Source organism: Silurus meridionalis, chromosome 16 (assembly GCF_014805685.1).
Source record: "Silurus meridionalis isolate SWU-2019-XX chromosome 16, ASM1480568v1, whole genome shotgun sequence".
Taxonomy (NCBI): domain Eukaryota; kingdom Metazoa; phylum Chordata; class Actinopteri; order Siluriformes; family Siluridae; genus Silurus; species Silurus meridionalis.
The window spans coordinates 4,056,130-4,186,094 of NC_060899.1; the positions used below are offsets into that span (position 1 = coordinate 4,056,130).

At 37.8% G+C, this 129,965-nt stretch overlaps 9 protein-coding genes across 15 annotated transcripts; 5 read left to right on the forward strand and 4 right to left on the reverse strand.

Moving 5' to 3' along the window:
* Window positions 1-32,087: 32,087 nt before the first annotated feature.
* mtfr2 (mitochondrial fission regulator 2) lies at window positions 32,088-40,441 on the reverse strand. Its single transcript, XM_046869382.1, has 8 exons — window positions 40,363-40,441; window positions 38,798-39,022; window positions 38,595-38,699; window positions 36,997-37,115; window positions 36,418-36,626; window positions 35,407-35,707; window positions 34,588-34,771; window positions 32,088-32,817 (listed from the first exon to the last, which is right to left on the reverse strand). The coding sequence occupies exons 2-8, from the start codon at window positions 38,867-38,869 to the stop codon at window positions 32,728-32,730; spliced, it is 1,080 nt and encodes a 359-aa protein (XP_046725338.1). The 5' UTR covers window positions 38,870-39,022; window positions 40,363-40,441; the 3' UTR covers window positions 32,088-32,727.
* A 12-nt stretch (window positions 40,442-40,453) lies between these two features.
* armc1l (armadillo repeat containing 1, like) lies at window positions 40,454-46,823 on the forward strand. Of its 2 annotated transcripts, none has more exons than XM_046869383.1 (7): window positions 40,454-40,585; window positions 42,338-42,505; window positions 42,600-42,691; window positions 43,346-43,535; window positions 45,535-45,651; window positions 45,788-45,862; window positions 46,367-46,823. In XM_046869383.1, the coding sequence occupies exons 2-7, from the start codon at window positions 42,353-42,355 to the stop codon at window positions 46,556-46,558; spliced, it is 819 nt and encodes a 272-aa protein (XP_046725339.1). In that variant the 5' UTR covers window positions 40,454-40,585; window positions 42,338-42,352; the 3' UTR covers window positions 46,559-46,823. The 2 variants fall into 2 exon arrangements, with proteins under 2 accessions (XP_046725339.1, XP_046725340.1); XM_046869384.1 differs by having other exon boundaries at window positions 42,341-42,505.
* A 1,527-nt stretch (window positions 46,824-48,350) lies between these two features.
* nlrp12l (NLR family pyrin domain containing 12-like) lies at window positions 48,351-67,476 on the reverse strand. 5 transcript variants are annotated; one of them, XM_046869380.1, is made up of 15 exons: window positions 67,377-67,391; window positions 62,698-62,769; window positions 62,433-62,512; window positions 62,217-62,315; window positions 61,961-62,029; window positions 57,005-58,801; window positions 56,738-56,911; window positions 55,704-55,877; window positions 55,448-55,624; window positions 55,185-55,358; window positions 52,706-52,879; window positions 52,454-52,618; window positions 52,197-52,370; window positions 51,490-51,663; window positions 48,351-48,410 (listed from the first exon to the last, which is right to left on the reverse strand). In XM_046869380.1, the coding sequence occupies exons 3-15, from the start codon at window positions 62,468-62,470 to the stop codon at window positions 48,401-48,403; spliced, it is 3,399 nt and encodes a 1,132-aa protein (XP_046725336.1). In that variant the 5' UTR covers window positions 62,471-62,512; window positions 62,698-62,769; window positions 67,377-67,391; the 3' UTR covers window positions 48,351-48,400. The 5 variants fall into 5 exon arrangements, 4 of the variants coding, with proteins under 4 accessions (XP_046725336.1, XP_046725335.1, XP_046725334.1 ...); XM_046869379.1 differs by lacking the exon at window positions 67,377-67,391 and adding an exon at window positions 62,889-63,076; XM_046869378.1 differs by lacking the exon at window positions 62,698-62,769 and having other exon boundaries at window positions 67,377-67,476.
* Window positions 67,477-69,867: 2,391 nt separating this feature from the next.
* si:dkey-126g1.9 (uncharacterized protein C1orf115 homolog) lies at window positions 69,868-73,194 on the forward strand. Its single transcript, XM_046869708.1, has 2 exons — window positions 69,868-70,068; window positions 71,651-73,194. Exons 1-2 carry the CDS (start codon window positions 69,898-69,900, stop codon window positions 71,798-71,800), a joined length of 321 nt encoding a protein of 106 aa, XP_046725664.1. The 5' UTR covers window positions 69,868-69,897; the 3' UTR covers window positions 71,801-73,194.
* A 1,926-nt stretch (window positions 73,195-75,120) lies between these two features.
* On the forward strand, window positions 75,121-81,803 carry nemp1 (nuclear envelope integral membrane protein 1). The gene is made up of 9 exons (XM_046869683.1): window positions 75,121-75,266; window positions 75,491-75,612; window positions 77,099-77,318; window positions 77,410-77,482; window positions 78,038-78,131; window positions 78,279-78,393; window positions 79,350-79,575; window positions 79,724-79,900; window positions 80,719-81,803. The coding sequence occupies exons 1-9, from the start codon at window positions 75,158-75,160 to the stop codon at window positions 80,921-80,923; spliced, it is 1,341 nt and encodes a 446-aa protein (XP_046725639.1). The 5' UTR covers window positions 75,121-75,157; the 3' UTR covers window positions 80,924-81,803.
* Window positions 81,804-84,124: 2,321 nt separating this feature from the next.
* ormdl2 (ORMDL sphingolipid biosynthesis regulator 2) lies at window positions 84,125-89,790 on the reverse strand. Its single transcript, XM_046870105.1, has 4 exons — window positions 89,735-89,790; window positions 88,241-88,424; window positions 87,295-87,446; window positions 84,125-86,024 (listed from the first exon to the last, which is right to left on the reverse strand). The coding sequence occupies exons 2-4, from the start codon at window positions 88,412-88,414 to the stop codon at window positions 85,889-85,891; spliced, it is 462 nt and encodes a 153-aa protein (XP_046726061.1). The 5' UTR covers window positions 88,415-88,424; window positions 89,735-89,790; the 3' UTR covers window positions 84,125-85,888.
* Window positions 89,791-90,584: 794 nt separating this feature from the next.
* On the reverse strand, window positions 90,585-92,725 carry LOC124399196. The gene is made up of 4 exons (XM_046869967.1): window positions 92,436-92,725; window positions 91,835-91,933; window positions 91,289-91,444; window positions 90,585-91,066 (listed from the first exon to the last, which is right to left on the reverse strand). Exons 1-4 carry the CDS (start codon window positions 92,667-92,669, stop codon window positions 90,917-90,919), a joined length of 639 nt encoding a protein of 212 aa, XP_046725923.1. The 5' UTR covers window positions 92,670-92,725; the 3' UTR covers window positions 90,585-90,916.
* Window positions 92,726-102,581: 9,856 nt separating this feature from the next.
* On the forward strand, window positions 102,582-118,142 carry pan2 (poly(A) specific ribonuclease subunit PAN2). Its single transcript, XM_046869749.1, is given in 27 exon segments — window positions 102,582-102,778; window positions 102,953-103,220; window positions 105,307-105,476; window positions 105,563-105,683; window positions 105,984-106,061; window positions 106,454-106,724; window positions 106,892-107,237; window positions 107,339-107,435; window positions 108,107-108,226; window positions 108,776-108,895; window positions 109,198-109,326; window positions 109,438-109,634; window positions 110,375-110,523; window positions 110,659-110,762; window positions 111,681-111,779; window positions 112,513-112,595; window positions 113,252-113,393; window positions 113,490-113,627; window positions 114,077-114,136; window positions 114,220-114,310; window positions 114,399-114,556; window positions 115,656-115,752; window positions 115,755-115,798; window positions 116,009-116,188; window positions 116,292-116,385; window positions 116,554-116,754; window positions 117,680-118,142. Coding segments are annotated over 26 exon segments (3,582 nt in total). The 5' UTR covers window positions 102,582-102,778; window positions 102,953-102,962; the 3' UTR covers window positions 117,715-118,142.
* A 2,052-nt stretch (window positions 118,143-120,194) lies between these two features.
* On the forward strand, window positions 120,195-128,038 carry plagx (pleiomorphic adenoma gene X). Of its 2 annotated transcripts, none has more exons than XM_046870179.1 (3): window positions 120,195-120,648; window positions 123,691-123,757; window positions 123,849-128,038. In XM_046870179.1, exon 3 carries the CDS (start codon window positions 123,895-123,897, stop codon window positions 125,053-125,055), a length of 1,161 nt encoding a protein of 386 aa, XP_046726135.1. In that variant the 5' UTR covers window positions 120,195-120,648; window positions 123,691-123,757; window positions 123,849-123,894; the 3' UTR covers window positions 125,056-128,038. The 2 variants fall into 2 exon arrangements, with proteins under 2 accessions (XP_046726135.1, XP_046726133.1); XM_046870177.1 differs by having other exon boundaries at window positions 120,195-120,585.
* The last annotated feature ends 1,927 nt before the right edge of the window (window positions 128,039-129,965 follow it).

Below are 129,965 nucleotides of genomic sequence, written 5' to 3' on the forward strand. Positions count from 1 at the left end.
TCAGAAAAATTGCAAGCGCACTCCAGAAAAATTGCTAACGCACCCATGCCACTGTTTGCTTGGTTACTACTGCTGCATTGAAAGAAAAGGAAAAGAAAGAAACTTAAGGAAAGCAAGAGAAATTCTTTTATATAGTGTACAATAGTGAAATCGTAATAGTGATTCAATTATTTGCTGTAAAATGAACACACAAAAACTGACTGAATTGTTATTTTTATTGCACAATTAGTGTAAGTGTGGATGATATAGAGCGAGCGTCCTCGAGATGTTTGTAGCTGAAGACTTCATTAACCACCTATGGACTGACTACATCAAAGTTATTAAGTCTCTGCTTCACAATAAGATCCTTCCTGTCTTAGTGTCTCATAGCTATCGTAGCTCTATCAGAGGACATCTGGGAAATTGATCCATGCAGCAAGTTTTATTATTAACTGTGCTCAACTTACCCTGTCTATAATGACAGGGGTTTTTCTTTCCTCTCCTCCCAATGATTCAGCAATTCTGAGAAAAGCAGATAAGCATCATCTCATGGGCTTTGTCGAAATGCAGAATATTGTCGTCTGAAGTGAGGTAAACAATTGTAGCCATCTTTATCTTCGAGTTACACTCTGATTGTCCAGTTTGGCATGCAAACGCAAAAATAAAGAGGACTGAGCGGGAATATAATAAGAATTTAAATAAACCAAAACCCATGTGACCAGGCAAAATGGCTACCATAACTCAATAGCAAACAGAATAATAATAATAATACAAATAATAATACAAATAATAAACGCATATTGCCCACGTAAAGAGCAACTGATACAGAATATATCTGCCTTTTCACTTTGTGTGTGTGTTTGTACTAATGAATTTTCGTGTGTATTCTCATGTGCAAGTCAGCTTATATATGGCGTGTAATTTGTGTCAACATTTTCTCCAACGCTCATTTTCGAACGTGGTTTTAATTACTGTTTTTGAAATTCGAATAAAATTTTTTATTTAAATTGTTTGAAGTAGTTACTCAGTAATATGTTTTAAAAAAAGGAATAATAATAATACAACAAATATTCGTTTTGGTTTAAATTGAATAATAATATTCAATTAAAAGCAAAAACAATATTTGTAAAATTATTATAAAAAAAATTTTCCCACCACATTTTTGAGTAACTACTTTAAACAAACCCGCACGGACACTAACAGGACTTTAGCTATGTTCATTAAACAATGATACACCATATGGACAACAATTTGTGGAGATATGTAAGTGAACATCCCACATTTGCCACTGTAATAGGCTCCACTCTTCTGGGAACATATTCCACTACATTTTGGAGTGTTCTTGTGGACATTTATGATAAATCCAGGTCTTAATGTAGGTGAAGTGAGGAGACCTGGGGTGCAGTCAGCGTTCCTGTTCATCCCAAAGGTGTTTAATAAGGTTGAGATCAGAGCTCTATAGCAGGAGATCTTTCACTCCAACCCATGCAAAGCACATCTTCATGGCGTTTGCTTTGTGCACAGGGGCATCGACATGCTGAAACAGGTTTGAGTGTCCTAGTTCAAGGGAAGGGAACATTTCATGCTACTGCATCCAGAGACATTGTGTACAATTGTTTACTTTCAGCTTTGGGAAAGAACCACAAATGGCTGGGAAAGTCATGTGTCCCAATACTTTTGTCCATATAGTTGAAGTTTGGCTATAAAATGTAAATATAATGATACCAAATAGAAGAAATCTAATGAAACAAAGTATTTGTAGCAGCGAGGGCAGGGAGACACAATAAAATACACAGACGAATAAAACCACAGAAAAATGGTTTCATTTCCTAATGGGAATTAGCCTAGTGGTTTCCATTAAACACTTTCCCACCAGGGTCTACTCTAACAGCTTCCACATTCCTATTTCAGTTACAAATTTAGTACATGTTTCACATAGTGAAACAAATGTTCATTTCTACACGAGGAATAAGTCATATTGGAGATATTACTATATTACTGTCACGGAGCTGCTGAAAGGTTTAGTGGTTAATATTTAGTGAAATATTGGCTGTCATTCAAATGACTGGTTTCTATCAGAACCCTGGGATATAGATATTTGGCAGATGTGCCACAGAAACAAAGCCGAATAATAAATTAACTGTCGTTTTTTCAAATAGAAAAGGTTTTCTTTTTGATGTGGAATTTATTTATTTATCTGTGAGGTTTTTCTCCATTGAAGGTCTTCAAGTGTTTAAAGAAAAAGTAATCGTTGATAAATTGAAAAATTGGTGCGCTATAAGAGACGAAACAGTGGGTTAATGAGTACGCTTATTAAAACATACACACACAAAATTGCTTTACAGCCCAAAAGTGACCAATAGCAACGCGTAAATTGTTTCCATGACTTTTTTTCAACAGGAAAGCAGAAGTGAGCGTTTGAACAATTGGAAGACTTCTTGGTAAAAAAAAAAAAGAAAAGATAGAAGGAGGAAGTTAATATATAATAAAAAAACTTGGATTTTCGTGTATATGTATGTGTGAACTTAAACATAATACTATATCCATTGGACAGCAACACACACACACACACACACACACACACACACACACACACACACACACACACACACACAGTTTTTCTATAGTAATGCAGTTGTAGTACACACACGTATCCTCACATGCATGCACACATGTCTACCCCTGGGCACAATCCCACTGTGTGCCACAACCCACCCAAGACCACAGACACACCCTTTACCACATCTTCTCTCTCTCTCTCTCACACACACACACACACACACACACACACACACACACACACACACACACACACACACAGACACATCACTGATACCACACCCAAACCCAGGGCATCAACACACATCATGCTTTTATTTAAAAAAAAGGACAGAAAAAAGAACAAACCGCAAACACACTTGCATCACACACCTTTTTGTCCAATTCACACAGATGCTGTATAACATTGCCTCAAGCAGCACAGAGTGATAATTATAAATATATATTAAATGATTTAAATTGTTATTTTATATATTCATATATATATATATTGGACATTGCTCGTCATGAACTGAAACTGATGTTTAAGTGAAACAATGCAATTATACACATTATTTATTATTGTTTATAAGATTGATTGGCATCAAAGCGTCATTTGTTTCAGAGAAGCGAAAATAAAAAGTAGAAGAATGCAGGTATTTCCAGCGAACATTTGTTGTGCGTCCAAAATGCATTAGTCACTAATACACATGAAATCTTACATACAGCAAGAATGACAGTTTTATATTTAGACACAAGATGAAAACAAATCAAATATTCAACTACTAATAGTTTATTTATATGTATTTAATATGCATTAATTATTCATATTCAGTCAATATTACCATTAACAAAAAATATTAATAGAAACAACAATACATTTAATCGAGAATGTATTTGAAAATAAAATGAAATGAACAAATGAAAATGTGTTACATAACAAATAGTGAAAAACAAACAAACAAATTATTACACAATCAAATAAATAAAAAATAATTAGCTTTTTAATATGCCACATTGACACTGTGGTTGAAATCTGCCAAATTACATTTATACATAGCAAACAGCTCATTCATAAGGACCTGTAGATAACGATGTAAAGGTGTTATATAAATGCCATAATCTATAAATGAAAGCTAATATACTATACAACTGATACAATATAGGAAAATCCGACAATAATAGTGAGGTTTCCAGTTATCTTTAGACAGAATCTCCAGTGTAAGTGCTACAAATAGTAGGTTTTTCTGCCACAGGAAAGTCATCAATACAGGATTTTTTGAGAAAAAAAGACTAGGATACAATAACATAAGTGATAATAAGGACAAATCTATTGTTTCACAACCTTAAATATAATTATAAATGGATATATTCTTCTTTACAAGCTCACCATGTTGGATTTTATTCCTTATTTAACTATAGAAAAGATCACAAATCTTACAATTATCGTTTTTTTTGTTGCTTCTACTATTTTTTATTTATTATTTGTATTTTCCTGTTAACATTTATTATTGAGTCAATTTACTGTAAAAATCTACTGCAGGTTCTTTCTTTTAATATATATATATATATATATATATATATATATATATATATATATATATATATATATATATATATATATATATATATATATATAAATTGATAAGAAAAGGGAAGATGAATAATTCCAATACACAACAATTCATTTATTTTTTTCTTTAAGATGTTCATTTGACATTTATTGAAGGAATCTCCAGTACCAGAATTTTGTAACAGCACGTTTTCTACCACTTCGGTGCGGAGTAACATAACAAGCTGTGTTTTTCGCGAGTATTATATAGTATGTATTTTTCTTTCAAATATGGATCTCTTTGATTAACACATTTACTGTAAGGTACATTTACCTTCTATGAAAATTTCTATGGAGAGGGGGAAGGGGGGACGAATAAATACGGTGCAGAAACTACATATGATGAAACTGAATATTAGCTACGATACATGATCCTTAAATTGTGCACCTGATTTAATGGCTGACAAAGTGTTCACGCCATGTTTTAATGTTTTAATTTTGTGCTTGCGGCGTTTTCTAGTACAGTACGTGCTGGTAAAATAAAACTCACATGCTAAGCTGCTCAAATTTGGTGGAGGTATAATGAGTGTAAACATTAGCTTTGCCGGTCCACCAAGATAGCTGTGTTAGATAGATAAGTTGAGCTTGCATGTTCCTGGTTAGATAATGAGCTTCATGATAGAATTCTCACAAAAAAAGCTGACAAACCCCCTCACTAGCCATGACACAGACAAATTCAGACAAAACAAGTTAATGTAAAAAGTAAATATTATATAATATTGTATAAGGTAAATAAATTGCATGACACCAGTTGTTTTATTATACAACACGCACACGTGGTGGCCTGGAAAAACTCATCGGATCGATACTCACCCAACAGTGAAAAAATAAATAAAAAAGTATATGCATTTATTATACATTTGCTTATACATATGCTAAATGACCCAGACTATGTTTCCCACAAGCCAATCATTCTCATTCGCTTATATCTAACCTCACTGTCCACTGAACTCATAAATCTCTCGCTCATCGTTAACGGGAGTCATCGCTCACGTTAAGCTTCTCGTTCACGTTTAATATTTATTAGCATTTTTTTTCTGTGGTTTGAGTTTTACGTGTATTTAATGTGAATAAATTATTTTAACTGTGTTTGAATTTCTCACACAGTGAGATTATTTGAGTTACATTATTGGAATGCTGTGTACCATGCTGAAATGAACAGTTTGTAATCAAATACCAGCTATTGAAGTGTCTTTACATGTCATTGAGTTACACACAAATGAATTTCAGGTCAAAAAAGGGAAAGGAAATGGAAAACTAGATGCACCAGAAAACACTTTCAATGTAAAGGGTTTTTCCCAAACCACTACACACGTACATGCGAGGCAAGCAGGAACTCAGGTTCATCACATAGGTAAGTATTATAGGAGTTATGTTTCAGGTAGCCCAAGCGTTTTGAAAGGACGTTAGCCATTAGGTAGATGGAGCATGTGAAGCTAAGACACCAAGAAGAACCCTCTCCTGATTATGCTTTTCCCTCTGGAACTGAGATACGAGTGATTAGCAGCATTTTCAGCTGGTGAGTGTTTATTTTGTATGATTGATTACAATAAAAGGTTGCAGGTATCAGAGAAGGTCATTTTGACGAAGTTGGTTTCTTTACCAGAAGGGGACAGACATCTGACACTGACTGTAAAAGTACGAAAAAATGAATTAAATGTATGTTTTTGGGAGGGAAAATGTGTAAAGCTCCTTTCATGCGTGCACTTTAACATGGGAATGTAGCAGTAATTATAGGGAAAGGGTTCGGTGTGAACAAAACCCATGACGGCTGATGTTACACTCAGACCAGCTGTTATTCAGACACAGATTCAGAACACACATACATTCACTCGTCATTCATCTTCACTAAACGATTGGTCTTGGTTAAGGTTGTAGCCGTCAGATGATTCACAATCGTAAATGGAATATTAACAAATAAAATTTATTATAAATCAATTGCTTTTGGAAAAACAAAGAATAGAAAACGATTCATTTGGAACTCTGATATAACCATTATTCCTTTTTTTACATCACCATAAAAGGAAAAATGTCCTACTCCTAAATACAGGACCAGTACAAAATATACACTACATGGACCAAGGTATGTGGACACCTGAGCATGAATTTACTTTTGGTTCAGATCTTTATTGCAGGCCACTCAAGATCTTCCACTTCAACTTATTTAAAGCATATCTTCATGGATTTGCTTTGTGCTCAGGAGCATTGTTATGCTGAAACAAATTTGGGTCTCCTAGTTCAAGTGAAGAGAGAATTGAATACTATTGGAATTATACACATCCAATACAATTGTGTGCCTCCAAGTTTGTGGTAACTATTTGGGAAAGAACTGTATATGGATGGATTCTTCATATATTGTATAATCATTTCATTAGAAATCAAATCATACTGTGTCATATGGTCACTAATTGGTGGCTTAGAATTTGGATAGTGAATACATCAGGAAATAAGTGTGATTTTTATTTGTGCAACATGTCTGACAGGGTGTCATCTGAGAAACACCATCAGATAATGAGGATGAGGATGATGATGATGCTGTGGCTGAATTAAAAAAAAACAACATTTATTTTGACAATGATAATAATATTTAATATTAAAGCATAAAATTTATTACTAAATAACTTTTCAAATCTCCCTAGGATCAAGGTTGTTGTAACATGGTGCCTTTATCTAATTTCCCTTCTTTTCACTTTAAAATGTATTTATATTTATTTAGAATTGATTGTGCACATTACATTCTTGATTTTTCTTTTTCAAAAATAGTATTTTCTTTATTGATATTCTACAGAATATAAGTACAAAGCAAATTTTCTTGCTCCAACCGAGCTCCCCACCCTCAATGCACCATTTTTAGAGATCCACTCGGTAAAATGTTACTCCAGTAAAAGTAAATGTGCGCCCTTTACAGTTTTTCTCAGCTGTTTTGGATCGTTTCTCAGACCAGAAATTCAATTCTCAAAACTTCTTGTTCAACCTCCATATCATTTAGTCACTTGTGCACATCATAAAAACATTTCTTGTTGCTTTGATTAAATTGCCATGTGCTTTTGTGCATTCATTTAATTGATTGTTTTCTGGTGTCTGCTGTTTCCTACATCATCAGTTGTTTATGTTCATGTTGATCAAAATATACTATATTGGTTTCACCTGAAACGTTTTAACCCCAAAAACATCTCAGCATCAGTTCATTGTATACGTCATTGAATGCAAAATGGTTAAACCAGTTATCATCATCTGTCATCTAACATTTCTATGAAACTTTTTTTTTGTAAATGTGTTGAAGTGATGAATTGTGCAGATGAATCTTGAACGTCACTAATGAAGGCGTGTAAACGGCATCAGATCAACCGATAATCAACAAGTTCTCTAAAACAGGTCAAAGGTGAATCTTGTGAATCTTCAGTTGGCGAGTGAATACAGACAGAGCAAAACACAGAATTATACATTCTGAAAATTGATGAACAACTAAGAAACAAACGAACACTTATATTACAAGAAAAGTGTGAATCCTGTCTGGTCTCTTACATTCAATATAAATCAAATATACAATCAAATAAATGAATTTGTGTTTCGGAAATTCATAAATGCCAAACAAAAGGAAGTCACATTTTGTGCATTTTCAGTCACTGTGATCTAAAACGTAGTTTATATCCTGAAACTGCGCAGCGTCATACTGACAACACGAATAAACATTTTGATGATCTTGTTTGTGAACAATGACAAAGGGACTTTTCATTCTGATGGTAATGAGATGTTCATTGGCACAAAAACTTACTATTGAGAGATGAACTAAGGATTTTAAAAAAAAGTACAAGCTTTTGCAAGAAATCCAATGTGTTGCGCTGTTTGAACACATTGTTTTGAGAGATGCACTTACTGGTTTGCAAATATTAAGGATGATTCGAGAAACGCTCCAAAACAACTGAGAAAAACTGTAATAGAATAATATGAATGAGTCAAACACTGATTGATATCTATTACAATAATCATGAGCCAGAAACCCGTATAATATACACACATACATTAAACAATAATACAATACAAATAAATACATAAAAAGAAAAGAGAAGAAAATATTACATTTGGATCTATTTGCTTTATGTATGTTGTCTGGCATGTCATTTTATTCTGTAGAACTACCATTTCCTTTTGATGGAACCAGGAGACCCAAACCTGTTTGAGCATGAGAGTGTGGACAAAGTGAGCTTCATGAACACATGGTGTGTTGAGTGTGTGAACTTAAACGCCCTGCACAGAGCTCTGACCTCAACTCTACTGAAGACCGTTTGGATGAATTGGAACACTGAATGCACCCCAGGCCTCCTCACCTCACCTCACCTACATCAGTACCTGACCTCATTAATGGGAATCCGTGCTCCAAAATCTAGTGGAAAACCTTCACAGAAGAGTGGAGGTAATATATCCCCTGGTCACAACCGGATATTGGAACATGGCCAGAGTTATTACTTTACTTATTTTTTTGACATTTGGCAGACTAACAATGATCTCAACTGAGCAGTTACGGGTATAGGGCCTTGCTTAAGGGCCCAGCAGTGGCAGCTTAGTAGTGGTGAGATTTAAACTTGCAACATTCTTATGAAAAGTCCAACACCTTAACCACTGATCTACACCTCCCCCGTTATTATTAGCTGCACAAAGTGATGCACAAAGTATAGAAATGGAACTGCAAATACTGTATGCTCTGCAAATCAGGTTCAGAAATAACAGCGTATTTGCACCAGGGATTTATTAATCGTCACATCCTGGTTAACGGGACTTTCGCAGCAGTGGCTTTTATGACGCAAAAACGAAACATTCCCGGTACTCTGATAGTGTCTGTGGGTTTGGGTGTGAAAAATGTTGAAGAGAAAAACAAATAAAATCAATAAGTGCGAGCGCTGAACGCGTTCTCTGAGGAAAAGGGGGTACTGATGTCAGAGATGTTGTGGCTGACTGAAAGCTTGTTTCCTGTTCATGTGTTCAGGGCTACTGGTGTGTGTGTGTGTGTTTGCTTCTTTTTTTAACCTGTGTTGTGTCATTTTATTCTTTTCCTTACACCCAAAAGTCCCTCAGAGACATCGGTACAGTTTGTAGCGTATGAGTACTGTACGTCTGGAGCTCGATGGAGGTGGTGCGTGAGCTGGCAGGATTACAATCCGGATCCTGTTTGGTCCATAGCCAGGCTTTTTGTGCCTGCGGCTTCTGGAGAAGAAGAAGAATGATGATGCATAGCAAAAGGTTAAGGCTTTTCTTTATATGTAATGTAACCATAGTGTACAGAGGTGTGCTGGGAAAAGATGAGGTAACTGAACCTGATAACACACACCCACACCCACACACATACAAACACTGTAAATATGCGTGTGTGTGTGTGTGTGTGTGTGTGTGTGTGTGTGTGTGTGTGTGTGTGTGTGAAAGAGAAAGTAAGAGACAGCCATAGTGTGGACGTGATGCAGTGAGGGGACGAATACCCAAGGACCATCATAATTCCAGTGAAGGAAGTGTGTGTGTGTGTGTGTGTGTGTGTGTGTGTGTGTGTGTGTGTATGATAGGTCATGGCATTTTCAAAAGAGAAAGGAAAAATAAGGAAGATAAAGAAAGAAGAAGAGAGGTGATGTCCTTTGTGTTTTTTTGCTAAGAGGAGGACAATGTGATCGGACCGGTGGAACCGGGTCAGGATCAGGCCTGAATCACAGAGGGTTTGGTCTCCTCTGCACCCCGGACTGTCCCACACCACTCCTGGATCCGGGAGCAGTCCAAACATGTTCAGACGCTTACATGCTTGCATACACACACACACACACACAAACACAAACACACACACACACACACACCAGTCACACACGACTAACCTGTACATCCAGCCTGCCCCAATAACAAACACCTTGAGAGAGAGAGAGAGAGAGAGAGAGAGAGAGAGAGAGAGAGAGAGAGAGAGAGAGAGAGAGCTCGGCTAACAGAACGCTCAGTAAATAACTATATTGAGGAATGTTCCAGAAATATTGTTTCCACAACGTTTCAGAATGATTTGCTGCACAATCACAATGTCAGAAAACCATTGTACACATGCATGTGTGTGTGTGTGTGTGTGTGTGTGTGTGTGAGAGAGAGAGAGAGAGCGAGAGAGAGAGAGAGAGAGAGAGAGAGAATAGTACAGACATCCAGACAGAGAGTGTGTGTGAGAGAGAGAGAGAGACAGAGAGAGAGAGACAGAGAGAGAGAGAGAGAGAGAGAGAGAGAGAGAGAGAGAGAGAGAAAGGGAGATGGAGGAAGTATAGACTGAAACAGACAGACAGACAGACAGACAGACAGACAGACAGACAGACAGACAGACAGACAGACAGACAGACAGATAGATAGATAGATAGATAGATAGATAGATAGATAGATAGATGGGACAAACCGACAGAGAGAAAGGCATATAGATATATGAAGAGAGGAAAAAAGGCCTACAAAAGAACAAGAAAGAGAGACGGGGACAGAAAGAGCTATACAGAGAGTGAGAAATGGATAGACAGAGCGACAGATAGATGGCTAGGCAGGCCATAAGATAGAGACAGAGAGAGACAAAAAGTGACTGACAGTGTGTATGTGTATGTAAGTGTATGTATGTGTGCGTGTGCATGTGTGTGTGAGACATGTTTACAACATTACATGTAAATTTTGTGACACTCAAATAAGCCATGTAAACACACTTCTAGGTCCACTTCTAAACAAAGCAATGTCTGTGGACCTTTCTTTTATTACAACACCCGTAAAAACACCCCCCCCTGTCTCTCTCCTGCATGCACACACAACACACACACACACACACACACACACACACATATGTATGTTTACACAAAAACATGCAAATTAACGCAAAGAATTTGGATCCTAGTTGAAGATAAGCACTGCTGGCTGCTGAGATCACAGCTCTTTGTCAGCGAGTTGTAGGACGAGTATAAACAAACAGCACATAAAGACTGAGGACGAAGACAAATGAGACAGGCAAAAGTGAATGCTGTCTATTTTACACACACACACACACACACACACAACACACACACACACACACACCCATATACTCTTTCAGCGCATGCCGCTTACATTCTGCTGATCCACACGCAGTTTTATGAGGAGTGATTATTCCCAAAACAACTTTCCTTCTTCTCTAGATGTGGCCATGTTAATACCCTAAGGGTTGCACATTCTGATTGATGCTAGGGCTCTATTTTCTTTCTTTTTCTTCCTCCGCTTTCTATAACAGCTGTATTTCTGAGCAGCCGTAATTACACGGCAACTTCAGCTCGGCAAACGGTGCCACGCCGCCGTTCTGTGCGTTTTTTGTTTTCTCCTGTACAGGAAGTACAAAAAGGCAAACAATGAGTTCAGTGATGTGAACATTGTACAGACGCAAGCCACTTCCCTCAGCGGTGTACGCCTAAAGATCACAAGGGGCTCTGATCTCGGTTGTTACTGTAACCTCAGGGATTTCCAGACACTAGATAAGCCATGTCTTAATCAGAGAAGGTTCCCCTTTTTTTTGTATTCTCTGCGCAGGTGCAAATTAGTGCCTAAAAAAAATGACCTGCTATTAGAAACAAAATAGGATGAGTTTAGAACGTAAAAAAAACGCACTAGGGTTAGCTTCCAGGGGTTTTTCTACACTTTCAGGATCTCGAATATCCAAGCGCCACAGCTTGCTCAATTCGGAGATGGAGAAATGAGCCGTGGAACCCATCTCAATGAGTGATTTGTCTGTATTTTTTTTCTTTTAGCCTGTTTTTTACTGATTTGACTTGGTAAGGTGGGAACTCAGTGGGTTACTGATCGAAAGGTTTCTCGTTTGGGGCCTTGAACAACGTCTTTAACCCCTTTGTGCTCCAGGGACACTGTATCATAGCTGACCTCCAACTTTCTAACATCACTGGGATATGCAATGAAATAATTTCTCTGTGCTGTAAAAAAAAGTATAGAGCCTATTCAACCCTACTGAATGCAGACTGGCCCCGAAACCTTCTCACCTCGATAATGTTATTGTGGGTCCACGAGTTCACATTACCACTCTTCCAAATCTAGTGGCTTCCCAAAAAAAGACTAATTCCATATTAATGCTAATCGTGTGGTCAGGTATCCACATCATTTTGACATTAGAGGTGGTAGGTCAGTGGTTAAGGCACTCTGGATTGGAAGAACACAAGTTTAAATCCCACCACCACCAAGCTGCCACTGCTGGGCCCTTGAGCCAGGCGCTCAACTCTCAACTGCACAGTTGTAATTCACGCTGGATAAGGGCGTCTGCCAAATACTAAATGTGTTTCTGCAGGATATGGACTTCTAGTCTATATCAGTGGCAGGCCATCAGGCCAAGCAAGATCTCCTCTGCTTGGCTAAACTTTATTAGAATTAGTGACTTAAGTTTAATATATTTTTGTCAATGAATATGATTTAAATTATACCCAATAGTCTATTCTCTTCATTTCAAAGCGCTTCCAGTAACCTCTGTTTACGTTGGAGTTTCTATCCAATCAGATTTCATCTATCGCATGTTTCCAATGTCAAAGTTCCTGTTCAAGCTGTTCCTTCAACCAATCTGATTGCGAGGTGGCGACATCTGGGCCATCTAGCAGGCACCCAATAATATCGCCATTTTTACATACTTGTATCTAGTCAGATCTCACAAACCGCATCTGTAGCAAACTGCACAAGCTCCAATATATTCATTTGGATTTAATAGCTGGATTTAATAGATTGTGTACAAGTGTCTGCTGTTTTCTACATTATCAGTTGTTTATGTTCATGTTGATCAAAATATATGATACTGGTTTCACTTGAAACGTTTTAACCCTCAAAACATCTCAGCATCAGTTTATTGTATAAGTCATTGAATGTAAAATGGTAAAACCAGTTGTCATCTAAAATATCTATTAAACTTTTTTTTGGTAAAAGTTTCTTAAAGTGATTAATTGTGCAGATGAATTTCGAATGTCACTAATGGAGATTGTATGGCATCAGATCAACCAGTGATCAACTAGTTCTCTAAAACTGATTAAAGGTGAATCCTGTGAACTCTCATTTGGCAACAGAGCAAAACACGGAATTACAATTTCTAAAAATTTATGAACAACCAAGAAATGAATGTACACTATTACATTACAGTAAAAGTGTGAATCCTGTCTGGTCTCTTGCAATCAATATAAATGAAATTTATATATACCAAACAGAAGAAATTAAAATTTTGTGTATTTTGAATCATTATAATCCAAGCTGTAGTTTATATCAAGAAATACTGAAACTGTGCAGCGTCATACCGACAACAAGACTAACCATTTTGTTGATCGTGTTTGTTACCTATGACAAAGGGACTTTTCATTCTGATGGGAATGAGATGTTCATTGACACAAATACTTACTTTTGAGACATGAACTAAGGATTGTGAGAGATGTACAGGTTTTTGCAAGAAATCCAATGTTTTGTGCTGTTTGTACAAATTGTTTTGGGAAATGCACGTACTGGATTGCAAATATTAAAGATGATTCGAAATAATGCTCCAAAGCAACTGAGAAAAACTTTAAAAGGTGGATTGACTTAGGTAGTACACTGAAGGCCTGGGTGTGAAATGCACAGCCCATCACTGGAGTACATGTACTTAATAATGCAATCATTTTCAAAAACCGAAATCAGAACCCAGATCAAAGACACACAGTAATTTCCTCAAGCTCCATAATCGAGAGACAGATCAGACAGGATGAGATTAAAACTAGAAGATGCTGCACTCATAGTTTATAGCGACTGCAGGAACTTGGAGTACAAAATCTAGACCGCTAGACAAAGCTAGCAAAACTTTTAGCGTTGAGATTTTCCTCGTCTTACTTCCAGGAAGACACAAACTTTATTGAACAAACCAGCAGTGACACATCATACCGGCTGTGAGGATGTTTATGTTAAAAACCTGAGGAAGAACTAGGAAGTGCAATATGAGGTAATGTGGTAGAAAACAAGAGGCCATTTTGAGAACTCATGTTTACATAGTCCTTCTTAACTTCCTTGTAGCATCACCTAATTGGATCTGATGTTTACTTACAGATCAAATAACCTTGTGTCACCTTATTATATTGTCATTTTTAAAATGCTTGTGTTTAAGCAACATAGGTAGCATTAATCTCTTTATTTGAGTTAAAAATCTTTTGAATTCTATTCGGATACATTCGAGTGCATAGGTGTAAAAAAGTACCTGAAGATAAGTACAAATATAGATACCAAAACTTACTCCATTCCAAGTAAAAAGTCACCAATTCCAATATGACGAGTATCTGACTCATATTGAACGTAGGCTCGAAGATGCACTAGTCATTAACACCAAGACACAACACACACCAAAAACAGCTGATTTGTGAGGTTTTGTTTCCTAAAATACAAATCAAATTGTACACCTCAATGCTGAATTAACCAAAAATCAACACAACAGCCTCTTCAACATGCCACGATCAAATAAGTTGGTCAAAAAAAGCAATATTGGAGTAAAAAGTACATACATTGAATTATTGATATAATTCAGTAGAGAATAAAAGTACCGTATTTTCGGACTATAAGACGCTACTTTTTTCCCACGTTTTTGAACCCTGCGGCTTAAACAACAAAGCGGCTAATTTTTGGATTTTTTCTGGGTTTTTCCCAGTTTCACAAACTTCTAGCCAAAAAACTGAACCCCATAACATTAGACCAATGAAATTTCCGAACGGTGTTCTGAGCTGCATGGCATCAGGAGAAAAAACTTCCACCAGTGGTGATTTTTAAACACACGACGATGCCAAAAGAAAAACTCCCGAGAGAAATAGTTGTAAAAGGAAGGAGGAAGACAGTGAGCAATGACTTTCTTGGTAGGCTACTGTTTAGATACAAGCCGTTGTAACGCGTTGAGTCTGGGTGAAGGGAGAGCTCGCTAACTCCAGTTGCAACAGAAATCATATAAGCACAGACAGGTTTCCAAAACTCGTGCTTTTTTATTTTTCTTGGCAACAGCGTTAGGGGTTAGTCAAAGAAACTTAGAAATGAGCATCAGAAAATAATAAGGACATATTCCTCTGTCTTGCACACATGCAGTAATAGCGGAAAAATGCTATTCCCAAAATGCCGCTCTGCTCTTAAAGGAGCCACAACATATTTCAACCGTTACACCGTGTTACAGACACTGTCTTTCGTTAAAGCCTGTGTAAAGTTCATTAGTTTCAGTGTAGACATAAAATGTTCAAAATAAAAATCTTTGTCAAATTCAGTGTGTGCGGCTTATATATGGGTGCGCTTAATAGTCCAGAAATTACGGTAGTTTTATCTTTGCTACTCAGTCAAACTAGTAGGTAGCCATTACTTAAGTGCAGTAACGAAGTACATTTACTCAAATACTTTACACCACTGCGCAGGTGAGTTTGCATTGTTGTTAATGCTGAACTCTGTCACAGACAATTTTCAGACAATTACACACCAAGACAAAGAGGTTTTCCGGCTCATTTATTTTTTTTCAATATTCACTGAATATAGGTTTTAGAGCAGATAATACAATAAAAGTAACTTTTCAATGGAACTGAACAAAGGACGATTCTGGCCCGGTCTCTTCTTTAAACTTTACTGTCACGTGTTTTTCGTTTACAGCATCTATCACATGTGAGCCTTCAATTCTATCGAGTGTACTTTCCCATACACCCAGAGAGAGAATATCGTGGCACTCTCAGCTCCATATACCCTCATCCTCAACTGCTGTTCAAGCCTCATTTTTGTAAGTCACTCCGAATAAGAACATCTGTCAATGTGTACACGTGAATGCAGAGACCCCCAGAACATCAGCAGAAAGGTCAGGAGTGCATTCGCGTGGGAAAGGGGCAGGTCGAAACTCCCGCAGCCGGGACACTGAGGTGGAATCCCGTTATTCCTGTTCCTGTTCTCTCCTAGTGCTCCGAGGTTCTGATCCTGACGTGTCTGGACTCGCCTGTGGGAAGGCTCGCACGAGGACTGGAGCATGAGCGTGTTGTAAAAGCTCGCTTCATGCCAGCGGGTTAGCAATACAAGTCATCGATATCAAAGCTCCAGGTCATCCTATTATGCCATCTTTTGTTGTTTTGTTCAGGAATTGCTTTTTTTTTCTTTTTTTTTTTTTGAGGCTTTCACAATAGACACAGGCTCATAGGCCGGTCTATACAGATATCTAAACAAACTTTAGGTTTCGGAATCAGTTTGTGTCTAATTATTATAATTTAACAAAATTATTAGTACATTATTAGTACTAATATTAGATATTAGATATAATATTATTACTACATTATTAGATACACGAACACCTGCCACTGTTTTTTTTTTTTTTATATTTTTTTTTTGGCTCCCTCTCTTCCTCTTTTCTTATATCTCTCTTCCTCTCTCCTGTGCTTCTCCTTTCCTCTAAATTCCAGAATCTGAGAGGAAAGCAGTGGCAAACAGGACAGACTGGATTTTACTCACGTCAAGTTTTGCCAGATGACAGAAACGAGGCACCATCCTGCCAAGCACAGGAGGTTCTTCTGCCAGGAGACTTCTCAAACCAGCTATTATTGCATAAGTTTGTTAGAGTAGCTTTGCTTCCTGCTGGCGTTCCCAACGTGGGTTAACTCCAAACTAAATATTTCAAAATGTTGACTCATTTTTTTGGCACTGGTTAGATGTGGGGTATGTATGTCATTAATTACGTAAATGTGATGTTAGCTGACATGTTAATCCAAAATTACAGAAAGAAAACACAAGCCTGGTTGTCTATCCTTTTCAGAATGGGGGTTCCTTCAAGGGATGTTCGTCTTAGCTTTTTGTGTATGTAGAACCTTGAAAGATTCCCTTGAAAGATTCTTCTCCTTCTTCTGGCTTCTCCCATTAGGGGTCACCACAGTGGATCATCCGTCTCCATACCCCCCTGCATGTCTTCCTTCACCACATCCATAAACCTCCTCCTTGTTCTTCCTCTTTTCCTCCTTCTTGGTGGCTCCATCCTCAGCATTCTCCTACTGATATACCCCATGTCCCTCCTCAGCACATGTCCAAACCATCTCAATCTCGCCTCCCTCATCTTGGCCCCAAAACGTCCTACATGCGCTGTCCCTCTAATAAACTCATTTCTAATCCTGTACATCCTCATCACTCCCAACGACATCTTCAGCTCTGCTACCTCAAGCTCCACCTCCTGTCCTTTGGAGGAATCTTAATATATGTCATTAATATAAACAGTCTACTAGAATTTCTTGAGACTACAGGTTGCATGAAGAGTTTTGCATTTAAGCGTCCATCACTGCACACCTCAACAATGATGGAACTGTAATGAATAGACATTCGGTGATGAGGATGTGTTTCCATTTTGAGTCTGGTTCCTCTCAATGTTTCTTCCTCATACCATTTTAGGGAGTTTTTCCTTGTCACGGTCGCCACTGGGTCGCTCATTAGGGATAAACTTACAATTATTAGGAACAAACTTATAGGCACTTAAAAAACAGACAACTTTATAAATGTTTTTATCGCTTTAAAGCTGCTTTAAGACAATGTCTGTTGTTGAAAACGCTCTACTATAAATTGAATTAAGTTTAAGCGAATTGAAAATGTCTTGTATTTAAAAGGAGCACCAAGTCAAACCCAGTCATACTCCTTTGAGTTATGGTAATGGGATCAGTCATGGTCCAGGTCCATTTGTGTAGGCAAACATATCACTTTTTAAGCCAGTTTGCACGAATGCAGGAATGGTACAAATAAACATGAAGATGACTGAACACCAATCAGGCAACTACATCCTTATTCACGTTAATTGATAGCTCCGGATGAAACATTATACCTTCTTTTATCTCCCAGGTTATATTATTTATATCCTGTTTAATCAGAGTGCATGGACCAGTTCCAGTACACTTTACCGGTACTTCTTGAAACGGCAACTGGCTTTCCCAAACCTTAAGCCCAAATCCTGGTTTTCACAGTAACAGCCCAGACCTGAGGGGTGATAATATTGGCTGTTCTCCCAGACAGGGCATGTATGCATGAATTGTTTTGCACTCCGTAGCCATGATCTCCCGAGGCCCTTCTAAGCAGTGCCCCACTTCTACTCAACTGTAAAACAGCTGTGCTGAGTAAGTGAATATAAATGAGACGAGATGAGCTAATGATTAAACGAACCGTAAAGCATCACCGAACTATGGCAGGGATTTGATAGGAATTAAGAACATCGCTCTAAAGGTTGTGTATTCACACCATGTAGAGTACTTTAGGTTTTCCACACTTGGAAAAAAAAGTGATGGAAAAATGGTGTTCTAAAGTATGGTGGTGTGATACGACCTGATACCACCCCAAAGTTGATTATTTTCCTACGCCTGGATACTCCAAAGTCTTTAGTGGATCTTTGGATAGTCTAAAGTTATTTGCTTTTCAAATAGGGTCCTGCATGAAGCCGTGTCTGTGAGTGAATCCTTTAACTGCAGGCTTTTCCATTGAACTTCATTTAATTCTCTACAGGAAAAAGCTGAAGAACTATACAATTATCACAACCTACATTTCTAAAATAATCAAAGTATTTAAATACTTGAGAAATTTCTTTGGCTACTTTCTAGTTTTAGTGAGTATCAGAGATATAAGCAACTTTTACTTGCACTGACTCAACTACATTATTGATTCAATATATGCACTTTTTTACTCCACTATATTTTAACTAATAATAATTATTACCAATTGCATTTTTAATCTGCTGTGTTTCATTTAATCTGCAAAGGACTTGATATTAACTTTTATTTTATTTGTTCATTGAATATAGTTCTTCTACTTTGTGACATGATGGTATCATTTTATTTGTTATAACCTTTTGAAAGATTGCTTTACTATTGTGTCTTTTGACTTTTTTGATTTTGGTATGTTGGAGAGGATGCTTAATGCATTGTTGAGGTGTAAAATTTGATGTGTATTTTAGGATTTTCACTAACATGTCAAGGACTAGTGCATCTTTGACCCTACATTCAATATGAGTCAAATACTCAGGTGCTGTTCAAATCAGATAAGTTCAAGTTTATTTCTATAGCGTTTTTCACAATGGACATTGTCTCAAAGCAGCTTTACAGAACTTAAAAAATAAACTAAAATTATGACTAATATGACTTTTACTCAAGTCATATTGCATCTGGTGCCTTTTAACTTGAAATGGAGTAAGTTTTGCAGTAAGGTGTCTATACTTTTACTCGAGTATGATCCTCAGGTTCTCTTTTTTTAATAACACTCTTTTTATTGTATTAGATCTTTAGATGTTTTTTCCAGAAGGACAAGCTGAAAAATTCTAGTTTTGGAGTTACAAGTGTTCTACATTAAATCCTATCTACCAGGGACACCTTCTGATGCAAGCATCTACATAAAACCTTAACTGTTTCTCCTAAATGTGACAGTATGAAGAACCTGTAAAGGGTTTTCTTGATTTTACATTTTATTGTACAACCTTTAACAATTCTGAAGATGTCTTGCAAATAAAACCTTCAAGGTCCTTCAAAGGTTATTTGAATAGCTAATAGTTCTTTGTGGTGAGGTTCTACAGAGAACGTATAATGGTTTGCCAGAAAAACAAGATCAAAAACCTTTCAGTAGTTCTAGAACAGAGATCTAGATCCCAACATTTTTGCATTTATATTTTGAAAATATGGCAGGATGTGTGTGTGTGTGTGTGTGTGTGTGTGTGTGTGTGTGTGTGTGTGTGTGTGTGTGTGTGTGTCAGGATTATTTATATATACATAAATATATAATAAAGAATGCAGTGTCAGATTGTTTTCTTGGACCGGTAGCAACTGTTCCATAGGCTGATACCGGATCGCAGCTCTGTGGTTGGGGACCTCTGTCCTAGGTTAGACCTTCTGTCCTGAATGCTTGGAAAAAAATTCAAGGAATAATTCAAATCTTCTCTGATTGGAAGATCCTCTGTTACTAAGAAGGTTTTAACAGAAGGACACAGAAAATCTGGGTTCTAGATTTAAACTCTTTTTTCTTTGGACTTTTATGCCCTTTTACTCAAAACTTGTGTAAAAAAGAACCCAATGAAGAACCTTTTGAAAAGTCTGGATTTTACACTTTTTTATTGTACAGGATGTGTTTTAATTTGGCTGAAAAACAGCAGCAAGTGAGACAATAGACAGGTAATGGTGTTGTGTTGGTCAAGCTTTTGTTTAATGATAAAGAGAAACACACACACACACACACACACACACACACACACACACACACACACACACACACACACACGTGAGCTCTTACTGAATAATCCAAGGCTGTGTTAAATGTTTAACAAGCAATACTAGGGAACTTTTTAACTTCAGCAAAAAGATTTTTTTCATAACAAGGGTCAATTATAAGTAATACCCCTTTGTTTTACACACAAACACACACACACACCTGGTAGCCCTGCCTTTACCTTATTGACACACACTCTCTCAGATCACTTATTTGCATAAGCGTTTGCAAGTCAAACGAGTCCCCGGTGTAGATGTGCAGGGGGGGGGCTCTCTTTACTAATGCCAACAATAATTCTACAACACCGAAAAAATTACCACCCAACAGCTCGTCACAGCAACACACAAGCAAAAAAACAACCACATGCCTGCAAAACAAACTCAAACACACATCACGTAACCACGAAAACCACAAATGCAGCCGCAAAATCCGTGGCCACAAAAACACCCGATCAATACATGACACAAGACCTGAAATAATCAGAATCTCAGGCGACATGGATAAGATACACAAACATTTCAGGGGGGCAATTTATGGACACCGGGTACATGTACAGTAGGGTTTGATCATATCAGGCGTTGTTGCAGTCAGTTCTGGTGTGGTTTTTGGTTTTGTTTCTTTATGATCTTCCTTCTTCCACTCCTTCCACGTGTGGTGTGGAAAAGGAGGCACGAGGAAACACATTCCTCTACATCCCACGAGATCTTCTTGTCCTTAATCTTTTACGTGCAAGGAGTGGGCCGAAACCGGCGGCGACGTGACTGAACGTGTAAAAGAAGAGCATTTCGGTTTCAGCCTTCGCTGCAAAAAAACACACGCACACACTCGCCTTTTTTGGATCGGGTGCACCTGGCTGACACACGACCACCTTCGCCGGCACGCCTTCGCCCAGAATCCCTTCATTTGCAAGCGGATTTGCAAGTCAAATGATTTGCCGTGTTCCCAGTGCCAACTCAAGGGTCGTGGAATGCGAGTTCCCTCCTCGATCTCCAATGATAGGCAACACACACACACACACACACACAAACACAAATAAAAAAGAGAGTGTGTTTCCTAGTAAATGCACACTCTTGTGTCTTGTCTTCGAACCAAATGAGTGTACAATATAATAGTATTCTGCACATCATTGAAAAACTAAATAGATAGGAATATTTGACAATTTTGACCTTGTAGAAGGTCGTCATGAGGTAAAACATTTCCATTTGAGAAAAAAGTTTAAAAGTTTAGGTCTGGGTTTGATTTATGCACTTACAGTTAATTAGCTGCATTAATATTTAAAAGGAGGGTCTTTACAAAGATACTAATACTGATAACAAGATACACATAAACATGTCTGTGTAAGTGTGTTTATGTGTGTGAGAGAGAAAGAGAGAGAGTGATCATTTGCAATGAGGATAATATTATGAGTCGGTGCGGCGCTCCTTTAATCATTGTTCTCTCTTGAGGCCTCGGGGCTCCGTGACACATTGTCAAGGCAACTTTTACAACAGCTGAGAAGCAGCCAGACGAGCTGAACTTATCCTACAAGATCATTCGCCCCAAAAGCTAACACTCCTAATGAGCAATATACAAATGAGTTAGAAATATGCAAATGTTCTCTTGCTGCTTTTTTTTTTTTTTCTACCTCAGATCCTTTATTTATTTTAATACTGCTTGCAGCTGCTCCTGTGACTCCAAGACAGGTCAATTCCTATTTACACAACAGCATAGTTTTTGGCCTACAGAATGGATTTGAAATGAGCAATGACGTGTAGACTTTTAACTTGAAGAACAAGATTTAAAAAAAAATTCATTTGTCTATTACTTTTCTTTGCACACCATTTCAGGTGCATTTGGAGGTTCCAGACTTCTAGAATTATTTTGTTTACAATTATTTTAGTCTATTTACTAAAAATTGAGCTGCTGTGCAAAAAGAAAATGGCTGTATTTTTAAAGAGTTAATAAAATATACATATATATATATATATATATATATATATATATATATAATTTATGTAATTTTATTATAATTTATATAGGTAATATGGGATGGTAAGACTCACAGATTTACATCGGTGCATTGGGATAAAAGTTAACTATGTGATACATCAGTTTTAAAAAAGTGTGCCTCGTGGACAAGTTGGCATTTGGCACTTTTAACACATTTCCATTGGTAAAAAAAATTATTTATTTAGAAATAATTATTAGTTGATTTGTATCACATATGACCTATCACAACATTATGCAGACCGAGGCGTGTCCTGAGAGTCACATAGAATACAGATTAACATGGCAGAGGTAGAGCTGTGACTTCCTGGAGACAACAGGGGAAAAAAGTCTAGTTTTATTTAATCTTTTTTCTTTCTTTTTTTGCATTACAACAGCCTGTTTGTAAAAGGACAGAAGGCACTTAAGTAAATTGATGATTTGCTGTCTGTCTGAACCAAATAAATAAAAGTGATCTAGCTGTACCATATGGAATTGAACAGCATTTTTCCCATTGTATTGAATTGTATTGTGTGTTTTTTTATACAGTTGAAAATCTACCTTAATAACACCTTGATAGCAACATTTCAGTGGCAAAATCACTAAAATTGTGTCACTGTCTAAAAACTAATGGACTTAGCTGTATGTATGTATGTATGTATGTATGTATTAGAAATATAAAAGACTGAAACAGAGACCCTTTGGATTAATATATTTTGCATTGCATATAAAAAAGATGTACAGTACAGAGCACAAGTCCTGGTTTATTAAATATCTAGATATATATTTAATATAGTGTTGGGTGGTGAGGGCCAGCTAAGCCTTCTCTGCTGGTCTACTATCACTATAACACTATCAGAAGCACTGACCTACATTTACAACCTAAATTCTAGTATTTGTTCCATGAAATTGTATTAATTTATTCCCAACTGTTCAGTCTCTTCATTTCGTAGCGTTTCTTTTGGCTGCACTGCTTCCAGTACGTGTATGTGGATGTTGGATTTTTTGTCCAATCAGATTTCAGCCTCTATTTGCTGCCATGTCAATCTAATCTGCCCAGGGTCTTCAAAGTCAGTACTGCAGGCCGATGTACCTTAGACTCTATAATAAATAAATTTGTTTCATATCAGATTTCAAATTCTCCTCACAGGGCAGCTCGCTGGCCCAGAATAGTGTCAGCATTTTTCCGTCCTCTGATTGGTTGGTCGGCGGGAAACTGTTACAGCCAAGTTCGACTGGTAAACACGTGTGTAGCTCTGCACGCATTAATACATCTGAGTTAGACTTTTGTATGCCTATAGAGGAAGAGAAATTGATTTGGTCTCGGACATACTTAAAAATTAATTTTCAAGAAAAGCTAGATATCGTGAGGAGGTCGGCCAACCCCGAAGCTAACTAGCGTGTCTCAGCCCGGGAAAGGGTTTGTTCTCCATTTACAAACCAGTGAATACGAGCGGTACCACTGAATTACAGCCTCTGAGGAGCGCTGCAAATAATAAGTCTGCATCTCTGGTAAATAGGTTGTATTTTATTTACATGTTTTATGTTTTTGTCATGTTATTAGACAAATATTGATTCTGAACTGCTCCAGATGTTGTAGGGGCACAGTTGTGGTTGTAGTGTAGATGTTCGGAGTCTTAACTGGGTTTCTTGCTTTAGTAAAATGGTTTTCACCCTCCATATGTGAAACGCTTCTCTCTCTGTAATGCCACGTGTTGTTATATTGCGTTTTTGTATGTATTGATGGTTTCTATAATTGAGACGTGATAGTGGTGGTATTTAGAGGTAGATTAAGTCGGGTACGTCCTCACTGAAGGCCCGGGTACCAAATGCACGACCCGCCACTGATCATTAGCTCATGCCTAAAACATTATTTTCCATCAGTTCTCAGCAGGAAGCTGCCTCATCTAATTTTGTGAAGATCATCAGAAGAAGAAAAGTTTTCAGTTTCAGTCTGTCATAAAATATGAACACGTTTTACAGACAAATATGCTTGGGGTCTTGGTTTAAGGACATCTGTTTATTTCATAATTTCATTTAACACTTTTACTTGTTTAAGAGTGAAATGCAAAAAGAGAAGAGAAGAGAAGAGAAGAGAAGAGAAGAGAAGAGAAGAGAAGAGAAGAGAAGAGCTGAGATGAGATGAGATGAGATGAGATGAGATGAGATGAGAAGAGAAGAGAAGAACTGAGATGAGAAATGAACAGATGAAACTTAAAGAAAAGAAAAGAAAAGAAAAGAAAAGAAAAGAAAAGAAAAGAAAAGAAAGACAAGCTCAATGGATGAATGGCTGAATTGATGGATGGATGGATGGATGGATGGATGGATGGATGGATGGATGAGATGAGATGAGATGAGATGAGATGAGAAGCATAAAGAAGAGAAGAGAAGAGAAGAGAAGAGAAGAGAAGAGAAGAAGAGAAGAGAAGAGAAGAGAAGTAAACAGATGAAACTTACAGAAAAAAGAAAAGAAAAGAAAAGAAAAGAAAAGAAAAGAAAAGAAAAGAAAAGAAAAGAAAAGAAAAGAAAAGAAAGCTAAATGGAAGCCAGGATCAATGGATGGATGGATGGAAGAGAAGAGAAGAGAAGAGAAGAGAAGAGAAGAGAAGGTGGTGGGGTGAGAAATTAACCCTTGCCTTCCCAGAATCGCTCACTTACTCATATAAGAACTGAAAAAGAACTGACTCTTACTGGGAAAGTCCCGGCTCTGAGCAATGAGCAAAAAAAGGGTTAAACAAACACACTCACGCACACATATGGTTAAAAGTGAAATGAGACCTGATCTGTTCCCTCACCACTGGGCTGGTATTAATAATCATTAATGAAAACTGATTCTACACTTGAACACACTCTCGAACCAAATGCACAATTACAATTCTGAACCTTACTCAAAACTATACACACCCTTGGAGTCGTGATCCAAATTATGTGTAGAATTATGTGTGTATGTTCTTGTTTGTAGAAATAATCATAATACTAATACTAATAATAGTCAAAATGTAAATAATTATACCTAGTTCCAGTAGCTCACTCCTAAGCCCATTTGCATGCAGATCTAATCTATTCTAATGCCTCAAGATAAATAAGTAGTACAAAAGATGTGCATATCTGAAGGTGCAGTGTGTCAGGATGTGAGTCACAGTGTTATCAGTAGAGTTGGTGTTACGAGGAGCACTTTGTCATCCTGTCATACGCTTCGGAGCCTCTTTGTGTCGAGTGTCAATATTTAGAGTCTAACCTACATACATACACACTCGCAGATTCAATCACTTGTAAGCGTGAAGCTGCGATTAGACAGTGAGCACGATCAGATTGTTGTTTTGCAAAAAAAAAAAAAATTAAATACTATGTGGGCATGTGTTTGTAGTGTAACAGGCTTTGACATTAGGGGGACATTTGTATGGGGGCCATAAGGGCCAAAAATCCAGTAAATTTTCTTGAAGCTAAAATCGCCATATTGCCTATAGTTTCTGACACACTCACATTATTCGATAGCCAGCAACAGGATAGGATGTATGATAGAAAGGCAGGATCGCTAATAATTTTTTTTTCAGGTAGTCCCCGACTTACGATGGAGATGCGTCTCTGATGACTCCTTGAAATTATTGTAAGTCGAGATGTGGCCTTGCCTACTCAGGGGTTTTAAAGAATGGTGATCAGTATGGGGTAGCATACTGTCATCTGTTAATAAACTTTCTTTCCGCTTCTCCCATTAGGGGTCGCCACAGCGGATCATCCGCATGTTTGATTTGGCACATGTTTTTACGCTGGATGCCCTTCCTAATGCAACCCTCCCCATTTATCCGGGCTTGGGACCGGCAACAAGAGTGACTGAGGTTCCCTGACCAGGGATCGAACCCGGGCCGCGGCGGTGAGAGCGCGGCATCCTAACCACTAGACCACCAGGGAACCTAATAATTGAACTAATTAAAGTGCATAATTTAGCCGCTAGTGAGAGTAAGGCATCTTACAAGGTAGGAGATGCGTACATCCTGTAAATGCAGAGCGATCTTTATCTAAATGCGCGTACAATTTCTTTGTATCACTATCAACATTGTAAGATCAAAAAATCATAAGCCGACCCTTCGTAACTTAGGGATTACCTTTATAATACACAATTCCCATCCCATTCCAACAGCTTTAATACAAAAATGTGGTCAGAGGCAATAGCTTAGGCCCTGTGGCCTCACAAAACCTGTAAACAGCAGAGAACAAAACAGCAGGCATCCAGCCAATCAGGACAAGGAGACATCTCAAACTTGTGTCAATCATGTTAGATAACTTTTGAACTGTATTTCGCAGCACTGGGAAAAAATCAGGAGCATCAGGACCTCTCGACTGGCGAAGGGGTGTCCAAGAACCTTTTGCTGAGGAAATATTGGCGGCAAAGCGAATTGTTTGTTATTTGTAAACGCTAGCTTTTCTTACTTGATGAAATCTTATATAAAATCTTTAATGGAAAACCTGTCACATGTTCATCTCCATTATTAGGCAGACACACCTTTCCAGAGTGACTTACATTTGTATATTTCTTACAACCGAGGAGTTATGGTGTTAAGGGCCTTGCTCAGGGGCTCAGAAGTGGCAGCTTGGTGTGGCTGGGATTTAAACTCATGACCTTCAAAGTCCAATGCTTTAACCACTAAGCTACCACCTCAACTACCTTTGGTCATCACCAAGATATAAACAAGTACCGTCTTGCAGTCTGAACATCCATGGGCAGACGTTACATCTCTTACATTATGTCAATATAATGTGTGTGTGTGTGTGTGTGTGTGTGTGTGTGTGTGTGTGTGTGTGTGTGTGAGACCTTTAACCTCTAATGTTTGGGGATTTTTTAAGTGTTGTCTCCACCTACTACTTAAACACCCAGAAGGCCACTGGTCTCTATCTGTCTGTCTCTCTCACACAATCTCACACACACACACACATACACACATACACATATACACACACACTTGACATGTCATGAAGCCTTAGAGCGATTTCAATTCAAAGCAAACAAACGCTCATGAAGTGAACAAAGCCTATCATCATGTGACCCAGACGATTTCCCAATCGCTCTGTGCAAAAGAGTTGAAATCACTCTGTGTGATTTGGATTGCAAATGTCTTCATACAGGTATGCAAATCCTGCTAATACTAACTTAGCAACTTTGACTCCTCCCACCAACCCACTTCACTCTCTCCCCTAGGTCACACTGTCAAAAACACGACTTCTGAGCGTCCTGAAATAAAAAATCAGTCATCCTAAAGGTGTTTGGCGACATCTACTGGTAGACGTGTGAACAGGTTTGAATGCTTTTCGACCTCCTAATGGAAGTTCTAATGGGCCATGCATTATAATCATTTTTTTCTCTCTTGTTTTCTCGTGATCATGACTTAATCTTGTCTTGATCTCTGTGACAAAACACACAAGAACCGGCGCTCGTCCACAAATGATTCTGGTTATTGTCCATTATGTGATGTTATGTGATGTTGGCTCTGGAACATGCTCTGACTGTATGTCAAATACACAGAAAAATTAAGTCATGATCACAAGAAAACAACTCCTGTTATGTCGCGAGAAAATGACTTATGCCGAGACTGTTAGGAAATTAAGTCGTGAAAACTTGAAAGCAAGAAAAAACACGTTATAATGCATGACCTTTTAAGACTCCCATAACCCCCAGTACTTATCCATATATTAAAATATTTGCATTTGAATTGTGACATCACAAAATTGAAGAAATATACAAATGAAGGCTCAGTGACCCACTGCCTAAACATACGCCAAAGTGATGTTAAGATCAGATCATTTCAGTGACTTGTTTCTTTGATTCCTGTTCATAAATTTCTTTTTGTTGTTGTCATTTAGTTCATTTCGTTCCTTTAATCCTTTCATTACTGCGTGATGTCATGTAGAAAGTGAACAGATCGCTATTTGAGACATCTCGTTCTTTTGAGTCACGTTAAAGACTCGTTTAAAATGAACGAAACGTTAATAACCGACTGTCACTACAAAAACACTCATTTCTGGATGTTCTCATGCATGTCTCATTGCAATTCGAAAACTGTGACTCCAAATACTGATATTTCATCAGAGGATATTATTTTATACGAAGACAAAAAAAACACATATGCAATGTGGTGTTTATGAAATGATTTTGGATTATTTCCTTGATGAAAGTTGTATTATTATTATTATTATTTTTTTTTTTTATTGAATAAAGAATAACGTTTTATCTGTTGATCGTTTGGATCTTGGGGCCCAATTTCTCAATTTCTGATCCACCGTGTCTCTTAAAGTTCCTGTGTATTCTGTTGCGGTTGTAATGGTCTGAGACTAGTGTAGTTTTGTGCTTTGCATTTATTTGTTTGGTGGTTGTTTTGTATTCAGAGACACGTCAGAATGCAATTTATGACTCGCCACTGAACAGCGACGCTCTGCTAGTCCCGAGATTGGAACACACGACCTTCTGTTAAACTAGGACACAACATTAACTGCTGCTCTGTCATTCCACCATAAATATATTTGTGTGTGTGTGTGTGTGTGTGTGTGGGTGTGGATCTTCAAACCTGAGCATAGCACACTTCTTATCTTCAAAAGCACAAGCAGGCTGATATGCAAATGGGAGAGGAAGAGAGAAACAGAGAAAGAGAGAGAGAGAGAGAGAGAGAGAGAGACAACACAGACAGAAAGAAAAAGAGAGAGAATGCAGGTGCATTACTAAAGTTAAACACACTTCGCAAAAACAGCCGTCGTGAGCAAAAACAGCCGTCGTGAGCAAAAACCCCGAAACTTTGAATGGGAACATTCCATCACGTAGACACTCCGTTCTGACCGACTGACAAATGCAAGAAACGGAGCAGAGGATTAATCAGATTTTAGTGTGTAACCATTTCCTGCTTTGGTACACCAGTACATCCTCTTCATGCTAACCTTTAGTGATTGGAAGGATGTGGTTTACAGAAACAAACAACAGATGCCACACCAGCACCAGCACCCCCGGCACCACCACACACAAACATATCAAGCATAAACACCGAATCATGTCAAAGTTGATCAGTTCAGGGTCAACTACAGGGTGACAGTGTTCTGAAGGCATTCTCGCCCCCTAAGCCTGCGATCGGATTTAACTCGAATGTTATCGCCTCACGCTCGGCCCAGAGTCCGATTCCATCTTAAGTGCAACAATGAGCTTCTGCATCCACAGTGAGAATGGTAAAAAAGCAACACTTCATTACATTCAATTGTCTGACTGAATCTTATATAAAAAAGCATTTCTTCAACTCAAAACACATCAAACCCGCCCATTAAACACGGGGTCTGTTATTTTTCTGTCAAAATATACAGTATATTTCTTTATACAGCTTCAAAGCAAATATGTACTCATATGCAAAAAAAACCCTGTTTCACCACAGGATCATTCAACCGATCAGGAAAAGCACGAGACTCGCATGTCAATCATGTGGAACCATTTGAAATATATACTGGACCACCGAGAGAAACCCTGTATTATAAAGACAACACAAAAATAATGTGGTGTTTAAGAACGGTTTGGTTTTGCCAGCTTTATTCATCGGTTTACGGTCAACTCAGGAAATATTGGCGCCTGAAAACATTGCTAATAATCGTTCTGGTTTGGGATATTTGAATTAAATTCATAGTTGAATGTTAGAAATACAAAATATTGAATCCTGGTTATTTGTATATCGAGTTTAACAATCAATTTTGTGACCAGAGTCTAGACCAGAGTCTATTCTCCTCTGGGTGACACCTAATGTCCAATATCGACATTGTTAACATTTTCAGATGACTCTTGAACGCAGAACTGTTCATTGCAGCTCTAATCAGAATGAAATACTAGAATTTTCAGATCAAATAAGACTAGAATCCAAAGTTATGGTCTTGAACATCATTAGTATAACTTTCTTTCAGCTTCTCCCATTAGGGGTCGCCACAGCGGATCATCCACATGTTTGATTGGACATGTTTTTACACTGGATGCCCTTCCTAACGCAACCCTCCCCATTTATCCGGGCTTGGGACCGGCACTAAGAGTGGCTGGGGTTGGTTCCCTGACCGGGGATCGAACCCGGGCGACAGCGGTGAGAGCGCCGCATCCTAACCACTAGACCACCAGGGGACCTCCTTGAACATCATTAGTATGTTTGGGAGAAAATGAGGAATACATACATGTATACACAATACTGCCAAAAGTATTGGGTCACCTGGTCATAAATACGGTATGTGATTTTTAAGCGTTGCATTCCACATTTAGTCCCAATTTGCTTTAATTATTCCCACCACTCTTCTGGGAAGATGTTGCACCAGATTTCCAAGTGGATATTTGTGTTTATCAGCCTCAAGGGTGTTATGAAAGGCAGGTACTGATGTAGGTGAGGAGACCTGGAGTGCAGTCAGCGTTCACATTCATCCCAAAGGTGTTCAGTAGGGATGAGATCAGAGCTCTATAGCAGCAAGATCTTCCTATTTAAAGCATGTAAACCAGATCTTCAAGAAACTCACTATGTGCACAGGGGCATCGCCATGCTGGAACAAATTTGGGTTTCCAAGTTCAAGTGAATGCACAATTAAAGACGTCCTGTACAATCGAGTGCCTTTAGATTTGTGGTAACAGTTTGGAGAAGAACCACATATAGCAGGAAAGGGTACTCTCATTACATGGTCAACTTTGGATGTTGGTGTGAAGATTGATGGCATCATTCTGGTACCAGGTAAAAAACCTTACCTCAGAAAGTAGGTTAAGATCTGGCTTTAGATGGACATTTACCCGAAATAATGGCCACTGAAATAATGGAAGCTTCTCATGAATGTTGAATCACTGATGATTTTTTGTTCTGCAGAGGAAACTCAGGATCTAATTTCTACAATTATAAAATAAAATAGCACAATATCAGTAAAGGTTCAGGACCATAATATAACCTACTGTATGCACAATGCAGCAATGACTTTTGTTTGGAAATTGAAATGGACTTTTTAATTGAAAATCTGAAAACTATGGCCAAATATATTTACAAAAAAAAACGACTCAAAATGATCAAAATCGATCCAACCTGTGTGATTACAAGGTCACATGACCTCAGTAAAATTATGCACGTTCAACTAGAATCAAACCTAAATCCCAGAAAGAAAATGGGCAAAATCTGAAATATTCTGTTTAAGACAAATCTAAGATTTACAGAAGTGAATATTTTAATTCTAGACAATTCGGTGCTGTAGAAATATATTGGGTTCAGCACTGATAGGATTCGATTCATGCACTATTCAGTAAAATGCAGTTTGTTGGGATTTCCTGCTTCTGAACTGATGCATGAGTATAAAATCCTGAATTTATTCCATTTACATTCAATTTTACATTGCAATTTGATCCAGATCTTGTTGCAGGAGTATCTGAGACTGGATTCTCAGAAATGTTATTCTATTTTTGTAGTCAAAAGTCAGTCTACAAAGTATTTTCCATGACAAATAAGTATTCACCAGAGATTTTTTTGTTGTTGTTTAATTGCTTCATGAGAAAAAAAAAAATCTTGCTGCTTGAAACAAACGGACGTGACGCAAATCATAAAAACACCTTTGAAGTCTCGATAATTCAAGGTTGTAACACTACAAAATGTGTGCGGGGGTGATATGTATTAATAATCATTTTTATCACAGGACAAATAATAAGTGGAAGAGAAGCCAAAGGAGCGAAATATACCTTTAATTATAAGTCGGCTATAAAAGCTTGAATAATGAGCACAATCAGGACAAATGAGAGAACTTGTTTATTTCTTTTCGTTCATTTTGGAAACAAGGTCATTGCGGAAAAGCTGTATAGCTGTAATGAAACGGGTGAAAGGTACTAACGATTGCAACTATTCTACATGATGGAGAATATAGTTTTGCTTTTCCCGAAGTGTTTGGATGCAAAATACCTGCCGCCGCGTGTTCACCGACATGCACATACGTACATTCACATACATTGAAAAAATGACATACTTGATACTTTCTAAATGTTTGTAAAATCTGAGGAAAAAGTCACATTGCAGAAAAAGGAGTATTTGAATTATTGCTGTTCTGAAAACACAGTTCAAGCAGTGCAAACACACACGACAACAACCAAAACAAAAACAGGCAATTTAAAAAAAATAACAAATCGGACACGTTGCAAAACAGAGGTCCATGAGGTATAGATTTGACGTAAACTCAGAAGTGTCACCATCCACCCTCGTATTCACATTGAACAAGCAAAACTCAGTGCAAGAACTGCAGAAATTTATTTAAAAAAAGGGGTTGGTGGGGGGGGGGGGAAGGGCAGCTCATTTGTCCTTCTAAGGAAGAAAAGTACCATAAACTGCGGGGGCTGAAAGAAAGTGAGAGAGAGAAAAATCTTCAAAGCCTCTTTCGGCAGACTACTTTCCATCACATGGTTTCCTGTCTGACCCACGGGTAAAAGGTGACGAATGGTTTCGCCCCTGGCTGCGTCGCTTGAAGATTGGAACCTGTAAATGGACACAGATCAATTTTCAACACATGATATTACACAGTCATGTCTATATAATACATTCGGTAGTATCTAAATGATACCTGTACATGCAAAAAACTAAAAAAAAAACTGACATTAATAAGAGTGAAACAGCGCCATCTGCTGGTAATACTGTAAGCTGATTCATTTCAACTCGATTCAAAACTGGGACATTCTGCTGGTATGTTTCCACCTTTTGTTTCAACCCACACCAAGTAGCCACATAAAAAAAAAAGGTAGCATGACTCAATCACTTTCAGCTTCCTCAGGAAACTCGAACCCCCAAAATGATATCATGGCCTTTAAGGGGGTCCCCTAGAGTTCAATAAAATAAGGCCTATTAGGTATTGATTCACTGTTGTAAAAGGTCTCGATAGAATTTTTATGACAGTATCTCTAATATTAGTTGGCTATTAGACGAAAGTTTTATAGTTACAACACACTGAGGCTTGTTATGGCAGATGCTCCATATAAATAAATTTTAAAAAAGTGTAGTTGATAATATGGTGACGCCTCTATGATTAGATGATTAACATTTATGGCAGGAGTCTCCAGTGTCCAGTGTAGTATTTCATATGTTTACTGATCAGTAGGCTGTAAAAGCACAGAATTAGTTTTTAAACAAGCACCCACTCAGAATTTGCTCTTGAATAGTGAATGGTGTTCTGCATGGTGTTGCTTTATTGCTCTATTTTCTACATTGGCTGCATTCCAGCACGGTTTGAACGCACCCTTGTCGACTTCCCCTCGCTATTTCCCCTCTGGGGAAAATCCCAGTTGCCATCATAAGGGCCTATCCTATGCTTTCTTCAGCCTGTAAATTTGTTATTTCAGAATCTAGTGGCAATAAAAGGATATATTTGAGTAGTCAACGTGCAGTTTGTATAACAGTACAGATTTACTGTGCTCTGAAAAGAACAACATACAGTTATTATAAAATATATATAAATAGTTTTTTATGTGACATTGACCAGTACCTATTAGATTTTGCTCTGTAGCTTTATCTGGCTTTTTTATTCTGCAGAAAAGGCGATTTACAGGAGTATTGAAGGTGCTAGATGCCAAATTTATTTTTATGATTTATGCCAAATGAAGCGACTCCTCATAAAAGGTGAATTAGCATCTTGCAGAATGTTCATTAAAGACCTCATTTTGAAAGATTGCTTTACTACTTTGTCCTTTTATATATATATATATATATATATATATATATATATATATATATATATTTTTTTTTTTTTTCTTTTTTGACCGACTTGTTTGATCTTTGCTGCATTCGGGCATGTTGAAGAGGTTTTTGTGTTAATGGATAACGATCGATTTGTATTTTAGGAAATAAAACCTCCTCACATACACAACATGTGTCTTGGTGTTGAGGACTAGTGCATCTTTGAGCCTAAGAGCCAAATACTCAAGCAGTGTTTAAATCAGACACTCTAAGACTTTTCCTCAAGTCATATTGGAATTGGTGACTTTTCTACAGTAAAAGTTCTGCAGTATCTTTACTTTCTCAAGTATAGATTTTCAGATCCTCTTTACACTGTATACTGCTTTCTTTAATCCTGCTATTTCTGACATTAATGATTTTAAAGATAGTCAAAATACATTGGAATTGTTACCTTCATGTTAAAATATTAATCTCACTGATTACACATGATAACGTTTCATTGAAAACCACCCGGGATTGTGAACGTTCCCATGTAATACTTTCTCTGTTCCTAGAAAGACCGAGTTCAAAACATCTTACTCGAGGCGTATCGGGGCTGCTGAAGGGCGAGGGCTCGGCTGAGCGGTTCTCCTTATCAAACGAGTCGTCTCGCTGCCTGTGTGCAAACTTCCTCTTCAACGCTTCAGCAATAAGAGCTGCGGGGTCCGACACACACGCTGTCCCTTTACTCCTCCTTTTCCGTACAGGTGTCCCTCCTGGAGACCTGAACACACCGTTAAAATACACACAGATCAGGACATGTAGGCGTGTTGTTGATTATACGGTCAGAACGTTAAAATCCTTTATGCAAATACATTTCTGAGAGGCATTTTGCTAAATTTACATTCAAAAACTTGTACTAACTACTTCATTTTTAGTTCATTCTGTAAATTAATAATTAACATTTAACGTTTTGTTACCATTTCCGTTTAAACGTGTTACACATTAAATCAATTTGGGTAACGCATTTCCATTTGAAATGTATACAACATTTAGGCGTTCACATTAGTATGTGATTTACATATTAAAACTAAATGTTGGAAAATGGCGAATGTAAAATTTTTGCTAAATTTCATTTTGCACAAAACTTTGCACATATGGAAAAGAAAAACGTAAATGCAAATTTGAATACAAAAATACACTGCGGTTTTAAATATTACGTTGCCGTTTTGCAAATTACACTTTAAATTGAATTTTTTTACCTCAACGCTTCCATAGATTCTAAGAGAGTATTTTTGTGCAATTGCAATTCGCCTTGCAGACAGCAGGGGGCGTCTCTTAAACTAAAACCTACAGGATTAAACCAAGAAATTACTCTGAAGTAAAAAAAGAAAATAATAAGAATAAATGAAGGAGTACCTCTCTATATTACGAAGTTTAATCTGGTTCATATCCTTCAGGACGTCCAGCATGGAAGGAACTGCAGCTGGTGAGGCCTTACATACCCCAACCTTCTCCTTCCTGGCTCCCTGCCTCTGTCTAATCATATCAGTTACAGAGAACTGGTCTGAGCCGAGCGCAGGAGAAGGAGGAAGGGGTGGAGGAGGTGGTGGAGGTGGCGGTGGAGGAGGTGGAAGTGCGGTGAAAGGAGTCGAGGTAAGAACAGGAGCATGAAAACTTGAACATGGAGTGGTGGGATTGTCCGTCATTGGACTGTCCACTGGGAGGAGGGGGGAAAAAAAGTGATATTGCGTTAACAATTGCGTCAGTTTTTGCAACGTAATCTTATGATCCAAAAGGCTTTCATAGTTCTGATAATGTATAACTCAGTATCCAGTCATGGATAATATTGGGGACAATTTTTTAAAGGGGACATAACAAACAGTTTTGGGCCAATCTCGTGTTAGTAGCTATAGAGTAGCATTGCATCAGTCATATCTCTGAAGAGTTTTTAGTTTGATCAGATTTATATATATATAAATATATACAAAAAAATTAAGTTGGCAATAAGATTTTTTTGTGTTTGAATTATTCAATTTACTGGAGGAATTGTTTCAGCCCTAATCACGATACTATTTTGTTTCCCGATAAATGCATCAATTCTCAAAAAACACATTATCGATGTTTTTGTTGAAAATTCATGCGAGATTGCGTCGTTTCGTTATTAGTATCCCGACCCCTAAAAAGATAGCAATCTCCTGAAACTTAAAAAGTAACAGGAAGTACTAGCATACGGACACGCCAATTAAGTTAGGGTTAATATCCACCTGTTTACCACATGGGGCGCTGTTGGGAAAAAAAAACTATTATTGGTATAATCCGCCGGAATTAATAGCAACGTTGACTGACTTGCGCCGACGGCAAAAGGCTTTTGTTTATGTGCGGTTTCGTATTTTCTCGCGGATACACAGCCCGATTTGGTTGGTTAACCTGTTGGCGTGGTGACGATCAGCGCAATCTGAGCTCGGAGTTTCAGTAACTCAGCCTCCAGGGCATGGATCTTCTTGAGAGCCTCCGGTTGCGTGTTTGATGCCTGCGTTGTGTGCATTTTCTGCGCTGCAGGAGCGAGTCGTACACATAAACCTGCTGAGGGTTTTAAGTCATGTGGCCAACCTTGTTTCCTCATTGGGACAGAATTCCTACAACAGAAGTGATATGATCCTGTGAGGGAAATCTTCAAATTACAGTACAAAATTTTTTATTTAATTGTTTTTTTTATTTTTGTCGTATCACTAGTCCATTTGAGGTTGAAAAATCGTAATACAGTATATACTGTATATACAATATTACACATAGATTTATATATAAACAAATTATTCTAAGACTAAACGACTAGATGTCTACATGTGTTGTCTGAAACTGTGTTTTTTTTCCTGAGCCACACTAAGCAGCCCAACTGGATCAGATCTATAAAACACCGTGTCCTTCACTGTATATTCCTCATCTCTAGCAGAGTTTTTATAGTGAAACTGTAAAACACACTAAGCTCTTTTTTGCTTCTCTAAATACCTGAACCTGGTGCAAACATCTCCTTCGTCCTCAGCCATCCATAATGCATCCGCAAGAGACGGAATGCCAGGAGTATCCACTTCAACATGACCCTGTGTCTTGATCGTCTGTAAAGGAACCTGAGGGAAAAGGCAAAGTCGTTAAAAGGTCTTGTTTTTTTCCAAAGACACTGAATCGATACGTTACTGCAAGCAGCCAGACGTGTTTCTATTAAACTCTTTTTATAATAGAAAGGGAAGAAGAACTGCATATGTGCAGTATTGGCTTTCCTATCCAAACACTTGCTGAAAGATTGATGGATGGATTGGATGGATGGATAGATGGATGGAAAGTTGGGTAGGTGGATAGAAAGATGAGTGGATGGATAGATGAGTGGATGGATTGGTGGACGGATGGTTGGATGGATGGATGGATGGATGGGTGGACGGATACATGAGTAGAGTGATAAATGGGTGGGTGGATGGATAGATGGGTGGGTGGATAATTTGGTGGATATACGGATGAATGAAAAGTTGGGTATGTGGATAGATGGATGGGTGAGTAAATGGACAAGTGGATGGATAGTTGATCAAAGATAGAAAAATATTAATTCCTTCATTTATCTTTTGTAAGCACTAAGCTTATCAAGGAATACACCCTGGATGGGGGGTCAACATGGATACCAGTGGATATACCAGCAATGTTAGATGTTTACGAGAAATAAAGTCATTATTACGCGAAATAGAAAAACAGTCAGAATTAGGCCTTTTTTTTTTCTTCATCTGAACGAAAAAGTTTCTAAAGTTTTAGATCTGTACAGTGTGTTTTCTTTTTTCGTTTAGAGTCATCTGAAATGTAATTTGATATTTTTTTTATAATTTTTTTTTTTTCTATTTTTGTATTTGCATTTCAATGTAATTTGGCAATTAAATGCACTAAATGGGTTTAGTTTTCACAGATATTGTTGTATACAATTTCAGCATTAAAATGTAAACCTTTTCTGAAAAAGGAAAACAAATTATTTGTTCGTTTTAAGAGACCCGACTTAATTTCTCTTGTATATTTAGTATCACTCTTTAATAATAATAATAATAATAATAATAATAATAATAATAATAATAATAATAATAAAAAGGACTCCTTATCCGATTATTCGATTAATCGTCGGAATATTCGGTAGAATACTCGATTACTATAATAATCGATAGCTATGATCCTACTCAGACTGAGTCAGGGAGCTGAGACTGACTAGCTGATACATTCTATGGACAAAAGTAAGTGGACACACACCATTACACTCATATGTGGGGCTTCCAAACCGGCTGTCAGGATGAGAATACTGATTAGAATATCTGTATATTGCAACACGACCATTTCCTTCTTTGGAATTAATTAGTCAAACGACGTTCCAGCATGACAGAGTCCTGACTAGATGACTATACCCGTAGCCTCATTGCAACCTCCAGAGCATGACCTTTTAAGAACTTTTCAAGAAGGGAATATTATACCAGCAATGGGATGTTCAACATGCAACTAATCAGGTGTTCACATACTTCTGTCCATGAAAATCTCCACACTCCTGCACACACACGTCAAATCCATCAAACATGTCACCGTACCTGGATATGAAGCCGAGGAGATGGTGTGAGGGGGAGATTCGAGCCGATCATACGGACAATGCTGCGATACTGTCCACGCAGAGGGCTTTCCCAAACCGGAACCAGCTGCGATGAAACCAATGTTTTCAGCACAGAGAGAAAAATGAATTCAGAGATGATTTTAAAGAAACTGCGATTTGATTTAAAGGTATTATTCCACTTACCATTTCTTGGGGAACCCCAAAATATTCCAAGACGTATCTCAACAAATAGACGAGGTCATCAAGCAAAGACATGATGCCTGGGAGCTTCTGTTGTTAGTGCAAAGCTGAGTAAAAGCGTCAGCAGGATTTCTGACGTGATCACGACCGAAATGGAAACACTGCAGCGGTATTGGTTCCGCTACACGATGCGATGAGGGAGGATCAGATACACGCCATGGCAGAATCCTGAAATTAGGAAAAGCAAAACCACTACATATATTATATATATTAGCGGTGTAACGGTACACAAAGTTCCCGGTTCGGGACGTACCTCGGTTTTTAAGTCACGGTTCGGTTACATTTGGGTACGGTTTGGAAAACCATAAAACTGCTTGTCGTTTTTTTTTTTATTAACGCAGTTTATTATTATTAACATTTGTGAATATCAGTTTCTTTTTTTTCTTTTTTTTTATGAAATGCCTGCCTGGTAAAATTCTTTATCAAAATAATATTTTGTAAAAAATAAAATAGAATAAATCAAATTAATGCAATACACTTATTATATTGATTGAAACAGTTAAATTGACACAAATTAAATTGATTAAATAAAATTTAATAAATTGGAAATTGTATTAAAATAGTTCACATTTGTTAGACCCCCCATTTCTTACACTTGTTATACAGATGTGTGTTTTTTTATATGTAGTATTTTATTAAAAAATATGTTCTACTTATTTCAGCATATTTTAACAAATGTCTTCATTCCTTCCTTCCATTCTTCATTCATTCATTCATTCACTCCCTCGATATGCAGAATTGTCAGGATGTTTTAGTTTAAAAGGATCCATCACTTTCAGAACATTTTGTTGTGTTCTTTTGGCCTGAATCTTCTCCTCGCCCCCTCACTGTTATCTCTCAATTTCTTTATTTTTTATTCTGCAGCATCTTCTGTGTTTACCTGTCCAGGGGTCTCATTTATAAACAAAAAAACTTGACGGGAGAAAGTGTAAGTAAATTTAGTGTGGAAATCATTTATAATCGTACGTCACGATTATAAATGATACCCCAGAGCGTTCCAGAGTTTAGTGAGTGGTGCGTCAGTTATAATGGTCCGTGGGGAAACACGGTGCTCTGTGTTTAGTTAAATGTACTAAACGAAGCATCGAGTAATTCAAGTTGCATACATATATACACACACACACAACATGAACAACCCACTATATGCTTATTGCATAATTATAAACATTCTGAAATTAAGAACAACAAAAAAAAATGCATATGTAAACAAATACACACATTGTATTGTTGCAAATTTATATATATATATATATATATATATATATATATATATATATATATATATATATACACACACACACACACACACACACACACACACGACACACTAGTGCATTACTGGTAGATATGCGACTCATAAATCGCAAACATATTTATAGAATTACAACAAATACGCATTTAAATAATTACAGATCTTCCGCACGTGCATCCAAATGACCGAAATGTTTTCAAAAATCCACGCAAAATACATAAATACACAAACATAGTAAATAATAATGAAACATCACCTCTCCAACTTCCTCACGCGTGCACTTACTGTCCGAACAACTCAAATAACGCCGTGTCGAGCAAAGCCGCATCTGATTGGACGAACTCATACCTGCAGTCGCGTCCCACCAATCAGCGCGGCTTATCTTGCTCCTTCCGTGCAGCCTGTCGACCAATAGCGTTGAGCGAAAACGAGTGCGAAAATTTGTATTTGCGGTAAGCGAGGCTGCGGCGGACCCAGCGGTAAGACTTTAACGTCCTGAATAGGGGTTTTAATTATTATTATTACTTTATAATATGAAACAATATTTCGGTTTTATACGGTTATACCAAAGACTTTAAAGAAATGTAGCGATATTTGGCTGCTCGGATGTTAGCATGGATGCTAGCTCTAGTCGACGGTGCTCGCTTAGCTTAAATTCACCCCTAACGGTTCAGTGATAATAACAATAAAATATATTACTTTTATTTTTATTTATTTTCCAATTGTAGAGTGTGTGTATAAGATGCCAAGAAGTTACAATGGCAAAATAATGTGAATGGGTCATATATGTATCACGTGTCTATTTAATCGTGCAATATCTATCTATCTATCTATCTATCTATCTATCTATCTATCTATCTATCGTGCATTCTATCTATCTATATATCTATTGTGTATTCTTTCTATCTATCTATCTATCTATCTATCTATCTATCTATCTATTTATCGTGCATTCTATCTATCTAGCTATTGTGTATTCTATCTATCTATCTATCGTGCAATCTATCTATCTATCGTGCATTCGATCTATCTATCTATCTATTGTGTATTCTATCTATCTATCTATCTATCTATCTATCATTCTATTGTGCATTCTATCTATCTATAGATAGATATCCTTTTGTCGTGCATTCTATCTATTGATAGAATGCATGATGTATAGATAGATAGATAATCTATCTATCTATCTATCTATCTATCTATCCTTCTATTGTGCATTCTATCTATCTATGGATGGATGGATGGATGGATATAATGGATTAGGATTGCAATTTGAATGAACAGTTCTGCATGCAAGTGTTCACCACTGCACACTTCAACAATGATGGAACTGTATTGAATGGACATTTCGATGAAGAGGTTCCCTTCTAAGTCTGATTCCTCTCAAGGTTTCTTCGTTATACCATGTCAGGGACATTCCTGAGACATTGGAGACATCATGGACATTCAATGATTAGGATGAGGTTCCTTTCTGAGTCTGGTTCTTCTCAAGGTTTCTTCTTCATACCATCTCAAGGAGTTTGTCCTTGCCGAGAACCGATTAATCAACCAATAGTTTTTAAAATGGATAAAAAACCAAACACTCTTAACACTGAATGGGAGGTGGTAGCTCAGTGGTTAAGGCATTGGGCTTTGGATCAGAAGATCACAGGTTCAAATCCCACCACCACCAAGAGCAAAGCCCTAAAAACCCTGCTCAGTTGTAAGTCGTTTTGGATAAGGGCGTCTGCCAAATGCCGTAAATGTAAATAAACTGGAACAAAAAGTACCACTCCGAATAAATACGAACAATTATATCCAAAATGATTAAAACAAAAGACGCTTCAAATAAACAGCACATGACGTCAGTGATTCGCCTCTGGAGGCCGCACTTGTACTGTACAACGCAACCCGGAAAAACTATCGCTATGAATTTTTGCAGATAGTTCCAGCAATCGACAATCAGTGCCGTTTAAACCGAAAACCGATTAATCAGTCGACCTCTATGCAGCAGCACAGCATCAGGATGAGTCAGGCAGTTCTGGAGGGTGAAAAGGAGGTGTGAAGAACCATATAAGCCGTGTTCCCAACATCATTAAGAAACAAACTGCCATCTAGACATGAAATATAATCACATGGTTGTCTGATGGATTCATAACACAGAAACCATTCTCTGTCTACTAAGTGACATAAGGTAAAGTAATTGGAGGAATGTTTGTCTTGTTTTAAAGCCGGTCTGTTCTCTAACCTAGCAGATAGCCAGCAAGATGATGGACGCACTGTCAGTAGTGACCCAGCTGAGGGATCTGGCGTCTGAACCCCAGAATCGGGAGGCTATAGCAAAAGATGAGGGTTGTTTACCTGGTCTTGTTCTGTTCCTAGACCACAAAGACCCTCAAGTAGTCTTCGCTACTCTGCAGGTACGGCGTCTGAATGGTGGAATGTTACTGTAAGTCTCATACAGGTTAGGGAATGTTGTGTATATGTTGTGACTGTGATTTTCCATGTCTTCAGACCCTGAGGTACCTGGCAGAATCATCTCAAAATGTTGACTCCATGAAGAACGAGCTAGGAATGATGGTGAGCTTGGAGACGCTAGCGGAAAAGTAAGTATTTATTTATTTATTTTTTTTATTGATTTATTTATTTTTTTAAATTATTTATTTATTTATTTATTTATTTATTTAAATAAGGTTGCAAAGGGGCAAAAATGTCCAATAAATTTCTGAAAACTTTCTATGGGAACTTATGGAATTATGGAAGTATTCCAAGTTGGAAACTTACTGGGACTTTATGGTATTTTTCGGGAATGTATACGAATTAATTAGAAATTTGGGAAAATTAATATAAACTGTATCATATACAAACAAATATAAACATTTTGTTTGGCCGTAAACTGACATGCATGCAAACTTATAAGTGTTAAAAAAAAAAATACAAAAATTTAGATTTAATTATTAATATAATTTTTTGCACAACAGCTTATACACATCACAAGAAAGTTTTAAATATAAATGTATGTAATATTTATGTAATTTACGATGGACATTTTTTGCATAATTTTCTGTGCAGGATTTAAGAAATTATGTTTTATGGAGGAATGCACAATATTATTTAATCATTTAAGTTTTCTGTTAAATTGTAAATTCCCTGGTAATTCCCAGTAATTCCCATGGAAAGTTTCCAGTCTTAAAAGTTCTCTAAGTTTTGTAGCCGTAGTATTGAATCGAATGATGATACTATTTTGATTCTTCATGTAGCAGTGGACTGAGTATTGACATCACAGACCTTGCGAAAGAGGTGTATGAAGTATTGAGTACTCCGGTGGGCACAGAATCTCTCAGAACTCCCGTGCAACCGATGAGGAGGAATAAACCGCAGTTCTTTATCAACAGTTCCAATAAAAAGGCCAAAACAGTCACGCTACACATACAGGGTTTGGACGGAACGGTAAGTGTGTTTCGATACGTTTGCTTGTGTTATTTGTTTTTCTGCGCATTACAACTGGCAAATCTTCTGAATTTTCCCAACAACCTCTGATATAATTTAGAAAAGACAGTAAGTAGGGGTGTCCCCAACTAGGGTTAGGGTCCCCAACTAAAGATTTACATCACACAAAGATATACCTTTAAATTTGTTTATAATGCACCATGCTGCCAATATGCTACCGTGTAGCCCAGGGATCTGATGAAACTTAATTCTGTTCTGGGGAATTTATATATGCACATTAAAAATATTTTTCTACAGCATTATCATGATAGGTTGTGTACAGGGAGTGCAGAATTATTAGGCAAGTTGTATTTTTGAGGATTAATTTTATTTGAGGATTTAATTTGAACAACAACCATGTTCTCAATGAACACAAAAAACTCATTAATATCAAAGCTGAATATTTTTGGAAGTAGTTTTTAGTTTTAGCTATTTTAGGGGGATATCTGTGTGTGCAGGTGACTATTACTGTGCATAATTATTAGGCAACTTAACAAAAAACAAATTTATACCCATTTCAATTATTTATTTTTACCAGTGAAACCAATATAACATCTCAACATTCACAAATATACATTTCTGACATTCAAAAACCAAACAAAAACAAATCAGTGACCAATATAGCCACCTTTCTTTGCAAGGACACTCAAAAGCCTGCCATCCATGGATTCTGTCAGTGTTTTGATCTGTTCACCATCAACATTGCATGCAGCAGCAACCACAGCCTCCCAGACACTGTTCAGAGAGGTGTACTGTTTTCCTCCTTGTAAATCGCACATTTGATGATGGACCACAGGTTCTCAATGGGGTTCAGATCAGGTGAACAAGGAGGCCATATCATTAGATTTTCTTCTTTTATACCCTTTCTTGCCAGCCACGCTGTGGAGTACTTGGGCGTGTGTGATGGAGCATTGTCCTGCATGAAAATCATGTTTTTCTTGAAGGATGCAGACTTCTTCCTGTACCACTGCTTGAAGAAGGTGTCTTCCAGAAACTGGCAGTAGGACTGGGAGTTCAGCTTGACTCCATCCTCAACCCGAAAAGGCCCCACAAGCTCATCTTTGATGATACCAGCCCAAACCAGTACTCCACCTCCACCTTGCTGGCGTCTGAGTCGGACTGGAGCTCTCTGCCCTTTACCAATCCAGCCACGGGCCCATCCATCTGGCCCATCAAGACTCACTCTCATTTCATCAGTCCATAAAACCTTAGAAAAATCAGTCTTGAGATATTTCTTGGCCCAGTCTTGACGTTTCAGCTTGTGTGTCTTGTTCAGTGGTGGTCGACTTTCTGCCTTTCTTACCTTGGCCATGTCTCTGAGTATTGCACACCTTGTGCTTTTGGGCACTCAGTGATGTTGCAGCTCTGAAATATGGCCAAACTGGTGGCAAGTGGCATCTTGGCAGCTGCAGCTTGACTTTTCTCAGTTCACGGGCAGTTATTTTGCGCCTTGGTTTTTCCACACGCTTCTTGCGACCCTGTTGACTATTTTGAATGAAACGCTTGATTGTTCGATGATCACGCTTCAGAAGCTTGGCTATTTTAAGACTGCTGCATCCCTCTGCAATATATCTCACTATTTTTGAATTTTCTGAGCCTGTCAAGTCCTTCTTTTGACCCATTTTGCCAAAGGAAAGGAAGTTGCCTAATAATTATGCACACCTGATATAGGGTGTTGATGTCATTAGACCACACCCCTTCTCATTACAGAGATGCACATCACCTAATATGCTTAATTGGTAGTAGGCTTTCCAGCCTATACAGCTTGGAGTAAGACAACATGCATAACGAGGATGATGTGGTCAAAATACTCATTTGCCTAATAATTCTGCACTCCCTGTATTAACGGGGGGGGAGTTATGTTAATTCGACATTGAGCACCCCCATATAACCAAAATGGCATGATCCATTCCATGCAAAACATTGCAGCGTTTTTAACGTGTGCCATATAACGTTCAAGGATCAGCGAGGTGTGTGTGAAGAGGCTCTTCTAAAAGTCAAAGGAGTCATCAGCTTCACTTTCCAGATGGCCATGAAGAGATGCACAGTGCGTGTGCGTGCAGACCTGCCCACTGAGGTAGGGCTTCTTCTACTACTTCCACTTCTCAGCTGAAACTGTAACTGCTTATCATATTTATTATGTGAGTGTTTTCATTTTTCAACCTGCAGAAGTCCAAGTTAGACAATTAAAGTGCAATTTGTCTCCCGTTCAGAGTCTGGCATCGGCTATTGCTTCCACTAAAGTGCTTTCAGCTCAGCAGGTGGTGAAGAATCAAGTTGGAGAAGAGGTAGGGGATATGGATCTTCTGACCAAGGTTTTTTATCAGCTTTACTTCCTGGAGAACCTTCCCGCCATGCTTAACAGTGGAGGTCAATCAATAGCGGATTTTACTGATAGCTAGGTTGGATCGTAAAAAAGAAATGTGCAAATATATAAAAGAATAGAGACATAATATAGTATATACACAACACAATATATAAATACAAAAGAAGAAAAAAGAGACCACTAGTAAGTAGTTACGTTATCAGACATATTGCACGTGTTGCTTAGGGAAAAAAAGCATGGCCAGTTTTTCTCACTAGACCTTCGCTGTTTATTTTATTTATTTATTTATTTTTTTAAGCTGTTTGAGTAACTGCAGGGTTTTTGTGCTCCAATTCCATTTCTTCTTTTTCTTTGTGATTTATTTTTGTGATTTTTATATATATAAGTAATTTAACAGAAAAAAATGATTCACATATTTGCTCTTAACGTAAGTCCAGTAAGTAACGAGCAGCCCTGCTGGCTGCAGGTTCTCGTCCCTCTCAACACCACAGACACACAAATAGAGGAGAATTGCCACCTGCCAGATTATCTACCAGAAGACGAGAGTCCAGAGAGGGAGACGGACCGCGCCGTGTCCCGCACCGCCGCCAAACAGGATGCCTCCGGGAGCTGGCTGAGCTCAGCGGCCAGCTTTCTTACCAAAACTTTCTACTGGTGAAGCGTTGAGCTTCATCATGTGTAAATATCTCTACCACACAAGGGTGACGAAGAAAGCAAAGGACTTGCTGATATCTATTCACCCACCATGAAATCTCACAGTTGTTGTTATACTAAAGCATAGCGCTTAATGTCTTTAAATATCTTTCCACGTCCTTCTGTAACATTTTAGAAAAGATTTCTGTCTGTACCTCTGTTTGTATTTTGAAAGTTGTTTGTTAAGTTGTTAACTTGATGTCGTGTAAATACATACCTGTGGATTGTTACATTTCGTTGTCTTGTTTTTAAAAAAAATAGTAGTTCAATAATAGACATTTGAACAAATTACAGTACATAATTTAGCAAAGCAGCAATTTACAGTAACATACTGTACAAACTTATATATAAAGATATATAAACTTATATATCTATGTGGCAGCAGGCGTGTGGATGAGCACCAGGTCATGAGTGGAGGAGGAAGCTCTGTTTTAGTGTCTGGTTCAGCAGTCCAAAAAATTTTTTGCACATTTAGACAATAATGTGCATATTGAATTGCTATTTATACAAATGTAAGTTAATTATTCATTCAGTTATTACATATAAAATGTAAATGTAACTCAGCTCAATATAATTCAGAATCAAAGGGGATTAATGAAGAAAAAAAATGTTACTGGGTTACTGATCGGAAGGTAGAGGGTTCATACCTTGGGATCGCCAAGTTGCCACTTTTGGGGCCCTTAAGCAAGGTCCTTATCCCTCTGTGCTCCAGGGGCACTGTATCATGATCCCCTGAGCGCTGACCCCAGCTTCCTAACATTGCTGGGAAATGTGAAGAAAGAATTTCACTACTGTAAAAAAGAAAAAAAAAAGAAAAAGGGCCCTGTGTAAAAGCACCTTTCATCTGGCAAGCTGTTTATTAACAGGTTTCATCATATGCAGTACATTTAAACAACATAATCATATTGATAAAATTCAATCTGAAGTCAATATGTGTCGCATTCCATGTCTATTGTACAAAGTCTTCTGCAGACCAAATACTATAACCATATAGACCATAGGTGCCCAAACTAGGACACTAGTATTACTTTTTAGCCCTTTTTTTTATAGGAAAAGGTTTGGGCATCTCTGGTATTGACTAAAGTAGTTTCTATATGAAACAAGAAAAAATTTGGATATCATACACAATGAAAGTCACTCCAAACAGCATAAGAATACTAACTAAATATAACGGATTAAATAAAATTCTTTACTTTTTCCACATTTTGTTACAGGTTTTTTCCAAAATGGATTAAATTAATTATTTTTCTAAACATTTTACAAACAATACCCCATAATAACAACATGAAATCTTTGCAAATTTATGAAAAAATAAATAAATATTTACAGCCTTTGCCATGGCTCAAAAAATTGAGCTCAGGTGCATCCTGTTTCCACTGATCAATCTTGAGATGTATCTACAACTTGATTAGAGTCCACCTGTGGTAAATTGATTGATTGGACATGATTTGGAAAGGCACACACCTTTTTAAATGAGGTCCCACAGTCAACAGTGCATGTCAGAGTACAAACCAAGCCATGAAGTCCAAGGAATTGTATCGAGGCACAGATCTGGAGGAGGGTACAGAAACATTTCTGCAGCATTGAAGTTCCCAATGAGCACAGTGGCCTCATCCTTAAATGGAGGAGGAGTAAAACAGTACATGTGTGTGAATGAGAGGGAGGGCAGTGGAGGGGTGCGGTTGCAGGGAGAAGAGGTGGAGATGGTGGAGATGGTGGAGGAGTTCAGGTACCTGTGGTCAACTGTGCAAAGTAATAGAGGGTGTGATAGAGAAGTGCAGAAAAGAGTGCAGGCAGGGTGGAGTGTTCAGTATAAGCTGGGAAAACAAAACATAATCCGTTTATCAATTCATCACTGAAACAATTTCTTGAAATATATATATATATTTGGACAGTGACACAATCTACATGATTTGGGCTACGCATGCCTCCACATCGCATTTGAAATGAACAACTGAGATGCAATTGAAGGGCAGACTTTCAGGTTTAATTAAATGGGTTGAACACAAACATCCTATGAAACGTTTAGGAATTGCAACCATTTTAATACAGAGTTACATCATTTCAGAGGCTCAATAGTAATCGTGGACATCACCAAACGCTGAGTCTTTACTGCAGTTGTCTTCGGTTGTTGCTTGTTTGTGGGCCTTTCTGCCTCAAGTTTTGTCTTAAGCAAGTAAAATGCATGCCCAATTGGGTTGAGATCTGGTGATTGACTTGGTCATTGCAGAATATTCCACTTCTTTGCCTTAAAAAACTCCTGAGTTGCTTTAGCAGTATGTTTTGGGTCATTGTTTATCTGTACTATGAAGCGCCGTCCAATCAACTTTGCAGCATTTGGCTGAATTTGAGCAGAAAGTATATCCCTTTACACTTTAGAATTCATCCAGCCGCTTCTGTCTTTTGTCACATCAACAACAAACCCTAGTGACCCAGTGCCATTGGAAGCCATGTATGCCCATGCCATCACACTGCCTCCACCAGGTTTTACAGAGGATGTGGTGTTCTTTGGATCATGAGCTGTTCCAAGCCTTCTCCATACTTTCTTTTTTCAATCATTCTGGTACAGGTTGATCTTAGTTTTTTCTGTCCAAAGAATGCTGTTCCAGTACTGGGTCGGCTTTTGTAGATGTTTTTTGGCAAAGTCTAATCTGGTCTTTCTATTTTTTAGGCTGATTAATGGTTTGCACCTTGTGGTGAACCCTCTGTATTTGCTCCCATGACGTCTTCTCTTTATGGTAGAGTTAGATACTGATACACCTACTTCCTGCAGACTGTTCTTCACTTCGGTGGATGTTGTGAAGGGCTTTTTCTTCAACATGGAAATGATCCTGCGATCATCCACCACTGTTGTCTTCCGTGGACGTCCAGGCCTTTTTAAGTTCCCCAGCTCACCATTGCGCTCTTTCTTTTCCTCTCAGAATGTACCAAACTGTTGATTTAGCCACTCCTAACATTTCTGCTATCTCTCTGATAGATTTCTTCTGTTTTTTTTCATCCTAATGATGGTTTGTTTCACTTCCATTCAGAGTTCTTTTGACAGCAACAAACAGAAATGCTACAGCTGGAATCAATTCCAGACCTTCCATTCCATTCTGCTCAATGGGTGATGGATTAATGAGGTAACAGCCCGTGTAGCCTGTGAAATATCGTTTGAGGCAATTGTCCGATTATTTTTGGTGACTTGAAGAAAAAAAAGCGGCTACATATTAGAGAGCTGTAATTCCTAAACCCTTCTTCCTATTTTGATGTGATTATTAAATTACAGCAGAGAGTTTGCACATATTAAAAATAGAGTTTTATAATTATGTTTTGGTAAACAGCTAAAATAACTTGTTTCACTGTCCAAATATTTCTGGGCCTAACTGTATATACCATAGTATTAAAAATCTTTCAAAATCCAATTCATTTTCTGAAGCAGCAGCTCTCACGATAACTCAAGATCACAAAATCACAGGTTTATTTTGTATTATTGTAATATGTTACGCCTTCTATAGTAACTAATTCAGGGAGTTTATTCGGCAAACATTTAACATAAATCCACAGTGTCATACAGTTTAATGATTATAAAAGTTATAGATATTGAGATGAGGTGGGTTTCAGGAAGGACCGTGTCAAAGCTTTTAACCGTTTCAGCAATAAGAATGTATTCAGGACGGAGCAGTTAGCTCTTCCCATTTGATTAGATGCTGTGAGGCAGACGAGGGTTTATAGCTACAGAAACAGAATGCAATGATTTGCAAATCTCATAAATACATATTTTATCAATATTGAATGCTACTGATCTTCGGAGCCCTAGGGTCACACTGCATTTAAAACACTTGTGATTCTGTAATGGAAATCACTGCATGGGTTTATTAACACCTCAAAAATACACTGTCTGTGCACACAGTTTGCCATGTCATCAATAAATGTGTTTTAAATCTCTATCATGCAAAGAAGAAGGCATGCGTTAACATGACCTAGAAACACCACCATCCTCTCTGGGGCAAAGGTCATTTAAAATATACTGAGGCAAAGTGAAAAACTAATTAGACAAAACAGTAATTGTAATTTTATTTTTGGAAACCATGGACAACATGCCCACCAGACTAAAGAGGAGAGGGACTATCTCTCTTGTTATCAGCACTCAGTTTAGATCAGTGCTCCCCTAACCTTTATTGCGCCACGGACTGGATTAATGTCGGACAATATTTTCACGGACCGGCCTTTAAGGTGTGGTGGATAAATACAACAAAATAAAATGATACGACTATAAAAACTGGAATTTTCTAAATATTATAATAATAAACGTAAACCCACTGTGTTGTTTTTTGGTCATTTTGCTCGCTTGGGGGTTTGAATTTAGCTGTAATGTATTATGTGTTAGCGGCCGGAGCAGCTCCTTTAAGAAGGTAGCGGATGGAGGTAAGATATGTGACCGAGGCATCATGACATGCATCAAGAGTGAGTCATAGACAGATGTGGAGGAGAGAATCCGGTCATTTTCCAAAATAAAACATCGTTCAGAATCAGATAATAAATAAAACGGAAATAATGTAAGTTATGTATTCTTTCTGTGCGGCCCGGTACCAATTGACCCACGGACCGATGCCAACACTCTGATGATATAGGAGTGCATTAGTACTTGTTGAATTCAATCTTTTGAGACGTGTTGCAGCCATCAAATTCGAAATTACCTTATTGTTCTTTAAAATGGTATATATTCTTAGTTTAAACATTTGATATGTTTGGTTTTTCTTTTATTGGGAACAGTTTATGGATTTATGAGATTTGCAAATCATTGCATTCTGTTTTTGCATTTGTACCAATGAACGAAAAAAAAAAATGGCGTGGTATGTTGTGGTATATTTTAGGAATAAGCAGTACGTGTTTCTCAGACGTGGGAACACTTACTCGAGTCGATCTAGTTTGTAGCTTGGATCTTCGATTAAGAGGTTCAGCAGCTTTGTATCCATGTCTTTAAGGTTATTTCCACTGAGGTCCAGTTCTTTTACGACTGACGGGTTTTCACTCAGAACCGACGCTAAAAATCCGCAGGCTTTCTCTGAGATTCCACAGTTAAACAGCCTGCAATGTAAAATAGTCATTTTTGAAATTCATTTTATTCTAATTGACATTTCACTATTGTTAAACACTATTTAATATTAAAAAAACAATTACAAAATCATTAATAAAACCCACTGCACTCGCACTTCGCCTGAGTATGTGTAATCCAACGAGGTTCTCACTTTGGTCCAGCTCTTTGTGTGTTCTTCTGGCATGTCAAGTCTTTACATTGCAATTGCTAAACTGGTGTTTGACACTTGTTCTTAGGTTTTGGTGATTCCAAAGCTTTTGGTTGCACGACATTTTTACTCATTATATTTCCCTACTGCTAGAATCATTTAAATATAATGATCAATGATTTGTAAGCAATGCTTCAATTTGTGCTTCATATGTATCTTTAATGTATCATATCATTAGCTATGCATCGAGATGCAAATTGCATCGGTCTCAGTTATGGAGATGCACATCCCTACTATATTTTTCACACTGTAAGGCGGGTCCACTGTGGCGACCCCTAAAGGGAGAAAGAAAAAGGCTATTGTTAAAGACATTACCTCAACATCTCCAGTCTGCAGTTTGGACTTTCAAGTCCCCCACAGAGAGTCTTCACTCCTGAGTCTTGCAGATTATTCCCTCCCAGATTCAGGACTTTTAGACTTGAATGTTGTTTCAGGAAAAGAGAAGCCAGTGAATCGCAGCAGCTCCCAGTCAAGTGACATTCATTCAGCCTGATGGGAAAAAAGAACATTTCAGGAATAAAATATTAGCTTTGCGCTTGGTACGATATAAAATTACGCAGTCAGGATCTCACTCTAAACGGAAAAATTTGCTGTGCTGCACGTCGCAAAGTCGTTTTATCCCAGCATCTCTTAGCTCGTTGTTTCCCAAGTTCAGCTCTCGTAGACTGGCAGGATTCAAGGTCAGAGCTGAAGCAAGAGCAACACAGCCGGCTTCCGTGACTCCACTCTGTCTAAGCCTGTATACAGAGGTTCCATCCCATTTCAAGAACTTTCATTGCAATAGAAGATAATATAAAAACATTTCCAAAACACTTTGCATTCACCTGAGTGTGTGTAATCTGCAGTTTAAATCTCCTAGCACATCTGAGAGGGCTCTTAGTCCACAGTCTCCAACGAGGTTCTCACTCAGGTCCAGCTCTTTGAGAGTAATAGGATTTGCAGAAAGTGCAGAAGCTAAAGCTGTAGCTCCTTTTTCTGTGATTCCACAAGCTGCCAACCTGCAAAAAATGACCGTTGACTTTACCCAAATGTCATTTTCGTCTTTGCCCAAATTCACTGCAGCCTGCAAACATCTGGAAGATGAGTCATGTCAGCTGGACTTCTACACTATATGGACAAAAGTTTCGGGACACCTGACCTTTCCTGCCATATCTGGTTATTCTCCAAACTGTTACCACAAAGCTGGAGACACTCAATTGTACAGGACGTCTTTGGATGGGGTATAATTAAATTTTGCGTTCACTTGAAATTGGAAACCCAAAACCTGTTCCAGCATGGCAATGCCCCCGCTCACAAAGCGAACTACATGAAGTTGTGGTTTGAAGAGGAAGATCTTGAGTTGCCTGCTATAGAGCTCTGGTCTCAACCCTTTGAGATGAATTGGAACGCTGACTGCACCCAAGGCCTCCTCACCTACCTACCTCACTTTACTAACACCCTTGTGCCTGATGAATACAAATGTCCACAAGCACACTCTCAAATATAGTGGAACATCTTCCCAGAAGAGTGGAGGGAATTATAAGAGCAATTTAAGACTAAATGTGGAATGCAATGCTCAAAAATCACATACCAAATGTATGACCAGGTGACCCAATACTTTTGGCAATATAGAGTATATGGTTGGATCAAAACGGTTCACTACTCAATCTCCATCCACTACTTAGACATCAGACCGAAGCAGCTCCAACCAGTCCGGATAACACGACTCAGCTTCCAGATAAACTCGCCTGGACGAATGAGAAAAGTCACAGAGAGCCGACAGATATAACCGCTCAGGAATACTATAATAATACACACCACCACACAATGTGAAGTATTGTTCCAGGTCCCTTTACTGCTAAATTGCCAATTGCTAAACTGGTTTTTGACTCTTGTTGATTTTGAAGCATAGAATTTGTTGGTGATGTGATTTTTTTTGCTGAGTCTGAGTCAGCTTTTGTCTCTAGTTTTGGATTTATTATCCCCACTGCTTTCAATAAAACCACTATTAAGCAAATGCATCTGCTAAATGTTATCCACATCACAACATAAGTATACATGCGTCAAATAGTTATCAAAACCTTTACTTTTAGACACAACTGAAGAACGTTTTAAACTCTCTCTTTAGTTACAAACCAGAAATACTTTTACTGTAAATATTCCACAGAAATATTTGATAGCGTAGAACATTCTATATTCGTTTTTCACGGTTGCTTTGGATCGTTTTTCAGATCAGAAATTCAATTCTCAAAACTACTTGTTTAACCTCCACATCATTTAGTCACTTGTGCACATCATAAGAACGTTTCTTGTTGCTTTGATCAAATTGCGAATGCTTTTGTACATCATTTAATCTAATGTGTACAAGTGTCTGCTGTTTCCTACATCATCAGTTGTTAATGTTCATGTTGTTTAAAATATATGATACTGGTTTCACCTGAAATGTTTTAACCCACAAAACATCTCAGCATCAGTTCATTGTATACGTCATTGAATGCAAAATGGTTAAACCAGTTGTCAACATCTGTCATCTAACATTTATATTAAACTTTTTTCTTGTAAATGTGTTGAAGTGATGAATTGTGCAGATGAATCTTGAACGTCACTAATGAAGGCGAGTGAACGGCATCAGATCAACCAATAATCAACAAGTTCTCTAAAACAGGTCAAAGGTGATTCTTGTGAACCTTCAGTTGGAGAGTGAATACAGACAGAGCAAAACACAGAATTCTGAAAATGGATGAACAACTAAGAAACAAACAAACACTTATTTTACAGTAAAAGTGTGAATCCTGTCCGGTCTCTTACAATCAATATAAATCAAATATACAATCAAATTAATAAATTTGTGCTGCTGAAATTCATAAATGCCAAAAAGAAGGAAGTCACATTTTGTGCATTTTTAATCATTATAACCCAAACCATATTTATATCAAGAAATACTGAAACTGTGCATCATACTGACAACACGAATAAACATTTTGATGATCTTGTTTGTGAACAATCACAAAAGGGAATTTTCATTCTGATGCCAATGAGATGTTCACTGACACAAATACTTACATGAGAGATGAACAAAAGATTTTTTTTTGTAAAGTACAGGCTTTTGTAAGAAATGTAATGTGTTGTGCTGTTTGGACAAATTGTTTTTTGCAAAAGGATTGCAGTAGGTAGAGAAATGCTCCAAAGCAACTGAGAAAACCAGTAACACAGAGCAAAAAATTTCCCATCTGCATCCCAAGGTTGGAGACCTTATAATGTACTACAGTTAAATTCAGAATGAGTGCATTAGATATGAACTGAAAGGTTGAATTAGACTGTGACCTCAGTATCTCCAGTTTACAGTGTGGGCTTCTCAGGCTAGCAGAGAGCAGCTCCAGTCCCATGTCCTGGATTGCGTTTCCGCTGAGGTCCACTGCTTTGAGATGAGCAAAGCTGCACCTGAGAACAGAAGCGAGAGCTTCACAGCATTTCTTGGTGAGCAGGCCATAACTTAACCTGAAAGGAAAAGAAAAAAAACAACAATGTTTTTTATCAGGTGTAGGACTTTTCAAAATGCTTCATAGATGCAGAAAGAAAATTCCAACCATAAGACTTCAAGCTTGGATCGGGGATCCCTCATAGCAGCAGCCAGCTGCTCAACACCTGGATCGTCTCCTGGATTATTCCAGTGGAGGTCGAGCTCTTTCAGGTGTGAAGGATTGGAGCTCAGAGCCGAGGCTAGTGCTTTACTTCCTTCTGGAGTAACCCTGCAGTCCTTCAGTCTGACAGCAAAACACAAAGTATTCTCACATTAAAGTCTGTTAGAAAGTAGTTTAGGAAGTCACCAGCAGTTGTACTGACCTTAGTATTTCAAGCTTGCACTCTGGATTCTTTAGATGAGTAGCAAGTAATTGAATTCCTGTCTGCCTCAAACTGTTCTCACTCAGGTCCAATACTTTAAGGTGTGGAAGTCTGGGAAGGAGCTGTGTGGCCAAAGTGAAGCAGCCCTGAGGTGTGATTCTACAATATGAAAGCCTATAGAGAGAAGAAACACTTAGATATTGAACTAAAGCACCTTATTGTTAGAAGGATATTCCTCATTCCCCCTAATAATACTGATTAACCAAGTCTCATGATATATTTTAAAAACTGTATGTTTACATTGCTACAACCATATACATCGATTAGCATCAAGTGATGCATTGATTTTAAAAAGTGTACACCGGAAGACTGGTATTTGTTTTGCATTAGATGCTATGCATCATTTTTAACATATTTGCACCATTAAAAAACGATTTATTGAAATATAATTATTAGTAAATGCGCTCTACTCAATATTTAATACGTAGATCGATTTCTCCTCGCTAAACTGTTTCTCGAGCGTGTTCTCTCAACACCACTGTTGCTACATGAATATGGCGTATCACAACACTACGGAGACCGAGTCGTGTCCTGAGATTATCTGTAGCATACTAAATAGCATAGCTTCATAGTTTTTCCGTCGCATCGTATCCCATTGAATTGCATTGTGTTGAATCAAATCGAAATCAGGTACATTGCATCATAATAGGGGGGAATCTTTAATGTATCGCATCATTGGCTGTGCATCGAGATGCAAATCACATCGAGCTAATTGTAAATAGACCAATTTGAGGAGCTTTGCATGGGTGCTTGGACCCCGTAGATCACTATTTGAGACTTAATCAGATGATGTTATACTTTATGCGAGGCCCTACAATCTGTACCCAGATAATCAAATCACCAATCTGAAAGATAAAAATGGGTCAAACACCTTGTACCAATTTGGTCCTGGGGAAGTTGTTTAATTCCAGGGAACTGCACTGTATATGGTTCCAACTGCAATAAAAGCCGACTTGACATGAAAACATTTTTACCTTATTTTCTTTAATTTACTTCTGTCATTTCCCAGTCCTTCTGAAAGAAGCTTCAGCCCCGTGTCTCCAATCGAGTTACCATTTAAATTCAGCTCTTGCAGTTTGGAGGAGTCAGAGCTGAGAACAGAACCCAGCACTTTGCAGCATCTCTCAGAGAGTCCACAGTTATCGAGCCTGAAAAACAAAATATTGATCTGTATTTAGAGAATTTAGAGACGAATTAGAGTTCATCAAAATGTGGGAGAATTCAAAACCCAGCTTACTTACAGAGCAATTTCTGAAGCTTTGGCCACCAACATTAGCCTCAGGAGACCTTCATCTGATCTAAAATACTTCTTGAGGTCAAACACATCGAGTTTTGTCTCGGACGTCAGCAGAACAAAGACGAGGGCAGACCACTGTGCTAGGGAAAGCTTGGAGGAACTCTCTGAGCTCAAGTAGCGTTGGACCTCCTTGACTATCGAGAGCTCATTAAGTTCATTCAGACAATAGAATAGATTGATAGACTTCTCAGTTGTGGAGTTCTCCTCGATCTTCAGCTTGATGTATTTGAACGTCACGTCTGTGTTTTGAATGCTGGGTCCAACCTGTGGCAACAAACTGCGCAGGAGGGCCTGGTTGGACTCTAGAGAAAGACCTAAAAGGAAGCGGAGAAAGAGATCCCAGTGGCCGTTTCCACTTTTTAAGGCTCTTTCGATGGCCTTTTTGTGGATATCAATCAGTGCTTGGGTAGTATCTGTTGTAGTGCAACTTGTCTGGTCAAAAGCATTCCAGTTGTAGCTTTTACACTTGAGGAACACATATACAGCAGCGAGAAACTCCTGGATGCTCAGGTGCACAAAGCAATACACTTTACTCTGAGTCAAGGCGCATTCCTCTTTAAAGATCTGCGAGCACACCCCTGAGTAGACCACGGCCTCCTTGACGTTGATGCCGCAAGCTCTCAGATCATCCTCATAAAATATCAAGTTACCTTTTTCCAGCTGTTGAAAGGCTAATTCACCCAGTTTAAGAATCATGGTTTCATCGGACGGATCCTTGTTCCTATCCGAGTACCTGTGGTTTTTAGTTCTGGTTTGGATTAGGAGGAAATGTATATACATTTGAGTCAGGGTTTTAGGAACCTCTTTATCATCTAAGGAACTGATGGTTCTTTCTAAAACGACTGAAGAAAGCCAGCAGAAGACAGGAATGTGGCACATAATGAACAGGCTCCTTGAGGACTTGATGTGAGAAATGATTTTACCAGCCAGTCTCTGGTCGCTGATTCTCTTTCTGAGATACTCCTCCTTCTGAGGGTCATTAAATCCTCGCACCTCACTCACCAGGTCAATACTGTGTGACGGGATCTGACTGGCTGCTGCTGGTCGCGAAGTAACCCACAAGAGAGCATCAGGAAGCAGGGTTCCACTGATGAGGTTGGTCAGTAGGACATCGAGAGACACTTGTTCAGTCACATCAGAAACTCTCTGGTTGTTCTGGAAGTCTAAAGGAAAGCGACATTCGTCCAGTCCATCGAGGATGAACAGAACCTTGCAACTCTCAGAGTTTGTTGCTTCAAACGTACCCATGTTAAAACGCTCAAGTAGCTTGACCAGGCTGAACCTCCCCTCCTTCATCAGGTTAAGTTCACGAAATGCAAACGGATAAATGAACCCAATGTCGTGATTTGCTTTACCTTCAGCCCAGTCCAGGACAAATTTCTGTACAGACACTGTTTTTCCAATGCCAGCAACCCCCTTCGTCAGGACGCTCCTGATAGGTTTGCCACGTTGGTGTATGGACTTGAAGATGTCATTGCATTTGATTGGTATTTCTACTGTGGTTTGCGACCTGGATATCATTTCAATCTGCCTCACTTCGTGTTCCAATCGGACATTTCCGCTGTCACTCTCGGTGATGTAGAGTTCTGTGTAAATATCACTCAAGAATGTTGATTGACCCTGTATTTTCAGGTCATGGTAAATGTGCTGGTATTTTGCCTTTAGTCTGTTTTTTAGCTTTTGTTGCCACTTTGCTTTGGTTGTAAGACAGCCAGACTGTGATAAAACAACAGCAGGATTTCTAGATAGACAGAAATAATTTTTATTATTTGTTTGTATATAGCGTACACTATAGGGATCAAAGTATTGGGCCACCTGAATGTTTCCAGCCACATGCAGTTCTTTCCCAGTATGTCAACAAAAAGTTGGAGTCAAAAAATTGTATAGGATGTCTTTGGATTAAGATTTCTCTAGGAGACCCAAACCTGTTCCAGCATGACAACACCCCTGTGCACAAAGCCAGTTCTATGAAGATATGCTTTTTTTTAGCGTCAGAGGTAGTGTTACATGGACATCAGAAAATTAAGACCTGTTTAAAATTAAGACCCAGTGAATTGAAGACTTTTTATTGCCTAAAATTTAGATTTTTTAAGTTACCTTACTTTACATCTCTGAGATGATTTGGAACGCTGACTGCACCCCAGGCCTCCTCACAACACTTACATCAGTACCTGACTTTAATAACACTCTTTTTACAAAATGAGTAAACATCTTCCCAGAAGGGTGGGGTTTATGTTCTAAAATCACATACCAATCACATGGTCAGGTGTCCACCAACTTCTGTCCATACAATGTACAATATTTCTAAATTGTAAACTAAAGGGTTAAAACCTGATACCTGCAAATGACTTTTATCTGAGCATAAAGATTTGTCTTTTAACATGTTTACACCTACATGTGCAGTTTTGGTGTGTCGCTACCTTTCACACCTATTCGAAAGGTTTCGATTATGTTACCGAAACTGCGTGAGTGAAAATGACTCGGCCCAAGGTGTGTCATTTCAAATTGGCTTAAGGGCACAATTGAAAATGTCCTAGCATGTCCATATCCTGTTCTTTTTTCATTACTGTGCCACATTCACATACTTAGTTACATACTTAGGAATGGCATTATGCATTGTCTATATACATATATTACATATATACATATATTACATATATTAAAAAAGTATCTTAACAACAAATCACTGGTGAGGTGATTTAGCAAGAATTAAACAAATATATATTTAATAGTTAATTATGTATATGATAGCTTTTCTTTTCGATTCCTTGAAATGTTTAAGACGTAAAAATTTGGAGGGCAGCTTTTTACAGGAAGTAGAGTCAATATTGAGCTTTAAACAGTTGAGGAATCGCTGGAAAATTAATTTTACATCAGCCATTTGAAGCATTTTCATTTGATTAAAGATCGATATGGACAGTAATCATTGTACATTTACATTTACGGCATTTGGCAGAAACCTTTATCCAGTGCGACTTACAACTAAGCAGTTGAGGTTTAAAGGCCTTGCTCAAGGGCCCAGCAGTGGTAGCTTGGTGGTGCTAGGGCTTTATCTCATGACCTTTCAATCCAGGTTTCAATGCCTTAACCACTAAGTTACCACCTCCTCAATATAAACAGTATAAGTAGCCCCCAATGACCCAATCGTTACTTAAGAAGTAACTTAAAGAATGGTGATCAGTACGGGGTAGTGAACTGTAATTTGTTAAAACTGAACAAATTACAGTACATAATTTAGCAAAACAGAGCCATTTACAGTACTGTAATGTATAAACTATACAGTATATATAAATGTTGCAGCGGTTGGAGGGTGGAGTCGGAAGAAGCGAGCAGTAAATATCTTGCCTATAGCTAATCTGAGCACTCTGTTTTAGTGTCTGGCCACACTGATAAAAAGGAGAGAGACAAAAGGTAAAATTTGACTTTAAAACACCAAAAACACAGAAAAAACTACGCGCTCTACCACCCAGAGTAAGGCATGTGTACATCCTTTCAGTGACCAATGTATCATACCACATTTACACTGCTACAATTGCCTGCCGTGCAAAAACGTAAGATATTTTTACAATTTTGTCGTATTGATATTGCCATCGTACGATCGAAAGATCATAAGTCGAACTATTGTAACTCTGGACTACAAGTATAAATGAAGATAAACTGATAGAGTGGCTTAGAGCACAATTTGCCATGAATACAGTTCTCAACAATAAAGGAAGTCTAATGAATGGACTTTCAATACCAGGATGAGGACGGGTTCTTTTGACTCACAAGGTTTCTTCCTTGTACCATAACAGGGAGTTTTTCCTTGGATTAGAGATACATTTACAGGGACTAATTTCTGATGCTGAAATTTGTATTTTTATTTGTAATTCTGTAAAGCAGCTTTGCGACAATGTCCATTGTGAAAAGTACAATAAAAAAATACAAATAAAACTGAATTGAAGTGAATTGAATTATCATGACTTTACTACTGTGTACAAAAAGACTACACGGTCTCTAGAGCGCATTTCTTTAATTATTGCTAATTTTCTTGTTAAGAGTTATTGGACCATTTTTTTGCCCAGAAGAGTAATATAATACCAATATATACACTATATTGGCAAAGGTTTTGCAGACACCTGGTCATAAGTATGGAATGTGCTTTTTGAACATTGCATTCCACATTTAGTCCTAATTTGCTCTTATAATTCCCTCCACTCTTCTGAGAAGATGCTCCACTAGATTTTGGATTGTGCTTATGGATATTTGTGTTCATCAGACACAAGGGTGTTAGTAAAGGCAGGTACTGATGTAGGTGAGGAGGTCTGGGGTGCAGTCAGCGTTCACATTCATCCCAAAGGTGTTTAGTAGGGATGAGATCAGAGTTCTGTAGCAGGCCACTCAAGATCTTCCTCTCCAACGCATGAACACCAGATCTTCATGAAGCTCACTTTGTGCACAGATGAATCGCCATGCTGGAACAGGTTTGGGTTTCCAAGTTAATGTGAAAGTGAAATTTTGTTATACCAAATCTAAAAACTATTCTATACAATTGTGTGCCTCCAGCTTTGTGGTAACTGTTTGTAGAAGAACCACATATGGCATCAAAGGTCAGGTAACCCAATTCTTTTGTCCATATGGTGTAGATGCAAAAAATATCTGTATTTTTAACCATCATTAACCCCATCTTTTTTTCTTATAAATGGACTAGGAATCTGACTTAAGTGAAAAAAAAACTCTCCAACAAAATGTAATGCATTTCCAGGACAAATGTCCATAACTACAGTATGTCTGAGGTATTAATATTAACGTGCAATTTCTGTATAAACTCTCCACTGTATGAACACAACTCCCTTATGGAAACCAGGGCCTCAGGAAACCAAGAGCAACGTAGTAATTCAGTGGTGTACACATGGCTTACCCTAGGTCTTTATAAAGGTCCTTGGTTACTGGCAAAACAGGTTCAGGTAGTAATGACTGAAAAGGAGTTCTGATTAACACACATATAGACACAGGATAAATTGGTGAATCAGACCAGTCTTAAAACAACCAAACATATTGCAAATCAAAATAATTCTAAAATGATGAATGGGAATGGAAATAATTCAGAAATGACAGAGGTTATACCATTAATTCTACAATTTACTGCACATATTTTCATGTAAACCTCATCCTACCTGTGTATTAACGGAGCTCTTTCCTTTAATTCAATCGGCTCCACCATTGAATTTGAACTCTTCATAGAGATGCAGCTTATTTCATCCAACTTGTCCAACCTCGAAATACAAAGAAAAAAATGGCACACATATAAATCAGGTATTTTTCAGTAAAAAAAAAAAAAAAAAGATAAAAACACGTTGACAGCACATTACTGTACAGTATTAAATGCATACCTGGGAACTTTAGGAGCACTTTCTCCCCAGTGATTCATTGCAGATTATAATTGTAATTGTAAATATCAGTTGATCTGCACCTGCATAGCATTACATAGATATTCATTTAGAAGAATGTTTACATACATTCACCATCCACTTTATTAGAAACACTGTTTCTACCTTCTTGAATTGTAAATGCTGCTACATACACTGTAAAGTATTTATGTATACTTAAAGAACATGCTGACTCATTATATACATGTAGGTTCAGTGGTGAAAGTACCCAATATGTATTCCATACTTCTACACCATGCAATTCCATCTGGACTGCAGCTAATTAGAACCCGACTTCACCCTACAACAACAAGACAGTGAGCCGAGGCGTACTGTACTGTAGTTCTGTAAGCATTATATAGAGAAAAACAGTCGTCTGGAGTGTTATCTTTTATGGAATGGTCTGCCCAGTCACTGGACCTGCTTTGGGATGAACTGGATCTGAAAGAACTCTCCAACTGGTGAAGAACATCTTTGACAAGGGTATCAAGAGGCATGGCAAAGTTTTTCAGCTGAATGTTTGGAGAAACAAACTGAAATTAATTAACGTTTTAGCAAAATCTGAACATTGTATATTTGGTTGACCAAAGTAAATCTTTATACCATTAAACTACTATTTTTAACAGCAGTCTATATATATATATATATATATATATATATATATATATATATATATATATATATATATATATATATATATATTCTTCATTTGATTTCTATTTAAAAAATTAAGTTTTTCTTTTTCTACTTTTAAATTCTATTTAATTTTAATTGCACTGCAAATATTATATTTTATTATACCGTCCATTCTTTTTAATTCTTCTATTTTGTAATTTTTTTCTTTCTTTTCCTTTTTTATAAATTTTTTATTCCATTTCAGGTCACGGTCCAGTTGTTTAAAAACATTTTACTGCACGTCTTACTATGTATGATTACATATGAAAAACATAATTGGAATTTCCACCTTGAAAAACACCTGCACACCCACACATCTTGTAGTTGTTTTATCAGCCAATCATGTAGAAGCTGTGAGGTAAATCATGCACATACGTGTGTGGTTATTCTTCTCAGATCGAAAAAAAAAACTGTTTTAAGTTGCAGAACATCCACACACACAATGATTTTGTTTTTCACACCATTCTGTGTAAACTCTAGAAACTGTTGTGTCTGGAAAATTCCTAGGAGATTAAGATCTCAGGAATCCTATCTGGAACCGTCATCTATTATCACGGTTGTCTTCATTCTGATGTCTCATGTGAATATAACTGAAGCTTTTGAACCGTATCTGTATGACTACTATGACTGATCGGTATGATTAGCAGCTAACTAGCATTTGACAATTACATTGTGGTATTTTTTTACAGGTTCCTCATCATGAGCAATTGAAAATGACTGGAATGTGACTTTCAGATGAAAAGCTACATCCTACAGGACAAGCTAATGAGTATGTTCATAAAATGTTGATATCAATGAGAATTGATTTTCGGCAAGTAAAATGAGAAGTTAATGCCATGAAACAACCACAAAAATTCCCCCATATTTATAATTAGCCAGTCATGTGTGAACTGTATGGTGCAACTTAAAACAGAAGGAAGTCAAGATGACTGGTCATTCAGAGGCGTCTTTCTGGGGAGAGACTAGAAAGAGTTTGTGGTTTAAAATAAAATGATCATGTGATGGTGAAATTAATCATCTTACACGTCTTCATCGCCTCGATGACACTAAGACTGGTGGTATTCACTTCACATAATGACTGCTGTTCTTGCAAACTAACGGATAAATGACTCTCACCAATACAAGGAGGAAAGACGTGGATGTTGGAAAGAGATTTCGAAATTATAAGTTAAGAACTAAAATTCTGTTACAGACCTGGTGGCATTATAAAGTAATAAGCTACACTATATTACCAAAAGTATTGGGTCACCTGCCCTTTCCTGCTATATGTGGTTCTTTTCCAAACTGTTACCACAAAGCTGAAGGCACTCAAATGCACCATAATAAAATTTTGCATTCACTTGAACCTGGAAATGCAAACCTATTCCAACATGGCAATGAAGATCTGGTTTACATGCTTTGGAGAGGAAGATCTTGAGTGGCCTGCTATAGAGCTCTGATCTCATCCCTACTGAACACCTTTGGGATGAATGTGAACGCTGACTGCACCCCAGGTCTCCTCACCTACATCAGTACCTGCCTTTCCTAATACTATTCTGGCTGATGAACACAAATATCCATAAGCACAAAATCTCCAAAATCTAGTGGAACATCTTTCCAGAAGAGTGGAGGAAATTATAAGAGCAAATTGGTACTAAATGTGGAATGCAACGCTCATAAATCACCGTACTTATGACCAGGTGACCCAATACTTTTGCCATTATAGTGTATAGTGTTATAGACTAAGCATAATATATAATTTTATTTATGTCTGTACTTTTGAGACTCACCAACAGCCGGAACCAAATTACTTGTGTGTCAACACACTTGGCAAATAAACCTGAATCTGATTCTGATAAAACATATTTATTCCTGTCATTTTACTCACTTGAATTAATGTTCACACTTATTTGTGTGAAGCATCCATGAGTTTTTTATTATTATTACTTGTGCTATAGTTGATATAAACTCAGAGTGTTCAACTGGAATTTTGTTGTAGGACATCTGAGATCTCTTTTAAAATAAAGTTTTAACATCTTCATCGTATTATTTGCTAAGAAAAAAAAAAATCTTAAAGTTGATTATTTTTGACTTTTGTGGAATCAAACGCTACGAGCCTTCAACGGTTGTCGGAAGAATCTATAAAATGGTATATAGAAAGAAGCCTGGGGTGATTTCTTATTTCTTCCTCGCCCAGAGTGTAGATTCATGCATCTTATCAGTTATAGTCACCTCAGACTGTAAACTGATGTAGTAACTGATAAACTGATATCCAGTTTATTCAATTTTTTCTGACACATGCATAACATGTCAACAGGAGTGAATCAAGCATTTATTGATTTATTGATATTATTAATCCATCCTACCTCAGGAAGACAACCGTAATGTAGATAGGCTAGACAGATATCATCCAAATAGTGGACAAATTAGTCACAGGACAGAGTGAAGAAACAGTAGCTTTAGTGTTGATTTGAAGGAAAAGCTTATAAATTTTTTAAGGGTTATAATGTCAAGAAAATAGACGTTACATTTACGGCATGTGCGCAGACGAACATCTCCAAAATGATACACAAAAGTGTTTTGAAGTCTCTATCTATGAGCACATCGACACTGGTTCACTAGGTTGCAAACCTACAATACTATCAGCCTGAAACTTTTTTAACATAAAGACATAAATAAAGGAAATAAGTGTTTCAAGTGTTTCTGACAGGAAGTGACTCAGCAGTTTGGACATCTGGAGAAAGTTTATTCCACCACTTTGGTGCCAAAACAGAAGAGTCTTGATGTGAGAAATGATGGGAACAGTCAAGAAGAAGATCGGACGGAGCGTGGTGCAGTGTGAGGACTGATAAGAGCTTTAAGCTTTATAGGCAAAAGATCATGGACACCTGACCATGTGTTCATTAAACACCATTCCAGATTTAGTCTCCACAAGTTGAATTGAAGGAAAAAATCTGGTAGAAAAATGTGAAATGAAGCCCATTCAAGAATTTGAGGAGATTCACAAAGAGTGGACTGCATCTGGAGTCAGTGCTTCCAGAGCCTCCACACACAGACGTATCCATGGGCTACAACTGACACATTCCTCGTATCGAGCAGCTCCTGAACCAGAGACTGCGTCAGAGGTGTCTTACCTGGGCAAAGGACAGAAAGGACTGGAATGTTGCTTAGTGGGCCAAAGTCGTCTTTTCAGGTGAAAGAAAAGTTTGCATTTCATTTGGAAATCAAGGTCCCAGAGTCTCGAAGATGAGAGGAGACCCACAGAATCCAAGTTGCTTGAGGTCCAGTGTAAAGCTTGCAGAGTCACTGGTGGTTTGGGGAGTCATGTCATCTGCGGTTGTTGGTCCACTGTGTTTTTATCAAGTCAAGTTCAGCACAGCCGTCTACCAGGAATTTTTAGATCACTTCATGCTCATGCTTCCCTCTGCTGACAAGCTTTATGGAGATGTTGATTTTATTTTCCAGCAGGATTTGCCTCCTGCCCACACTGCCAAAAGCACCGGCCAGCAAACTCACCAGACCTGAACTCCATAGGGAATTTATGTGGTTATTGTCAAGAGGAAAATAAGAAACAAGAGACCAAAAAATGCAGATAAGCTGAAGGCCACTGTCACAGAAACCTGGGCTTCCACACCACCTCAGCAGTGCCACAGACTGATCACCTCCATGCCACACTGAATTGAGACCATAATTAAAGCAAAAGGAGCCACGACCAAGTATTGAGTACATATAGAGTAAATAAACATACTTTCAACAATTCACTAAAAATGTTTTTATCTCACAAACAGCCATTATCGTCCACCAGGCTTCATAATTCACTCAATTACTTATAATAAGTCACTTAATACCTTAATAACTTAAATAATACGTTACTGACCTTGAAGACTTTATTACCAAAAATAGTACTTAAACATCTCCTTACTAACAAAACTTCACCATATCAGAAATTAGACCCATAAAAAATCTTTTTAACTTGTTTTTGTGTACAAGATCCTGTGAATGAGCTGTTGTTATAGAAACCACCTGTCTCTCTGGCTGTGAGAGCTCCTATTGTGAAAGCAGCTGTCGTAAAAAAATGAATCAAGAAAATCAAGTATAATCAATGTATAACATAGAACTCATGATCAAAACTCAACGTTGGATTTGATCGTAATAAATAAGCTTTTAAACACAGAAAACATGCTCAGGCATATCTAGTCATTCTACAAAGGAAGAAAGAAAGAAAGTATAATAACCTTAATAAGCCATACTTACAGTTGTATCTAATTTTGGTTGACACCAAATCTTGTAGAACTTGTTGAATGTCCTTTTCTTTCACTTCCTTGAAGATGAGGTTGGTTTCTACTGGCTTGCTGTTTGTTTGACTCTTCAGCTCCACCTTTAAATGACTGTAGATATATAATTTCACCCATAGAGGGCGCTCATAATTCCTTTTTCCTTCTTTAATGTATTGAAGATTCAATACAACTTTAATTATGCCTAAAGCATCTTACATGCAAATAATATTTACAGAATAATAAATATAAATACAATTAAATCAATAGACTAAAATTATACACTTCAATTAAGTCATTTTTGACTTCTTTTGTTTCCTGAGACCATCAGAGACATAATAATATAAGATGTGGACCCCTTACATGTAACCTGGTATAAGCAACCTAACAGGTAGGAAGCAAACATGGAAATAACCCTTGTTTGCTTGAAGGTAGTTGGCACATAGCCGGATGCTAATGACCCATTGAGGTTTGTGAAGATGAATGGCAGAGGGTCTTGTGAGATGGTCTGGAATGTAGTTAAAGGGATTGGATCTAGAGGGCAGGTGGTGGGATTGCAAGATTCGCTGACTTGCAGTATTTTTTTTTTTGTTTGAGAAATTTGACAATGAAAAGTAGGGGACTCCTGTCTGTGTAGTGTAGGCATAGTCAGGGAGGAAGTAAAGGTCTGGCAGAATTCCTCAATCTTCTTATTGTAGAAGGAGGCAAAGTCTTTGGCAGTCCTGGAGGATAAAGCTGGTGGAGCAGTAGGGTTGAGAAGTGAATAGAAGTTGTTTTGGAGCTTATGAGGATTTTGTGCAGAGGCCTCAAGCTTTTCCTTTTTCCATTCCGAAGAGAATTCGGTGATCTAAGTTCTCCCAGGACAAGAAGTCTTCTTTTGTTTTGTGGTCAAGGGGCAGAGAAGATCCATGGTTAAAGAAAGCGATGAGTGCAAATTGTCAGTGACAGAGTCCAGAGTGGAGAAGAAAAAGAGACAGGGTCAGGAAGAAATGAAAGAGTGCAGGAAGCTACACAGGAGGGAGAGATGGGTAAGAGACAGATGTTGGAAATAGTTTTTCAGTATAGCATCAGTGATTGTAAAGGAAGCCAGGTGATGAACAGAAATTTTAAATGGGGTGGCAGTCATGTGTGTAGCTGGGGTAGGGCAGGTGAAAACCAGGTCCAGAACATTTCCTCCCTTGTGTGTTGGAGGGCAGCTGTTAAATGTCAAGGAGAAGGAATTCAAAAGAGTCAGAAGGCAAGAAGACTGAGGTTTGTCAGATGCGAGGTTGAAGTCACCAAGAACTGTCTAGAAAGTCTCCAAGGGAAAACCTGTTGTTCCTCAGGATCCGATATCTCTTTTCTGATGGGAACACAGAGAAGTCCAGGGTAGTGAACGTCGGTGATGATTCTCCTGGTACAGTAATTGTTTTGAGCCGGTTCTACATGTTTGGAGGCCCTAGGAAAACCTTTCTTTATTAGGCACCCCATCCTTCTTCTCAGCACATTTTAGATCCCATATAATTTCCAATCTTTGTGTGTATGGAAAACCTGTTTGTCAGTACTTTTATATATTTGCTTAAATGTACATATAAATTAAACTTTAATTTTAATGTCAACGCTGAAAGAAGGAAAGAAAGAAATATGTATAAAAGATCATCTGGACCAACTCTTCTTATCATTATTAATCCTTGGCCATGGCCACCTAGCTATGATTGTGTTTTTATTTAAATACAACTTTTGTTCATCATTGTATACAGTCTCTTCATGCATTTAGGTGATAATAACTGGTTTCACTATGGGTGAATTACTATTTTATACCCAATGTAAAAAAAAAGGTCGAGGCCCCATGCATTTGCCTGCTCAGCATGTAGCTAATGCCAGCCCTGGAAACATGACTAATTAATTAACATGATTCCTGGGCCATAGCGCTAACATTTAATATAATATACTATATACATATAATAGATCTCATTCTAACAGCCGATCATCCATGTTAAAATACAGATCACACAAATGAATGCATAATCAACCACATATCAAGAGAGAGAAAACTCTATAAAACTCACCACAATATTAAAACAATATGGCGTTCCAAATAACATCATTTGTTCACACTCTAGAACAGGGGGCACCAACATCGTGGACCACATGAGTCGCTCAGGGGCCTTTTCTAAAAATAGCTCACAATAGCGCCACTTACCAGTGAACTACCAGTAACAATATTAAAATATAGATGACTGGATATAGATAAACATCATTAATTATTAATAATAACATCTAATTAAAGGTAAATTGAGCAAATTTGTTATTTCAGAAGTGTGTATCAAACTGGTAGCCCCTTTACATTAATCGGTACCCAAGAAGTAGCTCTCAGTTTCAAAAAGGTTGGTGACCCCTTTATTTTACACAAATCTAGGAAACCCTCCCATCTCACTATGAAACCCTGCCCAGCCTCGTGATCCAAAGTTTCTGTCACTATGTAGCAGGAAACTCCACAGGATAAAGAGCTTCAAGACAGAATGAAGCCTAAATCTCTTCTGGAGACGTGGGATGAAGCGCAAAACGAGAGCAGATTTCAGCGATATGTTTGTTCTAATAAATATGTGACTTTAGAGGAGAATGAGAGCCGAGAGAAAGCAAAAGAGGGGAAGAAGGCAAAAAAGAAAGAGAAGTACAAGAAATATAAAAAGGTAATGCAATTTCCAGCTGAACATTTTTATTATGTAATTCGATGCAATTATTTAACAGGATTTTATTTTTTATTATTTGGTATACAGGTATACAGTTTTATACCTAATACTGCACTTTTTCCTAGTCTCTTCATCCAGGCCTTTTAATATGCAATGGTCTGGGTATAAATAGACCATTTTAGTTTAAATTAATTTGCCTTATTTTTGAAATATGATTTCAATATGTATTGATATTATATATATTAAGAATATAGTCTATACAATGTATATACATTATGCTGTATGCTTCACATTATCTTTCTCTCTCTCTCTATCTCTCTCTCTCTCGTTCTCTCTCTCTCTCTCTAATATATATATTTATATATATATATATATATATATATATATATATATATATATATATATATATATATAATGTTTATATATAAACATTAATTAACAATGTGTTGCATTGATTTTAAAAAAAGGGTGCATCGGATACAAGTCGGTATTTGTATCGCGATGCATCGTTTTTAACGTATTTATATCGGTAATAATTGATTTATTTATATATAATTATTATTAAATGCTCAATACTTTTATTATTAAGAATGTGACCAATAATTTGTCACCAATATTTTATATGTATATTTATATGTATATATGTAGATCATTTACAGGACTGTGGTGAGACCTGAGATGTTGTATGGTTTAGAGACAGTGGCATTGAGTAATGGAGCTGGAGGTAGCAGAGCTGAAGATGTTGAGGTTTTCGTTGGGAGTGACGACGATGGACAGGATTAGAAATGAGTTTATTAGAGGGACAGCGCATTTAGGAGAAAGGTGAGGAAGGTGTGATTGAGATGGTTTGGACATGTGCAGAGGAGGGACATGGGGTATATCAGTAGGAGAATGCTGAGGACGGAGCCACCAGGAAGGAGAAAAAAAGGAAGACCAAGGAGGAGGTTTATGGATGTGGTGAGTGAAAATATGCAGGTAGTTGGTTTGAAAGAGGCAGATGTAGAGGACAGGGGGTATGGAGACGGATGATCCGCTGTGGCGCCCCCTAATGGGAGAAGCCAAAAGGAGAAGAAGAAGATTTTCTATGTAGATCGATTTCTTCTTGCTAAACGGGTTTCTCAAGCACGTTCTCTCAGCACCACTGCTGCTACTTAAATATGACATATTACAATACTACAGAGACTGAAGCGTGTCCTGAGAGTCACCTAGAATACAGATTATCATTGCAGAGGTAGAGCTGCATCGTCCTGGAGACAGAACATGAAAACAATGTCGGATTTTATTTAATCTTTTTTTTTTTGGTCAAAAGGTAATCAAGTAATTTGATGATTTGCTGTCTGTCTGAACCAAAAACATCTGTACATCTGTACCTCCCTAATATAAATATATAAGAGCATATAGTGTATATATAACGTTTTCATAGAATCTCCACAATATTAATACAAAATCAAAAAATAGCTGTGAGTAATGTAACACTTTCTATGGTACATGTAGATTTACATGTATAGCACAGATTTACTTTATTGAGTGTATATACTTATCAAACCTGTTCAGCACTATTTGTGTTATTTTTGTGTTGTAGAATGTGAGGAGGGCTCTGCGGTACAGCTGGAAGTGTCTGTTGATAGGACTTCAGAACTTCACAGTGGGATACGCCGCCCCCAACGTGCCCCCGACGTTCATCCCCGAGTTCAGACCGAGCTCAGACAAGACGAAACCAAAGTGTTCATAAGATGTCAGCGTTCCCAAGCAGATGATTCAGGCAGTGTGTCCTGGTGGTCTCGAGACTCTTGTTTTTGGAAACCATTTGGGAATCGATCAGAAAATGGGAAATTATTAATAAAGACATAGCTTGCAAAGAAAAAATAAGGAGAGTAAACACAGAAGACCTGCTTAAAGGATGTTTCCTCAAAATCTCAAAAGATTCTCAAAAGTGTTTTAATTCGGTTTTAATTTGTAATTATTTACAGTCATAAAATTGCTTTGGAGTAATATATTAAGACAGAAATCATATGCAATATTAATATGTAATTTAATTATAGTGCCTTTATTATTGCATCTGTATATTTTTCCCTGGTTAGTTTAGAATCAAGGCTTAGGTATAATTAGTGCAATGAGTTGAGTATAATATTTGTTTAGAAAAGTGTTAAAATCTGAATGTAGCATTGATGCCATGCATTAAAAAATGATTACATAAAGATATATACTAAATAAGCAGACAATAAATAACTAATAATAGATTTTAAATACTGTTGCTTTCATAAATATAGAAAACGTACACCAGAATGGCATTTATTTCCAAACACTAGACTACACACTGATTACTGAATAAATGCTTAGTCATTTATTTTCCATTCACTTTCATCCATCATATTAAGAAAAGTTATATGAAGAATTAATGTCTGAAAAAGTAACACTGAGCTTTCAAATAACTCCAATGTCTCTTCCATCCTCCAGGTATATTTATACTCTTCTGCTTGGATTGAATCAGGATTTGTTTTCTCATGAAAAGTGTCAGAGTAAGTTGTGTTGTATGTAAGTCTGTGGAGATTTAGATTTATCAGTACAGTATGTGTGGGAAACAATGAAGAAGGTTATGAAACAGGAAAGGTTTCAAGCAGGATGTTTAAAAAAATTATCCAAACAGGACGTTTAAAAAAAAGAAAAAAGTCAGGTCAAGTTTTGTGAAGTTTTCACTGCTGCTTTGAACACACCCGTTGTTGACTTCCCTTCATTCCCTATTGTTCTTTGTGTGATCGATATTAAACTAAGTGCCGATTGATACGTGAGCAAATTGGGAAGGTGTTTCAAAAGGGTTTTGTGTATACAGGCCAGATTTCTCCACAAGCTTTCCAGCTACATGCAGGTTTGTAGGCAATGGAAATGAGAATCATTTATACCACCATGTTCTTGGTAACAGGCTGTAAATTTGGATTTGACATTAAAGCACTGAGCTCATTACATATTGTGATTTGTTTTATGTTGGGAATGTGAGCTACAGAAGACATGTTGACATTTCAGTGTTGAAATTCTGCTCTGTTTGCTCGTAGTAAATCTACATTGTCATGAAGATCTTGATTTTTACGTTTTAAAAGAATTAATAAAAAAAAATGCATTCATTCAAAAGCATTGTTCTTCATTCTTTAGCTTCAGGGTTCCTGGTTTGATCCCAAACTGTTTACTTGCTGTGTTTCTATACATTCTCTTCCTGTGTCTGCTGTGGTTTCCTCTGGGTTTTCCGGTTTCCTTCCGCCCACCAAAAACCAGAATGGGCAAAAGTACACGCATCCTTGACACAAGTAGAAGTACAGATACTTATGTTTTAAAAAACTCTGGTAAAAGTTGAAGTATTGACTACAATTTTTCACTCAAGAAAGAAGTTTGGGCTCTGACATGTACTTAAGTAAAAAGTAACCATTACTACTACCTGTTTTAGTGTCACGCTGGTAACTGGAAATCATATCATATTAATATTAGGGCTGTCAAAATTACCGCGTTAATATCGCTTTAACGCAAATTCATTTTAACGGCACTAATTTTATTAACGCGTGATTAACGCAGCGTACATTTCTGTTTAATCTTTTTTATTGCAACATAAATAAAAAAATTTAACGGAGAAATTAAAACCTTCAACGTCCTTTATTAATGACGTCCTTTTTTTTTACTCAGGTATATAAAAATAAACTCCAGAGAAAAATTATTATGGGTCAATAAACATTTGTTTTATTGATGCGCCAAGTCTCAAATCAGCACCAAAATCCGCCATGATTCACACAATTAACCCTCTGGGGTCGACAAACGCGCCGGGGCGTTTTGTGGGATTTCTTTCCTCATAACGCTAAAAATACTCAGTCTTTTTTGATCGTACAGATAAGAGCAATACATTTTTCGAATCTGTAAAGGGTCTACTTTTATTTGTACTCACTCATAATAACAACAAAACGCTGTGCTTTTGTTAAATAAAGAAAACAGATAGGGGGCGCTCTCTGCTGTGTTGTGAAGTGGCTAAAAAAGTACAGCATATTTCGAATGAATGGGAAAAAATTTACGAATTACTTCATATTATTACAATTGTGCCTTATATTGTGGGGTTTTTTTTGTACATTGCAGTCCTTCCTGCTAAAATAGGATTTATAAAAAAATCCTCACTGTGAGGTATCGGTTATCAACTCTTACAATCTGGAGAAGTGTACACTATAATGACCAAAAGTTCATGGACACATGACCATTACACTGATATGTTCATCCTATCACAGTTATATTTTTACTTGAGGTGTTTAGTGTTCTTGAGGTCAGGGCTCTGTGCAGTTCCATACACCATGTCTTCGTGAATATTAGTTTGTGCACAGGGGCATTGTTATGCTGATGGAGGTCAAATTCGTATGGTCCTGTCAAGCAAACAAAAAACTTGAACATGACGTATAGGACATGTGGCTTTGCATGGTTTCACGCGAACAGCTATTATAACTGAGGGTTTACTCACTTTTGTTGCCAGATATTTTGACAATAATCGCTGTATTTTGAGTTCTTTCCAGAGAACAGTAAATCTGTACTGCTATACAAGCTGCACATGGATTAAAATATATCCAAGTTTTATTTCTATAGTATCATCCCTTGAGCAGATATAATAAAATGGTTGCTAAAATATGTGTACTCACTTTTGTGAGATACTGTATATATATTTATATGTATATATACACTTGCTCAGACAACTTCCAGAATTTCTTTTGTGCCCAGATCCTTTAGATGTATTTGTTTTACATATATTTAAATATTTAACTGCACTTTCAGTTTGCTCAATGCTGCTATTTGCATATTTGTACTGCATTTCGTTGCTGTGTACCTGTACTATGCATTGACAGTAAAGTATTATCTATCTATCTATCTATCTATCTATCTATCTATCTATCTATCTATCTATCTATCTATCTATCTATCTATCTATCTATCTATCTAATCTACTGTACTGCTATTTTGTTTGGTTGTCGTTATAAACTACCGCTCGGCAGAGGGCGCCGGTGAGTCGCTCGGCGCTGATGTTACTCTGCGACCTGCTCGAAATCGCTGCCGAAGAAGTGGAAGCAACAATATGGCGGGATGCATGAAAATGCAGGAAGAGTTTCATTTTGCGAGCGTCAGAATAACAAGCGTCTGCTTTCTTTTTTTACTCTTTCTTCAGTTTTTTCAGCTCACCCCCGGTAAGCATGGCTTTAACTATCTGGAGGAATAATGAGTGGCTTGAATAGAGACCTAATTAATAAAATAAATAGAAGTTTCCCAGCTGTAGAAGTACTCAGGAACTAACGCACATTGTTGTTGTTTGTGTTGTTGTTTGTGCGACTTGGATTTGATTAATACGTTCTTAATGTTTGCTAACGTCTCCTCAGATACAATAACCTCTCGTTCGGTTCTTTTTGTGCAGCTACAATCAGCATTATCAACATTAAGGATGGACAGAAGGTGAGGTTTAGTGATGCTGAACACTTCTGCTACATCAATCCAACCCCTGTTCCTGGATGGAGGGAGACCTGGACAAGGATCCAAGTGAGTATACGGATTCCTGTATTACTAAATGCACTTACATTTCCACTGGACCACGTGACCAATACATCTATTAACACAATATCATAATGCATATATAATATATATATATATATAAAAACCAGGCATCCTTTACATTAAAGTAAACAGGTGTTAATGTGGGAGGTTGTAGCTCAGTGGTTAAGGCATTGGATTGTGGATCGGAAGGTCACAAGTTCAAATCCCACCAACAACAAGCCCTTGAGCAAGGCCTTTAATCCCCCTCTGCTCAGTTGTAAGTCGCTCTGGATAAGGGCCAGAAATGTCTAACAATGCTCTTCCAGGATCACGGTGATGCACATGGCAACATAAATGAACCCCCATTGATGACACAAAACTAGATCAGGGGTCACTATACCTTTTTTCTTGTGAAGGCCACATCATTTTTCCTTTCTTTAATAGACCAGAGTGACTAGCAGTATTATTGTGAAGATTCTATTCTGATTTTAACAGTATACACTAAGAGCAATATTGCTATCATAATGAAAACATATTGCATTACAAAACATTTACTTACTTATGCATATGGTTGGTGGGTGAATTTAATAAATAATTAGACTATGTTAATACATAGAAGTGGACCGATGGTGAATTTGACTCATTCTGATATCTAGGTTGGATCGTACCTGCTGATAACCGATTAATAAACCGATTTTTGTTTTGTTTGATTAGATTTTTTTTTTTTTTTCGGATACTGGATAAAAACAAACACTCCATGAACTTTATTACAAAAATAAGTAAAACTGTACTGAATCATTAAAATGAGCTAAAGGAAATATTATTAAATACATTTGATTATATTATTTAATAAATATAATTTTTTATATATTAATAAATTATAGATGTGCAGAGAGCAGTTTCGCATGTAAAAACTAACAGCACGTGGTGTCAGTGATTCGCCACTAGAGGCCGCTCTTGTAACGACAGCGAACTTGAAACCTGGGCCGTAGTTTCAGGACCTCTGAACTAGAAAATACAGATTTATACCATGTGCACAAAAGTGTGCACGTCTAACAACATTTAAGTGTTTATTTGTTGTCGACATTGAAATTGAAAGAATTATTTCTTTGCATACTCCAGTTCATTAGCAAGCCAAATTGTTTTTTTTTTTTATTTAGTACAGTATCAATTTTAAAGACTATTAGTTGATTACTCGGTTTTTAGCAAACTATCCAACCTAGCTATCGCTATTGGTAAAATTCAGTCGAACTCTAGTTCCACTCATGATCAGATAAACATAAATGTGAAAAAAAATATAGCTGTAACTTAATACTGATAGAGTATGAGGCTGATTATTAGCCCAGTAATTTCCTGTACTATCCATAGAATCAAATGTCAGACAGCAAACATGTCTTGGTTGATTAGTTACATATGGACACTTAATTTCCACCAAAATGTTTTTCTAATGCAATAAATAAATAAATAAATAAATAAATGTCTTGCTTCCCAGGTGAAAGTATGGAGCTCCAAGGAGCTCAAGGTGACTGTTGTAAAGGATGAAGAAGAGCTGGAGGAGCTTGAACATTTTAGTTTCTGGTCCATGGTGCAGCACTGGATCAACGAGAAGACTAACGAGACAACAATGAGCATCAGCCTTTTCAATCAGAAGACCTGTTTTCGCGTGGATCCTTCAGAACTCGGAGTGTCCTACTTCGTCGAATCCAGCCGAAGTGAGTCTAACGTGCTCATGATTTGAGTTCTGTTTGTGTAGCGCAAACCAGGAAACGAGCAGCCGTTAACTGTGTTGTGTGTCTCGTGTAGGACTTGACATCTACCTCTTTCTGGTGTTCCTCGCCGGAGTATTGCTGTTCTTCTTTGCTGATTTGCTCAGCAGGTAAAATTATTGAAAACTTGCTGATTTCGACCATTTCTCCTTATGTACAGTTTCACCATTTTTCTCGGTTGCTTTGGAGTGTTTCTCAGATCAAACTTGAAATTCTCTAAAGCCTCCATTATGTAGTGACACATTGGAACTATTGGCAAAAATCCATGCCGATAGTTTTTCCGGGTTGCGGTATACAGTACGAGAGCGGCCTCTAGAGGTGAATCACTGACACCACGTGCTGTGTATTTGAAGTGTCTTTTTTATATGTATATATATATAATTGTTTTTGGATGTAACTATTAATTTATTTAGAGTGTTATCCATGTGTTATTTAGTTTGAATCCATGTTTATTTTCCTCAATATTTATTATTATAATTCATTGATATTTATTTCATTTAGCACAGTTCCATGATTCAGAACTTTTTTCGGAAACGCTCCAAAGCAACAGAAAAACTGTAAAGTATGTGTATTGCCACCCACTCGCATCCCTGTTTGTTGTGCACACTGGTAGTGTTTTCATCTTTGCCTTTGCGTAAATCCGATATGTTGATGTTTTCTTAAAGGAGTCAGGTGTTCTACTACTCTGCAGGAATGAGTACAGGCATGATCGCGTCCCTCATCATCCTCATCTTCATCCTGGGACGCTTTTTGCCAAAGGTCAGACTCAACACAACTGTCTGTTCTATTTGCATTGGCTTGTATTCTTCGCTTTTGTATTATTTTTTTTATATAAACATTTTACAGACCCATGGATTGTATTAGGAGTCCTTTATGGCTGACATTTATCATTTCTTTGTCCTGCAGAAAAGTCCTTTCTATGTGCTGATTGTGGGAGGATGGTCCTTCTCTTTGTATGTGATCCAGCTGGTGTTTAGGAACCTGCAGCTGATCCTCAAGGAGCACTGGCACCTGGCAATAGGTAAATCTATAGTCTAATTCTTGAAGCTGATTGGTCAGGAGGTGTTGATTTAAATGTCCATAACCGCACTAGAGCGCTTGCTCTAGCTCACGATATGATCTTTTCCAAAGATAGGAGGAAATGGAGGACAGAAAGAAAGAATAGGAAGAAAAGAAAGAAGGGAAGGATAGAAAGGACAGAAATAAAGGAAAGAAAGAAGGAAGAAATGAGGGGATGAAATGAACGAAAGGAAACAAAGAGGGAAGGAATGAAAGGGGTAAGAAGGCCGGAAGGAAGAAATTAAGGAAGAAGAAAAGAAAAATTGAAAGGAAGGGAAGACCAGAAGGGGGTGATAATCAAGGAAGGAAGAAAAAGGGAGGAAAGAAAGAAGGAAGGAAGGAAAGGGTTTGCGAAGGAAGAAATTAAAGGAGGAAGGAAAGAAAAATAGGAAGGAAGGGAATAAAAAGGGAAGAAAGGAAGGAAAGAAAGAGAAAGAAGGACGGAAGGAAGGAAAGAGGGATAAGAAGGAAGGAAGATATTAGAGAATCAAATGAAGGAAGGAAGGAAAGAAAAATAGGAAGGAAGAAAGGGAAAAAGAAAACAGGAGAGAAAGAAGGAAGCGAAGGGGAAGGAAGGAAATGGGTGAGAAGAAACGAAGGAAAAACCAGGAAGGAAGCACGGAAATGAGGGAATCAAGGAAGAAAAAAAGGGCGGAAATAGAGGAAGGGAAGAAAGAAAGGACAGAAGGGTAGGAAAGAAAGGGGTGAGAAGGAAGAAGTGAGGGGAGGAAGAAAAGAAAAAATAGGAAGGAAAGAAGAAAGGAAAGAAGGGAAGAGTTTTTCACACAAGAACTGTTTTATAGAAATTTGGTTCTCTTCGTTGTCTATTTAACTGTATATTTGGCCATATATATATATATATAAAACACATCATAATATTGAATTGTTTATGAGTGTAATATGATGATTTTGCTGTAGGTTACGCTGCAGTGGTGGGATTTGTCAGCTTTGCGGTATGTTACCGTCACGGGCCGCTGGTGGAGGAGCGCAGTATTAACATCCTGTCCTGGACTCTGCAGATATTCGGCATGCTGCTGATCTACGCCGGCATTCAGGTCCAGCAGGTGGCGTTAGCGATCATGGTAGCCGCTTTCTGTGCAAAGAACTTGGAGTACCCAGTGACCCTGGCGTTTAGTCTGTACGAGTGAGTATATCCATCCACAGTCTGGAGTCTGAGAGAAATCTCACACACACACTCCAGGGGTCTTGTGTGGAACCACATTACCTGTCTATTTCCTGATTGTGAAAACGGTCCCTTTTCTGAACGGGATTTGCGTTTCTGTTCCCGAAAGGAAGCTGAAGCCGAAGCTGCGCTGGAAACTGGAGCCTCGACGCCTGTTGACGGAGGAGGAGTACCAAAAGCAGGCTGAGGTGGAGACTCAGAATGCTCTAGAGGAGCTGAGGAAGCAGTGCAGCAGTCCTGATTTCAACACCTGGAAAACAGTGTCCAGACTGCATTCTCCTAAAAGGTTCAACTTGAAATGAATGAATGATAGGATTAGTGAATAAGTGAGCGAGGAATGAGTGAGTAAATAAGTGAGTGAGGGATGAATAAATGAGTGAGTAAATAATTGAGTGAGGGATGAATGAATGAGTGAGGGATGAGTGAGTGAGTAAATAATTGGGTGAGGGATGAATGAGCGAGTGAGTAAATAATTGAGTATGGGATGAATAAATGAATGAGTAAATAATTGAGTGGGGAATGAATGAATGAGCGAGGGATGAGTGAGTGAGTAAATATTCGAGTGAGGGATGAATGAATAAATGTGAGCGATAAATGAATGAGTGAGTAAGTAAATAATTGAGTGAGGGATGAATGAATGAGTGAGGGATGAATGAGTGAGTGAGTAAATATTCGAGTGAGGGATGAATTAATGAGTGAGTGAGTAAATAATTGAGTGAGGGATGAATGAATAAATGTGAGGGATAAATGAATGAGTGAGTAAATAATTGAGTGAGGGATGAATGAATGAGTGAGTTAGTTAATAATTGAGTGAGGGATGAATGAATAAATGTAAAGGGATAAATGAATGAGTGAGTAAATAATTGAGTGAGGGATGAATGAATAAATGTGAGGGATAAATGAATGAGTGAGTAAATAATTGAGTGAGGGATTAATAAGTGAGTGATGAATGAATAAGTGAGGGATGAGATCACAAACGATAAAGTTTCAGTAATACAAATAAACATTGGATTTGACTTAACGGCGTCTAGACCAATCAGAATCCAGAATTTAGCAGCGTCTGTTACAGCGTCACAGTATTTTGACTTTCTGCTTTGGTCTCAGGTTTGCTGACTTCATCGAGGGATCTCCACATTTAATGTCCAACGAAGTCTCTGTGCACGCTCAGGAATACGGTTTGGGCAGATCGCTGTTCGAGGACGAGCTGTTCTCCACCGATGAGGAAGACGAGGCAGAAACGTGGGAGAGCGAAGCGGAGGAGAAGCCGAACTTGTCTTCACGGTGGAGAAACGCAGACGGAAACAATTGAGGAGGGAAAGCAAAAAATGGTAGGAACTAACAAGCATCCGAATGTGAAGAAGCAAAGCCATACAGGAGGTAGGACCCAGTGATGAGTACACCAGCTCAGAGACGTTTCAGCGCTGAACTTCATCATGTAAGAGTTTGGATTTAGGGGATGAGAAGTGGATATTTGCTCCTAAATTAAAGGTTACAGAAAACAGACAGTTTTCTGCCATCATTGGCTGAAGAGGATCTGAGATCGTTTTTGACAGTTGGTGGCTTTGCAGTGTGTGTGTGTGTGTGTGTGTGTGTGTGTGTGTGTGTGTGACACATTTAATATTTTTTTTTTAATTATTATTATTATTTTTTTTTTTTATGTGTTCTGAATTCAGCCTACAATCCATGTGCATGTATACTCTGTTGGGGTTTGTTTGGGGTTGACAATTAATTTTTTTTAACTGCCTAAAGTGCAACTTTTTTTATTATTATTAAAATAAAAAAGGAAATGCAACATTTTTGTTAGATGGTAGTTTGTGAACTGGAAATTAGTTTTGCTCTTGAAAACAGGTCGATCGTTTTCTCTGCACATAGGTGGGATGACCACTAGGTGGCAGCGATGCTATGTGAGCTTCGTGGTCTGCCTATAATGCAGGATCCTTTTCAAAGACAGGTTTTTATTTGTCACATGTACATTACATCAAAATGAAATTGTTTCTTCCCATATTCCAGAGATGTTAGGAAGCTAGGGTCCGCGCAATGGTCAACCATGCTAGAGTGCCCTTGGAGCACAAAGGAGCAGCTTGGAGATACAAGGGCTTGTTTTATTTGGGGTAAAGCAATAAATGTATTGAAACTAAATGTCAGGGTATGTGTGTAGGTCTGAATAAACATCTAACATTAAAAGGGAACATGAGTGCTACCATTTTTTCCACATCAAATGCACGACGAGAGATCAGTAAGACCTTTCGAAGAGCTCAACCACAGAAAAACGTTCTTCAACCCCACCCTACTGGCCAGATTCGGCTCCTGCAGGCTGTTCCTGAAGATGAAGATTCAGCTCAAAGGTCACGGTTTTGACACAGTTACGGAGATCCGGCGCGAGTCTTCGAAAAGAAGACTTCCAGAACACGTTCCAGGAGTAGCAGGAACGCCGGGAGCGCCGTATCGCTGTTGCAAAGGGGACTGTTTTGAAGGTGATGGTGTGCAAACGTAGACGAATAAAGTACTTTCTTGTAAAAGTCTCAATACCACCTGGAATTGGTGCTACTCGACCCTGGACTTTAAATTGGATTTGCATGAATGCATTTGACCACAGATTTGCTCTGAGAATTTTTTGGTTTCCCCCATAACTACTGGTTTCATTCTCCTGAAACACTCGAGTCTGCCAGTTCCCAAACCCCTGACTTAACACTTTTGATCTATCAGCCATTCAGAAGCTTCGCTATCAGTGGTCAGTTTAAAAAAATATGGGCATTTTTTTCTTGTTTCCCATTTACGTATTCAACCTCGCACCACAAAACCATCGAGTTCTCTGTTTGCTTTTGTGCTCTGGCCTGCACACGAACGCCGTCTCACGTTCCCCCTGTGTGACAATAAAACCAGATTCCTTTTCCCCGAAACGCGCATCAGGCGACCGATCTGACCTCAGTTCCCCTTTAAACACTCCCGCTCGGCTGATCGCCAATAACCCTACTCTACTATTTAAATAATGTGGTGAGCGTGACCTTCACAAGTCCGAACGAGCTCTTCTGCTGATGTTCAGGAACCATGAGAAAGCAGAAGCCAACACTGTCTCTTTTGTGCTCTTCAGTCTGCTTTCCTTTCAGCTGAGATTCAAACACGCGACCGTTTCCTTGTGAACTTCGCTGCCCTAAGCGCCGCCCACGTGATGCAAATTTTTTATTTCACGCTGATTCTTCAGTAGTCCAATGAGGCCAGTTTGCATGTAAATCCCTGGTGAAGAGTTGTGTGTTTTAACATACTATGCAAATCTAAACTACGAGGCATGGACTCGTTTTTCCTCTCGACAGGTTTTCTTTCCTGGGAGAGCCGTGAGACAGGAATGGGGAATCCCATCAGCATGGAGGTGGAAACGGGATAACCTCGGGCGGAGGCGGAATGTAAAACACTCGGATTTTCCCAGGGACAGACAGGTGGATCTACACAGGTTATCCAGCAGCTTGTTTGTAATCCCCCACAGATCTGAGTAATATGGACAAGGTGGGCGTGTGTCGGGTTTCCTCCTGGTGTTCGATAACGCCCACTTCCTCTTCATGAGGTTCCCTTTGTGGTCAGTAATCGTAGGGAGGATTCCCTTGTTGATATGACTAGCAAATAGATGTTTCACGGTTGCCTAGAACACAGAGCCTGTCTAAAGTTTGGCGTGTCTATGGTTTTTTGAGAGACACATGCATGTTCCTTTTGTTATACTTCACAAACTAGGGTTGTTGAATGTTTAGAAGGTGTTCACTGGTTGGAGATTTCTTTCTTGTGATCCTGTTCATCCCAGGATATAGATGCGGTGACTGGGCAGGTCATTCCATAATGGATAGCACTCTAAATAACGCTTACGGATTCAGAACATCGTTTTGAAGTCGGTTCCAATGAGCCGCAGTCCAGATGGAATCGCATGGTGTTAAAGTATGGAATGGTTGCCATGTTGGTTCCATTCACCCAGAGTGAGTCGCAAACATTCCCTGCTCCAAAACAACCCCAAAACATTAAACTTCCACCTCCCCGTTTAACTGTGCGAGTGAGGCAGTCTGATAACATCATCTTTCCTGGTCTCCATCTAACACAAGTTCCTCTGTGAGACAAGAATTACACTTTTGGAATCCATATAATTTCCGTCCAGTTTTTCACTGTCCATTTATTGTGTATTTTTTGCCTTTATTTTTATTTTATTCCAACCTGATAGCGACCATTAAAAATGAAAATCATAAGATTTAAATATGTAGATTTTGGTGTCGCTCGGTTGGAATGAAAACCTGCACCCACACTGACTGCGGAAAAAAAATCGGACACCCCGACCCTAGCGTTTTGCATAAAAAAAACCAAAAACAAGCGTGTCTTAGAAACAATAAAAAAACAGTGTCTCCACCGTTGGACAGGCCCTGTCTCATTACAATCAGTAGTTAAGTTTTATTGCATTTCAACAAACCTTTCTGCAAATTTTATCCTATAAAGATAAAAAATAATTCCTAAAAATAAATAGAAATCAGACACGTCATGTTGTTATAAGAGGATTTATAATCGACAGTATGATATACAGTGCATCATCCAGTGCCTACAACGTGGCCTGTTAGGGGAAATGAAATCGAATTAAACAATCAAAACTGAAAAACAGACCTACGAACGAGGATCGTTTATCCTGAAATTCCACATTCATGGCTGCATATTCTGTAATATCCGAAAATAAATACAGTGCACGCCTTTTTTTTTTTTTCCCCTTTCTGTAGCTGTAGAATATGATCCAGTGAGAACTGGTGTTGAAAACTTCAGCTGCTGTTTAATTAATAGCGTGCGATCATTCCTGCAATGTCATGCTGCAGGATTATAACCGAGACCTGACGCTGGAATGGCGTGAAAATAATCCCGGAGCGGAAAAAAAAATTTACAATGGGGTTTTACAATGAATCGGATGAGAAAATGCAGTGCGTTCTACAGTTTATGCGTCAAAACAAGTCGGTAAATGAAAAACGCCGCGAGACAAGGCACTTCAATGGCGGATCTTATAAGAGATTACAGAATCGGCATCGACCAGAGGTGAAAGGTGGCTTAGATACACACCACTGATTGATTTAAAAAAAAAAAAAAAAAGGTGACTAATGAATTTCTTCCAATCGCCTTTAATTGTCTAATTGTTTATTACGAAGTGACCGTTTCGGTTTTGCTATTACATTAAAAAAAACTGGCGTTTTTGGGAAGACTAGAGATCAGGATCAGGAGCCTGGGACCTGGATTTGATATTCTTGAACAAAAAAAAGGAGAAAAAAAAAAAACACACTGCCTGCAGTGGTCTTTTCATCAATTAAAAAAAAAATTCTAGCTCGATTGGGACTGCCCTGTATTTTCAACACTCAGACGATATGGTGAAATATGTTTGGTTGAATCAGAACTAACGGTAGAGTCTCCTTTGCAAGTTTCACAGACACTCGAAAACACACACACACACACACCGCAAGAAAGCCCTTTTTTCACCTCCGGCTGAAATATTGATCAATTTTACCTGCTCTTGAATACATTTTAAGAAATTCTACACAAAATTCTGCCCTCTCCCACTGAACATGTGACCAATAGTGCACACATTTATGCCTTTCGGCCAAAATGTATTCCATCCAAATCCCAAAACCGTGTTGAAAGACAGTGGTCTAAGAAAGCCTCAGACTTGCCCAAACTTTAACCTTCAGGCTTCAAATCTGTCCTCCCACATGACTTGCCCCTTATCTTTGTATTAGATCAGTCCTGATGCACAACTTCACACTCGACTCCTGCGAGAGCATGTTGCCATGTTGTGCGTTTGTGTATATCTACGCTGTGCTTACAGTATGATTGTCAATCGTTCTATTTACTGACTCGGTGGAGGAAGGGTGGAAGGCCGGGGGTAGGGGTAAGGATCGGTGCACTAGTTGTAGTTTTTAGTTTTCTCTCCCAGCTTTCATGTATGTGTGATGGATCCTTGAGCGGCTGATTGATCATTTCTTTTACTAGTTTCTGCCTCTGCGTAAAGGTTTAAACAAATAAATACAAATCTGGAATGCGTTTCCAGGGAAGAAATAATAATTAAAAAAAAATTAAAAAATGGGAAAAAAATAATATAAAAATTCAAACTCCGGTGCGCAGCCGTGAGTCCTTTTCGATACAGTGCAGGAAGTGACGGAGCGCTGCTTCCTTGCCGTCAGCTTTGTATTAAGAAAAGGCGTTAAACCCAGAGACAGACATTTTCTTCGCTACTGTTCCCTTTTACCTCTCGACGAGCGTTCCCGGCTGAGCTTCAGTATTTATTGATGCCGAACAGACGCACCCCATGGAACTGGGGCAGCTTGGGCAGAAGGACGCTCAGAAGGGAGCCTGTGTTGATCAGGAAGTGGGTGGCGTCATATTTGGTGTAAAAACTTGCCAGAATGTACCTACGAGAAAAGAAAAATCAAAGTTATTCTCTATATTTACGCCATTTTCGCCTTATCCGGAGCGACTCTTATTAATGACGTTCATCTCATTCATCCAGGGTTAAGGGCCCTGCTCAAGGGCCCTGCAGTGGCAGCACAGTGGTGGTGGGATTTGAAATAGCGATTGGTTGTTCATGAACGAGTCCTTCATTTTAAACGAGTCTTTAATGCAAGTCAAATGAATGAGTCGATTTGGAGTGATTCGTTCATTTCGCACAAAGAGTCGCAAAATCTCTGTAGATTATGTACAGGAAGCAAAAACGAGTGGTTCGGCTCTCGACTCTTTTACTGCGAGTCGTTTTATCAAGTGACTCCCATATGTGCCATGCAGTGCATTAGACGGGAAATTGAGTTCATTATATAATAAGTCATCTGGCCCGAAGTCGTGATAGACCATTCGCCATATGCTAACATTTCGACAAACTGTAAAGCTGCCGAATTCTCCGATCTGATTGGTCAGAAGGTGGGCGATCAATTTTCTACAAGACAAACCACGGGTTTGTACTGATGCTCTCAGTTTAATACATTTCTCTTTTTTAATAGTAGAGGCTCGAGGGAGGGAGGGATGGATGGATGGTATATTGCAAATATAATATAATATAAAATACTGATTTGTTTTGTTAACAGCCAAAATGTCTTATAATTCTAATTGACTAAAAAGAAAAAAGAACTTTTTGGAAAAAATAGAAAATAAAATAAAAAAATGCCCATAAGAGATAAATCAGGGTCACTGCTTTGAACTGACAATTACACGTAACATGAAGAGTATAAAAAATGTACTTAAAGTGCAATAAGACACAAAATATCATCTAATTATCATTATTGAATAAATAATAAAAAATCTAAATATCAAAATTGTCACTATGGCACACAACTATAGATAAAAATGCAAAAATAATAATAATTTTGTTTGATGAAACGCAATGTTTCAAACTGATGCAGTTGTAAGTGAACGCACTGTTGAATATTATCAAAAAAACAGCGCCCACCGTTAAAATCTGACGCGATCCTGCATGACTTTCATATCGCACAAACTAGAACTAATATTCTAGAAATTATAAGAATATTTTCGTATTATCGTATGGTATTTTCTCTATGGTGTAAATTAAATCATTGTTTTTTTTTTTATCCTGATAGCATGCAAACATTCACGCTGCGCTATATAAAATCAGTCCGGACGTTTGAAGCCACGTGTGGTGACGTGTCGGTAGGATGCTACAGGTTAACTCACAGCACTATGGGTGAAATGGTGAGGAATTTCCTTGAGGATGTGAACTGGATGCCGTAATCCATTTGTTCCCAGTGAGTAAGCAGGCGGGCTTTTCCCTGGTCTGGCGTCTCGAACGGAGTTCCCTTTACCGTGTGAAGGAACACGTACATGGCCTGGAAAACAAAACCTCGATGTCAATGCTTAATTCCAGAACTCGTCAGGAACCTCATTCAAGATCAAAGGCAGGACATTTACTTCCGTTATAGAACAAGCGCTGACGCTGTGGATTACTGACTGATATTTACATACGGCGGAATCCTCGTGGTTTCTAACGGGGCAGAATGTAATCCAGCAAATACAAGAGCCTTTCAGGATAAACCTTTTGAAGAATTTTTTTGCAGTATGGTAAATCACTGCTCACTTTTATATAAGGATAATGCAACAATTACGAAAAACGATGAACATTGTAGTGCAATGCTAAATAAAAATATACAAAAAGTGAATTAAATTAAGTGAATAAAGTCAGGATATTTTGAAGAAAAAGGCAAACTTTTATAAGGATAATGTAGAAATTAGGAAAATGATGTCGTAGCAATACAAGATTAAAGTGGCAATACTGAAGAAAAAAAAAAGGCATTGCGAGAAATGTTTCCCTGCTCTGCATAAAAATGGATGCGGAGAATTTGCTTCTAGGCCTGCTCAGGATCTGTGACTTCACCGACAGCGTGCTTGTAGCAAAAACAAAAAAAAAATCAAACGAATATTAAAAGAATTCTCCACAATGGCACAATTCTTCACATGGCAACGTTCTGACTTGATTCTCATACGAATTCCGATCTCATCTTAAACCACATACAAAACCCACTGTGTCTGAATTTAAACGATCCCGAATCTGTGTCCCCTAACGATGTGAGCGTAGCCGGTGTTCCCAGCATGCATCACTCCTTTAACAAATGCATGGACTGACCAGGTTGTGAATGACGTTGGTTAAAGTCCACACGATCGGCACGCTGAGGAACGGGATGCTCAGTAAGACGATGTGTAAGACGACGGTCAGCAGCAGGTAGGTGAGCCAAATCCCTCTGCTGTTCATCACCCGCGTGTTGGGGTTCACCTCGCTGTGAGCGACGCCCACATTCATCCTGAAAACGCTGCCAACAACAACAAGACAAGAACAAGTCAGTTGAAAATATCGTAAGTCGTGTGATCAGTACGGGGTAGTGTATGTAATTTTTTGAAAATTTAACAAATTACAGTACATCCTTTATCAAAACAGGGCAATTTACAGTACCATACTGTATATATGCATGTGTCAGTGGGGGCGTGGACAAGCGCCGGTTTGCGAGTGGAGGGCGGAGCATACGCTGCTACATTCAAATATTTATCGCTTTCTTCATCGTGAGATCGAAAAAATCGTAAAGCGAACCGTCGTAACCCCTCGACAATTTTTATACAGTATATACGGTATCTACTGTACATGTACTGTATGTACCCGATTTAGAAACATTTGAGTTGCGAACTTTCACAGACGCAAACAAGTCGTGAAAGTATCTCACGTGTCTGCTGCAAACGGTTGTACAGTTCTATAGAAGAAGAACGAGATTATGGAACATGTGAAGAAATTTTTTTCCAATTACATTGTATATTTGCATCAAAGTTGTATAAACCTCACTTTGCTGGACTTCTGAACAAAACTGTTCCCGAAACATAATTATTAGCAGATGCACTATATTTTTATTGTTTATAGATTGACTAATATTTGATATGTAGATCGATTTCTCCTCGCTAAACTATTTCTCGAGCGCGTTCTCTCAGCGCAGTTGCTGCTGCAACGTGAACATGACGTATCGCAACACTACGTAGACCGAGTCGTGTCCTGAGAGTCACATAGAATACAGATTAACATGGCAGAGGTAGATCTGCGTCTTCCTGGAGACACAACAGGATAAGAACGTCTGGTTTTATTTCATTGTTTATCTTTTTTGCACTATAAAGGCCTGTTTGTGAAAGGGTCATACATTAGAGGTCAGAAGGCACTTATGTAAATTGATGATTAGCTGTCTGTCTGAACCACAGAAATAAAAGTGATCTATCAGTATCATACTGAATTGTATCGTATTGCAATGAATCGCATTGTGTTCAATCGAAATCGTATCGCATCTGTACCTGCTTCGTGTGTGTGTGTGTGTGCACATATATACATATGTATGTGTGTGAACGATTGTTCTAACTCTTCAATTAATTAAATAAATAAAGACACTAGCATGCTAACAACTCTTGCTAGCAAAATCATAAAGCGACTCCCTGAATTGACACCATAAACACTAAACGTCCGGTTTTTAGAGCACATTCCTGAGCTGTAAACACTCCTTAAAGCGACATAGAAAATGTCCCCTTCATTCTAGACGATTAAAATCAACTCAAATGTAATAAGAAATGTTATTATAAGACAAACACCCACCTCGACTGTAACCAGGAAATCACAAAAAAAATCCCCCACTTAGCCCCGCCCACTCCTGTTTCTGATTGGTCCACTACCTTCCTACCTTGTAACGCTAGGAACTAAAAATGCGACTTTTTTATTTTTCATATTTTTTAAAAGTTAGTTTAATATTTATAAATCATTTTTTTATTCATCTAATATCAGAATCTACATTCTTTCCTTGACTGTAAGCAGGGATTGATCGAATTTTTCGCTTGGGTCCGCCCTTTCAAAATTCTGATTGGTTTGATTTCCTGTCACTCACCTTTCTCTTAATTTGATTGGTCCAACACAAGACGTTTGTAAGCGAGCAACAGGAAACAACTTACAATTTTTTAAAAGTTTTTCTTTGTACTATTTTATTAATTATTTTGAACTAGTTCCCTTTTTTCAGCGTCTGTAACCTAATTATTGTTATAACTTTTTTATTTTAATTGTATGCCAGTATTTACTGTGCCTGCTGATGGCATTTCCTCTTCCGCACTTTGTAATAGGAGTAAAGAGGAAAAAGGAAAAACATGCTCCATGTCAATGGTCCTTTATATCTACTTTTTGAAAATATTTCAATATAGCATTAATAAAGATGAAAAGCCAGGACACTTTAGGTATAGTGTTCAGAGATGCTTATATAATTGTTTATTTGTAATGTATCAGGAAGCCTTTTAGAGATAATGGGAATGTTTTTGGAATTCACACCTTCCTCCTCTTCTTACAAACCGACTTTGACTGCAGATTGGGAAATTCAGTGATATGGACCATGTCATTTCCTTATTGGTGCACTTCATAGGAAATACGGTTTAAAGAGGAGGGAAAAATACACGGAAAAGAGTGCAGCTTAGTTACAGGTTTATTAAATATGTTTTTGAAAAAAAAAAACACACCAAAAAACTCCAAAGTTACATCGTAACATTAAATAATTGACTCAACGCACGAATTAATGAATTCATAAATAAAAATAAATATTGTTGAAATAAATAGGTACATCAATAAATACGTGTTACGCAAAATATAAAGATTCTTTACGAAGCGAATTTCACGCCATTTAAATATTAAAATTGAAATATCATTATGATGATTACTTTGTGAGAACATTTCTGCGAAGAAACGACAACGTTTAAAAAATTAATGCAGCAGGTTTAACACATGATAACACGTGATCGTCTAGGCTGACTGTTGAAGTGAAGACAAGTGGCTGAAAACACGAGCCGTGACGATGGAGAAAGAATACAGGCGCTGGACGCTGTCACGGCACAGGTAGCCCTCGGTCATCCAGTTATCGATCATTATAGGTGTCGGAGTCTCTGATGGCTCCTGTGGTCAGATTTAGAAGGTTAGCACCAAGAATGCATCAGTTGCACAATTGAAAAAATGTAACATTGGATTTTTGACAGGAGAAGTTACCAAATGCAACACCCACAGAAGCGTACACATCATTTATGATTAAATGCTAAGACTAACAAACTAAAAGAGCTTCCGTCCTTGCAGAAAACTCTTTGTATAGTCAAATCCAATATTCTAAGAAAGAAATTTTACCTGTAGTGCTTCCAGGATTTGTTCTGTCACCTCGGCTATAGCTGTAGCATTTGCTCTCCACTTGTCACATTTGGTGTTGTAGCCCTGGAACAGTCCACTGTCCCCAAAGATCCTGCTGTAATTCTTTAATGCAAGAACAACCCTGGACAGGCAAATCTGAAATCAAAATGACAAATGATCTGGATCAGTAAAACAACAAAGTGATATGTATTTAATGTAACAATGAACAGTTATTTATTTAATAATCAAAATGTTGACTAATGCAAGTTCGTTGCTTATGCTTTCATCTTTCATGCAGTATTTATTGAACAGGTGTGTTGATGGATTTATAGTCCACATTTTAAACCTGCGACAACTCTAATGTTCAAGATGTTATAGTATAGACTAGTGTTTATGGCATTAACGATCCACATAGCAGAATCACTAATATCACAAAATGTTACATTTACGTTTGCGGCATTTAGCAGACGCCTTTGTCCAGCACTCCGGTGTGTCCTGTTTTAACTGTTTAAACCGTTAATAACTCTAAAAGAAAATTCTGCCCACCTCAGGTTTTGCCTTAAGACTTTCAGGATCGCACTTGTCCTCAGGCCTGATCATCAGAGGAGGGTCGCTGACTGCAGCCACCATGTTCGGGGTCTCGACCTAAAGGAAGCACAATAAATATTGATGATGCAGTTCTTAAAAACATATAGATGATGATGATGATATTATTCTGTAACGCCTTGTGTTTGTATTGCAAAGTTGTAATTCTTATTACCTTTGTTGAATATAAATTTGTATTATTTTCTAAAAAATTGTCAGATATATATATAATACATTTAGGGGTGAAATATAGATGTTCAAGGAAAAAAATCCCACACCACCAGTGAACAGTCTTGTATTTAAGTCCAATTTGCCTAATCTTTAAAAATAATTAATATAAGCTGTTTAACTTTAATATTACTTTCCTCTGTAATTAAAAGCTAATTAAAGTCGTGCAATTAAAGTGCATTTTGGTACCTTGAATTCTGAGTGTATGTAATATTAATATCATATAATATAAATTCATATATATAATAATAAACGTATTAATAAGTAGCAATTTGAAATGACTCCAACAGACTAGGAAAGGAATAAACATGTCTGAATTCAGGTTGCTACTCACCTCCTCGTATAAATATCTCGCCTTTTGGTTGAGCTTCATTGCCAGACTTTTGCCCTCCGAGTAGTTCGGGTCGGTGACGCGCACTGGAGCTCCGAGCGCGCACACGAGCATCGCGGCGACAAGCGCAATCTGCTGGAACGGACTCATCATAGTCAGAAGAAATTCCTGCGACTTGGATCTCACGCTAATGATTGATCTCCAGGTTAAATGATTCTCTCTGAGATCCCTCTGCATCTCTAGCTCTAAATGCTCACCTTATTTATAAGGACGGCGATGAGTCACGTGATGCGTTTCCGCAGCCACAGGTACAGTGCGGCTTTCCAGCGGTCACTGCATCATCACCACTACTGCTTTCCGCACTGGTTGGAATTATTGTTTTTGTTTTATTAAGTTGGAATAGAGACTGGGAAAGAAGTCAGGGTCCTATATTATAATAAACAGATGCACGCTTATAACAATCGTCATTATTATTATCAGTAGTAGTAGTTAATTAAACCAATTAAACCAATTAAAGTCTTATTATTTACAGAAAAATAAGGGATATTAAACTGTACCATTCCTGGTCCCTGGGTCCCAAAAATCATTTAACACTAAAGCAGACAGATTAACAAGAGTACTAAAGCTGTACCTTTCCTTGTCACTTGATCCATTATTATTAATAGTAATATTAGTATGTTGTTGTTGTTGTTGTTGATGTTGGTATGTATGATTAATGTATCGCTAATAGAATACAGATTATTTCTTACACTTCCAGAAAACATGAGCACCAAACTATACCATTCCTTCTTTCCTCCTATATATTTGTTTATCATTGTTACAATTATTATTAGTGGTAAAACTACTAGTAGTGATGATAGTATTCGTTGCTGTTGATATCAGTAGTAATAATAGTATTTTGTAATCAGGTATAACTTATAAAAAATGCAGATTATCGCTTATATTTCCAGAAAACATCAGCATTAAACTGTCCTATTTCTTTATCCAGGGTTGGTACACTTGGTTCCACTTATATTTGTTGAGCATTCTTATTAGTGGTAGTATTAATAGTAGTAGTATTTTGTTGTTGTTGTTTGTGTTGTTGTCATGTATGACTAATAGAATGCAGATTATTACATTTCCAGATAAGATGAACTATATCTTTCCCTTTGGGTAAAACTTTTGGTGCCCTTTATATTTGTTTATAATTATTCATTATTAGTCGTAGCACTAGTAGTGGTAGTATTCATTTGTTGTTGTTGTTGTTGTTGTTGTCATGTATGACTAATAGAATGCAGATTATCGCTTACATTTCCAGAAAACAAGTGGACGAAACTGTACCTGGGGTGGTACCGACTCTACATGTATTTTTTCTGGAAGGTGTAAAATGTATTATTTGTAATAGTGATTTTAGTAATCATAGTATTTTGCTGTCGTTGGTATTGTTCATAGATTGCACGTGCACTAAAATCGTGTTCAATTGTACATTATAATTAAATTATATTCCACATTTCAAGGCAAAAGATGCAAACGTATATAAAATTTTATATCTTCAGTGACCAGGAAAGAACAGCATTGAGTATGGTGTCTTTTTTTTCTTTAATGAGTGTGTAGATTAGATCATGGGATTAAGATGATGGATTATGAGATTATCAGATTTTAATTTCAACACAATATTGAAAAGCATGTTGAACGATAAATCTACGAGCAAACAGGAGTTTTTTTATTTATTTATTGTTCTGGGCACATATAAATGTAATGATTGATTCAAAACAATGAAATTTGCAAACAGGAAGCAGTGGATGTGATCACTGAAATACTGTATTTATAATATATATATATATATATATATATATATATATATATATATATATATATATATATATATAAAACAGAATGCATAAATAAAATGCATTAATAATTTATTTATTCATTTATTTATTCTTTATTATTATTTATTATCGAATTGATTTTGATTGATGAGTATCATATAATTTATAAGACTTTTTGAATGATAATTAAAAAACCAAACAAACCAGCTCGATTTTGACTCTTTCTGTGTGTCTATTTGTTTTATTGTAAAGTTGTGCTCTAATATCTAATCTCTAATGTCTAAATTATTGTTCATGTAGATTTTTGTGTGACTTTTAATTTCATTATTGGCTTGTAAATTTAAAAAATTATATGAAATAAAATAGAATTAAATATATTTTGTGTAGTGAAAATATCAAGTCCAATGTAGTTTCATTGTTTTTGTAATGTTCACGAATTACAAATCATTCCATCACCATTATACAATCTTATGTCATTCGATGTCATCATTTTTAAAAGATTTGGTCATCAGTTTCTGAATTTTGCCCAGTTTCTCTTTGTCATTATATTCTTTATTAGTTTATTGATAAAGCTACACTGCATATAGTTTCATAGTTCGAAGAGAGTTCGGAAAAAATGAAAAAACCATCTGAATGAAATGCCCTGGAGTTTTTTCCATTTTGTCTATAGATGTGAAAGGAATGAATGAATTTCAATGACTAATACTGTAAATACACACACACACACACATGGATACACACACATGGTATAACAGGTTTGTTTTGGAAGTTCTGACATGCGACTGCGAATGATCTCGCATACTGTACAGATCAGAAAAAACCCTTTCTAATATAAAACGTAAAATCAGAGTTTCCTGTTCCAATAAATTTCTCGCAGCCCCATTGTCATTTGGCTCGGCTCCATTGTTGGATTTCGAAACAGGAAATGAGAAGTGAATGACTATGTTTATGAATAAGCTTTAATTACAAATACATTATGTCATCCATCATCTGTTTTTTTTTTCGATAGGTCACCTCCTTCACATTGTTGATGATGAAATCATGTCCAAATCCTGCAGAAATTTTTTCTCTGCAAATAAATGATGAATTGTGACTGATATCATGCTAAAAAAAACTATCTGAGATCATACTGTTATTAAATCATACTGTTGTACTTTATTTGCAAAAGGATTAAACTGAGATTTTTTTATTAGTATTGCTATTATTGCAATAAGTATGACTATGTACGTTACATATTACATATATTAATATTGTGGAAGGCTGTAGCTTAATGTTTCACGCACTGGAGTTTGGATCTGAAGGTCATAAATTCAAATCCAGCCCCTAAACAAGACCCTTAACCCCATAGCTACTTAGTGTGTATGAATGAGACAAAACAAAATATTCTATATGAAGAAAGATGTATGTTATTATAAGAAAGTGTAAAAAATTTAGATTTCAGAGGTTTGTTTGCTCTGTTTATGTACACTTATACAAAGTAAAACTTTACAAAGTATTATTATAATTATTACAATATAACAGGATGTATTTATTGTATTCAAAGCACCTGAAAACAGGCGTCTGCTGAATGCCATAATGTAAATGTCATTTAAAAATTGTTTTATTAGATTGACAGTATTCTTAGTTCGGGACCCAGTGAACCCGTTTCAGGATGTATTTATTGTATTAAAAGCACTTCTCTAAGTCTCTTATGATAAGCTGCGTTTGCTGATCGTCGTAATGAAAATGTCACAGTTTAGTTTCAGTTTGTAAAAGCAACATATATCAATCATTAAACAGTTTATATATGTAACCTGCTTGGTTTTTGGATTTGTTTATACATGTAGTACCTGGTTCTTACTAAAAATAAAAACCTGTACACAAGAAAAGGCTTATGAGAACTATTGGACCTCTGTGTCTTTACAGCTATGCTTTTTGTTTTATACAATTATATATATTTTTTTATTACAATTAATATGAATATATCTAAATTAATAGAAAAATCCTTTTGGGGATATTTTAGGTCATAAAATATTTTTTTTTTCTTAAATTTGTAGTATAGATGATCTAGAAAATAATATAGCAACCTAATAGTTCTATAAAAAAAATCAATTAAAAAAAAATCAATTAAAAGAAGAAAGAACATATATATATATATATATATATATATATATATATATATATATATATATATATATATATATATATATATATATATATATATATATATATATATATATATATATATATATATATATATATATATATATATTCTTTTTTATAGAACTATTAGGTTGCTATTAGGTTATATATATAGTTCATTTCATTACTTTTTATTAATATGGTAATAAATATATGTAAATGTATGTACATACAATATATTAAAAAATAATAAATAAATATTAATATGTTATATATCCTAAAAATCCTATATTTCCCAAATATAAACGTATGATAATTTGTACATGATGACGTGGATTTGTGTAATCTTTGGTTCTGAAAGTCCAGGTTAGAATTTTTCCCCCACAAATGTACCAAACAAACGTGATTTGACTGATTTACTTTGAGAAAATGAAAAATTTTCCATTGTTGTCGGTGGAGCGGTTGCTATCCCTACAAATACAAACATAATGCTTCGATTTCCTCATCTGAAAGTTGCTCAAATATTGTGCTCTTTGTGGTTTGGTTTGCAGTGTGCTGAACTTTGTGTACGGAGGAAGTGAGACTGCACCCCAGACACGGTAATACATAAGGAGATATCAGCTCCAATTCAGGACTGTTCCAACACTCAGCATGTCCTTGTGCACTTCCCATCACCACTAAAGTGCAGAAGTATGTGCTCTTCCAATGAAGCTCGAAAAGTACTGAAAATAAAGCGACACTCCTTATATGGTAGTGTAGCCCAAACTGTGTTTTTTTCTTCTTCTTTTTTTCAAACAAAGCTAAAAATTTTTGATGTATAAATGTTATATAACAATTTAGGGTTTTTTTTTCCATGAGATTTACAGTAGATGTTATAAATATTATATATTACAATATATTAAAATCTTTACTGCACAACATCTAAACCTGATGTGAAAAAAAATTGTTATATAGCATTCAGGTCTCCAGTTTGTACCAGTCAGTGAGTTCACTGCTATGGAAAAGTCTACAGGACTTTGGACTTTTCCAGTTTCACTGGTGCATGACCAACGGTGGATGAAGTACCCCATTCCTGTTCTCGCAGGGTATTACCTTTACATTCATGGCATTTGGCAGATGCTCTTATCCAAAGCTCTTGTCCAAAACTATTGGGTTAAGGGCCATGCTCAAAGGCCCAGCAGCGGTACCTTGATGGTTCTGGGATTTAAAATTGTGACCTTCTCATCCAAAGTCCAATGTCTTACCCACTGGGCTACCACCTTCCTATAAACTAATAAAATATTACCAGTAAAAGTTTGCATTTTTTACTTTTACTAAAAGTCAAAAATCCTGCTTTTGAAGAGACTTAATTCGGAAAATGAAAGCAGTGCTGTATGAGAACACTATGTGAGTGTGGAGCAGTTCAGTGTTTCTTACACCTGCACATCAGACCTTTCAAAGGAGAAAGTTTTCTATAGTTAAAGACACACATTGTCTCCACCCTCACTTTGTTCACAATCTTACCAGAACCGTGGGTTTACACTCATGATCTCGCCACAGCTTCTTATATAATTATTTTGATATAAGTATAAGCATCTTATACAGTCAGGTCCATTAATATTGGGACACCGACACAATTCTAACATTTTTGGCTCTATACACCACCACAATGGATTTGAAATGAAACAAGTTGTGATTTTACTGCAGACTGTCAGCTTTAATTTGAGGGCATTTACATCCAAATCCGGTGAACGGTGTAGGAATTACAACAGTTTGCATATGTGCCTCCCACTTTTTAAGGGACCAAAAGTAATGGGCCAGAATAATAATCATAAATCAAACCTTTAATTTTTTAATACTTGGTTGCAAATCCTTTACAGTCAATTACAGCCTGAAGTCTGGAACGCATAGACATCACCAGACGCTGGGTTTCATCCCTGGTGATGCTCTGCCAGGCCTCTACTGCAACTGTCTTCAGTTCCTGCTTTTTCTTGGGGCATTTTCCCTTCAGTTTTGTTTTCAGCAAGTGAAATGCATGCTCAATCGGATTCAGGTCAGGTGATTGACTTGGCCATTGCATGACATTTCACTTTTTTCCCTTAAAAAACTCTTTGGTTGCTTTTGCAGTATGCTTTGGGTCATTGTCCATCTGCACTGTGAAGCGCTGTCCAATGAGTTCTGAAGCATTTGGGTGAATATGAGCAGATAATATTGCCCGAAACACTTCTGAATTCATTCTGCTGCTTTTGTCAGCAGACACATCATCAATAAATACAAGAGAACCAGTTCCATTGGCAGCCATACATGCCCACGCCATGACACTACTACAACCATGCTTCACTGATGAGGTGGTATGCTTAGGATCATGATCAGTTCCTTTCCTTCTCCATACTCTTCTCTTCCCATCACTCTGGTACTAGTTGATCTTGGTCTCATCTGTCCATAGGATGTTGTTCCAGAACTGTGGAGGCTTTTTTAGGTGTTGTTTGGCAAACTCTAATATGGCCTTCCTGTTTTTGAGGCTCACCAATGGTTTACATCTTGTGGTGAACCCTCTGTATTAACGCTGGTGAAGTCTTCTCTTGATTGTTGACTTTGACACACATACACCTACCTCCTGGAGAGTGTTCTTGATCTGGTGAACTGTTGTGAAGGGTGTTTTCTTCACCAGGGAAAGAATTCTTCGGTCATCCACCACAGTTGTTTTCCGTGGTCTTCCAGGTCTTTTGGTATTGCTGAGCTCACCGATGCGTTGATTCTTTTTAAGAATGTTCCAAACAGTTGTTTCGCCACGCCTAATGTTTTTGCTATCTCTCTGATGGGTTTGTTTTGTTTTTTTCAGCCTAATGATGGCTTGCTTCACTGTTAGTGACGGCTCTTTGGATCTCATCTTGGAGAGTTGACAGCAACAGATTCCAATTGCAAATAGCATACTTAAAATGAACTCTGAACCCTTTTATCTGCTTATTGTAATTGGTATAATGAGGAAATAACACACACCTGGCCATGGAAGAGCTGAGAAGCCAATTGGCCCATTATTTTTGGTCCCTTAAAAAGTGGGAGGCACATATGCAAACTGTTGTAATTCCTACACAGTTTACCTGATTGGGATGTAAATGCCCTCAAATTAAAGCTGACAGTCTGCAGTTAAAGCACAACTTGTTCTTTTCATTTCAAATCTATTGTGGTGGTGTATAGAGCCAAAAATGTTAGAATTGTGCCAATGTCCCAATATTTATGGAGCTGACTGTATACTGTAAGTATTCATATAAGTAGAAGTGACTGAAAGTATTTTTATGTACGTATAAGCATTTTATATAATTATGCTATTATAAGTATTATATAAGGATTCTGGTATAATTTTAAGCTTCTTATATACTGTAAGTATTCCGATATAAGTTTCTCATAAAAGTATTTTGATATACGTTTCTTATATAAGCTTTTTATATGTGTATTCACTTCTCTTATAACTCCTCACACTGCACCACACTCCTTCAGATCTTCTAGAACTGCTTCACTGGTCCAACCATCTCACAGGGTAACAGGTCAAGACTCTTTTCTGTTCTGGCACCAGGATGGCCACTGACAGCTGAGTATCTTCAAATGACCTGTGAAGACCTACTTCTTCCTGAAACTCTCATACTTGAACTTATTTTCCTTGTTTGTTTTACGTAATGATCTTTTGTAAAAGTGTGCTATAATTCCTCCCATAAGAGTTTTAGGCTGACGATATGCAACCTGGTAGTGCAAGTTTATTTTCGTTTGCACAGGTATGTTGCAGTAAATCAACATTCTTTCTCAGAGTCAGCTTTAGTCACGAAAGGTTTACACGTCATTTACACGTACTAGAATACACCATCCATTATATACCAATATACCGCTGTTGATTTATTCATTAATAGAAACTTCAAAGAACTTTTGTACGTCACTCTGGATAAGGGCATCTGCTAAAATGCACTAAATATAATGGCATGTTTTTCTGTAATGTTTCCCAAAATAAAAATCCTCTAATAAAGTACTGGACATACTGGAGTACAGTAACAAGTTTCTTCTTAAGTGTCCACAACGCTGTTCTTTTTTTTTGTCTAATTAACAATGAAAAAGGGAGAAAATCGAGTTATAGCTGCTAAAACCTAAGTGATAACAGGAACCTGTTTTTTCCATCACCCGTATGACTGATTAAATATGAACAATATGTAACATGTTGTAGTATAAGAGGAATAAATCACTTTGGAAATGGATTTAAAAGTGGTAAAGCCAAACGAATGTTCCCATGGTTCACCTCAATCATAAGAATCAACCCTTGAGATGCCATCGGATTTCCCCTGACATATTCTCTTCAAGACAATAATCAAGCAGGGCTTCCCAATGTGTGCTCATTGCATTACCATGTGAATGCCCTTTAATGTGCTGTTTTTGTTGTTGTTGTTTTTTTAATTGAAGCTTTCGAATTAACTTCCTTCAGAAGGAGATAAGGGTAAGATTATCTACTGACTATCCAAAAAAGTACAGTGACGAAAATACCCTGATTCTCCCATGCCACTATTAGCATATACTCCTTTTGTTATCTAAAAGGTGAATTTTCCATGGAGGGTGTGGGAAAGAACAAAGCATTTATGAAGACTGTTGCAGAAAACTGATTATAGCGTCTTAAATTCATTTCACAATACTGAGGCTGTCTATAACAGACCTAGCATGTTAATATGCATGATCGGAGTATAATTAATATAGGATTCTTTTTTTAATTGAATGAGACGAACCAAAAAAACCCAAAGTAAACAAAAATTTAAATAAAAAATGTGTAAAGCAGTGTGTAGGTGTATTTTAGCTGTAATTTTGATATTATATTCACTTAATTTCGATACATTGCTGATAGCGAGGCGCTCATTCTTGTATTTTATGCTATAAAGTGAAGTAAAATCACAGATTTGTGTGCAAATGTTTATATTGTGATATTGTGAAACTTCCTCTGAAAAAAGATATTCAGCATTTCTCTAAGGAGTTTTCAGAGCAAGGGATTGTAACAATCAGAGGTAAATGTGTAACGTGACGTTTTCCGCCGTGGGAAAGCGTTTAAGTGCTGTGGGGTTTTGTGGTTTTACGATAAAGCTGCTTTTTATTGCTTCCAACATTTCATTTCAAGTTTTTTTTCATTGTTTTTAGGCCTGTGTAGATTGCAATGGTGCTGCATTAGTCCACTGAGATAAATTAATAATAATAATTAGTAATAATATGTAACAAATGTACCAGTTATTACCTTCTTATAGCATGTATTATGATGTCCCTCAAAATTGTACATAAAAATGTGATTTATACGCTAATTCTTTACAAAAAACAAAATAATTTTATTTTTATAATTATTTATAATAATATATAATAATTTTAGAACTTTTTTAGTCCATAGGTTAGTAAAGGCTTCTCCTTAAAACCCTTTTTTTTAATCAGAAAAGCATTTCCAAATTCTACATTTTTAATTATTCATTATTGTTGTTATTTACTGTTATTTATGTTACTGATCTTAATTTCTTACTGCATTAATTGTGGTCTTATATTACATACAATATATTACAATGTTGATAGATAGATAGATAGATAGATAGATAGATAGATAGATAGATAGATAGATAGATAGATAGATATGTACAATGTTGAAAATTATAAAAAATTAAATTAAAAAACACTGAAGGAGATGGTGTGTCCAAATTTTTGACCTTTACTCTATCTATCTATCTATCTATCTATCTATCTATCTATCTATCTATCTATCTATCTATCTATCACTACCTCTACTACTACTACTAATAATAGTAATTATTATTATTATGATTATAATTATTATTATTATTTGGGATTTTGCATTGTGTTTTCTGTAAATTACTGTCACAATATAGACAATAATGGACTGGAGAACATTTTTAATTATGGAATAACATAATTGACATCCCATGTGCATGAAAGAACCCTTAATGAATTTATATTTATCTTATTATTATGAATATTCCAGGCATTAACAAATTATTATTATTATTATTGGAAAAATGTTGCAAGATTGCATTTAGAATAGCTGTATCCCAAACCCCTTCTTATTTTGTATAAAAGTGCACTACATAGGATATAAGTCATGATAATGTAGTGCAGATGTGTAAATGGGACACTGCACCCTTACCTGTCCTTCTGTCAGCTGAACCAGGAACAGAGCCACCTCTCCTGGAGCTCAGGGCCGAATCCTAATAAACATCCTCTTGAATATAGAGTGCACTATGTAGGGCACTGCCTTATCGACGCATGTAGGGCACTCACTTATCTAGGGAGCATGTGTAGGTTTAGTATTGAACCGGAGTGTGTTTTGGTTTTGAATGGTTGGAGGATGTGTGTATAGGAGCTAGCTGGGCTAATCTCGACTCTGTTGTGGAAGAATGGTCACTCACTGACCGGGTATGGAAGTTATTATTTTAAATAGATTTATTTTCGCATTTTTATTCGATCATTTGGTTAGTTTCGGTTTGAGAAAAACGGTTTATGCGCTGCACTTTGTAAATGCTAATGCTAATGTTGTATAGGATATGATCAGTGTTACTGTACTTCTGTACTTCTGTACACCCCCGGCAGAACCGCCCTCATGATGAACTTCGACGGTCTGGACCCAGGACTGGGTGAGTACGCGACCGGCCTGCACGGAGGCATGGAGCCCGGGCTGGACTCGACTCTGGACCCGGCGCTGCTGCAGGCCGTGGAGATGGACCCGGACGCCATGGCCGTGCCAGTGGCCGAGGGCATGTACTCCGAGCTGCACAGTGTGGCGTCCGAGGTCGGAGTTCCGGTCACAGCGACCCACTTCGACATGCACGAAGAGCTGCTGTGGATCGGGAACCACCGGGTGGGTAACTGAGACCGAACCGTGCACATCCAGAACACGGCAAGAGCAGAGTTAATGTCCACTAATAGTAATAAATCCTGACTCAGGGTTTTACACTGTTTACATGTGCTTCATTTTATTGTACATGGCCTACAGAGAGTTATTTCACATAGGATAGATAGATAGATAGATAGATAGATAGATAGATAGATAGATAGATAGATAGATAGGCAAGTAGATAGAGAGCCAGCCAGCCGGATGGATGGATGGATGGATGGATGGATAGATAGGCAAGTAGATAGAGAGCCAGATAGATTGATAGATCATTTGATAGATCATTCGATAGATAGATAGATGGATAGATGGATGGATGGATAGAGCTAGACAGTTAGACAAATAGATAGACAGGTGAACATATAGACCGATAAATAGATAGGCAAGTAGAAAGAGAGCCAGCCAGATGGATGGAAGGATGGATGGATAGATAGATGTTTATTGTAAATACTTAGTACAGGTGGACAATAAGTACAGAAGTGCAAATAGCAAGTGTAGTTAATCTGTCAAGTGCAGATAAATATGTAAATATATGCACAACAAATAATTATAAAAGCTCTGGGAATTTGGCTACAGTTGTCGTATTCCATATACCATGGTGTTGTTGTGCTTCACTGGCCAGCAAACTCACCAGACCTGAACTCTATAGAGAATTTATCCAGTTATTGTCAAGAGGAAAGTGAGAAACAAAAAATGTAGCTGAGCTGAAGGCCACTGTCAAAGAAACCTGGGCTTCCACACCACCTCAGCAGTGCCGCAGACGGTTCACCTCCGTGCCACAGACTGATCACCTCCGTGCCACAGACTGATCACCTCCGTGCCACAGACTGATCACCTCCGTGCCACACCAAATCGAGGCAGTAATTAAAGCAAAAGGAGCCCTGACGTATTGAGTACATATACAGTAAACCAACATACTTTCCAGAAGACCAACAATTCACTAAAAATGTTTTTTTTGATTGGTCTTATCAAGTAATTTTTTGAGAGTGAATTGGTGGGTTTTTGTTAAATGTGAGCAAAAATCACCACAATTAAAAGAACCGAAGACTTAAACTACTTCAGTGTGTGTGTGTGTGTGTGCACTGAATTAATTTAATACACGAGTTTTACAATTTGAGTTGAATTACTGAAATAAATGAACTTTTAAATAAGTGCATGTGTGGACACACTTTTTCTGAAAACAGTTTGCTAAACAAAAAACAAAACAAAAAAGATCTCAGTTTAGGCAGTGCACTATATGACAAAACTGTATCAGATCTCAGCTTTTTATTTTTCATTCACTTTTTCCCCGCCGCTTTCATTTTCTTCCTACTCACGCAGGGACACACACCCACTCACACACCCAACCGCGCATCTTTCCCCGACGCCAACGCGCACATTTGCGGATTAACGCGCCTTTAAATGGCAACCTCCGCTTTCCAACACACATCCCCATACACGCAATAATCTCTGACCGATCTCTCTCTCCCCCTTCTCTCCTCTCTCTCTCTCTCTCTCTCCCATTTTCTCTCTCTCTCTCCCCTCTCTCTAACTCTCTCTCTCTCTAACTCTCTCTCTCTCTCTCCCCTCTCTCTAACTTTCTCTATCCTCTCTCTCTAACTCTCTCTCTCCCACCTCCTCTCTCTCTCTCACCCCCTTCTCTCTCTCACCCCCTTCTCTCTCTCTCTCTCCCCTCTCTCTCTCTCACCCCCTCTCTCTCTCTCTCTAACTCTCTCTCTCTCTCTCTCTCTCTCTCTCGTTTCTGCCACATCCTGCGTAATCAGGGCTGTTTCTAGCCTTTTGGAACCCTGGGCAAGGTTCCTATTGTCACCCCTTATAGCTAATATAAACGAGGTTAAACTGTATCTTAAACTTCAGCAGAAAAACAGGTAAATAATTTAAATGGGTGCTAATTATAATGTAATAATTTTTTTGTAATTCAGCTTTATCTCGGAAAAATGCAACTGTTACAGTATTTCATTTTGTTCAAAATGATATATTTATAGTTTTATAGTCATGCTTTCCAGTTTAATTCACCTTTATAGCCTCAGTCTTTTTTTTTCTCCCATTGCAGGGACATGCAAGCTCCTTTTTCGGGCCAACAATGGGACGTTACTCCTCTATCCAGGTGCACCAGGCTGATGACATCCGCCACATTCAGAGCATGGACACCGGCGTCCTGTTTCTGACTAAGAGTAACCTCAAGTGCCTTACACGAGGCGGCCTTGTCATGTTCGACTACCCGTGAGTTAAAACAACAACATCGAAAAGTGAGACAGATGTTACTTCATGACTGGTATAATATATCCATGTGTGTTTATGTGCTCCAGAATGGAGGAGGGTGCTGACATGCACAGTTTGCTTCTCACTGACAATAACACGCTGCTGCTGGGAGGCTTGCAGAACTATGTGACCGAGGTGGATCTGAACACCGTGCAGGAAACTCAGAAAGTGAGATTACCAGTTAAAAAAATGTGTATTGTCCTAAACAAGATGCATATTTTGGTTTAAGAGGAAAACGTCTCTGTTATGTAAAATAAGTGAAAACCTAATAAGGATGAAATTATCATATGCATTGCTGCATTGCTACACAGGAAATAGAAACATTAGATTAAGTAAAAGAAAAAAAAAACCTTAAAAAAAACCCTCAAATATTCTTTCCTTGGCTTTTATTTCTCTTTTGAACAAGCTTCTTACAGTAATGAAGGTGTTTTGATTTGCCTTTTCTCTTTGTGGTGTGTCGTGATGTAGTTCACCGTGGAGATCCCTGGCGTGGCCATCATGAGGCAGTCCAATCGTTTCTTCTTCTGTGGACATACGTCTGGAAAGGTGAGAGGAAAAGAGAAACAGGATGTGTCCGTATGTCACTGTGAGAAAATTTGTGAAGGGACATCTTCATGGGCACGCCTTTGAACGCATGGATTTTCCAAGAATCGTTTTTTTTTTATGTTCAGGTTTGTGACACGGTTCATGACCTTTTAAAGATTAGCAAGTAAGTTGGTCAGAGAAAGTCTGGAAAGTTTCAAATTAGGAAATATGGGCCATGTATTGAAAAGCAAAGGGTGGAATTTTTTTCTTTCAGTAGTTAAAGCTTAAGAACGCTGTTATTGTTGCTCTTTTTTGTTGACAATAGTGGGTTGAGAACAGGAGGCGTGTTCTGTGTTTGCTCATCAAAACTCCCAAACTTTTCACTGCGCCGCTTCTGTCTCGTGATACTACAGGTGTCCTTGCGAGATCTGCGCACCTTTAAAATAGAGCACGAGTTTGACGCGTACTCGGGCAGCCTTTCTGATTTTGACGTGCACGGCAACCTGCTGGCGGCGTGTGGTTTCTCAAGCCGAGGGCTCAACGGACTGTCGTGCGACCGCTTCCTGATGGTGTACGACCTGCGCATGATGCGAGCCGTCACCCCTCTGCAGGTGCATGTGGATCCGCTGTTTCTCCGCTTCATCCCTACTTACACGTCCCGCCTGGCCATTATCTCCCAGTCAGGTATATCTTTGATCAACGCAGTTTCCTGTGCAGGAGACACCCTAGTGGTTACTTTTGCACCTTGCATATATTTAATCTCTTTCCTTATGTTTTTTTATTCTTCAGGTTGTTATTGAAATGCTAATAAAATTAATATGATAATGATGCTCTCCTGGCGCCCCCTGCAGGTCAGTGTCAGTTCTGCGAGCCCACAGGTCTGGCCAACCTGGCCGATATTTTCCACGTGAATACAGTGGGGCAGCTGCTAATGAGCTTCGACGTGTCGAGCAGTAAGCAGGCGCTGGCATTCGGAGACTCGGGCGGCTGCGTGCACCTGTGGTCCAGCGCCCCAGATGTCTCCTACAACGACTACTCCAGAGAAACGGACCTGGCACTACCTTGTCATGTAGACTCACTTCCCCAGCTGGACTGGAACCATGAGCTGGTGCCACTGTCTCTGGTGCCAATGCCTCTCACCAGCACGGAGCCTCTGCTGTCAGACTGGCTCAGCAACCTAGTCACTCCCAACCCCAGGTAGCAGCTGGTTGTTGTTTGCTGTACACTTCTGCCCTCTGCTGTCTTTTTTTTTTTTTTTTTTTTTTTTGTCATACATCACTTTTTCCCATCTATTACAGACGTGCACCTCCCGTGGACCCAGAGATTCTGAGAACGATGAAGACTGTCGGGTTTATCGGATACGCTCCGAATCCTCGCACACGCCCCAGAAATCAGGTACCGCACTATAGAATCATCACCACCTAAACCATTTAGTCCACGGTCTCAAACTCGGTCATAGAAGGAGGCCAAGATTAAATACTGGGTCTAAGTAGGGGGCCAAACACTGTCAAAATTAAAAAAAAAAAAAAATGGACAGAATACAGGATAAAATACGACAATAAAGCAGTAATTAAAAACAGTAAGCAGTATGCTTGGGGTTTAGTTCTGTGCTGGAGGCAACTCAAAAGATACAGTGAAGGTGTGCATCAGTGAGACGACTTCTTTTGTTCATAAAATAAAAATCATAAAATAAATCATGAATTTGCTTTAGTGCCTTCTGACTTTTAACACGTGACCCTTTTGTAGTGAAAAAAATAAAACCAGACATTGTTTTTTTGTTCTGTCTACAGGAAAAGCGCAGCTCTACCTCTGCCATGTTAATCTGTATTCTATGTGACTCTCAGGACACGCCTTAACTTCTAATTTAAAATATAATGCTGTAACGCACCGCCAATAAAGACCGGCCTGAAATAATTAAACTTTATGTCCACTGAGATGGTTGTGTTCTTACAGTATTGTAACTGTATTGGTTTTAAAACATCGAACAGTAAATAACCCTGTGAGACGATATTTATAAATGTTTTCTTTGCGTATTTAACATGTTCCATGTGTTTCTGTTCTGTCAGGTTCCTTATAAGATAAAGGAGGTGGAGCTGGAGTATGACAACTACAACCAGGTTCCAGAATCTCCAATTGGAAGAGATGAGGAGCCTCACCTTTACATGGTGCCAAAAAAGTACAGAAAGGTATTGATGTGCATCACGTCCTCAAAGTTGATGTTAGAAGCAGGAAAAAAGGGCGAGCGCAAGGATTTGAGCGAGTTTGACAAATTGTGACGTCTAGACGACTGGGTCAGAGCGTCTCCAAAACTGCAGCTCTTGTGAGATGTTCCTGGTCTGCAGTGGTCAGAATCTATCAAAAGTGCTCCAAGGAAGGATCAGTGGTGAACCGGCGACAGGGTCACAGGCGGCCGAGGCTCATGGATGCACGTGAGGAGAGAAAGCTGGTCTGTGTGGTCCGATCCAACAGACGAGCTCAAACTGCTAAAAAAGTTAATGCTGTTGATGCTTGAAGGGTCAGGACTGTTTTGGAAGCAAAAGGGGGACCAACTCAATATTAGACAGGTGGTGAAAATGTTATACCTAATCAGTGTACTTCAGCTTACTGATGAGCTCTGGAGGTTTTCATAAGTTGAAGCAGGATTTACACAAAATGTTTGAAGTGCTTGAGTTTTGGGAAAACACACACTAGAGAGCAGGAAATGTGACAGGAAAATGTTTCTGTATCTCCATCAGGTCACCATCAAATACTCCAAACTTGGGCTTGAGGACTTTGACTTCAAGCATTATAACAGGACTCTGTTTGCTGGTTTGGAGCCTCATATACCCAACGCTTACTGTAACTGCATGATCCAGGTAGGAACACGGACGCTCAAACATACAACTTGTGTCAAGTTGTGGTCTTTTTTGTTTATACAGTGGTGTGAAAATGTGTTTGCCCCCTTCCTGATTTCTTATTTTGCATGTTTGTCACACTTTAATGTTTCAGATCATCAAACTAATATAAATATTAGTAAAAGATAACACAAGTGCGTGTGTGTGTGTGTGTGTGTGTGTATGTGTATATATATATATATATCTCTTAAAAGATTTACAGGTTTTTCTGAGATTTATCCTCCTCACCTTTGTTAACCATCACCTTTCTCTCTCCTGGCAAGGTGTTGTATTTCCTGGAGCCAATTCGCTGCCTGGTGCAGAATCACCTGTGCCAAAAGGAGTTCTGTTTGGCCTGTGAGCTCGGCTTTCTCTTTCATATGCTGGATCTGAGCAGAGGAGACCCCTGCCAGGTACTGGCTAATGATGAACTATGAGATATGATGTCAAATAATTGAGGAACTTTTCTTGTGTGCACTCCTATTAGTAGTACTCGAAAATAATGCTGTTGATGTTCCCTCCAGGCCAGTAATTTCCTGCGGGCGTTCCGGACAATTCCTGAAGCCTCAGCTCTCGGTTTGATCCTGGCTGATTCTGATGAGCAGACAGGGAAGGCCAGGCTGGGACGTCTAATCCAGAGCTGGAACTGCTTCATCCTCACACAGCTGCACCAGGAAACACAGGAGCAGGAAGGACCTCAGGCATACAGAGGGACCAGCAGGTGAGAGGCTCATTCACAGACATGCACCATGAACATCCTGCTTCATTCACCAGGGGAGAAGGGGTAGCTTAGTGGTTAATATGTTGTACCTCTGATCAGAAGGTTGTGAGTTTAAATCCCAGGACAACTACGCTGCCACGGCGGAGTCCTTGAGCAAGACCCTCAACCCCTAACTAGTCGGTTGTAAACATTAGATCATTATAGGTCTTTGTAGTGCAAAAAATAAATGAAATAAAACCAGACATTATTTGCCTGTTGTGTCTCCAGGAAGACGCAGCTCTACCTCTGCCATGTTAATCTGTATTCTATGCGACTCTCAGGACTCTTCGGTCACTGTAGTGGTACGTCAATTTCGTGTAGCAGCAGCGGTGCTGAGAGAACGCGCTCGAGAAACGGTTTAGCGAGGAGAAATCGATCTACATATCAAATATTGGTCAGAATTATCCTTTATAAATAATAAAAGTATCTAGTAACAATTATATATAAATAAAACTTTTTATTCCGATGCAAATATGTTAAAAACGATACACACTTTTTAAAGTTGATGCATGAAATCTTTAACGTTTACGCCGAAGCACCGATGCCTAAAGTCTAATCCTTCTACAGAAAATCACCGTCGATTAGAATAATTTTTGTCATCTCTTTTTTTGATGCTTTAGCTTTTCTGTTGGTATTGATGATCTTAAATGGCAAAAATAAACGTCAACAATTAAGCCCGATCTGCATGTGTGTATTTGCAGTACGCTGGGTTCCTCGGGGGAGTCTGTGATCGGCAGGCTGTTCGGCTGCGAGGTGGAGAACAGCAGTCTCTGTCGCTGCGGGAAGGAGACGGTGCGCTCCTCACTCACCCTGCTCTTCACCATGCACTATCCTGAGCAGAGTTCCCATGGTAACACATCACATACACACACCTACACATGCATCAACCAGACATTCATTAGGGCATCATAAAAAATGCATTCAAATGACAGTTCATTAACTTGTATCATAGGCTCATAACGTCTTTTATTTATTTTACACACAGAAAAGGTCCCGGAATATGACTTTGCTGAAATCCTGAAGAAGAGCATTTGTTTAGAGCAGAGCACACAGGCCTGGTGTGAAAACTGTGAAAAATATCAGCCTACCGTAAGTTTCTTTAACTTATCGCTTTAACTTTTTTTTGTTTGTTCCTCACCCGTTTGTATGCAGCCTGTTCGAACTGTATCAACTTCCACGTGACAGTCCTGTTGGATCCTGTTGGATTATCAATTCCGATTGTTAAAAGTAAAGTTGCTTTATACTTCTCACATGTACATCACAGCACGGCGAAATTATTCCTTCACGTATCCAAGCGATGTCGGAATCACAGGGTCAGCGATAAAACAGCGCCCCCTGGAGCACAGACGGTTTAGGGCCTAAAGTGGAAGCTTTGGGCGATACTGGGATCTGAACCTTCTACCTTTCGATCATTAACTCAAATCATTAACCAGCTAACTTCCACCAAGTTTTTTTTTGCATATTCCAGCTTGTCAGGAACCCCTGGAGCAGATAGGGTTAAGGGTCTTGCTCAAGAGCCCACAATTGGCAGCTTGCCGGTGTTGGGGCTTGAACCCCCAACCTTATGATCAGTAACTCTGAGCCTTAACCACACCAGAAGTTCAACAAAAAATAATTATATTCACTTTCTAATATGTTATAGTTTCTAAAAAAAAACAACTGCACTTGGTTATCATAACTGAAAAATATATGGATTTGTTGAAGGTTCTTTAAGTAGACTACAATGTCGGACTTGTGTACCAGTCAAAAGAAAATCGTACGTATTACATCGTCTAAGTAACCTAATATTTCTGGGTTATTAACTTAATGAGCAATACAGAAGAAGCTGCTGAAGGAAATATGATAATATAATAGCTAATAATAATATCAACCATAATGTAAGAAACAAAAGGAACCTCTTTTAATTAATAAGAAGTTTCATTGTTACTTCTGAGAAATAAAACAAGCTTAACCGTGTGTGTGTGTGTGTGTGTGTGTGTGTGTGTGTGTGTGTGTGTGTGTGTGCAGGTGCAGACACGGAACATTCGCTCTCTGCCTGATGTGTTGGTTGTAAACTGCGAGGTGAACAGTGTGAAAGAAGCAGAGTTCTGGAAAGCCCAAGCTGAGGTGAGCTTTCCTACCATATCAGTAAATACTTTGTAAATATTATTGCCCTAGGGAAATTAATTAATTATTCATTTCATAATATATATTGATTGAAATGGAACGTGTAGCAGCATAAAAAAACTGAATTGTATGTTGTATATGAAACAATTATTATTATTATTTTAACTGAAATTAATTGGCCAAAATATTACAATATATAAGTGTGGCATGAAAATCTAAATTTAACTGTATATATAATATATATTGTGGACCAGCTGTTTAACATTTGGGTCGGGGGGTCAGTGGGGAGCTTAATTTATCGATGCATACAAAGAAATTGTGACCAAAACGTGGGAACGAGTGATCATTTTCAACATATGTGATAAGTCAATAAAATAGAAATTAAAAAAAGGTTCTAATTCCCTCTGCACCAAATGATCCATGGCCCGGTTTCGGTCCACGGGCCGGTGGTTAGGGACCCTTGGTACAACTATTTTTTTAATTTTTAAAGTTTAAATGAAAGGCAATGTGTATAAAAATAAATAAACGAGTGCAGAAAGGCCACACTGCAGACAGGATTTTTATTTTTATTTACAGAATTATCATAATGTGCTTTATATTTACTTATTGAGAGAAATCCCAAGTATTCCTATGTGAAATCAGACATTGAGCACTCGTCAGATTTATCGAATGGATGTTTATTGGTAAAATATGCTACCACTTTGTACATTTGTTATTTTTTTCTTTTCTGCAGTACTCCTTTAACAAGGCATTGAAGAAAGAAGCTGCAGAGCCACCGAAGCCCAAAGAGCCTCTTCCTACGGAGTGGTGTTTAGAGTAATACTGAAACACACTGCACCTAATATACTACTACATACAGTGCATCCGGAAAATATTCACAGCGCGACACTTTTTTCCAAAATGGATCAAATTCATTATTTTCTTAAAAATTCTACAAACAGTACCAACATAATAGCAACGTAAAAGAGGTGCGTTTTAAAATCTTTGCAAATTCAAAATAAAACATCAAGTTATGTAATTATTCACAGCGTTTGACACGACACTCACTTGAGCTCAGGTGCATCCAGTTTCCACTGAGATGTTTCTACAACTTGATTAGAGTCCACTTGTGGTCGTCAGTTGATTGGACATGATTTGGAAAGGCACACACACACCTGTCTATATGAGGTCACACAGTTAGTGCATATCAGAGCACAAACCAAACCATGAAGTCCAAGGAATTGTCTGTAGACCTCTGAGACAGGATCGTATCGAGGCACAGATCTGGGGAAAGGAACAGAAACATTGTTTGGAACCACCAGGATTTCTTCCTCTCTGTGGAGAGGCTGTAACATAAAATCCACATAATTAGATCAGAAAAAATGATTAATTGCTTATAAGCTTTAATTGGCAGCCAAATTCCCATTCATGATGATATACTGAGTGGAAATATGATTATTAATACGATGTGCTTCTAACGTTGATGTGAACAGGGACGAGGCCTACAGCGCAGAAGGTTTGACTTTCGACACACGAGCCGAAGACCTGAGGCACGTGTGGATTCCACAGAGTCTAAAGATGTGCGTCAGTAAGACGCACGGTCTTGAGGTGTGCAGCTGGGGCGAGACTGACGAGGTGAGGAAGTTCTACAACCCTCACCGAGTGTCATACGTCACGAGCGTATATACAGTCAGCATTAGTATTGATGCGTGTCGTGTTTTTGTGTTGTAGTTAAGTCCAGAGGACGAGTCCGAGGGAGCTGCTGTTTATGACCTGGTGGTCACGGTGCCTCACATTCTCGACCCACGAACAGGCGGAAACCTGGTGGCTCATATCAAAGTGGGAGAGACGTACCACCAGAGAAAAGAGGTTACCTTTCTTTCTTAATAATATGTTACTTCATGAGGCTATGGACTTCCTGACCGTGACCCCCATATGCGGTTCTTCTTCAATCCATTTGGAAGAACATTTACCACTAGCTCCATAAAGACATTCTTTGCCAAGGTTGATGCGGAAGTAATCTGCAGAGAAACCTGGCCATAACCCCGCATGAACTGGAGCACCAAGGGCACCCCAGACCTCCTCAACCATCACATCGTAATCTCACAAATCCTGTTGTGTTTAAATGTCCAAACACATTCCAAAATCTACTGCCTTCCCAGAAAAGTGGGAGATTATTATAACAACAAAAAAATATGTTCACGGTTTTGGAATGGGAAAATATGGGTGTGCAGGTTGGGTGTCCGTATACCTTTGACTTTCTTGGTAGGAAGAATTTAAGTATATCAGAGGCACTAAAAGCTTTCGTTCCTGAACAGGGGGTCACACATCAGCAGTGGTACCTGTTTAATGACTTCCTGATTGAGACGATTGATAAGGTAAAGAATTACACATTAAATAGAAATGTTGTACGATTTCTTTTGTTTTCTGTGAGTCCTAATAAAGCGTTTGTGTCCCTCAGACTGAAGCGGCTCAGTTCGATTTAAGTTGGAAGGTTCCAGCCATCATGTACTATGCCAAGAGGAACTACCACACAAAATATGACCTGTGCAGTAAGATCTTTCACCCTGAAAACGTAATCTTTCAGACCGGGATCAATATTCGTTAATGAAATCAGTTTATCTTTTTAATACTCCACAGTTAAAAACCCAATCGAAGCCAATGTGCTGCTGACAGAAGCATCACTGGCTCGCAAACAGAGGAAGAGTCACGCCACGTTCATCCCTCTGATGGTGAGCGAGATGCCTCAGGCTGGAGACCTCGTGGGACTGGATGCGGAGTTTGTCACGCTCAATCAGGTCAGTGAAACGTTTTTAGAAATTCCTGACAATTGCGCAGAACATGGGAGTAAATGGATAAATGAAGGATCGAGGGAAGGAAATTCATTCATAAATAAATTGAATAAATTAACTATCTTGTGTGTTTCTTAAATTTGTACATTTGATAAAGTATTCTTAAACATGTAGAACAATTAAGTATAAACATATATTAAGAAAATATCACCCAAATGGGGGCTATTAAATGTACAATTAAATTACAATTTTTCATTTATTTAATTCTATTTAATCGATTGAATTTGTGTATATTTAATCAATTATTCAATTTAATCAATATAATAAAAGTGCATGGCATTCATTTGATTTATTAAATTTTATTTTGATAAATATTTTATTTAAATTTCTTTTTAAATAATTTTTTTTAATTCAATTGTTGTTCACTTTTGTTAATAATAATCAAAAACAACATTTATCTGTTTTCCGTTTCTTCCCCTAACTGTACCGAACAGTGGAATTTGTGTACTCTTACACCCCCTAGTGGAAGGGTGTAGATAGCGTTTTGATAAAAACGACCTGAAAAAAAACAGTGGCATCACATGACTCTAATCAAGTTTAACACAAGCTTTTTCCCTTTTGGTTTGGACGAGCCAGCCTGTGGGTGGGAAATTTTTTAATGACCGGTCTTCCTGTATCCTTTTCCATTGTTGTGGGGTCTCGCAATCAGATTTTTCAATCCCTCAGGCAATTTTTTCTTCATATGGAATCATAGTACAGATAGACACATCCTATGGGTCCAAAATTAAGATGGTTCTGATATTTCTTTAAAATTTCCTGCAATGACCATGACTTTCAACCATCACATGCAAACTGCACATGTGCATCTTTAGAGGCTTTTACTTTTAAAACACAGTTCCTTTTTCGCGTAGATGAAAAAGCTTCTTACAATGTTGGGGTCATGATATGGTGCCTTTTGCTCAAGGACCAAACAGTGGCAGCTTGGCAGAGCTGGGGCTTGAACCCCTGACCTTCAGATTTGGACCAGGATTTGAACCCTGATTAACACGTTCTGAAATGTTCAGACATTAACCCTTTTAGCTGACATGCATTTGCGTTTGAACAGGAAGAGGCGGAGCTAAGAAGCGACGGCACCAAGTCCACCATAAAGCCGAGCCAGATGTCTGTGGCTCGTATAACTTGTGTGAGGGGACAGGGGCCGAACAAGGGGTTCCTTTTATTGACGATTACATCTCAACACAGGAGCAGGTGAGACATTTAGGGAATATTATGGGTTTACGAAAAAAGGATTAAGTGTTCAAACTACATGATTGAGTTCATTTATATCTTATTTTTGATAACAGCTTGTTCATAGCATGTCTGGAATATGTACTATAAATACAGATTTCACAAAATCCAAATCATTGGGACATTTCATTTGAAAATAAATAAATCTCTGTGCCCTAACGTTGGCTCTAGGTGGTTGATTACTTGACTCAGTACTCGGGAATCAAACCTGGTGACCTGGATGCCAAGATTTCCTCCAAGCATTTAACCACTCTCAAGTCCACTTACCTCAAACTCCGCTTCCTTATCGACACGGGAGTTCGTTTCGTTGGCCACGGATTACAAAAAGACTTCCGAGTCATAAACCTTCTGGTGAGTTTCACACGCTTTTCAAATGTAACCGTAAATGTCAGTAAATTGGCCAGCGATGTTTTAGTGCTTCGTTATTGCATATTAACATGCTTCCTGTGCTTAGGTCCTGAAAGACCAGGTGATAGACACAGTCTACCTCTTCCACATGCCCAGAAAAAGAATGATCTCCCTGCGTTTCCTGGCCTGGTATTTCCTGGGTAGGTGATTTCCAGTGTCCTGTCTGTCGTATCCAGTGTCCGTTAAAGCAAAATACAGAAAAACAACAAATTTATCACCAAATCTTTTGCGTTTGCTATAAACATTAAAAGCAAATCAAAAACATCATGTCCTCAGTCCAGTTTATTTATTTTTGGCTTTTGTTTCAGACTTAAATATTCAAAGTGAGACCCATGACAGTATAGAAGACGCACGCACTGCTTTACAGCTGTACAGGAAGTACTTAGAGGTGAGCCGCGGGGGGCAGGAAGATTTCCGGAAAGTACTGAAGAGCGTTTATGAAAAAGGACGTAAGTTAGACTGGAAAGTGCCGGAGTCTGAGTCTGCAGACAGCCAGGGAAGCCCCAAAGGTATGTAATCTAATCACACTATTTTTTAATATATATATATATATATATATATATATATATATATATATATATATATATATATATATATATATATATATAAAGAAATGCAAAACATAAAATTGCTTTGTTTTTATTTTTGTGATTATCATATATACATTTGAACAGTTCCCATTTTTAAAACAATTTTAAATAAAATGCCCACTTAATTAAATAATATATAAAATATTATTATATTATTAAATAATAAAATATTTTATAAAAAAAAATTGAATAAATCTAATTAATGCAATACAACTTTTTTTTTATTATATTGATTACATTTAGTGATCAATTAAATTGTCACAAATTCAATTGATTAAAAACAAATTAAATAGATAGAAACATTTTATTAAATAGTTTACATTTGTTAGACCCCATTTGGGTAATACAGGTGTGTGTGTGTGTGTTCTAAAATATACATTAAAAAAATAAAAATAATTAAATAAACTAATAATAATTGAAAAAACCAAGAAATTAACCAATCAAGGTACTTACGTTTTACTATATTATATTGTATTATTATATTATACTATATCACTAATATATAGCTTACATTATATTACTGTATTGTTCTATATTACATGGTGTTTTTTTTTTATTAATCCTCAGGATTTCACTGTAAAATGACAAAATGAGATTTTGAGAACAGCTGCTGAGGGAACAGCTGCTTCTAGCTGTGAAAACCGGAACAATAGAGTGACACGTGTGATGTGATATGCATTAATAATTAAATACAATTGTAATCAGAGGAGTAAAGTATATTATGATGTGCTCTCATAGGAAAATCATTTGGTATAATTGCCTTTTACGGGTTGCTGTTTTTTTCGACTTATTCCTGTATAACTGATTGTACCTCAATCCAAAATCTCTTTTATGCTTCTGTCAGGTACTGCGGTGTTTCCCTCAGTGCTCGGCTTATGATCGGAGTGAAATTCCCTTTTAACATTCCAGCCACAACAGTCTTCATGTTCTTCACTCGTCTATCCAGGAGTCCTCGAATACCACTGACAAAAAAAAAAAAAAAAACAGCCGGTTTTATCGCTATGCTCATCGTCATGCTGTTACAAACACTGGAATAGCAAACACCGATTGATACCAGCTATTTTGGGAACACGTGAACATTCAGGAAGAAAATCGGGATTTGGAATCGGTTCTTTGAGACTGGTTTAACAGTTTAACAAAATTTCCGCTTTACAATAAGCGCTTGTCGAAATGTTAGCGCCAGAACTACAAAATTGTGATATAGTGAATATAAAAGAGTCTACACACCCCTGTTTTTATGTTAGATCAGAAATTGTCCATCTCATTGTGAGAACATTTCAGTAATAAAATTGAAACCTATTCATTGATGGATGTAATTGTGCTAGAAGATCTTTATCTTCTAACATCTGTCTAACAGAAGCCTGCAGGTTCTATGGCAAAATCGATTGGTAGTTAGCGCTATCCTTAGATCTCTCAGTCTTGATTAAAGCCTCAGAGAAGAGTGAAGAGAAGCAGCCCCATAGCATGATGATACCACCACCACCATGCTTCATCTGTGGGTGAGGAGCTGTCTTGGCAAAAAAAACCCTGCCTTGTTCTCGTTAAAACATCCCACATGGTTTGTTGGTGATTTGGGTAGGCTTTAATATATATCCTTTTTTTTCTTTTGGTGTGCGTGAATGAAAAAATTCTACCCAAAAAAAAAATGGCCGCCCGTCCCTATAGCCTATGTGAAGAATATCAGAAATTGACTCAAGATATATTCTGGTCAATAGCTCCTTAAATGTTGCTCCTGTCTTGAAACTTTGGACGGTGTTTGTGGAAAATCCCTTCAGCACTCAGATGATGATGTCATGAAAATTCTACAGAAATGGAAAACAGAAAATTTCACTTTTTGGGCCCATAAATGGGCTCATATTACGTTTATATTCATTGTTGTTTGTCGGGTCACGGGGTTGTGTAGACTTTAATTATCCATTGTAGCTAACAAATATGGAAGGGCGCCGGTTTAGCTTGACCTTCAGCTCTTATCTCTTTAGAAAAAGACTTTGATTTTAAAGCGGTTGCCAAACATGTGAAATGTAAATTCCATGGTGGATTGGAATTGTATCCAGGACTGATGATAGGTGACAGTCGAATGGGCCAAAACTGCACATTGTTTACATTTGCATTTATTAACTCGACACTTACCCAGTCGCCACTTTTATAAATAAAAAAAAGCATCTCAAAGTAAGCTTATGAAGAAATGTTCGAAATATGTTGTCAGCAAAAAAAAAAAAAAAAAACGCCAGCAATTTAGAATTGGGTGCGATTCCCGATTCCCGCATCCAGTCTGGATTTAAAGATTATGGGTGGTAACGACTCCCTTGAATTGGCTTTACATGCATATTTTTGCGATCGGGCGACGTATTTCTGACTGAATGCTGATTACATCATCCAGAGGAATCGATTTTTTTGCCTCGTTGTTTTTCTTGCTTTGATTTTCCTGTTGTGAAATATTGAATTTTGATGTGGGTACAGGAAACCAAAGCAAACGAGCTCATGTGTGTGTTTTGTATTTTGTAACCATGATGTACACTTTGATAATAAGGCAGCTGAAATTTATTTTTTTGACATTTGTGGTGATTTGGTTTCATTATTAGATTTTTATAAAGCATGTATAAAAAAGGAAATGTTTATACACAATAAAAAAAAAAGATTTAAAAAGGCAGATCTTTCCATCTTTTGTTTTTCTCTCACGATTTTCCGGTCCTGGCTGAGGTTATCGTTGACCGTTTTCCTGTTCTGATTGGTCAAAAGGTCTTGATTTTCATTCGCTGGAAAATACAAATGTCCAAAACCCATTAAAGAAAAGGCTTATTTCAGAACAATAAAATAAAAAAAAATATCTCAATCACTGCTAGGTTTTGTCCGGCAAGTTATTTTGAGGATTATTAACTTCCAAGGAGAAAAAAAAAGGAAATGTAAATCCTCGTTTAATACGTTTTACTACAACTAGCGTGTATTGCTGAGCAGATAAAAAGAAATTTATAAATAAAAACATTCAAAAACATTAGGATTTGTGTTTTCGGTGGTTGAAATGGTGACATGTTGAACTAAAAAAGGTCTGAGGGATACAAAGGACCAAACAAATTGTTTTTCAAAAGCAACAAACTTTGTGTTTTTATTACTTTTTTTTTTTTTTTTTTACCACGGCATTAACATTTACAGCTAATCGATCGACGAAAAAAAATTAAGCTTAATTGTTTAAATCTATGTCTAATATGAGTAGAGCGTATTGCTGAGCAGAGGACGTGGACAAAACCTTTAGTAAATCAAATTTTTTTGTAAGAAAAGTTTTATTATTAAAAAAAAAATAAATAAAAAAATTTATTTTGAGATTTTTTTTTATTTTATTTTATTATTATTATTTTTTTTTTTGTACTGGGTGAAATGAACTAAAAGAGGCCTGAGCGATGGAAATGACTATACACGTATAAAGCAGAAACTTTAGGGGAGGAGAAGAAGAAAAGAAAAAAGGAAAAGAAAGATGGCGTGACGTCACGCTCCCACAATGCACGCGCTCTCGGGCTTCGGCAGCTCGAGCGCCGCTGTGTTTAGAGGGAAAACAGCGCACAGGCCTGGAGCGGGTCCAGAAATTACAGAGAAAACGGAGAGAAGCGGGGAGAAAAGAAAAAGAAAAAAAGAACGACGTTGGTATTGCGGGTGTGGAGGAAAGCAGGGATGGCAGTCAGAGTGTGGTTTTGGTGCCTGGTTATGGATCTGATCCGGTGCACAAAGTGGACTTGTTCGGGGCTTTAAAGTTTGGTGGTAAGAGCTGCTGCTCTGCTGAATATAATGCACTTATTTCCCTCTAAATCAACCCAATCCGAGGTTTGTCCAAATCTAGATCAAATATCTGACGTGCACAAAAAATTGTGCATTATTTCTTTAAATGCATGAGGATTTATTTCAGTTTAAAAGTGAGCAAAAAAGTTGGCCGGTGTAAAAAAGGGGTCTAAATACTGCTTGAACAAACGTTTACTTTAGACATAAAAGTTACATAAATATTAATTATCTATTACATTTTTTCATTTTCTGTCACTTTCCGATGGAGAAAAATGTTTCTCGAAAATATGCATGTGTAATCTTGTTGTTTTGTGTCGCAATTGTGTTTGTGTGTGTGTGTGTGTGTGTGTGTGTTAGCAGTAGCATGGTGGTGGGATGATGATGGGGGTCTAATGCATGAAGCTTTACACGCTTCTGCTGACTAAGAGTAAACTCGTTCAACTAAATGTAAAAGTGCATGAGGAACATTTTTAAAAAGTAAAAATTTTTTTTTTTTTAGCATTAAACTTATACTGTTTTTTTTTAATGCTTAATTTTTTGATAATTTTTTTTATTATTCGACACCAGGTTTTATAGGCGTATGAGATCAACTTATTTTTTTATTAGGTAGAGAAATATTTAGCAGGTTGTAAATCGTAAATATTTTAATTTAATTAGGAAAAACTCTAAAATCTTTGACAGATCATGGATGAATAATGTTTTGGGGGATTAATGTTATTTATTTATTTTTGATCGCAAAATGTAATATTGCATTTTTAGTCTATTTTTCATTACAGACTTTTTATTTTTCCAGTACAAAACTTTTTTATTTAAATTAAATTTAAGATTATCGAGATCCATTTAGTAGGATATTAAACCATCACAAAATAATTGTAATAATTACATAATAATTACTGATGAACTAAATTGTACTTAAATGGCGAATAAAAAAAATATTTCTAGGATCTTCTACAGTTGAGCCCCTCTTTTTTCAAAAACATAAAAATAGTCTATAGTTTTATATAAATTTTATATAAATTTCCTTCTGAAATTTCTTTGGATATTTTGCTTGATTTCTTCGGTATGTTCTATTTATAATACAGTAATAATAAAACACTTTTTTTTAAATAGATGAAATCCTTCCTAACTTATAGACCAGAAACATACGGTTTTAAAGTGTACACAATAGTTTAATATCTTATCAAATATAAAACTAGCACAAAATAATGTATTATTACTGCTGAAATAATCACATTTTACTTTCAGTTTTACCACAGAATAAAAAAAAAAAGGATTTCTAAGACATTTTTTATTTGTTTATGAATTTTTTTTCCTCAGGATTATTCTATTTATAATAAAGTAATAATCATAGTTATACTCGATCGCTACTGTGTACGATTAGATAACAGCATTCGACCTTTTTCAATAGTTGAAATTTTTCTAACCTCAAAACTGTGTATAAGTGTAGGTATTTCAGCTTAATGTTTAAAAGTACCTGCACACAGGATTAAATGAGTAGAAAGAAACAAGTATATAGTTCACACACACACACACACACACACACACACACACACACACTCATACACTCATACACTCATACAAAGAGAAAACCCCAAGCAGTAAAAGTACAAACAGAAAGCAAAGAATTTTAAAGACAGCCTGCTTTAAGTGTATGACTTTGTACCTAAGCGTCTGTTTCCATTTCCTGGCCTTTGATTCATTTCCATATCTTGTCTACAAAGACCTATAATGAAGCGGATGAGGTGCATCTCGAGCGGTTTTGCAGGGAATACTGTAGCGTTACTTACAGACTGTATAACACTGTAGCAGCTATTTGTTAGAGAAAATTATTTAATGGCAGAATAGTTGAATGTAGTACAGGGATTATTACACTGTTACACTACAATACAGTATAATGTACCTGTACACCTGTTCGATTCTGGATAAAAACGCTAAACGCTAAATGTTCAGATCAAAAATCATAATGAAGGACGAGTGTCATTTCTGTGACTTTCAATTGTGCTGTGGTTGTTGGAACCAGCTTTTTTTTTAAGTATTTCAGAAACAGCAGAAGTTCTGGATTGTTCACACACAAAAGTCTTAACACTGAGCGGAGGGACTGCAGGCTGAAGCACCTCGTTGATGTGAGAAAGCGATAGGAGAACGATCAAACTGGTCTGAGCTAACTGGAGGTCTATAGTCACTTAAATAAGCACTCTTTAAATCCGTGATGAGCAGAAAAGCATCTTAGAACACACCTTACAAATCTGCTACAACATCAGAAGATCACATTCGGTTCCTCTCTGTTATCCAGGAATAAGAATTTGAGGCCATCATGAGCACATGCTGAGCAAAACTGGGTAGAGGAAGACTGGGAAATGATTAGTTTCAACTTCACTGATTAATTATGGTGAATTGGGGAGGCTCCACCCACAGAACTGTCACTCGAATGTTTTTTGTTTTTCGCACCATTCTGTGTAAAACTCAAAAGAGTAAAATCCTCAGGGGATTTAATCAAATACTCACCACTTCACCTGATTTTTAGATAGCTACATGAATTTTAGGCGGTAAAAAGTAAAATTCGTTGTTCTGGGTCTTAAATAATTTTACAACAGGTCAAATTTTCTAAAGTCCATTTACTGCTCATTGAAACTTTAGAATGTGGTTAGTTTTATTTTTTTCTTCTTCTTCCAGTGATGAAGTTCTTACTCTCGACCAGTCCAAAAATAATTCGCTGTATTACGACTAGAAATGAGACCAACAGCCAATCAGATTTCTGTTATTGGTGCAAATTTCTCTTGGATTGTACCACAGACATGAAACGGATTAAATTTTTCAGCTATGGAGAAGTGGATGTGATATTTGGCTTGGGAAAAAAAAAATTAGGGCTCGGTTAAGGCCAGTTGCTAAACAACGGATTTGTAAGAAAAAAAAACGTATTTGTGTGTTTTTTAAGTCACGATATAGGTCTTAAAGAGGTCTTAAAATGTTTTAGATTTGATGAAACCTGCAGAAACCCTGGTTCCTAATCAAATGTCATAAACAGCAACATGGACTGTAATTAAAGCGAAACTATCTCACTCATTACACCTGTGTGTTTTTGTGCAGGATGTTGAATATGCAAACGGACTACCAACCAGCTCAAGAGAAGTTATATGACGAAGTTGGTTTTCTGGTATTGACCGTCTTTTCTGTATATATTTTTGCTTAATCATGAAAAAAAAAACTCCTCATAACCATGTTGTGTAAAAATTGACTTTTCCTAGATGTCCAAGCACAAACATAGTAAAACCTGCTCGTACGTATGAAACGATGTTCCATGGAAAAGAGCAGCTGAACAGCCACCTGCAGACCCATGATTCCAACAAGCCAGAACTGCAGTGCGAAGAGTGTGGCAAACACTACAACACCCGGCTGGGTCTGAGACGCCACGTGGCCACTCATGCCACCTCGGTGACCGGAGATCTTACCTGCAAGGTGTGCCGTCAAGTTTTTGAAAGCATGCCGACTCTTCTCGAGCATCTGAGCACCCATACCGGACGTCCTCCACCAGGCGGAGCCGTGCGGGAGCGCAAGCACCAGTGTGAGCGCTGTGGCCGGCGTTTTTTCACTCGGAAGGACGTGAGGCGTCACGCCGTGGTGCACACGGGCAGAAGGGACTTCCTGTGCCCTCGCTGTGCTCAGCGCTTCGGCCGACGTGACCACCTAACTCGCCACCTTAAGAAGAGTCATGCCCAGGAGCTGGATGTCCTCACGTCTGCACCCCCGAGTGTAATGAGAGAAGAACCAAGTCCAACCACGTGTACCTCGGGATCCCCAAAAGATGCCTCGAAAGCCTTTTCAATGGGTGTCTTCAATCCTCAGGGTCTGCAGAGTGCATCTACCTCTGGGTTCAGTCACCATCATGCTGTGATGCCTGGGGCTTTATCTAGCCCCATGGGTGTGGGCTGCTATTTTGAGCCAAGCAAGCACCATCCTCAACAGTACCACGAGGCTCAGAGATACCAACCAGCATCTGCTACCTCATATCTGAAAGCTGAGATGGAGAACTTCCTGAATGAGCTCCAGTGTGGCCCGATGCCACCTCAGGCTACAGTCGCAACCGCCGCGTCCAGACCGAGTGACCTTTTGCCTGATAGCCTGGGAGGTCAGAGCGCCCACTTCACCCTCAGGAACTCCTTTGCCACCGCCGAGGCTTCGCCCACCGCTGCTAACGTGGACCTCTCGCCACTGCTGGGTTTCCTGCCGTTTGGCCTGCCAGCGTACAGTGCCCCATTGAGTTCAGGGGGCCTCGTGATGGGATACTCTACCACTACCACAGATTGCTCGCCGACTCCTACCTCTCAGCTCTCTGGGCCTCTCGCCTCGTTTCAGCCACAGCCGCTGCACGAGCCTCAGGCCTTGGGGCATTTAAATCAGCCTCCTGGTTTCTCTCCTACTCTACCTCGATTTCATCAAGCCTTCCAGCAGTGATGTTCCTTTGTAAACTGAGTGATGCGTATTCATCGCCACAAAGCGATGCACTCAGCGGACTTCGACAGAAGGCTCTTACTTTACGGATCCCGCTTGATAAATTCTGTAGAATAAGTTGATTTGTGAGAATTTTGGATTGAATAGATTGTTTTTAGAATATTTTTTTTTCGACTTAGGATATATATTGTTTTGCTTAGTAGTTCTTCCCTTTATTTGATTGTAGTGATTTATGGTGTTCTTTAGATTAATATTAGTATTGAGAAGTCCGCATTGAACTAAACTGAGGAAAATAAGACGCTGTGAAAAAGTCAGAGACCACCATTTGTTCCACTTCCGGCCAAGATTCCAAGAAACATGCAGGAAATGTGTATTTAAACGGAAATTAAACGAAAGCTGTAAAACTATGTCTATGGGCGTATTCCCGCTTTAACGGCCAGGGTTCCAGGGATCGGCTCCAACGCAATCCACATCAGCGTAATGCAGTTTCCAGAAATGGCTAAAACAGAAGCCAACGCAACTACGTTCCTTTAAATGTTCAATCTAGAATTCATATTCCTACATTAGATCGCCCTCTGATTTCAACCACTTGTGTTCGGAAATCAAAAAAGGTTTCAATTGAAATTATGAATTGTAAAGATGACAATTTGCACGAACTCTTTCCTTTGCCAAGTATTTCATATTTCCAACAAGATTCTAAGGGGGTTATATCAGAAAAAAGAGGCAAATTACAGATGAAAGTAGAAAGTCGAAGGAAATTCTGTGGTGAAATTCTGGAATCTCCAAAACTGAATGTGTAAATGAAATGAAACAGAACCTTAACAATGAAAAATAACCCTGATTCAGGATAAGTGCAGATATTACACCGATTTAGTACAGTAAAGAAAAACCGAAAAGCTGTGCGTGCGTATATATATATATATATATATATATATATATATATATATATATATATATATTTATATTTATATATGTATATACAAAAAATATAGGTAGATGGAGATGCGTTCCAATGACCCCATTGCGGCCCGGGTTCGATCCCCGGTCAGGGAACCAACCCCAGCCACTCTTAGTGTCGGTCCCAAGCCCGGGAAAAATGGGGAGGGTTGCGTTAGGAAGGGCATCCAGCGTAAAAACATGTGCCAAATCAAACATCCGGATGATCCGCTGTGGCGACCCCTAATGGGAGAAGCAACTTTACGAGACTATTTGTTAATAATGTAACTACAATTACGATACATACTTTAGCAAATCAGAGCAATTTTCAGTATATATGGATGTGTGTGATGACGTGCGAGCGGTTTTGGACAGGCTCTGTTTCAGTGACGCTGTTAAAAAGGAGAGAGACAAGAAGAAAAAAACGCGTTCTAACGTATTGTACAAAAATGTCAACATTTTTTTTTTTTACAATTTTGTCGTACCGCCATCGTAACACCCTGAAAATTGTAATCATCGTAACTCGAAAAATCGTGCACTTTGAACTGTTTTCTGGCAATGAATTAATTCTACAGTAAGATTACGAGGTCGAAAGCTAGGAAGATTGAGATCAGACGTGGAAACTGTAAAGAAACTAACCGCCGGTTTTTTTCGTACAGTAGACAAAGTCGCTAAGCTGAAATCCAGATCCCCACAAAAATCTTTGGAATCATTGTTGGACATGTTTTTCAGTAATGAGTAAATGCTGTAATAAAGGTAAGTGTGGACGTGTTGAATACGGAAATGTCTAAACGTTAGCTTAAATGCGTATCATTCTGACACTGAAAAAGGATGCACTTGAGATCGATTTTTGGCCGGAAGTGAAATCGTTAAAAAAAACGATCTCTGAGTTTTTCACAGTCCGGAATCTTGTAATATTTTCGGGGGGGATAAAAGAGACTGGATTATCGCTGTGTTCTCTATTGTACAAGCACTTTTCTCAGTCAGAAGCACTTCCATGACTTACGAGTCAGTTCGAACTGTGGTTAACTCACACCCCAACTCGCAGCTTTCACTCAGTACATCTACCTCTTTTAGCGGACGGGAGAGTTGTCTCCCAGGCATGATATCGAGTAGAGAAGCAAAAGTGAATCCTTGTATGAAATGATGTAGTGGATGTAGAGAACATTAAAAGAAAAAGAAAAAAAAAACTAGCTATAATTTGCGTTTCGGTAGTAATGAAACTAAAACGATTATAGAGTCAGGTTTTATGGAGGAAAATAAAATAGCTTTTATTATTTTAATTTTTTTTTTAGCATTTGAGGCGAGATTTTAAAAGAGTGCCGTTGCGTTCCTCAGGTTGATGACCTATGGAACGACAGTAAAGAGTGAAGACAATTTAGTTGGTCTCGTTTTTTTTCTGTAACTCTTGATTTCTCTCTGTTCATTCCATAATTGTAAAAGCAAACGGTTAGATGATGATGATGATGATCAATATGATTTTCATTTTTTAAGCTCATCTGGTGTTTTTTGTTTGTTTTTTGTTTGTTTTTTGTTTTTTTAAGGCCCCAACAGAGAAAAAAAAAAAACACTGTTTTTGGTCCTTTTGTTCAATTTCAAACAAAGTATTTTGTCTTATGTGATTTCTGTTGCTGTTTGCTCTTACAGATGTTACATATGTTAATGACAGTCCCATTTTCTGCAAATGGTGTGACACGGGTGCGATTCACGAGATGAATCCGGTTTCTGCAACAGAAGGAAAAAAAGTAAAAAAAAAAAAAAAAAAGAAAAGAAAAGACCCGAGTTGAAATGGACTGGAAATCAATGTTACTGTGATGTGTTCGGACTCAAACGTAACTACCTCAGACGTATCCTCAACTGTGTTTATGTGGGTATCTCACTGGAGTAAGATGGTTTAAATCTTTGTCTCTCAGTTGGCCTTTTGCTCTTTTTCACATTTCAGATCTTTTTTCACATTTTCGGCGAGAGAGAAAAAAAAAAGGCTGAATTCGTTTAATGTACGTGGAAACAAATTCATGGATGACAGAGAAAATAAAGTATCTTCAATACATCCGAGTCTTCATTCTTTTAACCAACTTTATATGTGATTTTGAATAGAAAATGTACAATTTTAGTCTTAAAGGAGAAAATCTGTGGCAAAACTATTTAACAAAGTTATTTAAGAACCGTCGATTCGGTGGGAACAAATTTTTTACATTTATAGCATTTGCCTAAAAGTTGAGTTATATCAACTTTACATCTAGTGTCCTATCTGGAAATTGACATGACTCAACCTCCAGGTAACCGCACCTCGATGCTCTTATCCTGAGTAACTTATTATCTTATTATCTAATTTATACAATTGAGGATTAAGGGCCTTGCACAAGGGCCCCAATTATTGCAGCTTAGTTTTGGGATTTGAACTCACGATATTGAAATCAGAGGTCCAACATCTTAACCACTTTGCTACCACCTCCCCTATAGAAGAAGAATAGAATAGCCTTTATTTGTCACATATACATTACAGCACAGTGAAATTTGTTCTTTGCATATCCCAGTTTTGCTTGGAAACGGGGGTCAGAGCGCAGGGTCGGCCATGATACGGCGCCCCTGGAGCACAGAGGGTTAAGGGCCTTGCTCAAGGGCAAAAGAGTGGCAGCTTGGCGATACCGGGGCTTGAACCCCCGACCTTCCGATCAGTAATCCAACGCCTTAACCACTGGAGCTACCACTCCCCACACCCCTAAACAAATAGTCCACGGGTAGGGAATGCGTCAGATATTAATCTGATAAGAATAGATATTTAATGAAATTATTTAAGTGAACAGTTAAGTGGGGTGAAACCAATTTTTTCTAACAATTCACATTTTTTGTAACGAATCACAAAACTTTGATCCTTTTATATTTAAATTGGGTATCAGACATTATATGATAATAAACAATTATGACATAATATATAACATTATGACCATCTGCCTAATATTGTGTTGGTCCCACTTTTACTGCCAAAACAGTCCTGAATTGTTGAGCATAACAGCAATAACAGCTTCATCAGCGGTTTGAGCTACAGGAGCTCATCTGTTGGATCGGACCACAAGGACCAGCATTCGCTCCACACGTGCATCAATGAGCCTCGGCCACCCACGACCTTGTCACCTGGTCGGACCATTGCAGACCAGGAACATCCCACAAGAGCTGCAGTTTTGGAGATGCTCTGACCCAGACGTCTAGACGTCACAACTTGTCAAACTCGCTCAAATCCTTACGCCCATTTTTCCTGCTTCTAACATCACCTTTGAGGACAAAATGTTCACTTGCTGCCTAATAAATAAATCCACACACTAACAGGTGCCATGATGAAGAGATCATGAGTTTACAAAATAACCACGACAAATCTCTGTTCTTATAAAGAAACTCCAAGAGCTACCTTTGACTGCCATATTCATCTATATCAGTATCTCAAAAGTTCTTCAGTTGTCCAATTGGAACAAAATACGAGATTTTGTTCATTACCCTAGAGTTCCTTATAAGAAAGAACCCTTATTCATCCAATTAAATCTTAAAGAACTCTTAAAAAAGTACCGACAGTTCGAAATTGCTGAGGCATTTTAGGAAAAATAAACTATTTTACCAATAATTTGGCATTTGAACAGGAACGCATTGGGAAGCAGGCAGCTGGGGTCAGCTGTCTCTAACCACTCTCATCCTGGACTCCGACTTTTTGAGTTAGTCCCCACTGGCAGGAGACTGCGATTCATCAGGTCCAAAACCTCATGGCACAAAAACCCAGCTTCTTTCCATCCGCAAATGACCTCATCAATAATACTCGGGACCTACCATCATCTCTGAGAAGCCTCAAAAAACACTGACATTACAGTGATGTAATCCCAACACTGTTCATTTAATATGGTTTACATTAACGCAATCAACAAGCAGTGGTGTACATTTTTTGACGCAACATTGACTCTCTACTCAACCACATTTATTTAATTGACAAT

Excerpts from the sequence above, each read along its gene's own strand:
- ormdl2 (XM_046870105.1), bottom strand. The coding sequence starts at position 88,414 with ATGAATGTGGGCGTCGCTCACAGCGAGGTGAACCCCAACACGCGGGTG. Across the intron at positions 87,447-88,240 it reads CCAACGTCATTCACAACCTG|GCCATGTACGTGTTCCTTCA; the intron begins GTCAGTCCATGC and ends TTTGTTTTCCAG. Across the intron at positions 86,025-87,294 it reads ACCATTTCACCCATAGTGCT|GTACATTCTGGCAAGTTTTT; the intron begins GTGAGTTAACCT and ends CTTTTCTCGTAG.
- armc1l (XM_046869383.1), top strand. The coding sequence starts at position 42,353 with ATGATGGACGCACTGTCAGTAGTGACCCAGCTGAGGGATCTGGCGTCT. Across the intron at positions 42,506-42,599 it reads TAGTCTTCGCTACTCTGCAG|ACCCTGAGGTACCTGGCAGA; the intron begins GTACGGCGTCTG and ends CCATGTCTTCAG. Across the intron at positions 45,652-45,787 it reads GTGCAGACCTGCCCACTGAG|AGTCTGGCATCGGCTATTGC; the intron begins GTAGGGCTTCTT and ends TCTCCCGTTCAG.
- nemp1 (XM_046869683.1), top strand. The coding sequence starts at position 75,158 with ATGGCGGGATGCATGAAAATGCAGGAAGAGTTTCATTTTGCGAGCGTC. Across the intron at positions 77,483-78,037 it reads TTTGCTGATTTGCTCAGCAG|GAGTCAGGTGTTCTACTACT; the intron begins GTAAAATTATTG and ends GTTTTCTTAAAG. Across the intron at positions 79,901-80,718 it reads AGACTGCATTCTCCTAAAAG|GTTTGCTGACTTCATCGAGG; the intron begins GTTCAACTTGAA and ends CTTTGGTCTCAG.
- si:dkey-126g1.9 (XM_046869708.1), top strand. The coding sequence starts at position 69,898 with ATGAAGCCTAAATCTCTTCTGGAGACGTGGGATGAAGCGCAAAACGAG. Across the intron at positions 70,069-71,650 it reads AGTACAAGAAATATAAAAAG|AATGTGAGGAGGGCTCTGCG; the intron begins GTAATGCAATTT and ends TTTGTGTTGTAG.
- LOC124399196 (XM_046869967.1), bottom strand. The coding sequence starts at position 92,669 with ATGCAGAGGGATCTCAGAGAGAATCATTTAACCTGGAGATCAATCATT. Across the intron at positions 91,934-92,435 it reads CGAGATATTTATACGAGGAG|GTCGAGACCCCGAACATGGT; the intron begins GTGAGTAGCAAC and ends TGCTTCCTTTAG. Across the intron at positions 91,445-91,834 it reads GTCTTAAGGCAAAACCTGAG|ATTTGCCTGTCCAGGGTTGT; the intron begins GTGGGCAGAATT and ends TTTTGATTTCAG.
- nlrp12l (XM_046869378.1), bottom strand. The coding sequence starts at position 62,470 with ATGAATCACTGGGGAGAAAGTGCTCCTAAAGTTCCCAG. Across the intron at positions 55,359-55,447 it reads TCCAAGCTTGAAGTCTTATG|GTTAAGTTATGGCCTGCTCA; the intron begins GTTGGAATTTTC and ends TTTTCCTTTCAG. Across the intron at positions 52,619-52,705 it reads TGCAGATTACACACACTCAG|GCTTAGACAGAGTGGAGTCA; the intron begins GTGAATGCAAAG and ends CTCTGTATACAG.
- mtfr2 (XM_046869382.1), bottom strand. The coding sequence starts at position 38,869 with ATGTCTTTGCTTGATGACCTCGTCTATTTGTTGAGATACGTCTTGGAA. Across the intron at positions 38,700-38,797 it reads TTGGGGTTCCCCAAGAAATG|CTGGTTCCGGTTTGGGAAAG; the intron begins GTAAGTGGAATA and ends GTTTCATCGCAG. Across the intron at positions 36,627-36,996 it reads GATGTTTGCACCAGGTTCAG|GAATTCTGTCCCAATGAGGA; the intron begins GTATTTAGAGAA and ends CTTCTGTTGTAG.
- plagx (XM_046870179.1), top strand. The coding sequence starts at position 123,895 with ATGTTCCATGGAAAAGAGCAGCTGAACAGCCACCTGCAGACCCATGAT.